At 58.9% G+C, this 108811-nt stretch overlaps 3 protein-coding genes across 3 annotated transcripts; all 3 read left to right on the top strand.

Moving 5' to 3' along the window:
• Window positions 1–4426: 4426 nt before the first annotated feature.
• On the top strand, window positions 4427–24034 carry NCS1 (neuronal calcium sensor 1). The gene is made up of 8 exons (XM_074161107.1): window positions 4427–4920; window positions 18921–18945; window positions 20713–20851; window positions 21359–21437; window positions 21594–21682; window positions 22010–22087; window positions 22499–22615; window positions 23332–24034. Exons 1-7 carry the CDS (start codon window positions 4857–4859, stop codon window positions 22595–22597), a joined length of 573 nt encoding a protein of 190 aa, XP_074017208.1. The 5' UTR covers window positions 4427–4856; the 3' UTR covers window positions 22598–22615; window positions 23332–24034.
• A 6707-nt stretch (window positions 24035–30741) lies between these two features.
• Window positions 30742–67761, top strand: HMCN2 (hemicentin 2). The gene is made up of 79 exons (XM_074161065.1): window positions 30742–30976; window positions 31841–31911; window positions 32819–32977; window positions 33149–33271; window positions 34087–34258; window positions 34607–34713; window positions 34898–35018; window positions 35114–35377; window positions 35547–35691; window positions 36001–36122; window positions 36212–36484; window positions 36592–36733; window positions 37354–37481; window positions 37737–37850; window positions 38004–38153; window positions 38861–39055; window positions 39417–39512; window positions 39877–40001; window positions 40275–40419; window positions 40561–40673; window positions 40921–41077; window positions 41278–41440; window positions 42895–43022; window positions 43171–43279; window positions 43647–43816; window positions 44408–44503; window positions 44617–44793; window positions 47624–47743; window positions 47914–48075; window positions 48406–48687; window positions 49277–49444; window positions 49613–49726; window positions 49921–50007; window positions 50503–50694; window positions 51118–51282; window positions 51683–51796; window positions 52095–52237; window positions 52393–52543; window positions 52774–52992; window positions 53236–53349; window positions 53417–53604; window positions 53796–53892; window positions 54186–54347; window positions 54762–54875; window positions 54966–55097; window positions 55580–55723; window positions 55830–55989; window positions 56345–56469; window positions 56554–56737; window positions 56912–57009; window positions 57306–57578; window positions 57677–57867; window positions 57945–58026; window positions 58315–58451; window positions 58577–58718; window positions 58938–59085; window positions 59331–59458; window positions 59586–59742; window positions 59847–59968; window positions 60203–60367; window positions 60456–60563; window positions 60682–60816; window positions 61120–61254; window positions 61377–61567; window positions 61916–62129; window positions 62319–62453; window positions 62524–62714; window positions 62801–62882; window positions 63023–63292; window positions 64080–64229; window positions 64419–64556; window positions 64748–64869; window positions 64967–65204; window positions 65335–65397; window positions 65500–65628; window positions 65748–66065; window positions 66304–66423; window positions 66663–66789; window positions 66886–67761. Exons 1-79 carry the CDS (start codon window positions 30742–30744, stop codon window positions 67226–67228), a joined length of 12189 nt encoding a protein of 4062 aa, XP_074017166.1. The 3' UTR covers window positions 67229–67761.
• Window positions 67762–68797: 1036 nt separating this feature from the next.
• Window positions 68798–96113, top strand: ASS1 (argininosuccinate synthase 1). Its single transcript, XM_074161173.1, is given in 17 exon segments — window positions 68798–68850; window positions 70889–70937; window positions 70939–71024; window positions 71762–71873; window positions 72320–72388; window positions 72675–72863; window positions 75147–75203; window positions 75643–75717; window positions 78404–78474; window positions 78849–78879; window positions 82619–82709; window positions 84553–84637; window positions 85768–85832; window positions 90024–90155; window positions 93539–93695; window positions 95224–95289; window positions 95818–96113. Coding segments are annotated over 17 exon segments (1443 nt in total). The 3' UTR covers window positions 95873–96113.
• Window positions 96114–108811: the final 12698 nt, after the last annotated feature.

Genomic DNA, 108811 nt, shown 5'->3' on the forward strand with positions numbered 1-108811 from the left:
AGAATTTAAGGGAGAAATTAATAGCATAGCGAATTGTAACACTCAGCGCGTCGGCTGCCTGTCAGTGGTGAGAGCCAGCTGTACGGGCGGCCTTGGCACAGTTGTGCTGGTTTCCAGACCTTCCTCTGCTTTTCGCCGTGTGGTTTCAACATCTGCAATTCTTTTTCCTGGCAAAAGAGCCTGCGGGGCACCATTCCCGACTGCCGTTTACCCCAAAACCTGGTATGTTTGGTTTCTGTTGCCTTTTCTCTAAAGTCACGCTATGGATTGGTAGGTACTAAAGCGCTGTGCTAGCTGAAATCAATTTATAACGCTGGTAGCCAGTAGGGCTGCTAGGGTTTGAGCCTCGGTGTGTTTTGGGTTATAAATCTTGATTTCTGAGGCTTTCTGAGCTGTGTATAGCTGAGTTATCATAACGGTTACACCAGTGTTTGCTGTGGCCCGCAGTGAAACCAGGGGCGAAGCACGAGCAGCACCACTCGCTTCTTGTCAAGCTTAAAAGAGCTTCAGAACCGTGCTGGTTGATGAGCTCGAAGCTGTGGAGCCCCATTTAAGGCAGCTCAGACTCTTGCAATCATACACGTGTGTAAAATTGCTGTAATCTGGGATTAGGGTGATGCCTGAGAAGCCAAGGCGGGGGTGAGGGTGCCCTCAGGACTAGCTGGTGCATTCCCCCTTCCCTCGTTTGTGGCTGTTCCATTGGGATGTTCACGTCACTCTACTGGCATATTTTTTATTTTTTTATTTTTTTTCAAAACCTCACAAAAAGCAACTATTTTGGTGCCTCTCCGTGCCAACGCTGACCACAGCTTGTCTGGTGGAGCAGCCCGCGCCGATGCCAATAATTTCTTTGGCTCTTTTTCTGACTGAGTCAGATCACTTCAGCATTAACCTTAAAATAGCCACTATTTTTGTAGCTGATATAATTAATCTCGTGTGTGTACGTTCCTTCCCCATCCTAGGCTTTGAGGGCATCACCGCCACCCCCCTGCTGATTGACTCCCTGCTTTGGCACAAGAAAAACTCGGCAAAACTCGGCTTTTTCGTGGAAAAAGCACAAAGTTTGGGCTGCGTACGCTCAGCTCGGAGAGTTCACTGCCAGGCGAAGGCTGTTTGCTTTTGCCGCTGCTGCCTCCGGTAACAGATTCCTCTCTCGCACGGTCGGTTGGTTTTGGAGCACCTTCTCTCCATCTGGTTTTTTTTGGGTGGGTGGGTGGGTGGGTGCGGAAAGGGGGATGTTCACAAGCCAACAGGTCGGGGGGGGGGGGGGGGGGGTATAGCACTGGCCGCAAAGACGGCGGTAACGGAGTGAGGGATGTGTGGGTTTAGAGATGCGCGGGGGGAGAGGGAAAGGGGTTTTGGTGAAGCCTGAAGTGTGGGTGGACCTTGTGTGGGGACTCATCCAGGCCCTGGGAAGGGGAGGAGAGAGGCAGGGGATGGGCTGAGCTGAGCCGGGCGGCTGATCCGCCGCCCGGCTCAGCTCAGCCCATCCCCTGCCTCTCTCCTCCCCTTCCCAGGGCAGCTCCTCCATCAATGCACATCCAAAAATGCAAGTGTGGGATGCTGGATACTATCCCCATCCCCAATTTCCAGCCCCACTCCTGGCTCCAGCCATGCCCGAGGTGGGGGCGAGAGCATTCTGTGCTTTGGTTGCATGAAACCACTGATTTATTTTTTTTTTATGATTTTTCTTTTTATTTTTTTTTCAGATCTGAGCTCCAGAGGGAAGGGAGGAAAGAAAAGAGCTTTTGCCGTGAAGCAGAGCTGGGGGGGGGGGGGGACACCGAGCCTCGCTGTTAGCACGTAGCCGCTATTCCCAGGAGGTGACTGTAATCCCCACAATTAAATCAAGAAGGACGCGTTGGGGAAACCCACCCCGTGATGGCGTCTGAGGATGCTTTATTAAACGCACGCAGCGTGGCGAGCCCACGTGGAACAAAGCCTGCGTGGCTCAGCCTCCCTGCGTCCTGGGGAAAAAAAAAAAAAAAAGCTCAGTGGTTTTATTAAACACTTTAAAGTAAATACCTGAGAAAGGAAAAGCTTTCTGCCGAGCGCAGCCCACGCAGCTCCCAGCTTTTGCAGTCGGAGCACTCGGCATCCTCCTCGGATCCCATCCCAACCTCTGGCGCTGGCGTGGCAGGAGAGGCGGCGGCTTCCCTATAAGCAAGACCCTGCTCCCAACCCCAGCGGCGACAGCCACTATCCCCCAGGGAATGATCACTTCCATGGCAGCGTGCTGCAATATGGTGAAGAGACGGCGGATGCGCCGCCAGCGGCACACGCAGCCCCTTAATGAAAAAGCCAGTCCCGGCCAGGGCTGGGCAAGCTCGGGATGCAGTCGCTGGCGGTGGGGAGAGGCGAGCGCTGCCGAGGTCTGCCTCCGAGGAGAAACGCGGGGGGATCTGTGAAGCAAAGCTGCTCTCGAGGGCTGGCCCTGCACTGGATTTTTCTCTCTTGAGCAAACAAGCTGGCTCCTTCCCCGACGCGCTCCCCACGTTCAGCAGGATGGGATTGGTTTGTGCCCCACTCACTGTTCAGATTTCAATCCCACCGGCCCCAGGCGTCTTTCCGGGCTGGGACTGTGTTCCTCTGGCTGTAGAAAAGTCACTGCCTCCCAAAAAATGCCACTAGTGGTGTTATTTAAGCAATAATGGGGTTAAAGCTAATAATTAGGAAGAGAAAGTGACTGGCTTGCACAGTTTCCGATTACTTTTCTCCTCTCGGCTGTGTGATCTGAGCTCTCTCTTCAGCGTTCTCCGTGCTGGAGGCAGGGTAAGGTTTTTAAATAGAATTAAATCCCTTTAACATCAGCAGGGCTTGTGCTAAAATGCCTGTGCTGTGCGGGGCAGGTTTGGGACGTTAGCCTTGCCCATCGCTCCGGCCGGCTGTGTGACAGGTCCTGCTCTGCCCGCAGCGGGGACACCCCTGCTGTAAGGCGGGTACAGGTGAAGGGAAATACTGCAAAAATCGGTGTTTTGCTGGGGGGCAGCAAAGGAAGGGGCTGCACGGGCCGTTTTGCAGCAGATTTGGGGACCACGCTGAAATCTGCTGAGGCTTATGCCTGAGTCGCAGGCGGGCCTTCGTCCCCAAAAGCTGTCTAAATATTGGTGGTGGCAGCGAGGGCTGCTGGAGGGGGGACACGGGCCTCGCTGAGTTCTTGCGGCCCTTCGCTGCGAATCCCCCGTCCCTCAGTGCCCTTCCTCCTCTTCATCCCCGGGGGTGCGCAGCTGCTGGGACCTGGTGATAGTGTTTTTATACTCTTCTGCCCTAGTGAGCTTGTTTGCGGAAGGCTGGGTAACGGAGGACTATGCGTTTTAGAAACATCTACCTGGGGAATGCATCCCTGGAGAAGTGAGTGTCAGGAACCCCTTCCCTGGTTAAAAAAAAAAAAGGTGTAGAGACCAGTGGTACATCCATCTGCGCTCCTTGTCCCCTTTGCAGTTTGTGCTGTGCTCTCTGCAGCTTCGCAGACAGGTTTTACTGTATCCAAGCACAATTTTTTTTTCTTCCTCCCCTCCTTGGCTGCTACCACAGAAGTCCAGGCATGTCCGGGCAGCTCCAGCGGGGCCTTCATTGCGACATAAGCGGGAAGAAAACTGTATTTATCGTGTGCATGGGTACAGCTAATGAATGCGTGCACACATACACGGCGCGCTTTTGTGGAGGTATAAAGCCCTGCGTGGTTTTGAGGTGGAAGGGAGCTGCGTGCCACCGCTTTTAGCGCTTGTATGGTTTCCTGGCTGTGCCGCAAACCCGCCGTGGGTTGAATCCGTGGGGTTTTTGAAGGGATTGAACTCGGTCTCTACGTGTGCACGTTGCAGAGAGCGAACGGAAGCTCTCACACGAGCCCTGAGGATCCTGGGGTGGGGGGGGAGAGGCACAGACCTGCCTTCGGCTGGGGGCTGCCAGGGGTTGGAAGATGCTTCTACAGATGAAGGTGTTGGTGGCCCACCAAGGTCACCCCCATCCTCCAGGCCCTCAGCTGTGTGTTCCCACCGCCGGCTCCCCTCTCCCCCCATCCCCCTGCCGCCCATCAGCCCTCCAGGCAGGACCAGACCTCCAGCGACAGTACGGGGGGGGCTTGGCAGGACCCCAGCTGCGCATCCTCCCCCCCCCTCCCCGTCCACCTCCCGACATTATTCTCCGTGTTTTCCTCACTGATCCCTGCGGAGCCGCTCCGGGGCGGGGGGGAAGCATCCCGGTGGCGGGGGCCGGTCTGGGATCCTCCTCCCACCCGGGTCCCCCGCGATTTGGGGCCGTACCGGACACCCCCCACCCCACCCCCCCCACACCCCCACACTCTCCCAAGCCCCGCCGCCTCCTCCGGCTCCATCCCGCAGCGCGGGGCGGGGCGCGCCGCCCCTCCGCGCCCCCGCAGCGCGGCCGCGGCCGCTCCGCGCCTGGCGGCGGGAGGGGCGGGGAGGGTGCGTGTAACCAGGGACACGCACACACGGACACGCACACGCAGGGCGGCCCTGCAGCGCCCTGCCGCTCGCCCTTGCGGCCGAGCCCCGCCAACAAAGACACCCCCCCCCACCACCACCACACACCCCCCCCCTCCTTAGGCACCCCCACCTCCCTTCCCCCCCCCTCCCCTCCCTTCCCCGGCTTCGCTTCGCTGCCCGTCCCCGTCCCGTCCCCCCCCCCCCCCCCCCGGCTCCATCCTCCCCTCCCGAGGGATGTAGCCCGGCCGGGAGCTGCCACCGCGGGTCCCCGTCGTCGTGTGTCGTGTGTGTGTGTCGTGTGTGTGTGTGTCCCCCCGCCCCGTCCCTCCATGCCCCCGCAGTGAGGCCGGGAGGCGGCGGGCGAGCCGGCGGCTGGGCTCTGTGCCGGGGCTGACGGGGCTGCCGGCCACCATGGGGAAATCCAACAGCAAGTTGAAGCCTGAAGTTGTGGAGGAGCTGACCAGGAAAACGTACTGTGAGTAAAGGGGCCTGCGGGGTTTGGGGCCGGGGGGAGCCGGGGATGCTGCCGGGGGAGGCGATGGGGACGTTTCGGGGCTTTGCCGGGGTCCGCGGGGCCGGCCCCGGCCTCCTCCCCCGGTTCGTCCCCGCGTTCGTGGCGGCGAGCGGTGATTCCTGCGGGCATCGGCGCCGCCGGGGCCCTTCCCCGGGGGAGGGCGCAGGCTCGGCCGGGCTTTGTTGCAAGAATTCCGAGATTAGCCTGGGAGGATAAAAAAAAAAAAAAAACAAAAAAAAAACAACCAAAAAAACCCAAACCCCAAACCACAAGGCAGCAGAGAGAAGGAGAGGGGTAGGGAGCCAGAGAAACGCTCTGTTTTCTTATAAAAACAATTCTCCGTGGCCTATTTCTAAGCCTTCCCTAACCGTGGGACCAGGGCCTCATCCTGCCCACCCAGGGCGATGCACCCTCCTCATCCTAACCCCCCCTCCTGCCCCTGCTCGGAGCATCCTTTCTCACGGGGCTGCCTGCCCCGGGGGTTTGGCTGCCAGGCGGGTACCCAGGGACCGGCCGTGGTGGTTGTTCCCCCCGTCGCTGCCTCCCGGGGACCAGGCAGCTTCTCCCTAAACGTGGACCCAGACCGTCTGGGTGGCTTTCAAAGTTTGGGTGCGTTAGTTTGAGGGGTTTCCTTTGTTACTATGCTCTGAAGCAGAGAGAAGAGCCCGACACCAGAGAGTTCGGTATTTTTTGTGAGTATCTCAGTATCAGTTTAATAACCTGATTTTCTAAGTGAGTGGCTTTCCCGTCTCAGCCTCTGCTGTAATCTTATTAATGTGGCTGTTGCCCGAGCCGTCCAGTTTTAGCAAAATCAGTTTGGCTTATTTTTTTTTTTTTTTCCTGAAGGATGCACAAAGGAAACAAAGGCTTTGGTGGTTCAAGTTTGCTTCTCCGCTTGCAGGTCGGAGATACTCCCCTACCGTGCAGCAGACCTGCGAGCTCTCCCCGCTGTCATTGCTGCAGTCCCACGGCAGCGCTTACCCAAAAAGGCAATAGATTAGGATGCAGCAAGTTCTCCCATATGGAGAAGAGGCGATACTGGTGCATTGCACAACCCTACACGCCGGGTTGCTCTCTCGCCCTGGCACAGGCGGGAGGAGGGCAGGTTGCGGGGGGCACGCCTGCGTGGCCAAACCGTGAGTGGTGGAAGGAGAGGTTGGGGTGCCCCGGCCGGGCTTCCTCGAAGTGTCTCGGGGAGAAGGAATAGCGAGAAGGTGGCAGAGCTGGCTGGGCACAGACCCCGGCTGGAGCTGAGCCCTGGGTTTTGGTGTCCCCGCTGCCGCTGTGACCCACGGTGGGTGCACCCGTGCTGGGCCAGGTATGGGTATCACCGTCCTGCAATCACCCGCTCGGTTTGCAGCCGCCGCGATGATCCCGTCTTGGATGGAGAGGGATCTGGGAAGAGCCGGCCCTGGCACAGCCTTGTCTGCTGACGGTCTCCTGCATTCTGGGCTTTCTGCACCGCTGGGGTGGCTCCTTGCTGCGCAGGGAAGGTGCCGACCCCGGTGGGGCACGTGGGCAGCGATGCCCCATGTCTCACCGGCAGCTGATACCAAACACAGAGCGGGTGAAACCATCGTCTGCGGGCACGGGGATGGCTCTCTTGCTGGATGAGGCCAGCAGAGGGGCATTGCCTTTTGAATCACTTTATTCCCAACTTTCTGCTCCTCTCTTTTGGGTGCCCTCCCCTTTTCTGCCACGCTCCAAAAAAGACTCCGGTCCTCTGATTGCTCCCTTGATGAGTTCCTGGCCTGTCTGGGGTTTTGTCTGCCTGCTCCAGGCCTCTCGCTGCCTCTAGACCCATGTACCTGTGAGGCAGCAACACCTGGGCAGCCGTTCCATGGGGCAGCACGTGGCCCTTCACGTGGCCAGAGCCCGGTGCAGCATCCCAACGTGCCCCGGCCCACCGTGCGATGCCTGTCAGGGAGAGCCATCGTTAATACCAGGCTCTGTTTGTTGAGCTCTGCTCATTCCACCTCTCGTCTCTGGGATTAATTACTCTTGCTGAGTGTTTCTGCCCCTTTTCTGCAGCTGTCAAGGCGAGCGCGCCTTCCCTTGTCTGGCAAAGCGCTTCACAGGGCCCTCCCAGGCACGTCTGAGAGCCTCTGATTTATCTTCAGACCCTGGGAGACTGGAAAGATATTAATTTCCCTTCTGCGTTTCGGGGAACCTGGGCAGAGGAGATGCAGGTGGGAGCGCAGGGTTGCGCTGAGTGCGGGGGGAAGGACTGATCCAGAGCCCTGTGCCCTGGCTAGTGGACCAGCTCGAGCAGGGGGTAGCCGTACCCCCAAATTCATGGCATAGTCAACAATTTCTGGGGGTCTTCTTGGGGGAAGTTTTGCTTCGCAGCACTGTGGTATTTTGGCATCTTTCTGGTGGACGGATGATGACCATCCTTTGACGAGCATCCCCAGTGCGTGGCTGCCCTTCCCGTGTGCTGGCTGCCACGGTACTGAGCGGGCCCTGGCCCTTCCTCCTGCATGGTGCTGTTGTGCTGCTGTTCCAGCACATCTGGGCAGATGTTTCCAGGAGCCTGTAACTGGCAGCTAATGATGGGGGACCCGCTTTTGTCCCAGGGAGGTTCCCGTGGCAGCGTGAGCCGTGGCTGCGATACGTGAAGGGTTTCTCCCACCATGGGATTTCCTTCCATTGCATCATTTTCTGTTTGTGCAATTTCCAAACAAAACGAAGCAAATAACAAAAAGCCCCTTCTTGGTTCTTCTGAGGTCAGAGGGATGGGGAGACTTCACCCCCTCTCCCTGCCCTATGGGCTTTTGTACAGATTTATCACATCTGTGGGACTATGGAGGACCTGCAACCCCTGCCACATCCCCTGGTGGCTTCTTGTGTCCCCTGGCCGCTGTCTCCTGTCCTCTCTGGTCTCTCCATCTCCTATTTTTGGCATTTCTCTGGCCGTGCCTTGGTAGCAGCAACCTTGGAGCAAGCAGGCGGTGGGAGCAACCGGGAGAGGAGCTCACGTGCCAGGCCATCGTGGGCAGGGTGGTCGTGCCGAGGATGCTGCAGGGTTGCCGTCAGCAGCCTCCATGAGATGCGAGAATTATTTTACTGCAGATATTCAGAGCAGGTTGTCCCGGGTCCTGCCGGGAACCGGACACAGAAGGTCAGGAGCCTGGAAACCTCGTCTCTTGGCTCCCCTTCCCACTCTGCTCCTGACTTACGGTACCGGGGGCCAGATTTTAATGGGCACTTGGACACCTAAAGGCGCAGAAGGACATTCGAGGGCTTCTTCGAAGTGCCGGCTGCCCAAGTCCTGTTGATTTGGACCCATCACCGTGTGCCTTTCAGTATCTCTGGGCACCTGAGTGCCCAGGAATATCTGGCAGTGCCGAGCTCGCCCGTCTGCCAGGCGCTGGCGGGGAGAGCCCGGCTGCGGGGCGAGCTTTTAACCTTCCTCAGAGGCCAGGCTGGTGCCGTATCGGAGCGTGCGGGAGAAGCCAATGCTGAGTGATAACAATAATGAATAATAAATTACGTAATTCTTTGTGCTTCCATAGAGCCTTTCACCCAAAATCTCTTGAAGTACTTTATAATCATTAATTTAGTAATCTTCCTGATGCCTTGTTGAGGTAGCTCGGAGACACAGTTTTGGCCCCTGTGTGTTTTGTCCCAGGAGGTGATAACGCCCGAGGCTCGAAGGAACCACTGTCCTCCCTGGATTGTGTCTGCCGGCCCCTCTTCCACGGGGATTTAAGCCTGGGCTTAACGTGGGCCGGGTGCTGGTGGCTCATGGCTCAGGTGGGATTTGGGATTGTGCTTAAGAGCCTTGCGGGGCCGCGGTCAAAGGGTTCTGCTACGCTGGAGATTGATGCGGGTCCTGGGGTACCTACAGCCTCCACAAAGTTGTGTAAAGCGCTTATGTGCGGTTGTGGGTGCAGAATATGCGTCGTGGGTGGAAATGGCTTGACGTTGACCCCTGGTAGAGGAATGGGTAGAGAAGTGCAGTGCTGAGTAGCCCTACTTAACGCAGCGTCCCCAGGCCAGCCTGGCCACAGCGCTGGCAACCCTTAAAATCATGCTTAAAAATTTGAGGTTATTCCAGAAAAGTACATTTTATCTCTGTTTTTTCAGTTGTTTGAGGGGGGGATTGGATTTCAGGATTCACTTTTCATAGCTATTTCCCAAGTCCAGGACTACTAAAACCGTATTTTTTTAATGCCAGCTGCAGTAGCCGTGCAATCCGGTGCGCTCGGAGCAATGCAGGTGCAGCGGCAGCGTTATTGGGACCCGGTGCGGGGTCGGGACGGTGGTCCCGGTGCTCCAGACGCCACGGTGAGGCTCTGATGAAGGCGTAGGAGCCACAGCGAGGGTGCCAAAATGACCCCCGTGGTGCTGGGAGACCCGGGCTGCGGAGTGGGTGCGGGGAGAGGAAGATGCTCTTTTCCCGAGAACCGCGTCCCACACACTGTGATCTATTTTGTGGATTTCCAACTCACTCTGGCACCATCATTTTCTGCTCTTTTACAATAAGCCGCAAAATTGGCTCTGCTGCTCGACAGTAATGCATTGAATTAATGGGCATTAGTTTAAGAGCAAACTACGAACATATTGATTTGTAGTTACGGGGGTACATCGTGGCAGGTCGAATTCTGCGGGAAAGGAAGGAAAATTCTCCAATTGTAGCAACTCTCAGCCAGGAAAAGGGGTCAGTTCCTCGCTGGGTGCATTGGGTTGGGGTTTTGCTCCGTTGTGCCACCCAGGTGCTGGGGAAATGTGCCGGCCGGAGCGGAGGGACAGGCGGAACAGGGGAGGGACCTTGGTGGCTCCCCGCTGCTGGTTTATTTTTAGCCTCCGAAATGTTTGGCCCTGGGCGCTGGGTTTCTCTGCCAGGCTGGTTCGTGTTGAAATCCCTTGCTCATCCGGCAGAAAGCGGGGCAAGCTGGCCAGGTGGTTACCCACCCGTTATCCCTCGGCAGTGAGTGATGGGTGAAACGCCGAAAGCACGGAGCCCCGAAATGCATCTCCCTGCCTGCGTCGGGCAGCTGCCTGTGCTCTCCACCAGCCCCGTGCCCCTTGGCTCCGCTCGGCCCCACCGGCACCGTGGGCTGAGGAGCTGGTGGGCAGGATCCCACTGGGGTGGGAGCCCCGTGGGACCTGTTCCCGGGAGCGGGACACTGGGATGCCGAGGTGGATGCTGCTCCTGGCTGGTTGAGCTGGCGAGCACGCCTGCCTGCTCCGAGCCCTCTCAGCATGTAACAGGATTTGAAGGACCCCAAAAGGGAAGTTTTGGGGGGAATAGGAGGGCACCTGACCCAGCAACTTGGAGATATGCTGGGGAGAGGGGAGTGGAGTGGGGCTGGTGTCCACAGGGGGCATCAAGGGAGGCGATGGGCAGGATGCGCCGGAGGGATGCGCCAGGGCTGGCTTTTGTTTGGGACCTGTGTTTTACTGCAGCCACGTGTAACCCAGAGCCATGAAGGTGGCAGCTGTGGTGCAGCTTGATGGGGACCTGATGTGCTGTCTCCAGAGGGCTGTGGTGGGTCTGGAGGCATTTCCAGCCCCTTCCCCAGGGAGCCCCCAACCTGCAGTCTCATGTCTGGGTATCCCATCTGTACATGGACCTGATGCTCTGTGGGTAAAAGCAACTGAAGGAAGTTTTGGGGTGTCCCTGTGGTCCCTGGGAGGTGTTTGCAGTGCCGGGGTGGGAAGAGGAAGACGTGGCCAAGGGCCTCTCGGGCTCCCTCTGCAGCAGAGCGGAGCAGCCATCCCTGCCGGCCACGCTCGCGCCGCTGCCTCTGCTGCTCCGGCATCAGAAGAATCACATTTCATTTATCCCCTGACATGTTAATGGATCTGCTTAACCACTCTCCTGACCTTTGCTGCTGCCGCTATAATTAAGGTTGTGAAACAAGAAGCTCTGAAGGCATCAAAGGAAGTGGCTGCTCCAGGGAGGAGCCCGTGGACGCGCTCGCTCCGTTATCGGGGTGACATTTGTGGTGTTGCTTTGTTCCTCCCTCCCCTCCTCCGCCTCCAAGGTCTTCTAGGGAGCTGAATGGGAAAGGGACCAGGGTCCGTGCCCCCCACCCCTGCCTGCCCGAGTGCTGGGGTGGCTGGGGGGTGCTCAGCCTGGGGCACGGTGACCCCCGCTGTGGTTCCTCAGTGGCTGCTGCAGGTTCCCCAGCATGGTGGTGCCTGGCGACATGGTTTAGTGATGGTTTTGTCAGTGTTAGGTTGATGGTTGGACTTGATCATCTTAAAGGTCCCTTCCAACCTAGACAACTCTATGATGTTATGATTCTATGACCTGCTCCCCACATCTCCTGCATGAGGTTCTCCCTTCAAGGCATGTTTTTGGTTTCCACGTGGAAGGAGGGCTGTTTGTGCTTTGTCCACCTGTATTTCTCCAGTGTCTCCCGATCGGTGGCTGAACCTCATGGAGATGCCCTGGGTGCTACCCCCCATGGAGGAGTGGGTGTTCGGTGCCTCCAGCACCCTCTGCTTCGGCAACCCTTGGCATGGCCCCATCCTGGTGGGTGACACAGGGAGGGGGCAGAGGCTTTACCCGCTGCCAGTGAGGCTTTGCCCTGCAACGTCCTCCTGACCTTCTCTTGGCTCCAGGGTCTGATGGCTGAGTGACAGGGACTTCCCTTCCCCTGCCTGCGCTGGGTCCGGAGGGGACCTTTCTCCTACGCTTGGGGCAGGAACCCCTCCAAGGGTTGGGGACAGCACCTTTGAGCCAGGCCATGCCAAAATCCCGGTAGCCAAGGGGAGGATAGAGCAGCGGGGCAGGACACAGCTGTTCCCCTGCACGACCAGGGCTGCTCCATCCCTGCTCCCTGCATCCCGGGGATGCTCTGCCCTGCCGTGGGGCATCGCTGTGTTGGCTCGTGGGGAAGCCGGGATTAAATCCAGCCCAGGAGAGACCTGCCGCAGCCACCGGCTCCTGCTGTGAGCGTGTTTCAGTCTGATTCATTCATTTCCAAACGAAGGCTCTGTCCTTTGCCCTTCCTCCGCTGCCTTTGCTGCAAAGAGCGACTGCTGCTTTTCCCCGAACCCAGTTTCCAAAGCCTAATGTCGGGCCCTTAAATATTTAATAAAGTCTAAAAAGGATTTTAACTGCATATTGGCTTTCCTGTTGGTACCAGCCCCGGGGGAGACGAGAACAGAGCTGCTCGTGGACCTGTTTATCCAGTCTGGGAGCAAGACAGACCACTAATGGCAACCGCCGGCGAGGAGAGTGCCAAACGCACATGCAGTTCTCGCCGCGTATTGCTTCGTATCTCAGCAGTAACAAATGACACCAATAACACTGTCGGGCTTGTGCTCCGAACGTCTCGGCGGCTCCCGGACCCGCCGTGATGCTGGCGATGTCTGTGTCTGATGGGGAGAGAGAAGCCAAACTGGGCAAGTGCGGGGGGGAGATGGGCGAACTGGGGTGATCCCCATCCTGCTCCGACAGGTAGGCAGTGTCGGTGCCTGCGGGGTGAGGCTGCTCCGATGTCCCTTTGCGATGGGGTGTTGCAGGGACGGGTCCCTGCACGGGAACACGTGGGGACACCCCTGGTGCCTGGGTGATGCGGCTGGGAGCAGGGGCTGGGTGTTGCTGGGGTGTTCGGGGCTGAGATGGGGCCACAGTGGTTGGGGCAAGCTGCTGCTGGTCATCTCTGGGCTCTTGCCGTGGTTGTTTCCATGGGGGGTGACCCCGATGCTGCAGCCGGGGTTGTGATTTAACGCTGCTTCCCCAAAGCTGGCCCTGGCAGCGGGAAGAAACCCCAGCCCTGGGGCGATCTGATGGCCCCGGGGCTGGGACTGAGCCTTGCTGGAGGGCAGGAGGACGGTGCACTTGGTAATGTTTAACCAGGACACTGGTTATGTCGTTAAATCTGAATTTTAATGAGACCAAGTCATCAGGGCCAAATAACCCAAATTTCCAAAGTGCTGACGTGCGGCGTATCTTAAAAGTTACCGTCATCGAATGGGGACCCGTGTGAGCTCTGAGATGCCCCAAGATGGAGTGACAGATGGTCCCGGGGGGGGGGGAAATGAGCCTGCGGCAGCCTGGGGGGTGTTTTCACCCCTTGCCCCCCCCTCAGTGCTGCTCCTGCAGGCACTGGGCTCCGTGCTGGGGGTTTGGTGCCGGGGCTGAGGGTGCGTTGCTGGGGGAGTCTCGTGGCCACGCTCCAGCCGGCCCTGGGGGCCAGCAGGTACTTCCCCCTCCCCAGCCTGCACAAAGCCACCCAACAGCCCAGGCTGCCAGAGATGGTCCTGACCAGCCCCGTGGGGAGATGTCTGTGCTGCACCGAGGGGATGCTGCCCAGCTCCCGTTTGGGGGCTGGATGAAGCCCTGCAGCTACTGCACTCATCGGTACCTCCAGCAGCTCAAGCTGCTGCAGTGCTCTTGGCTACGTGTTTTGTAGGGACGGGGCCTGAAATTGGTGATGACTGTTCAGGTTATGATGCGGTTACCCCAGGTAACCCGCTCTGCAGGGCCAGGGGCTGGCGCTGGGGATGGGTCCGTCTGTGCCGGCTGATGGGACCTTCTTGGGTCCGTGTTTGCAGGAGCAAGATGTGAGGTCTGCACCGAGTACCCGTTCGGACTGCTCTACTGAGCCCTGTGGTGGCTCGGTGGGGACCAAGGACTAATTCTGCAGCGGGTGTTTATTCGGGTGGTGATGCTGACCCCCAAATCTGGGTCCTGGGGGCAAGAAGTGCAATCCGAGCAAGGATGCTCATGCTGCCGAGCCCCGTCACCCGCTCGGTGGGGAGGGAGGGAGGGGGGAGAGCTCATAATTGGTGAATATTAATGTTGTGATGATGTTGAAAGTGGAGTTTGTAACAGATTTATGTTCAGACAATTCTTAAATACGTGTTTCGCAGGGGCGAGGGGTGGAGTGTGTTGGGCATAAATTGCAGGGTGTGCGGGGTTCACCCCGGAGCACGGCGGGATTTTACGCATGAGGGGCCGATTCGTTCATGCATGAGCACCCCAGTCATTTCCACATCAGCACCCAATAACTTCATGCATGAGCACCCAATTAATACACACATGAGCGCACAATTAATTTACATACGAGCACCCGGTTGATTTATGCATGGGTGCCCGGTTAATTTGCGCTGGATCACACACTGGTCTGTGCATGAGGGCCCTGTTAGGTGATGCATGGGTACCCAGTTAATTGGTGCATGTGCCCCCAATCAGTTCATGCCTCAGTGTCCAATTAATTGATGCATGAGCACCTGATCCATTCACACCTGAGTGCCCAATTAGTACGTGCACGAGTGTGTTATTTTCTAATTACACTAATTCACACATTAGTACATGCACAAGTGTGTTATCTACTAATTGCACTAATTTACACAGGAGTGCCCAATTAGTTCACGCAGGAGTGCCCGGTGAATTTACGCGTGAGTGCTCAATTAGTCCATGCATGAGCGCCTGATAAATTCACAACTGCCCAAAAAATTTATGCATGAGCAGCCGGCTGGCCCATGCATGAACGCCCCTTCCACTCACGCCTGAGCGCCCCGCTGGTTCATGCATGAGCACCCGATGAAATCATGCATGAGCACCCAATTAGTTCACCTAGGAGCACCCAAATAATTTATGCACAAGGGCCCAATTAGTCCACGCATGAGCACCTGGTTTATTTTTGCATGAGTGCCCATCTAGCTCGGGCATGGGTGCCCAGTTAGTGCGTGCGTGAGTGCCCCATTAATTCACATGGGAGCACCCACTCATGGGTGCCCAATTTGCCTTCGTCTGAGCATCCGCAGCAGGTTTAGGCAGCCCCAAACCCGGAGGGGAGCCCCAGCGTGGGGCGTTGTGCTGGGTCCCCCAGACCGGGATGCGCAGGGACCTGCGGGGACCCCGGGAAGGAGCTGCAGCGATACCCTGGGGGAAATAAATGCCCCAGGACCAACCCTGCCGTGCCTCGGTGAGTGATGCCGGACCAGTCGCCCGTGGGTTCTGGCAGAGCTGGAGCGGCCTGCAGTGGTGGGGGAGTCTCTTTGTGCCTGGAAATAATTAACCCTGGTTTCCCTGATAAGGCGGCAGTGCCTGTGGCAGCACAAAAAACCCCTTGTGGACCTGGAGCTTTGTGTCACCTCATACATCCCACTGTGACCAGGGGTCCCCAAACCGTTCCGAGTCCGGCCACGTCTCCTGCTCTCCGTACTGCTGCCTTTTCCCTCCTCGGTCCAGAGAGCAACGAGCTCTGCCGCGGGCAGGGCATTAGTTGGGGATTTGCAGTCCTGGGTCCCTCCTCTCCTCGCTGCCTGGCAAACACAAATTAACGGGCTTGAGCACTGATTAACCAGAGCTGTTTCTTGCTGCAGTGGCAGCTGGGTGGTGGGAAGAGAGGGGGCAGGCGAAGGGCGGGTGGTGACAGAGCTGTCAGTCTTCGCCTGTGCCGATGGGGATTGATGGAAAGGCGGGGGGAAGAGGGTTGGGGAGTTTTTGGGTACCGGTAGCTGCGAGGAGGGGGCTGGGGGCCACATCGGGCAGTCTCTGCCCCTCTGTGCTGCATGGGACGTGTGGCCAAAACCCTCCTCCCAGCTGAGATGGGAGCGGGGATGGACCCACCAGTGCTGCCAAGGGGCAGCGAGGGCCATGGCTTGGCCATGGGGGCAGCTCCTGGGCTGCCTGCTCCTGCCTGCTCCTGCCTGCCCCTGCTGCCTGCTCCTGCCTGCGGTGTGAGCCCTGCTCTCGGCGTTTCCCCGCACTTCACTAAGAGCAGCGGAAACAAAGATGCTGCCGTGCAGCGTTGGACATAGGGGAGGGCGTCTGCGGCGCGTAGCCGGGGCTCCCGGCTCGGCGATGCCTCTTACGGCGTTGCGGTTCATAACGAATGCTAATACCCTGCCTTTATTTAGCGCCTTTCATCCCCAAGGACCCCGGGGCACGCTGCGTCCGCTAACAAGCCGCTACGTGTGCTATTTATAGCTGTCCCCACAGCGGCGGCGGTCCCTGGGGGGGCACAGCACGGTGGCTGAGCCCAGGCACGGCGAGGGAGCCGGCCCCGCTCCGCTGGGATGCTGCAGTGGGGCTGCTGCGGGTCGTCCCCTTGTCCTTGAGCGCTCGGGGTCAAACCTGGCCGAGGTTTATAGCGCTGCAAATTGATTTGCATCGGCTCAGCATCGCGCCACAATCGATGCCGGGGAAGGGAAATGCAGCAGCCGCCGTCGCACAGGTACTTTCTGGGCTCTGCACGCCGGGGAGCTGCAGAGGATGGATCGGGGAGAGCAGAGAGACAGCCCTGTCCCTCTGTGTGTGTCCCCTGTCCCCAGCCCCAGGACAGATGGCTCAGCCAAGCCGGGAGAGTGATGTGTCCCCAAGGCTTCCATGGCCATGGGTCCCTGCTGTGGGGATGGGCATTAGCGTCCCTAATCGGTGCCACCTGGAGTGTTGACACCCAGAGAGGTCGGAGCGGCTGGAAGTGGCAGCCGTGAAGTCATCCTCTGTCTGGGATCTGTAACTGTGGATACGGGGAGGCAGGTACCGGCTCAGCCCCAGCTTGCCCGGCCGCAGGGGCACTGGGCTCGGGGCTGTGGGATTTCCCTGTGCTGGGAACACTCTGACCCGGGGAGAGAGAAGATTTGGTGGCAGTGGAGGGATGCACCCAGGTGTGGATGGTTTTCCAAAGGCTGGGAGATGGGGCCATGTCCCCACCCCAGGACAAAGCCCATGGGGCAAGAGGAAGGCACCGGTGCCAGTGTGGGTGTTGCGTGGCCCCGTTCCAGGGATACACATTAACAAATCCCACCTCAGGAGCCCTGTGCTGGTTTTCAGGCTGGCACCTGGAAAGTCCCCTCCGTTGGAAAAGCCTCTCCCAGGAGCATCACGCGTCCCTCCTGCAGGCACGAGTGGAGCTGGCTCCGTCCCTCCCCTCCCGCCCCAGCCCGAGCGTGTCGTTACCAGCGTTTCTCCTGCACTAAAAAAAGCACAGATTTCTTAATTGTTTCCTGCTGGAGTTGAAAGGCAGCTCCTGGGCCTGAAATAGCACGTTGGGGGAAACACAGCCCAACGAGAGAGAGCAGAAGATGATTTGTCTGGAGGGGCTGAGCCGAGCCCCCGCTGCAGCCCCGGGCTGCTGCTGTTGCCCCTTTCACCCGCCCCCATGGGGTGTCCGAAGTCCTGCCACTCACCCTCCTCCTCCTCCCACCCGCCTTCATCATCTTCATCAGTGCCTCTGGGTGATCGGGGCTGCAAAACTGGTGCCTGGGGCATCTCCTGGCACACTCGGGATGGGGGTCCTGGCTGGTGTCTCGATGCTTGTGAGGAGCATGTGTGGAGAAGCCTGTTCCTATAAGAGACGTCATTCAGCATCTCGCTTTTGGAAAGACGCTTCCTTCCATTTGGGGGTGGGGAATCCTTTGAGACCGGCACGGCTGTTGTTTTTGCCTGCCCCAGCTCAGCTGCTGGATGCGGCGTGTCCTTCCCGGCTGCCTCCTGCCAGGAGACCTCTGTCCTTTCCCCTGTCTGCTTATCTCCTGCCAGACAGCCCTGCCAGAACAACCCTCCAAATCACTCCTGTGGCGCGGTTGGAGCCCTCTGTGTCCTTCAGCCTGGGTGCCGAGCATCCCCTCGCCTGCCGCCCCGCTCTCGGGGTGCTGCTGTCCAGGCACCCCACGGCAGTACGACGGGTGCTGCTGCCCTGCCGGCACGGCTGGTCCCAGCACGGCCACCACAGCCCTTTGCCACCTCCCTGGGGAGGCCGGGGGAGAGGCTGTTGGCCTCTCTGCCCTGTGCCGAACCCTTCCTGGGGGGGTTTGAAGGCTCTGTCCCTCTAGCGGTCCCAGAGATGGGATGGAGAGACCCCCCCTGTATGCACGGGGACATCCTCGGTCACATCGATTCCTGCCCACGGGGACACAGGAGCCAGCACTTGGCCGGCTGCGATGTGGGGGCCGGCGTGTTCCCTCTCAGCTTGCCCCGCTGCTGCCGCTTGCCAGCCCTCGCCTGCTGCGGTCTGCGCCTTCTACCAGGCACGTTATCAATCTTTCTGATGGAAAATTGCTTTCTTTTATTTGCCGTCCAAGGTAATTGGCATCTGTTGATGTGTCTTGGGTCTCTATTTTTATCAGCCGTTTGCACATTGACACATCTCCACTCCGCCTCATTATCCCAGCGCCTTTCAGACCTATTGCTTTTTTATTATTATTTAGATGCACGATGCAAAGGAAATGACTAATGAGGTTTCCCCCTCCCCCCGCCCCATGCCCGCCTGCTGGCACCAGGCTCCCCGCTGGCGTGCTGGGACACACGGGGAAGGGTGCCAGCCCCCCGCCCCGTTGGGCTCCCCGGCATCCCGCATCCCTTCAGAGTCTTTTTTCTGCTGAGGACATTTGCAATCTCAGCAGCTGTCCCCAGGCTGGGGACACTCGGGGATGCCAACGCTCACTGTTTTCGAGCTTGTCACGTTTTGGGGTTTCTCTGGAGCCTGGTAAAGTTTCCCAGGGCCCTGGGATGGGTTTGGTGATGTTTCTCCTTGTTGTTCCGAGGCAGCTGGTACCTGGGGGGATGCTGGCCCGGGGGGCTCTTCTGTGCCCATGTTCAGGGTGTCGATGTTGGGGCTGGGCAGGTGCCTTCCCCGAGCTGCCTCCAGGCAGATGTTTTGGCAGATGTTTCTGGGGATGTTTTGGCTATGGGGGGCGGATCCTTCCCAGGCATGAACCAGCGTGGTCCGTAGCATCTTGCAGCGATGGTGCTGCACTGCCCTGGCAAAACGTCTTGGTGGGGTCCCCAGTTCTGGAGCCGGAGGCACCCCAGTGCCTGCAGCCCTGGCCCCATCAACCTCCGGGCTGGTGGAGGACACCCAGGCTGTGCCTCGAAGGCAGCCGCTTGCATGTGGGTAACACACGGCAGCGCGTGGAGCGGAGCCAGCCTGGGGGCATATTCCCCAGGGAAGTCACTTATGTGAAGCGCAAAACACCAGCCCTTGCTGGGAAGGCGCTAAATTCCTTTTTTCTTGTCTTTTTCTCTTTTCCCCTGTTTTCTCTTGCAGTTACGGAGAAGGAGGTGCAGCAGTGGTGAGTGGCCGGCGTGGCGGTGAGCTGCCAGGGCATGGGGCTGGTGGGCGAGGGGCCGGGAGCCGGTGGCACACAGCAACCCCGCCGGCCGTGCAGAGCAAGGGGTGTAGGAGGTGCTCCTCTTCTGGGGTGCAGGTGTTACCTCGGAGAGGGAACACCAGAAAATAGAGGGGTTTTTTCCTGCACACCTCATGAACGGTGCATGGCGGGGCTCAGCTCTGGCTGCTCTCGGCCACCCATGTGGGGTGGTCCCGCTCCCTCTTGCCTCTTCCCTCCCCATATGGGTGGCTGAGGGGTGTGGGGAAAGGGGGACTGTCCAGCTGGTGGCCGTGGCCATCCCAGAGGGAGGCTGGTACTGTCCCAGCGTGTCCCCGTTCATGGCAGAGCCTGCAGAGGCTGGCAGGGCTGGGGCCACGGAGCCTCACCAGCACCACGCTCTCACCCCGTCCCTCCGCCCCACCGAACGCGACGCCCTAGAAAAGCCACCGCTTCCCTTTCATCTTCCAATCCCACCAGTCAAGGTTTGCTTTCTTTATCTCTTTCTGTCATCCTCCCCCCCCCCGCCCCGATGAGTCATAGCTGCAGCAGCGTGAAAAAGATGTCACCGGCACTTCGGTTTCCCACCTCGCCACCCCCTTCCCCTCCTCCTCCAGCCCTCGGCCCGTCGCAGCGGGCGCCTGACAGATCTGGGTGACGTGTTGCATAATGCTCATGCACCCTACGTGGTCCCCATGTGGTCCCCGTGTGGTCCCTGCACCCATGGAGCTGGTGAGCCCCTTCCCCTGCACCCTCCGGGGCGGCACCTCGCAGCATCCAGGTCCAGCCTGGAGCCGGGACCAAGGTCTTTGGGGGTGTTTAAGTGCCAATGGGTTTTGGGAGATGCCCTTGACTGTGCCACCCTGAGGATTCAGTGACCCTGCCACGTCCCCCAGCTCCTCCGAGCAGCTTTCACTTGGGGTCATGCAAAAAATGCCGTTGTGGAGTCTTGGCTGCCCCAGGTGCTTGGAGCCACCGTGCTGCTGGTTTGTACTGGAGCCCGGCTGCAGCACGTGGGTTGCAAATTGCCTATGGGGTTGCTGTCAATCCTGAGTCCCTCCCCTGCGGAGGTGCAGTGGCTCCGGGGGAGCTTTCCCGGCCGGAGAACTGGTCGGATGTGCCCGATGTAGCGGGGGCACACCGGAGCGGTGGAGGGAAGGGGAGCTCTGGCCCTTTTGATCATGCTTTCCATTTTCTTCTTGCTTGGGAGCCACACACATCCGAAGATCTGAGCAAGGGATGTAAACACTCTTCGGCTTCAGGGCTGAGCGAGGCATCGCCTGTCCTGGCACCTCCGCCTGCAGCGTGGCCGGGTGGCAGGAGGTGACTCTGTGCAGAGGGCTTTTTATTTTAAAGGAGGTTTAAAAGACTCTCCCGTGTGCTTCTGACCGGGCGGCGGGTCCCCATCCCCTCCTGGATCCTGGACAATGTTCAACAGGAGCCTGGCTGTGGCTCATTTGCCACTTGGGCTCACAGTGGGGTTGGAGCAGTGTGGTAGGCACTGCTCGGTGCCACTCGCTGCTTCCCCAGGCTCTCCCTGCTGCCACCCTCGCTGCGGTGCCCACAGGGACCTCATCCCATGGGCGATGGGAGATTGCAGGCAGGCAACGGGAATGACACAGGGAGCACCTGGGGACCTTCCCGGCTCCAGCCCACCAGCTCCCCAGGGCTTGGGGGGCTGCGTTCAGCGGGGACACCCGCCTGGTGCCCATCCCTGCCCTTCCTCCCCAGGTACAAGGGCTTCATCAAGGACTGCCCCAGCGGGCAGCTCGATGCCGCCGGCTTTCAGAAGATTTATAAACAGTTCTTCCCCTTCGGCGACCCAACCAAATTTGCCACCTTTGTTTTCAATGTCTTCGATGAGAACAAAGTAAGTTTTTGGGCACGGTCCGGGGAGGCGGGGTGGGGGGGTCGGGGCTGGGCCCGTGGCGATGGTGGGACGGGTTCAGTAACGCGGCTGCGCGGCGCCGGAGGAGGAAAATACTCCAGCGCTTCCTCCAAGGGCATGCAATTAAAGCGGCGCAGCTGTAGCGAGCGAGCCCCCGCGCTTATTTTAGTCGATGAGAGTCAAGTGGGAAAAGGCGCTGAAGTGGCAAGTGAAAGAGGAGAAAGGCGATGTTTCGGTGCCGCTGACAAAATGCAACCCTCCCCCCCCGCGCCCCCTGTTCTGGAGTCGCTCCCGCCGGGATGCTCGGTGTCGGGCTGGGCACAGCGGCCGGATCGCGCTGCTGGAGATAAACGTGCATCACTTCTCCCTCCTCACTGCCTGTTTGGATGTGACCCTAAGAGCGCCTGAGTCCAGGCACGCATGGGCAGGGGGGACTTTGAGGGCCGGGGGTGGCAGCGGCACCCTCACCCCCTCCTTCCCCCCCGCCAGGACGGGAGGATCGAGTTTTCGGAGTTCATCCAGGCGCTGTCGGTCACCTCCCGGGGGACGCTGGACGAGAAGCTGAGGTGTAAGTGCTCCCTGCATGGTGGGCTCAGCCCCGCAGCCCCCGGCGTGGTGAGGGGACCGGGGGGGAATGGTAGGGGGGTGGCGATGGGGTGTGTGTCCAGCAGGTGGGCGGGAGGTGTCACGGTCCCAAGCACCTCGGCGTTGCTCTGGCTTGCAGGGGCGTTTAAGCTGTACGACTTGGACAACGACGGGTACATCACAAGGAACGAGATGCTGGACATTGTGGACGCGATTTATCAGATGGTGGTAAGCGATGGGGGACTGTGGGGAGGGCAGCCCCTGGGGGTCCCTGCTGGGCTGGAGCCTGGCTCTGCAGGCAGGGGGGTGCTGCGGGGAGGATGCTGAAACACCCCCAGTTCCCTCCCCTGGGCTTTTTTGGGGGGGGGTTGTGGCCATCGTGGCCAGGCTAGGGTCCGGATCTGGTTGCTGGGGATGGTTCTAGCACAAATGCCAGCCCCCTGCACCCTGTCCTGGTGAGTGGAGGGGCAGGGGCAAACGTGTGTCCTCACTTGGGGACACCGTCCAGGCAGGGCACAAATGGGTGCATCACCAAATCCCGTCCTGTTGCTGCAGGGAAACACGGTGGAGCTTCCTGAGGAGGAGAACACACCGGAGAAGAGGGTGGATCGGATTTTTGCCATGATGGACAAGGTGAGGATGCTTGAGTGATTTTTTTTTTTTTTTTTTTTTTTCTTTCCCTGGGGCCAAGGGGTTTAGGAGCCGGTTGTGGGCCCCCTTGCTGCGTCTCTTGCGTGTCCCTCCTTCCCCTGTGAATACATGGTCTCAGCTGCTGCTGGGCTCACTGCAGACCCCTGCATCCATCTGGAGAACGCTGTATCAATTTCAGGGCCCCTGAGGTGGCTTTGCACCCTCTGTGACATCCCTCCCTGGCTGCAGGCATGGGTGGTTTGATGGAGAAACGGAGGCTGTGGCAGTCGGGGGGACACGGGCAGTTGTGTGGGGTGGCGTGGGTGCTGCTGGGGCTCCGGGGTGCTTGGTCTCGGGGTGCTCGGCGTCTCCCTCGCCGGGGCAAAGCGACGCTGCAGCGGGAGTGTTTTGCAGAACGCGGATGGGAAGCTGACGCTGCAGGAGTTCCAGGAGGGCTCCAAGGCCGACCCCTCCATCGTGCAGGCGCTTTCCCTCTACGACGGGCTCGTATAGTCCCGGGGCCGAGCGGCGGTGAGTGAGGCGCTGGGGGGCCTGGGAGTGCCCCATCTCCCACCCACCTGATGCCATTCTCACCTTTCCCGGGGGCGGGCGGCTGGTTCTCCTCTGCTGAAGCATCAAAGCATGGGCATCGCCCCCAAATCTAGCTTGAGGGGGATGTTCCCCCCACACTGATGGGGGGAATCCCGATCTCCCCCATCCCACAGAGCACCCCAGGACCGCAGCCCAGGAGGGTGCTGTACAACCTCCCAGCTGGCAGGCATTTGCCTGTGGCACAACTCACATTGTTGCCTGCAGATGCGGCTGCAGAGGAGACAGGGAGGCAGCTGGCATGCTGGGGGCATGGGGATGCTCCGGAGAGATATTATATTAAATGTTTTATTTATATTATCTCTTATTATATTATGGCCTGGAGCTGGCAGGGTTTGGCGCAGCGGTGTCAGGGATGCTGTGGTTCACGGCATCCCGGGGGTGCTGAGCTTAGCACCCCATGGTCCTCACCGTGCCCCATGGGGCCATGCAGAGATGTCTCTTGGGATGATTTGGGTCATTGCAGTTCAGGCAGTGTCTGACCATGGGTGGTAGGGCTTTTTTTTAATTCCGCTGGAGTTTAGAGCTTTTCACAATCTTTATTATCTTTCAGCTGTGCTCGTGTCGTGCGAGATGGCTGCAGGGCTTTCTGCCCATCCTTCTCACCTGATTTTCCTTCTCCCCACCCTCTCCCGCAGACGCCTGGGGGAAGATGCTCTCCGTGCCATCCGACCACCGCCGCGCGAAGCTTGCCTGTCCCTCTCGGCCTTCCTTTCTGTTCCGCGAGCAAAGGATGCCCTCGAAGCGCGAGCTCACTCCCCCTCTCTGCACTCTGAACCAGCCGCTGCCATTTGCCAACTTCTGCTTTTTCCAAAAAAAACACCCGCCACAGACCCCGGTCTGAGCGGCAGCGAACGCCCGAGACTTCATGGCCGGGGGAACGGGTTGAGCATCGCTGAAGGCAGAGCTCCCCCCTGGCCTCCTCACCCTCTTTGCTCCCCTTTCCTACGTTTTCGGATGGGACTGCGGATGCGCCGGCGCCGGCGTGGTCCTCTCCCGGGAACCGGCCGGCTGGAGACGGAGCCCAAAGGTACCGGGGGGACGCACACCCCGAGGTGCTGCCTGCGTGGGGCGGCCGGGGAGCCGAGGCACCGATGGCAATTGGGGACACACTCCTGGCATCACCTGCGATGCCGCTGGCAGCCCGGCCCGGCTCACTAGGGATATATATTATTATATTATTATTTTATTTTTTTTGGTGAGACAGTATTGTGCTTTTTTCTTTTTTTTTTTTTGTTTTTTTTTTTCCTTCGGTGGAAAAAAAGTGAGGCTTTTTTTTTATATGCCTGTCTCGATGATCGATATCCTTATTTATTTGTTGTAAATGTTGCTGCCGTGTTTAGTCTCTCGTGTGTGTGTCCGACCACCTAGATGATGATATGTAAGGTTTACATGCTCGTACACTATTGCGGGGCACCGGGAGCCTGCAATAATAATGAAGCCAAAAAATCTGCCTTCCCCCCTCTCCTCCCACCCCCTGTATCCCGAGCTCCGTGGGCTGGCTGCTGTTTTAAGGGGATGCTGTAGCTTCTTTTCCTCTTCCTGTTTCCCCGTTTTCCTGCATTTTTCTGGTCACCCTTCCCTTTGCAAGCTCAGCGAGTGGCCCAGGCTCCGAGCAGTCCGAGCCCCCTCCATCCCTCAGCCGGGCAGGGTGAGGAAACCGCCAGGCACCAGAATGTCCTCATTTCCATTTATTTTTTTAATTTTCTCACTGCATGAAAAAGTATTAACGGAGCTGAGAGTTGGGTTTTTGCTTTCAGGCGGATTCTTTTACTCTCTTAATTTTTTGGAAATGGTGGGAAGGTCTGTTTGCACCCCAGGGAGGTGGCTGGGAATTAGCCCGTGTGCTGGGGGAGCAGAGGGGATGCCCGTGGGGACCACTCGCTCTGTCCCCCCATCCCGGCCGGGGTGATGTGGCAGCTCCTGCCACGGGTGTGCCAGGCTGGGAGATGTGCAGCTTGGGGTGTCTCCTTATCCCCTCGCTCCTCGTTTAGGACGTGGAAGGTTTTGCTGTAAACCAAGGCTACGGCCCCAAAACGGAGCTGCTTGTGCCCGCCCTAGGGGAGGCAGGGGGCTGGAGAAACACACCTGGAGAGCCCTGAGGGTGGGGCTTGGAAACAGCTGGAAACAGCCACTAGTGGTGCCCGTGTGGCCTCTCCATCATCCGTCACCACTCTGGGATGTGCCCGAGCAGGGCTCAGCCCCACCGGGACACACGGCCATGGGACACAGTTGGCATCTCCACTGGAGGATGAGCGTACGTGGATGCTGCCGCAGCTCTGTTTCCATCCGCCTTGGCCCCTGCCTTGGGAAAGGAGAGATTGGCACCTCCTTGGGAGCAAAGTGCTGGATGCCCATGGGACCCCTGATGCTAGCTGGGGTGCAGACCCCTCCTGCTCTGACCTGGCTTGTTCCTGCCCCAGCACCCCCGATGCTGCTCTCCCACCACCCTGGGGTTCACTCCTCCATCCCTGCTGTGGCTGACGGTGGCAGCATCTTTCCACCCTGCTGTTTGCAGAGTTATCTGCAGCTTCCACAGTCAAGCCCAGGCAGGGGACCATCCCCATGGTGGTGGGAGGTGACATCTGAATGTGGAAGATGTTCTCACCGGTGTCCCAGGATGGAGGTGACAAGATGGTGCCCCAGCAGGATCTGAATCCTCCCAATGTGGCAGGAACAGATTCTCCAGCCAAGTGATGGTGGTCCTTTGCCGGGCAGCCTGGCTCCCCCAGTTTCGGGGCCATGTGCTGGTGGCACTTCCTGATGCCCACAAGAAACTTCCCCTTCCCCATCCCTAAGGAAACCGACCTCACATCCATGTGCAATATTTCTGTCTCTTCTGTGGTTCCTGCCCCCAGGGGTGCCCATGGTTCATTGCTGGGGGCTCCTGGAGGGTGTCACTTTGTTCCTTCTCCTGGAGACTCCTTTTCCTTGATGCTTTGTGGCCAAAATGCAACTCTCTTGGGTAGATCTTTGCAGTGCCTCCAACTTCTCTAATGCTCGTCTGCCAGACCGGTCCCTTCCCGGTGCCAGTCAATGTTCCCAATGAATGTGACGCTGCTGTAATCGCCTCCGCTGATAAATGATGGACCCCACGATGTTTGACATAATTCCCAGCTAAAGGCAAACCTCATTTGCTCTAACGCTTTCCCCCGAAAGGCCTTCAATTTTCGGAGGACCTGCCACGCTTTGAGCTCCATCATTGCTCGCTGGCGTCTCACCGAGGAGGGAGCCCTGCAAGGGCAGCAGGATGTGTGGCCCCCGTCGTGGGTGAGGGACCAGCGTTGGCTTGGGAGAGCGTCAGACCCCCTAAATCCCAAAATTCAGTGTCATCGCCAGCAACCTCCTGCTGTCGCTGCTGCTGGCGGGCTCAGGGATGGAGCCCAACGCCTCGTCCTCCCTCGCCCCTTGTTAAATATTTGCACATTTAAAAAAAAAAAAAAAAGAAAAAGGAGCAAAAAGGAAAAAAAAGTTTTTTTGCCCGTATTCAAAAGTTCTATTCTGGCTGATGAGGACCCTGTTGGTTTTGTGGTGGTGATGAGTTTCCCGGGCAGAGGCCCCTCCTCCAGGGTCGGGGCTGGCTCTTGTCCCACGTCCCAGCATGGGGACTGTCCTACCCCGCTCTTGGCATGCCAAACGTCCCCAGGCAAATCATTTTGGCCCCGGTATTTCCCCCTGTCTGCAGACTTGGGACCCTGGCTTGGATGCTTCTGGCCTCCCTTTGGGGAGCATCGAGGGCCGCCGACTCCTGAACATCACCAGGATCTGCGGCTTCTGGGTACCGCTGAAAAAAAAGGCTTGAAGCATCTCACGCTTGGAAATGTTGGCCTTAACCTCCTCGTGCCTCAGTTTCCCCACCAGTGAAATGGCCTGGGTGAGCCATATCCTCTCTGGAGCGGGTCGATGCCTGTGCCCGGAGTGCCGGATACGGCTCACGGCTGCGACCAGACGGGTTTGGCAGGAGCTGCCAAACATCAGGCACGTGTGGAGCAGCGGGAGCGGGGCGTGCACCGCTGGGTCGGAGTTTACATCGCTGACGAATTAATTTCAGTCTTTTTTTTTTTTTTTACACCTGGTAATTATTAAAAGTGAACAGCCGACAAGACCTGATTTCTTTCCGTTTATACGCGGGTTCCTGATGCCTGTCTGAAATCCAGCCAGCTGCAGCCCTGGCGATGGGCCGGGGACCCGAAGAGTGGCCAGGCAGAGGCGAGGGTCGGGCCCTGGCGACTGTGGCGTGTCCCCCCTCCGCCTCTCATTTGTCCCCGTCGGTGTTGCCCCATTAAAATGCCGTGTCTGTGCTTTCTTTTCTTTCCATTTTTCTGTCTGTGCGCTGACTGTTGCTGCTTTGTAACTGTCTTTCCTTGAGCTCTGGGCTGGGCTGGGCTGAGCTGTTTCCCCCCCACTGAGAGCAAGGATGTGGGAGAAGGCTCTGGGGGCAGATTCCCCCCACTCTCTTATCACGGCGCAAACCAGGACCCAAGAGAGAGAAGCGAAGCTGGTTTTTTTTTCTTCTGGGGCAGCCCCTTAATTGCTGCGATTCGTAATGAGGCTGGGTGGCCCCCAGGAGCGCTCCCCACCAGCTTCATGGAGGGGGGGGATTTGCTTATGGGGGACCCCAAGCCCAGTTTGTGCTGGGTACCAACTGCATCTTACCTGACCGTGCAGAAGCAGATGCCTGTCGGTGCCTGCCTCCTGTGCCATCAGGACACTGCATCCCAGTTGGATGGGGGATGCTGAGGCTGTGGTACCCCCCATCCCGGAGCCACCGCTAACCCGAGGGGTAGAGGGGTCTCAGGGTCTCGGGCCAAGCCCCACTTGGAGCAGGGCTGGCTTCAAAGCAGGGCCAGGCGTGGCACGGGGGCAACCGAAATCACTGGCAGAGCTGCCCTCTTCCCATATATTTAGGGTCAGGGAGGGTTGGATGGGATGGATGGGTGACCCGCAGCTAGCTTGCTGTCCCACTGTCCCCAACCCCAGGGTAAAGGGGGGGATCTGGGGCACTTTGAGAGGGAATCAGCCACCCTTCTTTCACGGGGACATTGGAGGGGAGGGGGTATTGGTGGTCGGCAGGGCAGGCGCGAGGGCTGGGGGTGAAGGAGGGAGATGCTGAGCCCGGTCTTGGTGCAGCAGCTTGGGGGTCTCCTTGCAGAGCAGTTTTGGGGTCTCAGTCGCATGTGCCAGCCTCGAACTGTTCCAGCGGCACTGCAGGAAAGCCATCCTTCCCTTCTCTCTCTCCATCCTGCTGCCGCCAGCCCCGGGTCCGGGTGCCGTGTCCTGCGGGATCCTTGCCCGGGGGGGCAGCCGAGCCCCGGGCTGAGAAACAGCAGCTCCAGCAAAGAGCCTCGTTTGTAAAGATGAAGCCTGTTTGTGCGTCCGTGCCGGTGTCTCGGCTTGCATGCCCTGCTGCCTTGTCTTGAGATGAATTCAAGAGCAAACCAAGCAAACAAAACAGTTTAAAAAACAAAAGAAAACAAAACAAAACCCAGGAATTTTGTGACAGTGGAAATAAAAGCTTAATGACAGTAACGAAGCACCCGTGGTCTGTGATGTGCTGCGAGGGGAAGGCAGGCAGGCTTGGGGGGACACACGGGTCAGGCTCCCTGCCTCCTGCGGCCCCTAAAGCTGTCCCTGTGCTCATGGGGGCCAGGAGCTGGGCTGGGGGGGGTCCGACCCACCGGTGCCACGTGCCCTGAATGGGGGCTGCAGTGGCACCGGCAGCGAGCGGTGGTTGGGCCCTGTGGCTGCAAACAGGGATGCTGTGAGCTGCTGTGCTGGCAGGCAGACGGGGGAGCACTGTGATGAGCTGTCAGGTCTCAGCTCCAGGCCAGGGGCACGTCGGAGACCATTCACCCCTGTAACACAACTCCTTCCACCTCCCTTTGCCCAAACACAGCTTTTCTGCTGCCAGGTCTTATCCCCCCCCCCAGTGCCTGTGTCCTCTCTTTTATTTCTCTTTTGCAGCAAAGCCACTTGCAGCTGTGTCCGCCTGCGCCGTCCCCGTCTCCTCCTTGTCGATGCAGCGAGCTGAGAGCCGTCGGGTCCCTTTTGGCTTGCAATGGCCATGGAGGAAGCTTGATATTAATATCTCATAATTGTGCCTCACAGCCCGGGACGGAGGTGCCCCTCGGCAGCCCCCCCATGGCTGGCTGGGCGAGCAGGGGGGCTCGCAGCCTGGATTAGGCTTTTCACGTGCAGCGGGATCGTGTTTGCTGTTCTGCCCTGCCAAGTCTTCCGGAAACGAGCGCCGTGAGGCCTCCCTGCCAGCCCATCTTCATTTGTTTGCTCCCCTAACGAGGCTGACTAATTATATTCGGGAGGCCAGAGGAGATGCCCTAAACAAGGAGGCTGTGTTTGCACAGGGGGTTTTGTTCGGAGGTGCCTTGTGCCAGCACATGGTGGGGGGCACCCGGGGATTTATCCCCCGTGCTGGGGAGCGGGCGAGGACGGGCGCAGGCTCTGAACCACAGTAGTTACCCAGAGGCTGTGCCTGGCTTTGTTGGGCTTTAACCCCCAGCAAGGAAGGGGTTAAATCCCAGCTAGTGCAGGTGCTCCTGGGACTGGTGGGTCTGGGAAGGGCTGGCCGCGGTTAATTTGGTGATGGGGAGAAGCTGTTGGGGTTTCTGGGTGCCAGCATCGTTGGAGAGAAGTGCTCCCTGCCGGGGGGGGGGGGGGTAGGATGGAGTCGGGGCGCAGGGTTAACGGCTGGGGGTGCTCTGTGGTAGGTTTGGTGACACTGTGGGGTGGGGGACCCCCCCTGAGCTTGCAGTGTGTGTGGGGCTGGGGGTGCAAAGCCTGGTGGGGGGACAAGGGGCTGCAGGTAGGTAGCTGGATGCAAGTATACAGCCCTGGCTGTGGGACAGGAGGGGGACAGGCCACTAGCACAGCTCATGGCTCAGCCCTGTGGGGCAGAAGAGCCATGTGGCTGCCCCCTCTGCCCTGCTGCAAGGGAGGGGGGGCCGGTCTCACCTACCCTGGGACTGTGCTGGCCTGAGCCCAGGCTTGCAGGGACCCATGGGTCAGAGGGATGCACAAGAGGGTCTCGCTGTCCCGTGTGTGGGGACATGGGATGGGTGGTCCCCAATGTCCCCCAGCCCCTGTGCCTGGGAGGAGCGGGTCTGATACCAGTGAGGTGCTGGGGGCAGGAGAGGGTGCTCAGCCCGGGGCAGGATTCGCCCCTTGGTGCGCAGCTTCACCTGGAGCCGGCCCTTGGCCACGGCTGCTCCCCGGGTCCCGCGGGGGGAGAGTTGAGCAAGAGCAGAGCATCCCTCTGGAGCGGCCATGAGCTCAGCGCTCCGCTTCAGGGGGAGCCAGGAAAAGCTCCACAGCTCCCAGCCAAGGGCTGCTTTTCCCGGCCAAGGGCTGCCTTTCCCAGCCCTTCTCCTGGCTCCGGCTTTGTCTGCACTTTACGTGGCTGTTTGCTCCCTGTTCCTGGTGTGCTGGGGAGCCCCCCCGGGCCCTCCCCCCAGCCCCATTGCTGGTCCCTATTCCAGGGAGAGCCCTTTGCCTGGCAGAGGGGGGGGTGTCACTTCCTCGGGGTCCCTCTCACAGCTGGCTCTGCTCCCCCCTGCTGTGGTTTGGCAGGGTTTCCCCGCAGGAGCTCAGCTGTGAGCCCCCGTGTCCTCCCCTAACCCCCAGCTCCCCTGGCAGAGCAGGGGGCTCTCTGAGCCGGGGAGAGGGGGGTCAAAGCCGGGGAGGGGGCCTGGGCAGTGTTTCTGACAGTCCTATGGGCTGCAGGACCTGCTTCCCAATCCCTGCATCCCCATCCCAGCTTCCTCCAGCTCCCACCCACCTCCCTGCCACGCCGCTGGCTCCAAAAGTCCTGTTCTCCCTCCCTCCCTCCCAGAAGTCGAGTGCTGGAGGAGCAGGTCCGCAGCTGCGGGCGGCTGGGCGTCCCCCAGCCAGGGTCCCTGCTCTGTCCCCACCACATCTGGCCCCTTGCACCCTGTGTCCCTCCCTGGTGCGGGGACAGTGCCCTGGGAGTCTGGGTGAAGGAGCGGGGTGAGGACAGAAGGGGTATCCCCAGCATCTGAGGGTCTCCCCCCATGATGCCACCCCATGGAGGGGTGTTTTTGGGTCTATGGCTGCTGCTGGCACCCAGTATTGCTGAGCTCCCCCCCGGCACAGTGGGGGCCACCCTAGCCTTCGTCTTCGATGTCACTGGCTCCATGTACGATGACCTGGTCCAGGTGATGGACGGGGCCTCGCGCATCCTGGAGAGGACACTCAGCCGGAGCACGAAGCCCATCAGCAACTACGCGCTGGTGCCCTTCCACGACCCAGGTAGGGCTGGGACAGGGTGAGGGCATGTATTCCGCCGGGGGACGGGGCTGCGGGGAGCTGGGGTGTGATGCTGGCTGGGTTTGGGGCTGAAACATGCACTTTCCAAGTGCCTACAGTGTCCCTTCTCCCTGTTTTTAATGACTGCTGCGATGGGGAGGGCAGCACAGAGTGAGCTGCAGCTCAAGGGCATCCTGCTAGGCAGGGGCCCCTGTCCCCAAGCTGCCCCGGGGGCACAGGACAAGCTGTTTCTCACTGGATTAATCCCAGTGATGCTGGCACCCGCTGTTGGGGGGCTTTTCGACTTCCAGCCTGTTCCAATCTCCCAGGTCTAATCATGGAGGGGGGGCATTTCTGTACAAGTCCACAGTTTATTTTCAGGTTTCCTCAATAAAAGTGCCACTCCCTGAGAGGTTTTGGTAGCGTACTGCAGCACCAGAATCATTTCTTTCTGTCCCAGTCCTTGCCTTGGGATTTTTGTGCACACCCAGAAATAGCAGCTCCTCTCCAAAAGAGCCCCAACCCCCTACAAGGAGAGCGGGGCCGAGCCTTTATTTTCAGCAGAAACACCGAGTTTCAATGAAAATCGCTGCAGGGAAGGAGGCAGAGGCAGTAAAATGGGTTTCTGCATCAGTTTGCAGCTCACCCTGGCCGAGAGCAGGCTGTGGCATGCGGCACGGGGCCAGTGTGCCCAAATCCACATCTCCTTCAGTGACAAGCCGGGGTAGATGCTTAACCCCATCTCTTACGGGCCATATGAGGGTATTTCAGCTGGGGTGGGTGCTTGGGACTGCTGGCAGTGTGGCACCGGAGGAGGCTGGTGCCGGTGGTCAGGAGGCTGAGGCAGTGGTGCCGGTGTCCTTGCAGAGGTGGGACCCGTCACCCTCACTGCGGACCCCCGGCTCTTCCAGCGGCACCTGCGGGAGCTTCACGTCCAGGTAGGCATCCTCAGCCCTGCGGCTTTGATGGGAAGCCTGGCCCTGCGTTCCTGCATGGTGGTGGGTCCCAGGAGCAATCCCTGCTCCCTGGTGTCCCCCAGGAATGTGGCAGGGGCTTGGGGTTGACCACACCAGGGTGGGAGTGGAGGGGGGGGTAACGCTGGCACTGAGCCCCAGGCTCCTGTGATACGGCAGAGAGCTCTCAGTTCACAGCTCTTGTCCCAAAGTGGGAATGCTCTCCCTGGGAGAGTTTGCGCACTCTCCATGGAACCAAAAAAATCTCTTCTTCTTTAAGTGCTGTTTGAAAGTAGCTTGTGCTTTAAAATTTATTTATTTTTTAAACTATTTCAGCTGCATTCTGCCAGCTGAAACACCCTCCGGGAGTTTGATCATGCTTTATCCATCCCTGTCTCCCGTGCATTGCTAAAATCCCTGTGGCGCTTCCCTCTGGATGCAGCTGTGTTTTGGTGGGAGGTGTAAAGCTGCGGCTGCAAATTATTTCACAGCCCTTGGGGGTGCAAAGCCCCATGGAAGCAGGAGCTGGTCCTCCCTGTGCCTCTGCGCTTGCCCATGGTGGCTGGTTCTGCTGCCATGTGGAGGGTGACGAGCTGGGGTGGGCATGAATGTGCCCGCTAAAGGTGTTGGTGGGAAGCCAGGGGCTTCTGTGAGTCTGGGTCCCCAAATGGGTGGTTTAGTCATCATTAGTGGTGAGACGGGGACGGGTCCTTATGATCCTGCCTGTTCCTGAGGAGATACCATCATCTGCTCTTGGGCTGACTCCAGCAAACTGGTGCCATTCCTCCCCACGAGCAGACCCTGGGTGGGATCCTGCCGGGAGCCCAGCAGGGAAAGGGCTGAGCACTGGGTGGCTTGGTGCCTGTGCCACATCCCTCCCTGTGTGCCGCAGGGCGGCGGGGACTGCCCGGAGATGAGCGTGGGAGCCATCAGGCTGGCCGTGGAGGTCTCCCACCCCGGCTCCTTTGTCTACGTCTTCTCGGATGCTCGGGCCAAGGACTACGAGCAGCAGGAGGAGCTGCTGCGGCTGCTACAGCACAAGCAGACCCAGGTGAGCTGCAGCAAATAAACCCCCCTGCGCTGCCCGTTAGTGGGGTGAATTTCGCATCCCCTGGGCTGGTTTGATGTCCTGGGGGCTGTTTGATGTGGCTGCGCCCCCTCCCTGGGATGGACAGACCCCCCGCGGCTGTGTGTGATGCTACGGGGAGCGTTGCTGTGGCAGGTGGTGTTCGTGCTGACAGGGGACTGCGGGGACAGAAGCCACCCTGGGTACCGTGTGTACGAGCGTATCGCTGCCACCAGCTCCGGGCAGATCTTCCACCTGGACAAGCAGCAGGTGACAGAGGTGAGTAGGGAGACCTGCAGGAGCAGGGACAGGGTGACCAAGGTGTGTGTGGTCCAGCCTGGCTGCTCTTTTATTTTCCTGGGGTTAATCCTTGTGCCCAAGGCACCTCCAGATTGCTCTGGGAGCTCTGCTTCAGCCTGAAACCGAAGTGAGGGATGGAGAAGGCTGGTTGCTCTCCGGCTTGCTGCTGGGCTACTTGTGTGATCCTTGGGATGAACCAACTTGTCTGCCCCTGTGGAGGGGAGGTGTTTTCCTGGGGCTGAGGATGAAGCTGGGGTGCTCCTGCTGCTCTCAGCACCCTGGCAATAGGGTGGGTGGCCTGGCCTCAGGGAGAGTAGCCCCTCCGCCTGTCCCTCTCCATGAAGATCTTGACAGGCATGAAATCTTGGAGATCTGAGGAAGATCAAAGTGCTTTCCTGCTCGTTACTGGGCAGCAGACCCACAGCAACAGCCCATAGTCAGCCTCCAGCAGTTATGTGTTTAAATGTTTTCTATTCCCATGAGCGAGCTGGGGGGTAATAATGTGACTACCCCGAGCAGCTGAGCAGGAGCCACCTGGCAATAACAATTACACCAAAATACTCAATTCCTTTTGCACCTGCTTGTAGCAAGGGGGGCTCAGCCAGGGCCATCAGCTCCTGCCCACCATCCCCGTGCCACCCTCGTGCTGGCACTCACCAGACCCAGCTGGGGCTGGTCACTCACCTGGGCACCATTTGGCAGCCATGCCTGAGATTTTGACAACCTGCTCCTGAAATGGCCGTGCCTGATGGCAAGGGGGAATCTGGATTAATCCTCCCCCCATGTGTCCCCAGGTGCTGAAGTGGGTGGAAGAGGCCATCCAGGCTGCCAAAGTCCACTTACTGTCCACGGATCATGAGGATGGTGGGGAGCACATGTGGCCTGTCCCCTTTGACCCTAGTCTGAAGGAGGTCACCATCTCCTTGAGTGGTCCTGCTCCAGGGATCGAGGTCCGGGATCCAGCAGGTAGGAGCCCAGAGGAGGGGAGTGGGCTGGGGGGTGATGCTTTGCCTCCTAGAGAGCCCTCAGGTCAGGGCTGCAGGCCTGGGGATCCCCAAACCCTGAGCTGAAAACTTAAATGGAAAAGCAATGAGCTGCAAAGCCCTCATTAAGCACCAAGTGCATCTGCCCTGCTCTCCTCCTGGGCTGGCTTTGCCTCTGGTTTTAGGAGGGTTTTCTCTGCTGCCCTGGCTGCGAGAGCTGTGTGATGGGCTCTGCGCTGTGATGAGCCCTGGGTGGAGGGCTCCTGGATGGCTGCTGGGACCAGGAGATGGACCCAGGTTGCCCATCCCAGAGGTTCACTTGCTGTTGCAGGGAAGGTCCTCAAGAAAGGCCAAGGTCTGAAAGAACTGCTCAGCATCCCCAATTCTGCCATGGTGGTGGCCATGGAGCCCCACGAGCCAGGGATGTGGTCGGTCACGGTAGGCTGGTGGCAGACCCTGAACATCTCCTACCCAACCCCTGATGGATATTTAGCTTTGCCAGGCGCGGGCTTCCCCCCATCCACCTCCAACCAGGCAGAGGATGCCTGAGCGGGCTGGAAGGGGCTGGCTGCCGCCTCTCCCATCCCTGGCCCTTGGCACATACCCCTTGCTCTGCTTCCAGACCCAGAGCAGCGGCCGCCACTCGCTGAGGATCACGGGCATCAGCAACATTAATTTTCAAGCCAGCTTCTCCACCCAGCCGGACTTTGATGCCGGCCAGCCCGGGGAGCGGCCGGTGCAGGGTGAGGCTAGTGCTGCCCAGGGGAGTGGATGCTGTGTCTGGGCTTCTTGCAGCCGGGAACCTGGATGGCTTGTTTTTCCCCTTCCCTCTCTCCAGGTCTGCCAATCTCCGTGGTGGTGAATTGCACCGGTCTAAAGCCGCCTGGGCACTTGCAGGAGATTGAGCTCTTCAACACCTCTGGCCATGCTCTCCTTTCGCTGCCCATGCGACCCCTCTCCAACACCTCCTCAGGGCAGCTCTGGGTGGGCTCACAGCTCCACGTCCCCCCGGGTGACTTTCTGCTGAAGGTGAAGGGTGAAGATGCCCAGGGTCACCCTCTGCACCGCCTCTCCGGGGTCACCTACACCAGCGTGGTCCCCAGTGAGTGGTCCCCATGCACCCCAAAGGTGCTGAGAAGGGACCAGAGGCTCCAGCCGTGCCTCTGCTTTGGTTTCTGCTTGGATATTTTTTTTTTATTCTACTTCCCAGTGCAGCTCTTGGTGAGCTCCTGAGGAGTGTTATACATGTGCGTGTCCCCAACCACTTCCAGGTCTACCCAGAGTGAACATCTCCAGCAAGATCCAGGCTTACAATCACGAGCCACAGCTGATCTCCTGCTCTGCACAGAGTGAGGTCCCTTTCCACCTGCAGCTCAGCCGTGGTAGGAGGAAGCTCGGGGGCGAGCAGGTCTTCAGGTGAGCGTCTGGTTTGGCCCAGTGGGCTCCACGATGGACCCATATGGACAGTAACAGCCCCCTGAGCTGTGCCCCCCCAGGCAGGGGGATGCTGTGTGCTGGCTGGGTGCTTGCAAGTCCTGAGCATCCCAAGGCAGCAGAGGGAAATCCCAAGGGATGTGTGCGTGTGATGCTCTGGGGAGTGAGGGTACATCATTTGCCTGGCTTGGATGGAAAAGAGTCCCAGGGGTTTGGAGCAGAGTGGTGGCATGGTGGCCCCAGCTCTGGTGCCATGGGTTGGGGGTGACCATGTAGTCTCCCTTTTTGTAGGAGCTGGGGGAACATCAGCTGGTTGATCCCTGTGGTGTCCAAGAGCGATGAAGGGTTTTATGAGTGCACAGCCACAAGCAAGGTCGGGGTGACACGGGCTCGTGCCTACGTCTCTGTCTCAGGTGGGGATTGCTTGTGCCATGCCTCGATGCTTGAGGGTCTCCGGGAGCTGGGCATGGGCTTGTTTCACCCCAATGTGCCGTGTTTGCAGAGCCACCGCCACGTCTCATGGCCCCAGGCAACATCACAGCTTCACCGGGCCAAGACGTGGTCATGTCCTGCCCGGTTCTGAGCAACGTGCCCTACAACCTGACGTGGAGCTGGGATGGGAAGGCGGCACAGCCAGGGGATGGCCGGACCAGGCTGCTGCAGAACCACTCACTGGAGATCAGCCGCGTGCAGCTGGGGGACGGGGGCTTGTACGAGTGCGTGGCACGCAGCGCCCACGGCACTGCCACCGCCTCCCTCTGGCTCTTCATCCAGGGTAGGCTCTGCCCCATGTGGGACCCTGGCCTGGGTGTTGCCCTGCCCCGTGGGTGGGCGGCCGATGGCACCAGGAGACGAACCCTTCTCCAACCCTGTGCCACGCAGAGGCACCGTGGGTGAAGGTCGATTCCAGCCCCCAGCGTTTCAGCAGGGACCAGGAGCTGCGGCTGAACTGCACGGCTGGGGGCCATCCCCCGCCCCACACCACCTGGAAGCGCTGGGGCTGGGATGTGGAGCAGGATGAGAGGTAACCCGTGAGGACTGGGGTGCCTTCGTCCCCCCTGCCCCGCTGAGGATGGTGCTCCCCTCGCAGTAATGCATGGGCTGAAGGAGGGGGGCTTGGGGTTGCCCATGGCTCTGAAAAGAGGAAGGCATTGCGATATCCCCAGCCCGTGCACTGAGATGGTTGGAGTGCTGCTGCACTTAATTTCATATATTTATTTTTAAGCCATCCTGCCTTATCCAGGTCACCGTCCCCACTGAGGGGGACTTGAGATGCTTTGCACGCCTGGTGTGCGCTCAAGCCTCAAAATACTCCTTGTGCTTCCCCTTAATTTCTTCTGCTTTTTGGCTTCCACCTCCCTGCCTGTGTCAGGCTGTGAGTGCTGGAGTGGACTCTCGGGAAGGTTTTTTTCTACTTTGGAGATGAAAAAGCCCAATTCTCAATGCCTTCCCCTGGTTCAAAGCAGTGTCCTTCCCCACAGCAGCTGATGGAGCTGGCTTTAAGTGCTAACCCGCATCTCTCAAATGCCCGGCGCTTACCACATGTGCAGGATGGCTTTAAGCCCACTCACTTATTTCAACTCATTTTTCATCGGCTTATTTTCACAGGACTCGTTTCTCCCTCTCTTTCCCCCTTTGCCGCAGGGTTTTCACGGATGCTCAGGGTACCCTGCACATCGGGGCTGCCCTCCCGGAGGATGCGGGGAATTACAGCTGCTACGCCAGCAGTGCCCTGGGCTGGGATGAACAAGTCATCACTCTGGAGTTCTCCGGTACCCGCTCTCCGCCAGCCAGCAGCATCTGGGAAGGGCCTGGGCTCAGAGCCGCCGCAGGAGGGATTTAATATCCCTCCTTGCTGTCCCTTGGCTGCCGGCTGGGACCTTGTGGCACGCGAGCTATGGGACGGGGCTGTCTGTGATGGAGGGTGTTGGGGTGCAGCTCCCAGGGCTCTGGGGAGCCCTCGGGGTGAATGGCATTGCACCCAGCACTGCAAGGAGTCACCAAAGCTGTTTCTCTCCACGGCACAGAGCCTCCTGCCATCCTGGCTGTGACCCCCAGCCTGAAGGCACTGGTGGGAGAAGACGTGACCCTGGAGTGCTGGGTTTCGGGGATGCCCCCACCCCACATCGCATGGTACAAAGGTGAGACTGGGACAGACCTGGGGAACACACCCCTTCTGTGCACCAGGGACCCTCTGCCACCCTGCAGGGATGTCACACGTGGGGTCCCTGGACCGACGTCAGAAGGGACCCCCGGGGGCACTCGGGGTGCTGATGTGGGGGGTCTCGGGGCAGGCGAGCAGGTGGTGGCGGCGTTCCCACCCGGCACCCAGCGTGCCATCCTGAGGCTGCAGGCGGTGCAGGAGGAGGATGCAGGGCAGTACATCTGTGAAGCTCTCGGCGAGGCTGGCGTCACCTTTGATGTCACCATGTTGGACGTGGGGTGTAAGTTGCTGCCTCTCCTTTTGGGTGCCACCGAGCGCTCCAGCCCATCTCCACCACACTCCCTCCTGGCTCAGCTCCCACTTGCTGCTTCCCAAGGCTCCTCGTGCCCCCAGCTCCCGGGTTTTCCCAGTGTCAGTGCTCAGTACAAGCAGGCTGAAGCCTGGTGGGATTTCCAAGGGTCAGGAGGAGGGAAGAGGCTCAAGCAGTGGCAGAAGGCTGGTGCAGATGCTATTGCAAGGGACATGATGGCTTGGGGCAAGACCAGGGGTCCAAATGCAATTAGTGGGATAAGGTGGAGGCGGGGGCTGTCTTCTGTGTGTCTGGAAATCCATGTACTCCAACCAGACATTGCTCAGGGCTTCCCACGAGAGGCAGGAGGGATGGGAGAGCCTGGGGAGGAGAAGGAGAGGAGGTTCTGAGTTGGGGACAGTGGGGCTTGAAGCAGTTAACGGTGGAAAAGTGTAAGAGGTTTTCCTGAGCCAGAGAAATGCTGAGTGTAACTGAAAGGGATGGAAACTGCAGTGGCTATGACAGCTTTGGAAAAACACCAAACATTTTAAGTCAATCATCTCATAACTTTTCAGGATTACCTGTCTTGTGGGTTTTGCAGCCCTGTCTCTTCTCCAGGCTGGGCTGTGCACGCTGGCTATGGGGACACAGGGGTGTCAGACCTGCCTGAGCCCCTTCTCCACTGCTCTCTCCTCCAGCTGCCCCACACTTTCCCGAGCCCCTGGGGGACGTGGCAGTGGAGGTTGGGGACAGCGTGAGCCTGCTGTGCCGTGTTGAGGGCTCTCCCCTGCCGCGGGTTTCCTGGTCCCGGCAGGACGGGAAGCCCGTGACGGGCTGGCACGGGATGCCTGGTGTTTCCAGCCAGCTGGAGGCTGCCGAGCTCCTCATCAACAGTAAGAACGCTGAGCGTGCAAGCGTGTGTTGGAGTGATGGAGAGCACACATGGGCATCCCACCCGGATGTCACCCTGGGTGCTCTCCCCCTGCCTGCTGCAGGCTGGTGTCCCAGCAGTGGGGTTACCCCCCGTGCCCACTCTTTTTGCAGTAATAAACCATTGACATGGTGGGTTTATTTGCACTTTTTACTTGTGCAAGCTGAGCCGTGCTGTAACAGCCCACAAGCCTCCAGCGCTGTGGGGTTTCTCCCCCCTCAGAGGTGGTGGTGGGGCTGGGGAAGGTGGTGTCACCCTGTCCTGGAGCTTGCTTGGGGCTCTCCAGCCCCACCAAGCTCAGGTTTCTCCCTGCCGTGTTCCAGGCGCCTCGCTGGATGACCAAGCCGTCTACATCTGCAAAGCCCAGAACGAGTTTGGGAAAATCCAAGCGGAGGTCAAGCTCGTGGTCACTGGACACGGTTTGCTTTTACGTGCTTTTGTTGGTGTGTTGATCCTGGCTGTTGCCAGCACCGGCTGTGCCAGCGGTGAGGGAGCAGCAGCCACGTCAGTTCCTGGGCTGGCTGTGGTGAATGCCCAGCAAATCCCACGCCAGCGCAGGGTTTGGATAATGCCCTTCCACTTCTTTGGCTTAATGCACTGACACGCACTTGAACCCAAACTGTAGATGAATATCCCCAAATTAGTGGGGGGGGGCTGAATGTCGGAGCCGGCTGGTGCCGAGCCAATGTCTGGACCTTGGAAGAAAAGCGATCCAGATCTGTTCTCCTGAGCATTCCCAGCCAGTTTGTCTCCAATTAATATTGTTTCCCTTCTTTCAAGCAGCCCCAGAAATAGCTCTGGCATCCCCTGTGGTCCGTGCGCTCCCTGGCCAGCCCGTGTCACTGCCCTGTGTGATCCTGGCCGGGAGGCCGTTCCCAGCCCGCCGATGGCTGAAGGATGGGCAGCCGGTGAGGCTTCTGCACCCACCACGATGGTGGGTGGGCAGCTGCAAGCACAGCCCTGTGGCGGGGACTTTGCTGCAGGATGGGTGCCCCAACTGCCTGGGGCTGAAGCTGCTGGTGGAAGATGCCAGGGGAGCATTTGGGTTGGGAGGGTAGAGTGGATTCGTCACTGCATCAGGGCATTCTTACTTCTGAAGGATTGATTTCCCAAAGACACAGTGATATAGTGATGTTTGACCCCCTGGTCTGTCCTGCTTTCTGCTCTCTGCCCATGCCCAGTTAGCCCCAAGTGGCCACTACTCCATCCAGGCTGACGGGAGCCTGCACATGGACCAGGCGTTGCAGGGGGATGCGGGGAGGTACACGTGTGAGGTGACCAATGCCCTTGGCTCACACAGGCAGGACGTGTCCCTGGTCGTCCACGGTGAGTGGCAGGGTGCCTGGTGTCCCTGCTCTGGGGGTGTACGGAGAACGGATGCCCTCTGGTCTTAAGCAGCAAAGCACTGCTCTCTTTGGTGGACATGGCCCTGGCCATGCAGGATGAGGTGCTTCTCTTCCTTCCCAGTTCCTCCCAGCATTGAGCTTGGCTCTGTCCTTGTCACTGCCACCGAGGGAGCGGATGTCACCCTGCGGTGCAATGCCACTGGCGTGCCCCCCCCTGCTGTCACCTGGGCAAAGGTAGGTGACAAGGACTGGCAGGATGCTGTCCTCCTACCAGCCAGGCTGTAGGGTAACGTGTTTGGAGGGAACATAGCTTGCTAGTGTAGCTGTGGCTGCCCAGGGAGGTGGCATCAAGTGCCCTGGGAAGCTGGGACCGGGAGGTAGCCCACTCTGATGGGTCCAGAGCCCTCTTCTTTCCCTTGGGATGCTCAGCTCATGGAAGAGTCACTGCTATCTTCCTTCCTCCTTTCCCTTTCTTCTGCAGGGCACAGAGCCCATCTCACCGAGCCCACGCTACCACCTTGACCCTGATGGGACCCTCCGGATTCCATCGTCCTCCCTAAGGGATGCTGGAACCTACTTCTGCACAGCTACCAATGCAGCAGGCTTCTCCAGCCGGGAGGTGCAGCTCTCTGTCAGCAGTGAGTGCCCGGGACTGGCTCTTGTACCAGCTCCCAGTAAAGCAGCTCCAGAGGGTGACTGGCAGGGGGAGCATGGCCTTGGGACTCTCCTGGCTTCCCTGGGTCACCTAGCCAGGTTCCAGATGGGTTTGCGGGATGGGAAGAGCAGCAATGAGGGCTGTGGGGCACCTGAAACATACCCACACTACCTCTCTACCCAGCAAAGCCCAGGATCAGTGTGAACGGATCGCAAACATCAGACCCCATAACCATCCTGGCTGTGCTTGGGCAGGAGACCACCCTGCCCTGCGAGGTTCATGGCTATCCCCCTCCCTTGGTGGTGTGGACCCAGGAGTCCCAGCCGCTGCCTCTCGGCACTGCGAGGTAAGGAGAGTTGTGGGTGCTGGGGCCACGACCTCTTGGGATTGTGTGTCTCCTCAGGGGGGATGCTCGGTCCATGAAGGGACTCAGCTGCTTGGTAGGGAGATGTGAAGGCCACCCCTGGCACCAAGTGGCCAATGCTCAATGCTTTGGCAGGAGCTGAGGCAGCCAAGAGGCATGGCATTAGCTCTGCTCTCCTTGAAGAGCAGAGCAAGAACCACCAGGCTTTTTTTCCATTATACAAACATCTGCTGGGATGGAGCAGCTGCTCCTGACCCTTTGCGTGCCTGCCCTGGACACGGGGCTGGGGTTGAGAAGAGAAGGCGGCTCCAATGTAGCTCCTTGGCCCCACTCGCCCATCCGCCTTCATGCACATTCCTGCCTTGTGCCGTCACGGTGCTGGTGAGGCCAAGGACAGGCCTGGGGATGGTGGATCCCTGCGGGAGATGTTGGACCAGGTGGCTGCAGGGCACCGAGGAGGAGTTTTGAGGTCTGGAGGAGGAGAGGAGGAGGACAGGCATCTGGGGAGGTTGGGGATGCTGCAGCCTCCGCTGCCTCGCAGCCCACATATCAGGGGACTTCATGGGCTTTAGGCATTGAAATGCTCCTGGTGGCTTTATCTGCACTAGGACAGTTCAGTTTCAGTGGGGGACTTCTGGAGGCCCAAATTCATTTTTTGATGGTGTTGAGGTTGATGTCAGGCATGAGACAGTAATTTAATCTGATTTGATGGGAGGAGATAACCTGGAGAGTGGTTGGATACGTGTTTGAGCGTCTTGGTCTTCCCTCTTGGAAGGAAGACATGCTTTCTTTTTTTTGTGGTACATTAGCATCATGCTGGAAGTGGCTCTGTAGAATTGTGGGCCTTGATCTTGAAGTTAATAATTTCTTTCTGCACTCCTGAGGATTGCTATGGCCTGGGGAAACAGGAAGGTGTCTTGGTTTTGCCCTTGAAGGGACTGTGTTGCCTTGTCACTCTTGTCTTGTCTTGTTTCCTGTGGCTGCTCCCAGTTGACTTGTGCTGCTCCCCACATCTCACGTGCTTGTCCTCACGTGCCCGGGTGATTTATGGGAGCACGTGAGAAGGAATCTGCAGCCGTGGGCTGAGATGATGTTATGTCTGTGGAGCACAAACAGTGCTGGGAGCGAGTGCACAGCCAGCTCCAGCTGCAGGGGCTGTGCTCCATGGGGAGCCCCGTCACCCTTCATCCCCAAGTGGGTGGCTCTCGCTGCTGTCTTGTGCTGAGCTCATACAGGAGCTGAGCAAAGGGGGTTTGCACCCACGGACGACTTTGCCATCCTCCTTGTGCAGGAGGTGGCCCTCGGGACCTTCTCTTGGCTGTCTCAAGACGATGGTGGGCTCTCAGCCTTTAGCTGAGATGGATGATAGGTGATAGGTGGTGATGGATGACATGGCTGTTCCTCCCATCCAGCTTTTCTGCTCCCTTTTCCCCAAGCTACAGTGTCCTCCCTTCGGGGTCCCTCTGGTTGGCCAAGCCCCAGGTGACAGATACCGGCCTCTACACCTGCACGGCCACAAATGCTGCGGGGAACGCCTCACTCAGCTACAGCCTGCATGTCCAAGGTTCACATGTGCTGTTTAAAATGCTCCTCCTGTGGGCTTGGGTCTTAATGTACCACCAGGCTCCTGCACCCTCCAAGCCTTGGCTGTTCCCACATCCATGTGCCAGGGTCCGAGGGTGGTCCCAACCTGATGTCCCCTTTCTCCCCAGTCCCCCCGCAGCTGCTGATCGGTGATGGAGAAAGTCCCCTGACAGCTGTTGCCAACGAATCCCTGAGGATTCGCTGTCGTGCCATGGGCAACCCCACACCCCGGATCCGGTGAGTGCTGCAGGGTGGTGGGTCCTGCCCAAGTTCCCCTGACCTCCCTTAGAGGCTGCGTAACTCCCCGGGGGTGCTCTTCAGCCCAGCACACAAAGCTATGGCAGAGATTGGGATGGGAGCTCAGGGTGGGTCATGGGGACCTCCGACTTGGGGTGTCCCTTAGCATGGGAGGCATCCATTCCTGCTCCATGCCCCTGGGATCCTGCTCTGCCCAACGATCTGGGTACTGCCAGCTCCTTTCCAGGTGACAAGGGGACAGTCCTTGCTGCCAGCACCCCACTGTTCACTCCTTTGCTGGGTCGAAATGGGGGGTGGGTGGTGGCAGGACAGACCAAGGACTTGCCTTCTGTCCCCTTCCTCACAGGTGGCTGAAGGATGGGCGTCCACTGGGAGAGCAGGACGGTGTGGTGGTGTCCGAGGATGGTGGGACTCTGCTGATCGCCCGCGTGGGGCTTGGTCACGAAGGGGTCTACATCTGCCAGGGCAGCAACTGGGCAGGAGTGGCCCAGGCGGAGGTGCAGGTTTTGGTTCAAGGTGAGTACAACATCTGGGATGAGGCTCACTATTCCTTCCATGTGTCAGGGAGAACATGGCTGGCTAAAGGTGTGGATGTTCTTGGCGCCGCTTTTTGGGAGGTGTAGAGTCAGTAGCTTGATCCATTGGGATCTTGCCCTTTGCCAATGAGGCTGAGAGCTGATGGCCAGTGACACCATGGTAAAACATAGCATCCATCTTTGATGGGCACTTCCCAGTGGAGGGTTTACCCCTGGCCCCGTTTCCCCTCTGGCCAGACCACCCCTTGGTCAACATCAGTGGTTGTGATGCCGAAAGTGTTGGGTGTGAAATCAGGCAGGGAGCGGAGATCTCTGCCCAGGAAGGATGAATATCTCACTGGGGTGGGTAACAAATCTGCTAGCCGACTTGGGGAGCAGCAGTGTCACCATGTGGTGATATGGTCCCCTCCCAGAGTGGGGAGCGAGCCCTGGTCCCCAGCTGCTGCTCTCCCAGGACTCGGTGGGTGCTGAGAGCCCCTGGTGAGCCCGGCCATGCCCCACGGCACCACACTGTGTGGCTGCAGCTGGCTTGGGCCACTCAGATCCGATGACTGGGTGTGCTGGATTGCAGTACCTCCCAACATTGAACCCAGCGTGGTGGACCTGGCTGTCCTGGAGAATGGTACAGTGTCCTTGCAGTGCCTGGCCTCGGGGCTGCCCGCTCCTGGTGAGTCCATCCTCTCCCTTGGCTCCTGCTCATGTGTTCATGGGGCTTTCCCTGTGTCCCTTTGGTGACAGGGGCAGCAGCTCCTCACCGCTTGACTTCTTGCTTCCCTCCAGACATCACGTGGTACAAGGGGCATGAGCAGCTCTTGGCTGGACCAGGCCAGACCCTCTCCAGGGATGGGAAGCACCTGGAGATCCAGCATGCCCAGCTCTCTGATGCTGGTAGCTACCGCTGTGTGGCCTCCAACGTGGCCGGTGTCACTGAGCTCTGGTACAGTCTGCAGGTGACTGGTGAGTCCATGCCAAGCAGGGGAAGGGCTGTGGCTGCCTGAGAGCTGGGGGCTTCCATCCTCCAGCATCTCGTGTGTACATGGGACCCAGCCTTGGGACACATCCCTGGAAGATGGCTTTAGCAGAGCCCCTCTCCTTAACCCTGCTTGCAATTCCAGCCATGTTCATTCCAAATAATGTCCTAGAAAACGATGGCCCCATGGATGAGTATTGCCTGGTCCACACCATGGTTGTCCTACCCACCCCATCCCTTTTGCACTCTGCTGCTCCTGGTGACATTTCTTTGCCCCCCCACCAGTGCCCCCTCGGATCACAGCTGGCCCCAGCCCCCTCACAGTGATGGTGAATGAGCTGGTGACACTGGAGTGTGATGCTACGGGGACCCCAGCTCCGGTGCTGCTGTGGCTGAAGGATGGCAATCCAGTGCCCAACATGGTGGCAGGTGGCCCAGAGGTGAGACAGCTCCTGATGGAGGGGGGCTCACTGGAGACACCAGGATTACGCTTCTTTTCCATATTCTGACTTCTAAAAACCCAATTGCTGGAGCTGAGCAGGTGCAATGTTGCCCGGACCTGCCCCATGTTTGGTCCATGGGAGCATGGACCTGCTCAGCTCCGTGCTGGGCTTTCCTGCCATGAGGGGCATGGATGGGCAGAGGGTACCCGGGATGTGACAAGGACAGGCTCAAGGCAGGCTTATGCCCTCATCCCTGTTCCTGCGTGCTGACTTGCAGCCCAGCTGCCAGAGTTTTTCTGGTTTTGTGCTCATCTGGGCTCTTTCTGCTCCGTGGGGAGCACAGATCCTCTCCGGTGGGCGCGTGCTGTCCTTGCCCACCGCTCGCCTCCAGGACTCGGGGACATACACGTGTGTAGCCAGCAGTGCCGTGGGGGAGGACAGATGTGAGGTCACCCTCGAAGTGAGGTGTAAGTACCCCTGTGCATCCCCAGCCCCTTCCCACCAGCACGGCTGTGGGGTTGGATGTGGTGCTCGGGACTATGGGGCCGCTCTGCTGTCCCCTTGCAAGTGTGTGGGGCTGTGGGGGACCAGCCCTGGGGAGGGAGGGGTACCAAAGGGGGTGGCTCAGGGAAGGTGTTGCCCTGTCAATCTGTTTTCCAGTGCCCCTCACTGCCCTGGGCGAGGAGGAGAACGTCTCTGTCATTGTCAACCATCCAGTGACACTGGAATGCACAGTTCCCGGGGTCCCCCCTCAGGGGTCCCGCTGGCTGAAGGACGGGAACTTGCTCACACCAAAGCCGGGCTTGGAGCTGTCGGTGGAGGGGACTGTGCTCCAGGTGACACTTAGGAGTATTGCAGAGGATGGGAGGGGAATCAGGCCGTTTAAGAACCCCTGTCTCCCCCTGTCCACCCCTGGGAGGTGTCCCAGCTCCCAGGTCTCATCCTGACCCTGTCCCCATGGCTTCTGCCAGTACAAAATCCCCCCATGAAGGGGCCGGGTGGGTCCAGCATCTTAGTGCCTCTGCTTGCTCTGGCAGATCAGGCAAGCTGCCCTGCAGGATGTGGGCAGGTACACGTGCCAGGGACCAGGCCACCTGGAGAGACACTACAACCTTGACGTGTGGGGTAAGGGCTGCTGTGGCTGACATAGACCATCAGGGGTATACACACACACACATATATAGATACATAATAAATATATTTAGAGAGAGAGAGTGTGTGTGTGTATGTGTTTATATATATATATACAAACATACATACTATATTATATACCATTTATTTATATGTATAATGCTTACCTGGGATAGTTGACTGGCTTGGAAAACATTAAGTCCAAAATATTAGAGTTCTGCAAGACGATGGAGCTGGAGGTGGTAGGGAATCCCCACCAGAATGGATGTCAGAGGAGAAAAAAGCCAATGTTTGCATGAGTCTTGGGGTGAGATTTCTGTGACAATGCAGAAGAGGTGTCTCTCCAAAATGTGGGCAGGAGAGCAAGGGGATTTCCTTGCCATTGCCAGGGCTTCTCTGTCCTTTCTTTGCACTTGGTCAGCACGGGAGTTGCTGCAGGCATTGTCCCCCTGGCTCTGCCCCTGTCCAAGTCGGGAGGATGCCAGTGGTGATTCCCAGGCTGCTGCGAGGATGGGCACCGGCTGCTTTTGCTCACTTGATTCAAGCATCCTTGCAGCCTCCTGGTCCATTCAGCGTGTCCGCAGCGGCAGGGGCCAAGCCAGGGTCTGGCTTTTCTCAGGAATGCTCGAGGCCAGTTGGTGGAAGTCCTGCAGGCAGATAGCCAGAGAGTGGAGAAATTCCAGTTCTCCTGCTCCGGGCTTGTTCCTGCGATCCCTTCCCAGTGAAACGTTTGCACGTCTGGTGTCCTGGCTCGGGTGGATTGTTTGGGTTCTGCTGTTTTTGTTTTTCTGGGGTTTCTGGGTGTTGGGTTTTTTCTTCTACAAACTGATATCCCTCATGGGAAGGAGTTACCGTTTTCCAGCCAGCTGTATTTATGAGCAACTGAGAACAGCATCCGATAATGGAAAGAGTTAGGTAACCTTCCCAGTAAGCAGTGCTACCTAATAAGGCTGTGTCTGGCCAACCTGGGCTTGGCCTGCCTGTGTGGCTGGCGCGGGATGCTTGGTCATCCTCTGCTGTGGGCCACGTGCAATTAAAAGCATCACTTGCTTAATAGCTGGAGAGTCAAGATTATTGTTTCCACATGGAGCCAGTGCAGGGGAGGCTTGCTGGTTCTTTGTGTGAAGCCCAGCGGAGCCGTGGGTGGTGTGTAGCCAGCGGGACAGAGCTCCAGCAGGGAGCTGCCCCTCTCCTCTTGTCTGGTGCCATTAGCGAGCTTCTCCTCTCCTCTTGCCCCCTGCAGTGCCCCCATCCTTCTCCTCAGAAGAGCCTCACACCGTGTCCGTGCTGGAGGGGCAGTCCATCAGGCTGGCCTGCGAGTGCCATGGGATCCCCTTCCCCACCCTGAGCTGGCTGAAGGACGGTAGGGTCCTGCTCCTCGGCCTCATCCCTCCTGACACACATGTTGACCCACCAGACAGATGTTGGTCTCCTCAGAACAAGGAGTGCTTCATGCTGGGCAGCATCCAGCTTCTGGGTGGGAATTGGTCCTGATGGTAATCTGAGAGTGGCTGTTGTGTCCTTCCCTGACAGGTGAGCCCCTCTCTGCCCAACCTGGGAGCCCAAAGCCGGTATCTGCGGGAGGGAGGATGCTCTACATTGAGAAGGTACGGCTGGTGGACAAGGGGATGTACACCTGCGAGTGCAGGAATGCCGCTGGCAGCAGCAGCAAGGCGCATCACCTGGAGGTGCACGGTGAGCCAGTGGGGTCCAGAGACACAGAGGTTGAAGGTGCCGTGGTATCAATGCATGGTCTATCTGGACCCAAAATTTCACAGCCCTTGGCCGCTGCCTTGGGTGTTTGGGAAAGGCTGCTGCTAGCTGGGTTAGCTCTGCCCCTCCAGGTTTCCAGCTGATTACAGCTGGTTTTCATTCCAGCAGCCCAATTGCACTAATTCCCCCCCCCTCACATTTGCTTCACCCTCCTGCTGCCGCCGTCCAGACCCATGGCGTTCATACATCCACTTGCATACAACCAAGGGAGTTGTGAATGTCACCTCCACCCTGTGTCCTTCTGCCCCACAGCGCTGCCAACGATCCAGAGCAGCAGCAAAGCCCCAAAGAAGGTTTCTGTCATCAAGGCTGGTGAGACAGTTTTGGAGTGCGATGCCACGGGGACACCACTGCCCACGGTGATGTGGGTGAAGGATGGGCAGCCTGTGGCCAGTGGGGACGGGATCCTGTTTACGGAGCAGGGGAGGCGGCTGCGCATCCCCAAGGCGGAGGTGGCCCATGCGGGACGCTACGCTTGCCTGGTGACAAATGCGGCAGGGCAGGAGTGGAGACAGTTTGACGTTGCGGTGCATGGTAGGGGTACGGGACAGGGCTGGTGGCTGGGGTGTATGGGTGCAGGCAGGCTTGAGAGGGTGGTGATGTCGCACAGCACGAGTGTGGAGAACAAGATGACATGGAGGTCTCGGTCAACCCAGCACACAGAAGATCTTGAGTCAGAAGGGGGATGCTCTAAGCATAGCTGTAGAACTGGCTTCATCAGGCTGGAGTTTCTTTCCAGGGTCATTAGAGCAGACCATCTCACACTGCATAAAGTCATCTACTTTCCAAGGACTTAGGGAAACGTCATGGGTCAAGGTACCAAGCACTTGAGCTGGAAAAGGCCTGAGGTGGCTTGGGGTGTGTGGCCAGCTTGGTGTCACATCTGTAAGCGTGGGCTTCAGAGTGTAGGTAGGTGGCACGTACTTGCTGTAAGTCACCCATCCCATAACGCCTTTAAAGTTGACAACTTCAGATGATTCTCATGGTCTTCTGGGCTTGTGTCCTCAAACTGTAAAGCAGGAGGGTGGGAACAAGCCAGGTTTACTCACTCGGTTTTCTTCGTTCTTCTGCTGTCTTGGGGACTGCTTTGCAAATGGATTTCCATCCTTTTCTGCATCTCCAGTTCCTCCTGAGTTCATTCAAGGATCGGGAATGACAACCAATGTCACCGTGTCTCTGCATGGACCCCTGACACTGACCTGTGAGGCCACTGGTGTTCCTCTGCCCACAGTCACCTGGTCCTGGGATGGTGCTCCCATCACGCCCAGCGAGTACACGCATGTGCTTTCAGGTCAGGGATCAGGCATGAATGCTGTGAGAGATGGGAGCTTTGGGAACACATTTTGCCCCAATGCTGATGGGTGTAAATGCAGCAGAGCTCTAGCCCTGCAGGAGCACTGCTGGGATGGACTGGTGCCTGGATCAGGGCCCTGAGACCTCTCTGCTCCTTGACTTCCAGGGGGCTGGGTGCTGAGACTCAGCCGTGCACAAGCCCAGGATGGTGGCCACTACTCCTGCCTGGCCAGCAACATAGCTGGGGAGGCCAGGAGACATTTCTACGTGGAGGTCCTAGGTAAGGAGGGGTTCTCTGTCTGCTGCAGGATTCCTGGTGGGATTTCAGAACTTCACCCTTGCTGGGACAGTCACGAGTTAGGACTGGGCATGGTGGGAGCTGCAGTGCTGGAGTCCTTTGCGCCTTAGCACCTGAGTTTGGAGGCTCAGTGAAGCTGGTCAGCTGCTGAGTTCCCTGGTGGCTTGTGTTCCTAGTTCCTCCCCACATCGAGAATGCGGATGAAGAAGAGACCACCAAGGTTCCTGAGGGTCACCCTGTTACCTGGTCCTGCCTGGCTGCAGGTGAGCACCTCGCAGGGAGTGGAGCTGGTGCGAGCACGTGGGAGGTGGGGCTCAGGGACCTGAGTCTCCCTTTGGGGTGTGGAGCACATGGACGGCGCCAGTCAATGACATGAAAACAGCTGAAATCGGCTTAAGAGGTTTTTTGGGACAGTTCCTGGCTTTGCAGTTGGGCTGTCCGGAAAGTGCTGGACCCACGCGGGGAGCTTGTTCCACGACGTAACCTCCAATCTTTTCCAAATGGAGCTAAAATTCCTCTAATCTGGTTTCTTCTTTAGTGATGGGAATAATCAATCACCTCCTACTCAGGACAGTTTTCTTTCTTCTTGCTGGCTCATCTAGCAGCCTCTAAAAATCTGATCCAGATCATGATAAGTTTGGATTTGGGTTGATGTCCCTGCTTCCCAGAAAAGTTCTGGCGCAGTGACCCCAGTCAGGCTGTGTTCACACATGGAAAAACTTGCATGAAGGCCAAAACTTGCTTTCCACCCCGCACAGGCAACCCCCAACCAAAGATCACCTGGCTGAAAGATGGCCACCCTCTGCCTAATGGAAACACCTTCTCCATCTCCCCTGATGGCTCCATGCTCCACATCCCCCAAGCCTCCCTGTCCGATGCCGGCCGCTACTCCTGCGTGGCCTCTAGTGCTGTGGCAAATCAGACCAAGCACTACCTGCTGGATGTTTCAGGTATGAGATGCCTTTGGACGGAGGGAGCGTCTCGGGTGTGAGCAGGGAACAGGGGCTTAGAGGGCTTTTTAGTTGCCTGCCCCAGGTAGGTGGTGAGGATCCCTTAACCCTATAGCCAGCAGCATGGTATGATGTCCTGGACCTGCTACAAAGCCATCATGAGACCTCTTGAGGGGCCCATCTAGTGAGGGACCTATTTGTGATGATGGCTCGTGGGAAGGCAGCGAATGTCTTCTCTGTCTCCTGTGCTTTTGGAGGGCAGAGACTGAAACTGGGCTTGTGCTGTGCGTTTCACGTGCTGTGCATTTCACATGCTGTGGTCAAGTTCAACTCCCTGAACTTGGGTCATGCTCTCTGGTGGGTGGAAGCACTAATCCTAAGTGGGTGCTAATGCTCATCTGCCATGCAAACACATCTCTGCAGCGAGTCCTACATTTGCTGGAGATGCCGCTGCAGAAGAAGTCACAGTGATCATCAACAACCCCATCTCCCTGGTCTGCGAGGCTCTGCCATACTCATCTCCCAACATCACCTGGCTCAAGGATGAGGTTCCCCTCAAAGTGTCTAGAAACATCCAACTGCTTCCTGGTACTGTGCCGGTGTCCTCAGGCTCCGCATGACTGTGGTGTGGCCCCTTGCTCTATGCCCTGGGGAGTGGGAGTGATGCCTTTTCTGGGTCTAGATGTAGTGTAGAGCAGTGGGATGGTGAGAAGTCATCATCCTGCAGGACCCTAAGGGCTCAGGCCATCAGCTGGATGCTGGTCTTCCATGTGCTACATCATCTGATAATAGCTAGAGCCTCCTTGGCAGCATCAGTGAGACAGCACTGGTTTTTCCAGCCTGGAAACTGGGCTCTTGGAGAGCACTAAACCCTCTCAAGTCAGGTTTGCAGGTGATGAGCAGGTCCCTTAAGATGTCTTCTTGTGCTGCATGGGGATAGAGAGCTGTGGCTGAGAGGCAACCTTCTGAGGAGATCCCCTTTGCCCAGGTGGCCATGAGCTGCAGATCCTGAACGCCCAAGAAGAGGACACAGGCACATATAGCTGCATCGTGGCCAATGAAGCCGGGGAGGCCATGAAGAACTACTCCGTGAAGGTCCTGGGTGCGGGAGCTCTCCATGTCCTTCCTAATTCCTGCAGCAACCCCTCCACTGTAACCGGGCCAGTGGCCCTTCCCTCCCTGTACCTTCACCCTGGGCAGCTGCACCTTTCACAACTGGTGCTCAGTCATAAAAGTATCAGCACATGGCCCCAAAAAGCCTCTGGTCTACGCTGGGGAGGGTGAAGGGGTCTGTCTGAGGGTGTCAGCAGCACCCCAAGGTGCTGCCTGTCACTGATTAGGGCAGACTAAGAGTTTGGGGGCTCTTCTCTCATCCCAACTGTGTCGTCTCTCCCCACTAGTTCCTCCTTGGATTGCCAGAGATGACCCTTTGGGGGAATTTGCCATGAAAGAGGTCAAAGCCAGGGTCAACAGCACAGTGATGCTGGAGTGTGAGACCTGGGCTGTGCCAGAGCCGACCATCCGGTGGTACAAGGACAAGCAGGTGAGGTCCTAACTGCAACTGCTGCTGGTTTTGGGGACCCTCCCAGGTGGATGGAGTTGAAAGATACCCTTTATATGGCTGCCTGGGCTCTGTCCCACTCCTGGCTGTGTAATCCTCCAATTTCTTCCCTGCCTTGGGCTGGGATCCTTGTGCAGCTCCTGGAAAGCACTGGCCACCTCCAGATCCTCAGCGAGGGGCAGGTCCTTCAGATCAAACCAGCCAGCGTCTCTGATTCAGGGCACTATACCTGCGTGGCCACCAATGCCGTGGGTGAAGATGACAGGGACTTCATCGTGCATATCCAAGGTGAGCCCTGGGCAACTGGCCAGTTCCTGGAGCAGCAGGTGTCTCAGCAAGAGGAGGGGTCCTTAGTGGGGGTCCCTCATGGGAGCAGAGCAGGGTGATCAGGAAGAGGGTTTGTATCTGCTGGAAAACAGACATCTCCTTGGCCCCAGTCAGGCCTGGGCAGATGCTCTGGTTGCACCTGGGGGTGCAAGTCCCCATTCCTCACAGCTGACCACAGCCTGTCCCTGCAGTGCCACCCCTCTTCCAGCAGCAGATGAGCCCCAACGAAGCCCTTGAGATCTTCTACCGGGAGGAAGACCAGGATGGTGAGGTGATGGAACACCGGCAGGCCATCCTCGACCAGCCCACTGCACTCTACTGTGACACCAACGCCATCCCACCCCCCCAGCTCACCTGGTACAAGGATGGGGAGCCCCTCTCCCCTGGCCCAGGGGTGCTGATGCTGCTAGGTAATGGGGATGGACCCTCTGTGTGGGGTTTGGGGGGTTTCCTTCAGCAGCTTTGTGGGTTGAGAGCATCCATAGCATGGGAGATGTTGGACCCTGTCCCCATGCTCCTGCCAGCATGCACAGCACCCGTGGGACCCGCAGTGTCACTGGGGCCGCATTAGGGATCTGCGGACAGAGAGGTTGGAGGGGACACTCTGACCCCTGTGGAACCATTCCCTGTCCCAACCCTGCCCTGTGCCACAGGGGGACGGGTGCTGCAGCTGCGGGCAGTGCGGGAGGAGGATGCGGGCAGGTACACCTGTGAGGCGGCCAATGCGGCGGGATGGGACCGCCTGCACTACCTGCTGGAGGTGCTGAGTGAGTACAGGGCCGGGGTGGGGAGTGGATGGAGGTATGTGGCAGACCCATAACCGCCTGCTTCCAGGTGCTCCAGCCATCCATGGTGGCATGGAGGACCTGGCTGAGGAGGTGACAGCCACCATCAATGGCACCGTCCGCTTCAACTGTGAAGCCACCGGGCACCCAGTGCCTGTGGTGTCCTGGCTCTGGAATGATGTCCCCATTGTTGTCAGTCCACGGCACCAGCTCCTGGAGGGTGGCAAGGTCCTGCAGGTCAGTGTCCCCCGGACAGGGTGGCTGTGCCGAGGGTGACATGGGAGACACCAGGTGGAGGGGATGGGGCACTGTTCCCTCCCCAGGGAGGAGGTTGCCCTGGTCTTGCCAGGTACTTAGGTTCCCGTGGGAGCTCCAGCAGCTCCCTGGCTCAGGGCAGCCCTCAGCAGGGCTCTGGTCTCCTTTTGCAGGTGGCTGCAGTGGAGGCAGGTGACACTGGCAGCTACACGTGCGTGGCCGAGAACCCGGTTGGGTCAGCTGAGAAGCACTTTGCCCTCGCCGTGCAGGGTAAGTCACCCCTAGCAACCCTTCCCTGGGTTGCTGATTTACCCTGTTCCTCCTTCTTCTCCTCCTCCTCTGCTGGATGGAGTCTCATGTGGCTCCTGAGCCACGTGGCTGCCTTTGTCCCCCCCCTCCCCGTGCTTGTCACGCTTGCCCAGCGTGAGGAGGTCGAGGTGCCAGCATGCTCCAAGAAGGCGAGATGCTCGGTGCTTGTTTCCTCCTGGGGAGCCCTGGGGAGAGCTTGGCCTCCACAGTGACAGTTCCCCTCTGGCACTCTCTTTTGGCATGTGTCGGAGCAGAAGCACCCCAGATCATGAGCGCAAACCCCGAGAGCATCGATGGCATCGTCAATGGCAGCGTCTCGCTGGTGTGTGATGTCCAATCTCGCCCTGCTGCGGAGATCACCTGGTACAAGGATGGCCAAGTCCTGCAGCTCGGTGAGGAGGTGACCGTCACCCCAGGTATGTTGGGATGAGCAAGGATGACAGCCTGTCCCCTACTAGGGCTTGGCACAGTCACCAGCTCTTGATGGTGGGCTTCAACTCCCCTAACCTTTTTGTCTGGATGCTGTATGTGGGTCTTGCGCTCAGACTTTCAGCCATAACCACATGCTACCAACTTACTGCTGAGTGATACGTGCTGGAAAGGATGAAGGTTGCATCCTGCAAACCCTGCGCTGCTGCTCCCCAGGAGCTCAGCACCCTTCTCTTCTGTGCATAGGGAGGCCTTAGATCTCAAAGAGGGATTTTGTTGACCAGAAACCTCTGCACGGAGCTTGACTGGCTGCTGAGGGATGGGTCAGCTTGCTGGCATGGTGGCCTAGACTCAGTCCTGTCTCCAGCCAGCCCTGACCCCTTGCTCCCTGCTTCTTCCAGACTCACGGGTGCTGCAGCTCCCTCGCCTGCAGCTTTCCAGCTCGGGCACATACATGTGTGTGGCACTGAATGCGGCCGGCCGGAACGAGAAGCACTTCATCCTCACCGTTCATGGTGAGTGGTGAGGGCTCAGCCAGGAGCTGATGGCAAACCCTGGTCCTTGTGTTCCTGCTCACACACCCCATCCCTGCTCCTCCTCCCCAGGGACCCCGGGCATTGAGGAGCCACAGCAGGAGACAGTGGATGCCGATGTGGGGAGCCCCCTCATCCTGACCTGCCAAGTCACTGGTGTGCCCGCACCCACCATCACCTGGCTGAAGGACGGGAGCCCGCTGGGTATGTGCTCGGGGGGGTGTGCCAGGCTGCCATCCCGAGCCTCACCACGGTCCTGCCTCAGTATCTTCATTTCTAATCCCCCTGTGGGAGCACTGCAGGGCCCCATGGGGGAGGAGGCAGAGCACGAAGGGGCTGGCGTTTTCCCTGCATGGCTTTGAAGAGGCCTCGAATTCATTCCTGAGGCTGCAGCAATGGGATGTGGGCACGGGATGTGGTGGAGACATGAGGGGGTGAGCTCCCTGGGTACCAGCCCTTGGGTTACTCACTGGGACAGGGGATTGTCCCCAGACCAGTGGCTCTTTTCTCCCGCAAAGCTCCAGCAACGCATGGTGCAAACACCCTCCTCTGTAGAGCCCTGACCTCTGCTTTAACCAAGTTGCCAAACCTGGGTTGTGGGGGTGGGAAGGAGGGAGTGTGGCAACATGTCTGGGGAGGGCTCAGAGGGGTTCTGCTGCAGCCCCCTTCACCCCATCTCCTTGCAGAGAGCAGCCCGGAGCGGGGCCTGGTGTCTGGGGGGGCCCAGCTCCAGCTCAGCCCCCTGCAGCCCTTCCACCAGGGCTGGTACACCTGCCTGGCGCGGGGCCCGACCACCACGGCACGTAAGGACTTCATGGTGCTGGTGCGAGGTAGGGCTTCCCCAGGGTGGGTGTGTGGGGGTCCCCAGGGGCTCTTCCTCAGAGGAGAGCCTTCCTCCACCTCCTCTTCCTTAATCTCCTTCTCTTCCTGAGGCAGTGGCGCCCCGAATCACCAGTGCGGGGGTCCCCAGCGAGCACAGCGTGCTGGAGGGCAGAGGGGTGAGGCTGGAGTGCCGGGCAGAGGGGCAGCCCACCCCCCAGATCTCCTGGCTGAAGGATGGGCAGCCCCTGAGGCTACAGCCCCCTTCACGTGCCCGGTGAGTCTGGGGGGGCACCCCATGGGCTAGGGATGGCACAGCCCTGTCTGTGCCTCAGTTTCCCCATGTACAAAAGATCAGTGCAAGGCTGAGCTCTGCTGCTTCTCCTCATCTCCCTGCTTGGGCTGGGATGAGCATATCCCAGCTGTTTGCTGAGGAGCATCATCCCCATGTCCTGGATGGTGCTGACACCTGGCATGGTCACTGTCACCCTGGCATGGTCCCAGCGCCTGTGCTGGCCTTGCAGCACACCCCAAAATCTTCATCTTGGGTTGCCACCAAGCGCAGAGCATCTCTGCCCCATGGGTTCATTAGGGACAGACACTCAGGTCATTGTCCCGTCCTCCCCACGCAGGATGTCCCTGGACGGCAGCTCCCTGCTCCTTGAGGGGCTCCAAGCTGCCGACTCAGGGGCTTACACCTGCCTGGCCCGGAACAGCGTGGGCGAAGACGCACAGCTGCAGACACTAAGCGTGCTGGGTGAGCAGGGCTGGGGGCCACGGGTCACCACCAGGGCCACCCATCCCCCAGCAGTCCCATCAGCCCCTCTATCCCCTTGTCCAGTGCCCCCCAGTATCGAGAGAGGCACCGATGACTCAGAGGTGGTCCGTGGCATCCTGTCTGCGGCGGTGACACTGGAGTGCCGGGCACGGGGGTCCCCTCCCCTGCACGTGAGCTGGCTGAAGGATGGGCTGCCCCTGCGCCTGTCCCCTCGTGTCACCCTGCTCTCTGCCGGACACGTCCTCCGGTAAGAAGTGACCCTAGAGTGATGCTCAGGGGATGGTACCCGGGTTTGCGTGCCAGGATGGTCATGGCTGCACCCCGAGGTGGCCGCATGTCAGCGTGGAGACCTTGAGGTGCAGTGGGGTACCCAGAGCTGATGTGTCTCCTCCCCATCCCCATGCTCCGCTCCATGGGGTAGGATCTCCCAGGCACAGGTCTCTGACGCCGGGCTCTACACCTGCATCGCCTCCAGCCGGGCAGGGGTGGCCGATCGCAGCTTCGTCCTGCAGATACGGGGTACGGGGCAGCAGGGGGGTTGGGCAGAGCAGAGCAGAGGGCACCCAGGCACCAATTTTGCTGGCACGTGTTGTGCTTTGCAGCCTCATTTCCAAACAGGGTCCTGAGCAGGGTCCTTGGCCACCGAGGTGGTCTGGGAGAGGATGGAGCGAGGCAGGACCAGCTTGAAAGCAGTCCCAGAGCACCCTGCAGGGAGGCTGAGCTGCCTCTGGGTGCTTACAGGACACCAGGGCACTGCCAAACCCGTCCCCAGTTTGCTCCCATGTCCCCCCTAAAGGGAACCCCTCCCTCCCCAGTGCCCCCTATCCTGGAGAGGACCGAGAGCAACGAGGAGCAGATGGTGGCTGAGGGCTCTGATGTCACCTTCACCTGTGAAGCCACTGGGTCCCCAGCACCGGCGGTGACCTGGATGAAGGATGGCAAGCCCCTGGCATGGCAGAGCAACCATGTCTCTGGTGGCCCACGGCTGAGCCTGGTGGCTGTGGGGCCAGGTGACGCGGGGGTGTACTCCTGCCTGGCGGCCAATGAGGTGGGGGAGGTCAGCAAAGCCTTCCACCTCCTGGTGTCGGGTGCGTGTCTTTCCCCGGGGATTTGGGAAGGGCAGCTTAGCCAATTTTTTGGGATCAACGAGGGGATGAGTCCACCTGCCTCACCGTGTGCCTTGCAGAGCCACCCCGCATAGAGGCTGCGTCCCAACCCACCGAGATGTCCATTGTCATGGGCAACCCGCTAGAGCTGACGTGTGTGGTGACAGGCGTCCCCGTGCCCACCGTCACCTGGGAGAAGGACGGACGGCTGCTGGCAGGGCCCTGGCTCGTGTTGGGGAATGAGAGCACCTTCCACATTGAGAGCACTAAGGTAGGGGCTCCTCTGTCTTCTCCTCACCCCTATTTTCTTTTCATGCCTCAACTTTTCCCTCTCCTGGCTTTGCATAGATGGCTGATGCTGGCTTGTACACCTGCCTGGCCGCTAGCCCCGCCGGGGAGGATAGCAGGAGTTTCCATGTCAGCATCCAAGGTAGCGTGGCCCCAGCAGTACAGCAAGGAGGGTGCTAGCAGGGGGTGCTGGGGGGTGGTCAGAGAGATCTGGGGGACCAGAGAGTCAGAGCATCTCCTGCACCCATCCTTGGGGTCACCGGGGGGTGGGTGGGAAGAGTGGTAGGGGTTGTCAAGCCTCCATTGGGCAGGATCTGGAGCACAGCGTGAGGTCCTGCAGAGCTGGTAGGCCATGCGTTACTTACGGGAAAAGGTATGAGGGTGCCCAACCCACGTGGCACCCCCTGACCCATTGTCATGCGTCCCACAGCACCTCTCAGCATTGCGAGCATTGGAGAGACCCAGAGCATCACTGCAGTGATAGGGGGGCAGCTCATCCTGGAGTGCCCTGAGGATGCCGTGCCACCCCCCCGCATCGAGTGGCACCGGGAGGGCTCCCCGCTGCAGGTACCTGTGATGGGACTGGGACCGGGCACAGGCAGGGGGTGGGATGAACCTTCGCCATGCCCGTCATGCTGGTGGTGGGGGCAATGTGGGGAGAGCTGCTGACGGGGACTCCCTGGGGCTGTCAGGAGGATGCCCGCAGGCAGGTCCTGGCCGAGGGGCGCTTCCTGCAGATCCAGGCCGTAAGGGCGACCGACGGCGGCGAGTACAGCTGCAGGGCCACCAACGTGCTGGGGGACACCAGCCTACGCGTCCGGGTGGAGGTTCATGGTGAGTGATGATGCCCTGCCATGGGACTTTGCTGGCAGTGAGTGCCAGCTCTGTCCATGTTAGTTCAGGGATGTGCAATATTATGGGATGTCCTAAGGCTGGGGTGATGGGAATGGAGGTTGAGTGATGCCCAGCCTCCGGTGCTGGTCTGGGCTGACGTTCTCCATCCCCTGAGCCCTGTCTCCGATTTTCTCTGGTGTTGGCTGGGCACTGCCGTAGTGGCCCCGGAGATCCAACCAGGCCCCGAGGAGGTGAGGGCACTGCTGAACGGCTCGGTGGTACTGCCATGCCAGGCGGAGGGGTGGCCCGTGCCCCGGGTGACATGGTGGAAGGATGGCCGACCCCTGCCCCTTCACGGTAGCAACAGGTATGAGGCTCTGCGGGTTGGTGGCACCAAGAGCTGGCTTTCAGATTGTGGCACCCTCCACATCAATAGGTGTTTTGGTATGCCCGGAGCAGAGATGGCCCTGTCACCCGCAAAGAGATGTGCTCTGTCTCCATGGCAGCTCAGTGGATACTTGCCACATCTGGCTGTAATGTCACGTATCACCTTCCCAGCTGTGTGTCCCCATGCATTACAGCTCACAGGGCTCCCTCGCTCTCCCTCCCCAGGCTGCAGCTCCTCCCAGGTGGCTCCCTGCAAATCGACCCCATTCAGGTCCAGGATTCGGGCTATTACCTCTGCATGGCATCTAGCCCCGCTGGCTCCGACCGGCGAGGCCTGGACCTCCACGTCCTGGGTAAGGAAAAGAGCCATACGGATCTCTTCTGGGTTCAAGTCCCTCCAACCCACAGCTGCTGGGCTGCTCTCATCAGTGCAACGATGTGCTGCTGTCCTCTACTCATTGCCTCCATGCCTTTCTGCAGTCCCTCCCGCCATCGCCCCTGGGCCCTCCAACCTCACCCTGCTGGCTCAGCAGCCGGCCACGCTGGGCTGTGATACCTGGGGATCCCCTGAGCCCCACATCAAGTGGGAGAAGGATGGCCAGCCCCTGAACCCACACCTCCCACCCGGTGCCTACAGGTACCTAGAGCACTGCCACTGAAGAGTCCCCCCATAGGGTGGGGTTTGCCCCCTCTCGCTCTGTGGGGTGGGGGCTGACCCCGATGTGTGCTTGGCCCGCACAGCTTGCAGACCTCGGGGTCACTGCTTATCACCAGCCCCGGTCCCGGGGATGAGGGGTGGTACGAGTGCATTGCCACCAACGCCGCCGGAGAGGCACGCAAGGTCTTCCTCGTGTCCATCCACGGTGAGGTCCTGGGGGCTGTGGGTCTTACCAAGAACGGCTTTCCTGGGGTCTGTCACCACCACCTCAGGTGTGATGTGGGTGTGCTCCGGCCCCCCACAGGGTTGGGTCCCCTCTAGAGGGCTAGAGATGGAGGCGGGTAAGGGAGGAAATAGAAATACCTATGCCCGCACACACGGGGGTGGGATCCCCTTCAGCATTCCCATGCAGCCCTGCTCACCTCCGTCACTTCTCCAGTGCCCCCCACCATTGCCGATGACCTTACGGACGTGGTTGTCACCCGGCTGTCCCCCGCGGTCCTCACCTGCTATACCTCCGGCATGCCCCCACCCAGGGTGTCATGGAGCAAGGAGGGGGCTCAGCTGGGCAGCCGAGGAGGGGGCTACCGCCTCCTGCCCACAGGTATGGGCACAGGGCAGTCCAGCCCTGGTGGGGCGGTGGGTCCTGGCCACCTGTCCCGCTGCCTCCCCTCTGCCCGCTCTCTTCCCAGGGGCCCTGGAGATCAGGCAGGTGCTGCCTGCACACGCCGGCCGCTACACCTGCACGGCGAGGAATGCTGCTGGCACAGCCCGAAAACACCTCCAGCTTGTGGTGTATGGTATGCATGGCTCCCGGGGCCCCTGCTCCTGGGCATCCTGCTCTCGGGGGTCCCACTCCCTCTGCCTTGGCGCATCTTGGGGGAGCCCTGGTGGACAGCACTTCCCTGGTGCTTGCAGAGCCCCCTGCCTTGAAGCCCCTGCCCGGCATGGTGATGGTGATGGTCAACACCAGCACGGTGCTGTCCTGCGAGGCAACCGGTGTCCCCCGGCCAGAGGTCACCTGGCAGAAGGATGGTGTCCACATTGCTGGAGGTGAGTGGGAGCCCACTGGGGGCTGGCAGAGCCTGCACTGCTTGCCAGCCTTTGCCTGGGGGGGGGATTTGGGTGCCTGGGGGTTGTAGACTTCCCAGCAAGTTGCTGGGTGGCACTGTGCATGGGTCCTCCTGGCTCCCAGCTGCCATCCAAGGTGGGTGCAGCAGCTACTGGAGTTGTTCTCCAGGGACTCTTCAGAAAGGGGCACTTCTACAGGGGAAGTAGTCCCTGCACACTATCCATCCACACCGCAGCATGTCTGCACTGCCCCATTCTGCCCTTCATTCCTGCCCATCCTTGCAGGGCCCAGGCTGAAGGTGCTCCCCAATGGGCAGCTGCATTTCCTTCGAGCCTCCCCGGGGGATGCAGGCACCTATCTGTGCATGGCTCGTAACCCCTCGGGCACCGCTGCAGGGAGGACCAGGCTGATCGTGCAAGGTAAGGCAGGTCCAGGGGCTCCAATTTTTGCCCCCTCCTCTGCTCTGCTCCTTCCCCAGCACCTCACAGTAAAATGTGGTTGTCAAGGTGTGAGCAAGTCCCTGTCCTCTTGCCCCATCCAGTGCCTCCCGTCATCGCAGCCGGCCCAGTGGAGCTGGCTGTCCTGGAGGGGCTGGAGGTGTTGCTGCCCTGCGCTGCCCACGGTGTCCCTGAGCCCCGTGTATCCTGGAGCCGGGAGGGAGCCCCGGTGCGGGGTGGTGGGCGGAAGGCCACCGTCCTGCCCTCTGGGGAGCTGCTGCTCCGGGACGTCCAGGTGAGCACCATCCCCTTTGGCAGCCAAGCTAGCTGTAAGGTTGGGGAGCTGAGAAACAAGTGTCTTTTGCTGCAGGAAAGAAAGCCCAGGTTGTTCTGCACCCTGATGTGCCCCTGGCTGCTTTCAAAAATCTTTGGCAGAGGGAGAGCCCTGTACAGTCCTTGGCAACAGGCTGGTGGGTCAGGGCAGTGGCGGTTTGTTAACATGGGCTGGAAAAAGTGGCTGTGACTGAGACTTGACTTTTTGGGTGCACAACAGCCAGCAGAGCCATAAGCCAGTGAGCCAGAGCTGCATCTGAACCCCAGACCCAAGCTTGACCCCATCTCATCCTCCCCTTTCCCTGTGTAGGAAGGGGATGCTGGGATCTATTCTTGCACTGCGGTCAACTCGGCCGGGAGGGCTGTCCGCCAGCTCTCTCTCTCCATCCACACCCTGCCCACCTTCACCCGCCTGCCCGGAGACGTCACCCTGAGCCGGGGCGAGAGGCTGGAGCTAGTGTGTGCTGCCTCAGGCAGCCCCCAGCCCCGCATCACCTGGATGGCCAATGGGCAGCTCATCACCGGTGCGTGGCCAGGGGACCATGGGCAAGACGGGCAGAGGATGCTGAGCTTATGGGGGGGATGTGATCCTGGCTCTATCCCTGTCCTTTTACCACCTTTCGGGGTCCCTGGGGTGTTGGCATGGTTGACTGTGTGGGGTTATAACCAGCTGGTCCCTGTCTGTGCTTTTTGGCGGGGTTTGCACCCCACAGACGGTGTGTCGGAGCAGAACGGCTGGAGCACCCTGCGGCGGGAGACAGCCACCCGTGATGACAGTGGGACCTACGTCTGCCGTGCCGAGAACAGCGTCGGTGCCATCAGGACCGCTGCATTTGTCTCTGTCAGAGGTAGGTGCTGGTGGGGAAAACGGGGTGCCCGGCCAGCCTTCCTCCTCTGCCACCCCTCTCCCTTCCCCAGAGGCACCCATCATATGGGGGGACCCCAACACCTACCAGGTGGAGCACCCCGGGGGCGATGCCCTCCTCGACTGTGACACCCAGGGCCACCCCGCACCCCTTGTCCGCTGGAGCAAGGATGGGGTGCTGGTGGCAGCCAGCGGGCGCCTACGCCAGCTGCAGAACGGCTCCCTGGCCATCCGCGCCGTGGAGGTGAGTGGGGCCTGGGGGTGCCAGCGCATTTTGAGGAGCTTTCATGGCAAAGCCAAGTGCTGTGCTAATGCTATTGATCCTGCTAGAGCACCGATGTGGGGCACTACCGCTGCGTGGCAGAGAATGATGCGGGCACAGCAGCGAAAGTTGTCACCCTGGCCCTGCAGAGTGAGTGTTTCCCCCTTTTGCACCCTTCTTTTGAGGGACTGCAAATCATGTCACCCCTCAGCCCCCTGGATTACCCCTCAGGAACAGCCCCAGCACTGTTGGGATGCGGCGGCACTGCCCACATCCCTCTCCCTGCCCAGGTGCCCCGGCGGTGACAGTGACACCGCGAGCGGTGGCGGTGCACGTCGGGCAGCGGGTGCTGCTGCACTGCACCGTGTCGGGGGAGCCCACCCCCTCCGTGGAGTGGCAGCGGGATGGGCAACCCCTGCCTGAGGGTCCCCGTGCCCGTGTCCTGCCCAATGCCACGTTGCTCCTGCCCGCCGTCAGCCACCGTGATGCCAGCACCTACTCCTGCTTCGCTCGCAACGCCCTGGGGTCCGCCATCGCCCACGCCTCCCTGGCCGTCCAAGGTGGGTGCTGCCTGGGGGCTTCTGCCTGGCTCAGGGGGCTGGGGCTGCCCCCCAGCGCTGTTACACCCTGAAGTAAAATCTCCTACACGGTGGTTTGGAGGGACATCGCCTTTTTTTTGCTTACTCTAAACCCCTTGGTTCATACCCTGGTTTACCCTCCTGTCTCTTCCGCTGCTCATCTGAAGGTCTGAGCCCAGATGAACCCTTGCCCCAGCAGCTGCTGCATGCCAGCCCGTGCCCCCGCTCCCCCCCTGCCCCTCCTTCCTGCATTTGCTGCCCGTGATTGAATTCCCGTTTCCCAGGGGCTCTGCCAAACGCACAGGCATATCCTCCGCCGCTGCCCCCCGGGGAGCAGAGGGCTGAGCTGGCTGGCAGCACGGAGGAAGCGCCGGGTGCCCTGCGTGCCCTCTGCACGGCTGCTGGTGTTCTGCTGCCAGGAACGCCGGAGGAGAAGCAAATAAAAGCTTGGGGTTGGAGCCAGGGCCATGGGGATTGATACAGAGCGGTGTTTGGGGGGGTGTTGGTGCACATCGGTGTACACAAGGCATGGGGTCACACTCACAGCGTCCCCCATCAATGTGCCACCGAGCTGCCTGGACCCACGGGGTCTTTGGGGGCTGCACTTGCAGCCAGTCAGGGACACTGTCCACCTTGCTCTGGCCGCCTTCACCTCCAGAAAATTGGATTTTCTTGACGCACAAATTATTGAGAGGGGAGATGGGAAACTGCCCTGCTTTCTCACGGGAGAGCAGCCCCAACACTGCCGCGCCTGTCCCTTTTGCCCCAGGAGAGCCACACCGGGTACGGGGCAGCCTGGTTGGTGTCATTAATGCCCATGAGCTCAGCGTTGCCACCCTTGATGCCAGCGTGCTGGACGACCCACACTCTGGCACCACCGTGGTCCAGAGCAGCATCAGCAACATCCCACCCGCTGTAGGTAGGTGGTCACCCCTGTCCTCCCCTTGGGGAGCATGGAAGGTCAGGTGATAATCTTGGGGGATTTTTTTTTCCCCGAAAAGCAGCACCCCCTGTTTGTGCTGTGCCCCATGGGGGGGTTGGGGAGGGCTGGGTGCCCCCTTAGGAGGATGCTGGCTCTGGGTGACACCCTCTCTCTCCCACCCCCCAGGGCCGCTGATGCGGGTGCTGGTCACCGTCATTGCCCCCGTTTACTGGTCCTTGGCACACACCGGTGGGGGGGCCCGTAGCGGGTTCCTGCTCAGCCGGGGCACCTTCCGGCAGGACTCGCAGCTGGAGTTTGCCACAGGTGAGGGATGTTGTGGCCCCAGGAGTGTCAGGGGCTGCAGAGGCTGGTCCTGACGGCCTCAGCCTCCATCTCCCCCATGCACCGTCCCCGGGGACTCAACCATTGCTGTGCTGAGCTTCACAGCCGGAGATGGAGCTGCGTTTGGGGGTGCCATGGGCTGCTGCTCACTGCTCCCCCCCCGCCCCCGGCAGGGGAGCTCCTGCAGGTCACCCACCTGGCACGGGGCACGGATGCTGCTGGCTCCCTGCTCCTGGACAGCGTGATCAGCGGCTCCGTGCCGGAGAGCATCAGTGAGGCCACGGTGCTGCTGCAGGTGCCAGCGCTGCCCGTCCTCCCTGCGGGGACAATACTCCCATGCTGGGAGCCTGGGGGTGTCTACGGCCTGACCCCCCCTCTCTGCCTTTCCCCAGGACTTCAGCGAGCGCTACGTGCAGACGGGTGTGGGGCAGTTCTCGGGGGGCTCGGTGCAGAGCTTCCTGCGGGATGGGCACATCATCCATGCCCGCTGCAATCACACAATTGTGTACGACCCCCCCGAGGGCCCGCAGCCCCCCCAGGTGCAGCATGTCCGAGCCAGTGCTGTCAAAGCCTCGTATGACCCTGATTCACAGGAGCTCCACTTCCAGCTCCGTGCCTCACTTGATGAGGGTAACGAGGGGACTCCCAGGGATGGGGATGGAGACGCTGGGATCCCTTTTCAGTCCTGGGTAGCTGAGGGTGCAAAGGCCATGGCCCTGCAGTGACACGTACCTTCTCATCTTCTCTGCTTGTTTCCCAGGGGCTGAGGGAGACCAGTGCCCACCAGGATTCATCCTGAGCCCCGGGCAGCTGCACTGCATTGGTACGGACCCTTCTTGAGGGGGGCATGACGATGGCAAGGGGTACCTGCTGCACGGTGCCACCTCCATGTCCCTCCCAATCCCATCCACTTTCTTTTCCCTAGATATCGACGAATGTGCTGACGGGTCCCATGCCTGCCGCTACAACCAGCTCTGCCAGAACACCCCAGGGACCTACCGCTGCGCCTGCCCTCCTGGCTACCGCTCGCTGGCTGCTGGCTGGCCATGCCTGGGTACCAGCTGGGGTCTCGGGGGATACGTCCTTGGGTGCAGGGCCATGGTGGCTCCCCTGCCCTGCTCTAGCCTCAGTTTCCCCATCCAGCTGCAACCCCTCATCTCTTTCCTCCACCAGACATAAACGAGTGCCTGCAGTTTCCTCCACCCTGTGCCTTTGAGTGCCGCAACCTGCGGGGCTCCTACGAGTGCCTGTGCCCCCCCGGCAGGACCCTGCTGCCAGGCGGAGAGTGTGGCACAGCAGGGGCGGATGGAGGTGCCACAACAGGCAGCACCCCCCAGGACACCATTCTGCGCTGGCTGGGGCTGAGCAGCCCACGTGGACCATCCTTTTACACTCGGCTTGCCCTCCGCCGGGTGGCAAAGGCTACAGGACTGGGTGACCGGGGCCCCCCCTGCCCCACGGGCTTCATCAAGAGGAATGGCACCTGCAGCGGTGAGTGGGCATCAGAGAAGGGCTTTGCAGGGAGTTTTTGAGGCCACTTTGTGCCCAAAAGGCAGCTCCTGCTCCCGGTGCTGCCCTGTCATCTATCTTATTTGCAGCCCCATTTGCTGGGTCAGGTTCTCCCTGGGCTTGGCTGTGCCGGGGAGGCGAGAGCTAGGCTTCCCCACGGCAGTGGGCACTGGAGGGGACCAACGCTTCCCTGCTTGCCTTCACCCCTCTCACTCCACAGACCTTGACGAGTGCCAGATGCTGAACCTGTGCCAGCACGAGTGCAGAAACAGCCCGGGCACCTACCGCTGTGTCTGCCCCCCCGGCTACCGGCTCCTGCCCAACGGGAAGACCTGCCACGGTCAGTGCGGGCATGCCTGTGTCCCTCGGGGTCTGGATCCAGTTCCCACGGTGCCCTGGGGGTCATCTCTGTGGGGCTGCAAGTCTCTTTCCTTCCAGGGGAGGATTGTTCCCAGGATCAGCACCCTGCCAAGCCTGGGTGCTTTCATTTTGCTGCCCGTGTCTGAGACCCCTGGGCAGGGGTGTGGGAAGTGGTGATTTGAATCCACCCCCTCAGACCTGTGCCCTCTCTGCCTGCAGACATAGATGAGTGCATGGAGGGCACGATCCAGTGTGGCTCGAGCCAGATGTGCTTCAACACCCGTGGAAGTGCCCAGTGTGTGCATGTGCCGTGCCCGGCTGGGTACCGGAGAGGCTCCAGCCCTGGGTGAGTTGTGCTGTGGGGCTGGGGGTGCCTGTCCCACCGTGGACCCAGGTGACCTGCCACTCTAGACATCCCATGTCCCCCCTGGCTCTTGTGCAGGCTGTGTGTTGGTCGCTGCACCCCAGACTGTGGCTCAGCTGGCCCCCCCACGCTGCAGTACCAGCTGCTCACCCTGCCCCTTGGCATCGCCGCCGGCCGGGATGTGGTGCACCTCGCCCCGGGCGCTGCCCTCCGCCATCGCCCCGTCTTCACGCTGATGGAGCGGGAGCCCGGCAGCCCCTTCACCCTCCGCACTGAGCAGGGCCGGGGCATCGTTTCCACCCTGCACCCGCTGCGGGACCCCGGTACCCACCGCCTTAAGGTGCAGGCGCTGGCCCCAGGTGGGCAGCGGGCACCCAGCATCTTCCTCCTCCTCATCTCTGTCTCTCCCTACCCCTACTGACACCGCCGAGGGACAGGAGAAGACACAAGGTCACTTCTCCTGTCCCTCGCCACCTATGCAGGCACGAGGCTCAGGGAGAGCTGAGCTTGCACCTTTCTTCTCCCCCTCTGGACGCCCCCTTTGCTTGCCTCTGCCCCCCAGCAGCCCCTGCCCCCACTGCTGTCACCCAGGGCCAGTCCCTGACTCAGCAGGGCCCTTGAGGGGGTGACAAGATGTCCCACCAGCCTCTTGCAATCAGGTTTTGTTGCAACCCTGCACCTCAGACCGGTGGCCCCAGAGCAAACACAGCTCTGAATGGCCTTGGCCGTGATCAGCCCCCAGACAGTGGGGGATGAGCCAGGTGACAGCGGCCAGTGAGGGCCCTGGTGGGGTGCCCTGGGCTGGAGAGGGTGCAGGGCACCCCAGCATTAACCATGTATTAAATTGAAATAGCCTTGTGTTCATTTTTTTTTTTTTTTAACCCACTTGGTTTCTGTGCACACTTATTTATTTATGGTTTTCTTCCAAATAAAGGAGTTTCATGGATAAATGTCAGCCCTGCCTGCAGAAAGCAGCTTCTTTCGGTGTGCAGGAGCGGGCTGCCCCAGCAGCAGCCCTGACTTCCCGGGGCGTTGGGCACCTCCCTGCGTGGCCTTGGACCATAGAAGGGAGATTGCCTGGATGTGGCAATGCCGGAGGGTCAACGTCCAGCATCTGAAGGTGCAATCCTGCCCCAGCATCAGGTCCCTTGGTCAGCAAGAGCAGGATGTGGCCTCTCTGCATATAGTGCAGGTGGAGGCTGTTCCCAAAAAGCCATTTCAGTCCTACTCCATGATGCTAGCTGGAGGGGCAGGGGATGCCGGCCCCAAGGACCTGAACCCACAGGCCCACAGGTTTGGGCCATCAGGTCTGATGATGGCCATGCACCCAGGTGAGGGTGTCGCGGTCAGATCCTGTCACTGGAGCTTGCTCTTGCTGCGCCCATGTGGGGGCACTGAGATGTCCCCAAAAGGCCCTGTCCTTGGGGTTAGGGGTTTCCTGTCCCCCAAGGCTGGCTCTGCTGCTGGTCTGAGGTCCCCTGGGCACATGCAAGGGGGAAAGGTTGTTTTTCCCCATGCACGGCACCCTGCCCCATCCCCTCCTGTCCACTTGAGCTCCCACTTCTCCTCCTGCTGGAGTTTCAGATAAATTCAATCCTCCCCCTGCCATGCTGTGCCAGGGAGGAAAGTTGGCAGCCGCAGAGCAGCTGGGCATCAACTCCCCTTTGCCCCCGGTTTTCCCACTCCTCGGAGCAGGCAGATCCATGGGGTAACTCCCGGGGATGGGGGGGGGGTAGCACCCTCTCAGTGCTCTGTGGAGACTGATGAGGAGGTCAGGAGTGGGGGGACAGGGGTGACAGCACCTAGAGCAGCAATGCTAGGACTGGGCACAATCTCCATCCCGGCTCGGGGTGCAAGCTGTCCCCGCTTTCTGCCCCCGTGGGCAGGCGGAGGGCAGGGCCCCGCCTGGGGACGGTGCCCACGGAGGGGACAGTCCTGCGGCGGCCCCGCCTGCCCACGCCCGGCTATAAGGGAAGAGGAAGAGGAGGAGATGCTCCAGGCACCGGACCGGAGCGCCGAGGGCAGCCAGGCCCCCGGGAGCGGGTGAGTGAGGAGATGGCATAGCTGGGGGCGAAAGGGAGCTCTTTGCCGTGGGAAACTTGGTCTCTTGTCCCTGGCAGTCCCCTCTCCACCCACTCAGGGGTCTCACCCACCTCTAGGTGCTGGAGAAGGGCTCACTGATCCCTGCAGGAGCTGGGCAGGGGGGGTCCTAGTCCCTTCCCAGCACTGGGAGGTGCAGGCTGCAGTCCCGCCCCTTCTAGCTCAGTTTCGGAAGGGGCAGGGGGTTGTAAGTGAGTCCCCTCTCCCCGACAGGGGCCCTGGGCTTGGCCGCCTCCGGGGAGGGGAGCCGGGACCTTGGCTGGCACCACTCCGTGCCCTCCCCACTCTGCTCTGAGGATGTTGAGGGGCAAGATGGGACCCCCACGAGGTGGAGAAACGATGCTGAGACGAATCTCAGCACCAGCGAGCGCATCCCCCCACGCCTCTGCTGCAGGAGCCCCTGGGGAGCCCCTGCCCGTGCTGCCCCATCCCAACCCACGGGCAGCACTCGCCGGAGCAGAGGCTGCTCTTCCAGCCCAGCTGGCAAAGGCAGTTCCTTTCCTTATCAAAGTTTCAAGCCTTTTTTTCCCCTCCATTTTTTTTTTTTTTTTTTACCTTTTTTTTTAAAAACAAAAGCGCCGTGTTCCTGCAGAGCGGAGCAGCCAGAGTCGCTCTGGTAAAAAACCTGCCCCAACTCACATGGAAATTGCTACAGAATAATAATCAAGGTTGAGAAAGTCCCGCCGTGTTCCCCTTCGCTGAGCTTTGTTTGCTCTGATTTATTACCACCTAACGCCAAAACTTCGGGGCTCTCCCTTCCTGGGCAGGCGGGCTTGGCACAAACCCTGTTTCCGGAGCTGGGAACACTGGTGGCCCCGCACCGTTCCCTGGATGCAGGACGCGCCGCCAGGGCAAGGTGCCCCAGGTCCCTTGGGCATCACCCGGGCAGCGTGACATGTCTGAGCAGGCAAAAATTGGAGACGTTTCCTCTAACCCCCTGCTGGGCTAATTGTGAAACGAGCGTGCCCAGTCTCAGAGGTCCTGAGACAGGCTGGCAGCCGTGATGGTGATGCTGGCAGCCGCAGCAGGGATGGGTTTTGGGGTTAAAGGAGGAGATTTGCCCAGCGAGGAGCCGCAGGTGCAACGTCATGCTTTGGTTGGGCCCTTTCGGGAACTGCAAGTGCCTTCCTGTAAATGCCCTGGTGAGGAAGAGGATGGCCAAGCCTCCCCGGGCAGGGCAGGGCACAGCCCTGGCGCCTGGGGGATGGGGAAATGCCAGTTGCACAAGCTGCTCGACAGGCACGGGCAGGCTCAGGGAGCCGAATTTTGGTTATGGGGCTGCCAGACCCTTTTTGCTCTTCAGCAAGAAACGGGTAGCAGCAGGACAGATCCGGCATCTGGGTGGGCTCCAAGCCATGGAGTAACTGCATCCCGCTGGGAAAGGTGCTGGGTGGGCCAGCCTGGAGGAGCTGGGCACGGCACCCTCCCCGCCTGCGAAAGCGGGAACAGGATTGTGCTGACTTGGCAGCAGCAGCGGCATGAAAATTGCTCAGGATGGGATTTGGCCGGCTCTGCTGTCCGCCTTCCCCGTCCAAGGGTCAGCTGGCATCTCCTCTTCGTGGGGCCCTGGGATTCACAGTCCAGCCCAGGGACCGCGGGGACAGCCCCGAGCCCTTTCCAGCAGTGGGACCCCCTTGTCCCTCCCCCTGAGCTCCGGGCTGCCGCCTCCATCACCATCTCCTGTCACTGGCTGGAGTCCCTCGATCTCCTCAGCCGAAGGGTGAGGGGCACCAAATCTCCACGTAGGTGTTTCATGCTGGCAAGAAACATGGGGCAGCGTAATTAGGACAAACCCATTAAACATTAATTAGTCACGGGCTGTGTGGGATGCTGCCGAGCACCCCAGCCCTGCAGCTATGGCACACCCGCGGTGCTGGTGGGTGCTTGGGGCCAAGCTGGTGGGTGGCTGTGCCCGTCTGCCACCGCGGCTCCTCCGCACCGGCCCTGGCAAGGGGCCGTGACGTGCCGGGTCGTGCCCGAGCAAGGCATCGGGCTGCATCTCCGCGGCGGCCGGGTGCCTGCATCTGAGTCCCGGCCCCCCCGGCATTGCAGGGCACTCGCAGAGCGTGGGGCAGGCTGTGCTGGGGTTGCCAGAGCAAGAACCGTGTGGAGCGAAGGTAAGAGCAAAGCGACCCCCATGGCTGCCCTGGCCTCCTCCATCACCCGGCTGCCGCTGGGTGCTCCGGCTGGCAGCGTGCCCTCCCTGGCTGGGAGCCACAGCCTGGACGTGGCCGCAATGCCATGGCTTTTCCTCCTATCCCAGCTCTCCCCCCCACCTCCTTGAAGGCTAGGAGGGCTCTTGATCCAGCTGATCCCTCCCGATGCCATGACGAGTCCCCTCCTGCACTGCTGCCCCCAGCCTGGTGCTCCCGGCAGAGGAGGGGGCTCAGCCAGACCTGGGAGCAGTGTCCTGCCCCTGGCCCTGGTCCCACAGGATTACCTGGCACCCGATGGCACTACCTTTCACTGCCTGTGAGTGAGAGCAATCCTGGGAGCCTGTGTTTTAATCAGAGAGCTTGTCCCAGCACCGGCAGCTCCACCTTGTGCTCCTCCACCTACCTAAGCCACCGGCAGCCCCATGTTTCTAGTTTGCTGTGGGCTTTCCTTCTTGCTGCCTGGTTGTTTGTCCCCTGGATAATATTTGTTTTGGCCAGAATATTCCATCCCGGGAGAGCCTTCAGCCCTGGCTGCCCTCAACACCCTGTAGGACCACAACAACCCTGTGGCCACTTCAGGGACGCCAGGGAGGGTGTCATGGCTGGTGGCTGCTGTGTCCCTGTGCCGAGCAGGAGCAGGCTGATGTTTGGGGAACAGGTTGGGACTGTCATGAACCCCTTTTCCTTTGTTTTGCCAGAGCCATGGCTCAGTCCAAGGGCACGGTGGTCCTCGCCTACAGCGGGGGGCTCGACACCTCCTGCATCTTGGTGTGGCTGAAGGAGCAGGGCTACGATGTCATAGCCTATCTGGTGAGCCCCAGTGTACCCCATCCCTGGGGGGCGGGGGTGGAGAGGGTGCTGGGCCATGGGTCTGGCGACATGGGGTGGGTGACAGGGGGCCTGGTGTGTGTGTGGCCATGGTGATGACCCCGTTCTCAGTGGTTAACCATCGCCCAGCCCGGGTACTGCTCTGCTGAGCTACCAGCCTCGTGTGGCACAGCCTGTCCCTGCCAGCAAATGACCCTCCACTAATGAGGGCAGCACATTGGGGCAGAGCCACGGGGCTTGCAGAGGGAGGTATGGCCCCAAGGTATGCCATGTTGGGGGGGGGATCCCCTCTCCTGTCTATTCTGGGTGGCCTCAAGCCTGGCCAGCACAGGCTCTGCCGTGCTTTGCACGATGCCCCATTCCAGAATGGTCTTGTGCTGGGGTTTGTGGACACCTTTCAAATCAGTCTTGTTTTTTCCCCTTTCCAGGCCAACATCGGGCAGAAGGAAGATTTTGAGGCAGCACGAAAGAAAGCAGTGGCGCTGGGGGCTAAAAAGGTGACTGCGTCCCTTCCTCACAGTGCCCGGGAGGCTCTGAGGTCCCCCTGCTCCCCACCGTGAGGCTGAGCCCTGGGGCCTCACACACCCTGGGGCTGGGGCCAATATAGGCATGATACAGGGCCGGTGAGGAATCCATTTTCCAGAGATTTTCTACCAAAGCCTTTTAGCAGCATCTGGGAAAGGGGAGGCAACGGGACCGTTCGCTGCAACATCCTGAAAGCCCCAGAGGAGTGGGATCCCCTCCAGCCACCCTCCTACCACGGGGCTCCCTCTGTCCTGGCAGGTTTACATTGAGGACATCAGCAGGGAGTTCGTGGAGGAGTTCATCTGGCCGGCGGTGCAGGCCAATGCTCTCTACGAGGACCGGTACCTGCTGGGGACGGCGCTGGCACGGCCCTGCATCGCTCGCAAACTGGTGGAGATTGCCCAGAAGGAGGGAGCCCAGTACGTTGCCCACGGGGCCACCGGCAAGGTGAGGGAGGATGGGGGCACCAGGGCGGTATTGTCACAGGATGCTTGGGGAGGGAATCCGTTCAGCCCATTGGCCAAGCTGTGGGTGCTGGAGGGGGTGCACAGGGTGTTTTGTGGGTGCTCTGGGGGGCTGCGCGAAGCCCAACTGTGTTTCAACACTTCCTTCTCAGTTCTGGGATTTCTGTGCCCAATTTCGGTTCCCTCTCGCTGCCGGGAAGGCTCGGGTCACAGCTTTCAGCAGTCACTTTCTACAAGCTGCTGCAGACAGGGGCTGCCCCGGCCAGGACCCGGCTGGGGCTGAGCCAGCGCCCCCCGGGGCGTTTCGGGGCAGCCCGGGGAGGGTGCGACTGTCCCGGTCCCTGTCCCCATCCCCGGCTGTCGCTGCCGGCCGCAGGGAGGATGCTTTGCCGCTAGAGGCAGCCAGAGACCGCGGAAAGGATGCTCGGGGCCAGCCCCTGCCTGGAGAGGGGGAATCCTCCGCTGGGAACGTGGGACCTGCCTGATGTGACCGTGGGTCACCCCCTGGCACTTTCAGCCCCTGCCCACACGCTGCCCAGCCCAGTGCGGGGACATCCAGGGCAGGGTGACGCTGTCACCAGAGACCTCTGTGGTGTTCCTGGGTGCTGTGCATGCACCCAGGACCTGCTGGATGCCTCCTCCTTCCCATCCCACAGGGACCCAAAGTGTAGATCATGCCTGTCTTGGCCCCAGGGGAAAGGCGAGGTGCCCACCTGGAGGGGTGTCAGTGCAAGGGGCTGGGTCTAGGGGTCCCTAACTATGGCAGTGGACCCTGCTGGAAGGGAGACGTTGGACGTGGCCAGGGGATAGCCAAGGGGCATGCTGGCACCGGGGAAAAGGGGCAGAGGGGCGGCTGGGGGCCTTTGTGGCTGAAATAACTCTTGCTCCTGCTGCAATGTGTTGCCCTTCCCTGTCCCTCTCACCCATTTCCAGCAGACCCCTCTTGAAAGCCCCCACCCAAGGGTGCCCTGGACTGATGCACCCCCAATGCGATGATGTCCCCTCTCCTCTTGGGTACCACCAGCACCCCGCTGGCAGGGACACCCTCGGCTGCCCCCCAAGCCATTAAAGCCGGGGGGCTGGCAGGGACTGACTGCGGGTAACTCGACCCGGCTGCGCCCCGTCCCTGGCTGCGGCGTCTTAAATGCGGGCCATCTGCGGTGTCCCCGCTGCCGGAGCAGATGGACTTGTTTTGGGCCTGTAAGGGAAATGAGTGCTTTGGTGGATGTTCTCGCCTGCGTGTAATAGTCCTTGGGGATCTCCCAGCCCCTCTGTAAATGTATCCTCCAGGCCGGGGCCAAGAGGAGGGGAGGGGGTCCTTACGCCCCTTGGTGTTGGTGGAAAATAGGCTTTGGTGAGTGCTATTCCCTGGGAAGTGCTAATAACTCCCAGGCTCGCTCCTCACCCCTTCCTGACTACCTGGCCTCATTAGCAGGATCTCATCAGCACCGGCCAATTAAGATAAAGGGAGGTTCAGCTATTTAATTATAAGCTGCTGTATCCTCCTGGACGCTGTGGTCTTCCTCCCCCCTCCCCCTCCCCATGTCCTCTGATGCCTGTGGGGGAAAAAATATCCAAATCTGGTTTTCTGCTGGTTCTGTTTTTAAGGGTGCCAGCCCAGGGAAGAACATGCCTCTTGGGTGACTCCAGGGTGAGCCAGGCTCCCTCGGAGCTGGGTGAATGAGCTGCATCAGGGTTTTGATCACTTGATGCCCAATTCTATCAGGAACATTGGGAAAGGTGGTTTGGGGTTCAAAACAGCCATGGAGAGGGACTGGGAGTGACCCCATGGAACAGACCTGGCTCAGGTCCTGGCCCCTCCCACTGCACTGTGGGAAACAGAGGAGACAAATGGGTCCTGAGCCTCAGTATATTTTTCCAGTGAAAATAGTCAGCAATCCAATCCCAGTGTCATTACTGGGAAAATAGGTATGATTTCTCCCTCTTGCACAGAGAGCCTGGCTCTACAAAGTCCCTGGTAGCATCAGCTGGATGTCCCTCCTGGCTGGTGGCTCTCGCAGGGATTTGCAAATGCCCTGCTCAGTCAAAGGTCTCCTGAGCCATGGGCTGGGAGCCTTTCCCCACAAAGCAGCTTGTCCCATGTGTTGGCCAAAGCTGAGACCCCAAGACTTGTCCCCTGTAGCTCTCTGCTGGGGGACTTTGGTCCTGTCCCTGCACAGGGACAGCAGCCGCAAGCAGGGAAACCGCACATCCTCACCCACACTGGTGCAGGGTGAGCCCTCAGCATCTCCTGTTTGTGTTTCAGGGCAATGACCAGGTTCGGTTCGAGCTCACTTGCTACGCCCTGTGTCCTAATATCAAGGTAAGGCACCCAAAATTGTCCCCTGGGGTCCCACCACCGGGCTCCTGCCTCCCTCTCCAGCTGGTGGGGAATTTTGTTTTAACACCGAAGGGAGCGGCTGTGCCTCGCTTTAACAAGCTGCCAGCTGCACGAAGCGACGTTTTGGCATTTGAGGGGGCTGTAATGATCCTTAATTGACCTATTTTTACCCCAAACACCACGAGGCCACAGAGGAAACTACCAAAGCAGCTGCTGGATAATCGATGCTGCAGCCAGTGGCTTGTTAGGGTCAGGGGTTTGGGTTACTCCACCCTTGCTCAGGGAGGTTAAATTTCAGCTGAGGGACCAACACCCCACGGGTCCTGGCTCCCTAGGGTGCCAGGGCCCCTCTCCTGTGGGGAACCCAGGGGCTGCAAGGGGGCCGGGGGCTTCTCATCTCATGCTCCTGGTCTCCTGGCAGGTTGTCGCGCCGTGGAGGCTGCCCGAGTTTTACCAGCGCTTCCCCGGGCGCCGCGAGCTGATGGACTACGCCAAGGTAGGGATGCTCGGGGTGGTCGTGGGATGCTGAGAATGGTTGTGGGATGCTGAGAGCGGTCACAAGATGCCCACCATGGCTTGGTGGGTGACAGCAGCAAGCCCTGCACAGCCTCCCTGCAGCACCACACTGGAGCCTTCTGGTCAGGTTGTTTTTTTTTTTTTCCCCCTCCTTTTTCTTTTTTTTTCTCCTTCCTTTCTAAAAGCCCCATAATTACCTGGCTATTAATGGTAACCCGCTTTCCAAGGAAATGGGTCCCAGCTCCCTGACTTGCGTAACAGACAAAGCAAATACGTTTGCCTTTGTTGTCCCTTCCTTTTTGAAGTACAAGTTGCAATAAAACATATTAGAAGTTTTGCATCAGGTTTTTATGTGCCCACCAGGGTACCTTTCTTTTTTAGCGACTTCATGGAAATGCTTGACAACTCGGCTCAATCAATCAAAAGGGAAAAAGGCAGCTCTGTGCATAAACCAGAAAATTGCTTCAGTTTTTAAATAGCTGCCGTCGAGGCTGCTCCGGGTAATCTCTGGGAAGGCGAGGTGCGGAGCCGGAGGGATGCGGCGCGGGGCGAGGAGCCCTCCGAGCCCATTAGGGCCGCCGAGAGCGGCGTGTTGAGGATTGTGTTTGCCATCTGCCGCTGTATTATGAAGGGGCGAGTTTACGAGAGCTTTCCATATGTTGCCAAACAAATTGTCAAATAGGGGGAGTTATTAAGAGCTCCGCGGTTTTATTATATGGAAAATGGAACATGTGTTTTGGGTTTGGGGGTTTTGTTTGGGGTTGTGGGTTTGGTGTGTTGGTTTTTTTTGTTTGGAAGGGGGGGAAAGGGAAATGAAATGGGTTGGGGCCCCGTTCAAAGAGAAAAGGTTGGGGTTGAGGGTTTGTAGTGCCTTTTGGTCTCTGGTTATGTTTGCCATTTAACAAAAAAAAAAGAAAAAGGGGGGGGCTGTGCCTTCTTTTTCACACTCGGGAGAGGGAGATGTGTGGCCGGGTCCTTTCAGCACCTGGATGCACTCGCCTCTGTGCTCGGGGGGTTATAACACAATGATGTTTGGGGCTCAGTTGCTGCCGGGAAAGCGGGGATTTGTGCCACTGTGGCACAGCTCTTGCCGTGGATTTGCTGCCCAGGGGCTGGAGCCAGCCTTGCTCCTGCAGCCACTCAGTCCCCACAACCAGCTGAGGCTGAAACACCTCAATGAACATGGTGAAGCTCTCCTGGATGATGTGTTTGAGCATCCCAGGTGAGAGGGGTGTGACCGATGGCATGGGGAGACTCAGCCCTGCATGGTCCCTCAGGGTGAAGAGTCCTCAGCTTTAATTAACTAAGGTGAAATGCCCTCTGCCAACGTCCACGAGGGTCCTGGGATGAGGATGAGGGGCAGGTGCCAATGGGAGTGTGGTCTGTCCCCCAGCAGGACTGAGGTCTGTCCCCAGGCCTAGGTCTCCCCCCAGCATTATCTGGGGGGGGTGGGGTGCGGTTGGGGGATTGGGAGGCACCAGCCTCCTGATCCCATCTGAGGGATGGGACAGGGAGAGTCATCTTCTCACTCTTTTCTGGAGAAGCAATGTCCTCCCCCAGAGCGGGGCTGAGTTAGTCCCTCTGCAGCCTTAGGAGGCATCTCAGGACCTTGCTACCATCTCAGGTGATGGGTTGAGGACCATGATTTAACAGCCACAAGCATTTCCTTCCCCTCTTCCTGGCAAACAAAGAGCCTCTGCTCAGCCCCTTCTCCTCTGTGCCCAGCTGAGCCCTCGGCTGGTGTCCCTGCTGTGGTGACACTGAAACGCCAGAGCTGCTCGGTGATGTATGGGCTGTATGGACACACCGAGGCATGGTGGGAACCCAGAGCTGCCACCTCCATCCCCAGCTTGCTATGGCCACCCCACAGCTGGGACATCGCAGTTTGGCATGCCGGCAGGGTGGGTGACGTCCCCGCTGGCTCCGGTTGTTAGCTCGCCACCGTTGCCTCTCCCGCTAATTCCCCCACGTATTCACCTCGTCTTCACAGGCAATTTCCCCCATTGAAGTGTCAGCGGATAATTGAGCGTGCTGGTGACCTTGTTAGGGAGCCGGGCTTGGTGCTGTGTGCTGCGCCGGGGAGGCAGCCTGTGTGGGGCTGTGCGTCCCTGGGCACGGGGTGCTCGGGGTGCCCGGGCTCAGGGGGACGCCTGCCACCCATGTGCCATGTGTCTGCATTGCCACGTGTCTGCACGAGGCTGTGGGGACGCGTGTGCTGTCTCCTCATGGCAGAGCATCCATTCTGTTTAGGTTGGAGTGCATCCTGTGATTCTGGGGACTTCTATTCCCTGTGTCACCTCCCCTTGATGAGGAACTCAGCCAGGGGAATGCACCATCCTGGACCTGGACCTAGAAAAAGTACCAGTGTCCATGCCAATGTCTCCATTGCTTGGGTTCGTGGGGGGCTCTGAGGCTTCATCTCTGCTCGTGGTGGAGTTGGGGCAGCCATTCTCCTCCTAGTCGCACCATGTCCTTGATGTCCCCATTGAGGTGGCCCTCATGGTGCAAGCTGATGTTGCCCAGGGTGAGGGACACAGATGTCTGCCTTGCTGTGGTTGCTCCATGCTGCCTTGCTGTGGGTTGTGCCTTTGTGCAGTTGGGGCTGATCCCAGCAGGAGCTGGTGTCGGTGTGGGCTGGCTCAGCCCTGCTCCCCTTCTCTCGGCAGAAACACGGGATCCCAGTGCCTGTGACGCCCCAAACGCCCTGGAGCATGGATGAAAACCTCATGCACATCAGGTGAGAGGCTGGGTGGGTGGGGAGCTCCCTTGGGGTGCTGGGACCCTGATCCACGTGTCCTGCATGGCCAGGACAGCCTTTTTTACCTCCAGAGACCCAGGTTGCCCCACCATGTGCTGGCCCCAAAACTTCCAGCATCCCTTTCTTCCCAGTTGTCCATGTCCCATGTGGCAGCATCCATCTCCTGGGCTCTCCCAAGCCCAGTTCTCCTTGCAGGGTTGCTGCTAAAAGCCCCTGGAGATCCATAACACATATTTACCCCCATCTCCATGGGATGGTGGGAGTGGGGGGGGGGTGTGTGTCATCCCGGTGGGTTTTGGGCTTTCAGGTTGCAGGTTCTGCAGTGACTTCTCTCTCTTCCCTTCCTGCTGCAGCTACGAAGCCGGGATCCTGGAGAACCCCAAGGTAATCGATCACGGCCGCCCGGCCAGCATGGCAGCCACCGGGCCAAGGGCGGCTCGTGTATTTGCAGCCTAATTGGAAATTTCACGGCGAGCTGTGTGCGGTGGGGAGGGAGGCCCTGCCACCCGCCTCTCCCGGCACGTTAATTGCCGCCGGCATAAATAGGGGAAGGGACCGTTTCAGGGTGACACCGGAGGGGACAATGTCACGGGGCAGCAATAAAGGAGCAATTAGACAGATGAGGCGCTGGTGGGAGAGCAGGGCTGGTGGCAGGTGATGGAGTTCCAGGCTGGCCCCTGCAGCTTGGGTCCCCTGCCCGTGCCTGCAGCTCACCCAAGCCCTCCTCCCTTTCCCATCCCCAGGGAAAAATGGGGTAAAACCTGCCCTTGCGTGGGGTGGTGCTTGGAGACCCCAAGGGCACCCGTGGTACCATGGACCAAGAAGCCGGTGGCAGTGGGTGCTGCGGCCAGGCATCGCTGGTGACCGCAGCACATCTCTCCAGAGGCGTGGGTCCAGCCCCGGCTACCTCTGACTAGTGCTCGTGGTCCGGCTGCCTGCTGGCCCCTGCCTGCACTGTTCATGCTCCAGCGGGTCGCGACGCTCGGCGGCTACTTAAACTATCCATCAGCGCTAATTAGACAATCCAGGGAGAGGAGGGGGAGGCAGGCGAGAGGGAGAAGAGCCGGCTGGAGCTCGGCGCCCGCGGCCGGCTGGCTGCGTCGGGCTGGCGCGTGCCTGCGTTGGGGCGTGAGGAAGAGGAAGGTGGAGAAGGGATCCCACTCTCCCTTCGCTGCTGGCTGCAGGGGTGTCTGTGGGTCCGGTTTTGCAAAGCCGGGCCCTCAGAGGGTCTTCTCCTCTAGGAGAGGGGCACAAGGGTGGGTTTTCATGCCTCCAGCTGGAGGTAGCGAGGGGAGACCTGCACCCATCCTGACCCACCCCTCCGCATCCACCTCTCCCTCGGGAAAGATCCCCGGTCCAAGGCTCTGCCAAGCCTGCTTCCTTCCCAAAGCCAGCTTGGAAAATGGGGCCAGTTTAGCAGGAAACAGGAGCACTGCTCTGACCCCATCCCTTAGCATCTTCTGCTCAGGCACCTCTCCCTCCACCAGTGCTGGGAGGTGGCTTCCTGGAGCACGGTGTCACTGCTGTCCCTTTCCCCGGCCCGGGAAGCAGCACCGGACACTGGGGCGGCCGTGGCAGGATCCGGGGTGCCGGGCACGGCGAGCTCCCCTCCCCAAACCCCCGGGACCTGCCAAACGCAGGGATTTGAAAGCAGATGGTTGAGCTATTTTCTGCCTCTGTGAGGCCCGATTGAAGGGCAATGAGGCAGCTAATGCGGAGAAAGATAGAAATTTACTTGCTTTAACTTCATATGGCACTCTGAAAGAGTTCATTCAGTCCCGGGCACAACAATATCAGCCGGATGAATAAACCATTTGCGGCATCGATAGCTCTGCATCATGGTTTACTTCATGGACCATTTGCTTCCAATTTCTTCTCTTCTTGCCCCGTTTTTCTTGCTTCTTTCTTCCCCCCTCCCGCTCTCCCTTTCCACACACTCTTCCTTTTTTTTTTTTTTTCCCCCCCTTTTTTTTTTTTTTTCCTCCCTCTCTCCCCTTTAAAGATGACATTGCAGGACTAGCCCCCCTGCGGGGAGGGATAAATAGGAGGCATTGATACACTGCAACAAACTATTTGTCATTTGAACTGTGCTTTTAGGAGAGAGAATAAAAAGAGGACGGACTCGCACCATAATGATGGAATGCAAGCCAAATGTCACTTTTATTTCTATTTAGTTATTTTATTTAATAGGGGTTTTCATAGTTGGCTTGGAAAATTGGAAACTACCTGACTTTGACTTCCAATGTTTAGTAAAGAGTTTTTAATACTTTCCGGTATTTTTTCCCCTCCCGCCTCCACATCTTTCCTTTTGAACTCAAAGTTTTTCATCATCTCTCGCAGGTTTGTCTAGTTAATAAGTGTGATCAGGGCTAGGAAAGGCCAGACGATGTAAAATTGAAATCCGCAGCCCGTGTAATTTGTGCGTGCGCGGGGGGCACAGGGGAGGCACGCCTGCGAGCGCCTCTTGTTTAAAACAAGGGAAAGGGCCAAAAATGAGATAAAATAGGAACCTGAGAGTGGTTTTGCTGGAGTGTGTGCTGGGGTAGCTGTGTCTGTATTCCTGGGACTTGGCTGTGGTTGCCACCGGGACGTGCACCCCGGGGTTTGGGGTGAGGCAAAGGGGGGTCCCCCCGGTGCAGAGGGGGTGGCAGGGATGCTCACAGCCGGGCAGGCTGCCCTCGGGTGTTGGCAGTGATTGGGCTTTGCTATTTATTGAACAAAAAAAAAAAAAAAAGGAAATTCTCACTGAAAGGCTTATTGCCCATCTTTTAAAAATTTAGATGAAAACTTCTTCTGCAGAGAAATTAATTTTCCCTTTAAAAAGCTTAAATTTTTTGTAAAGCAATCACTTTTTTTTTTTTTTTCCCTAACTTGCTTTCTGCCTTGTCCCTTTTTATCTTCCTGGAAAGGAGGAGGGAGGACAAGTGAGCAGGAGAAGGGTTGTGCTTTAAAAAGGAGAGGAGAAGCAGGGAGAGCAGGGGCCAGGCTGCCGGGTATGCGCTGCCAGCAGATGCTCAGAGCTCCAGCTCTCACCAGCCGGGTTTTGTGGGGAAATACCAGTTTACCACCGCTTAAAACATTTGCGGGAGGGGCTCAGTTTGGAGACACTCCACCTGAGCTGGTTGCACAGGGGTTTTAGGTGGCTGCGACTCCTCGGCTGGAGGCTCCTTTGTGATGTTCCCTCTAATGTTGGCCGAGGACAGCTTTGGTCTAGCTCCGCTCTGCAGCTCGCTCGCTCGGCGCTGCCTGCCTTTCCAGCCTCAGTTTCCCTCCCTTCTACCTCCCATCCCAGAGCTGTGGCTGGGTAGTGGCGGGAGCGGGGGAGAGTTGTCCCTTTAGAGACAGGAGTTTGCAAACACTGCTCGGAAAGTGTTTCGGGGTCAGCGTGTGCAGTCACATCGTGCATGAGTGCCGAGGGGGCACGCGAAATTGCAAAGCATTTGCTCTCCGGGACGGAAAGCCTTTTTTTTTTTTTTTTTTTTTTTTATTATATTTCCACCCTCCCTCTCCTGGCACACACTTCAATTGCGGCAATTCATCGTCGGCACCCGAGCCTCCGGTGGCCCGGCTCTGATGGAGATAAGATGCCTCTTCCCTATAAATCTAGAAAAAAAAATATATATATATATACATAAAGGTTGATGTGCTCTGAAATGGGTTTTTGCTTTGTTCCTCTATTTTCCCCCGTGTGTATTAACCCCGGGGACACCATGAAAGAGCCGGTGTGCCTGGAGCACCTGCTGGGGTCAGGCCTCCTCATTAGTTTTTTCGGTCAGCACCGAATAAGCCCGGCCGCGACGCGGGGACGTGCGGCCGCTCGCTGCCATCGTCCTGCTTTTCCCTGCCTGACTTGCTTCTCCGCAGCCATCCCGCCTCCAGCTGTGGGGGCGTCGGAGGAAAAGATGAGCTCAAGTTGAGGGGAAAAATTGGCTGATTCCTCCAACCCCTTTGTTCGCCGGGGCCCCGGTAAGCGCCGGTGCCGTGCCGTGCCGGCCCCGCGCTTTGGGATGGGGGATGCACAGTGGGGATGCGGGATGGGGGATGCACACAGGGGTCAGGGCTGCTGGTGGGGTTGGCAATGCCAATGCCACTGACTTTCCCTCTTCTCTCCCTCTCCCCGCAGAATCAGGCCCCCCCCGGGCTCTACACGAAGACCCGCGATCCGGCCACCTCTCCCAACACCCCGGATGTGCTGGAGATCGAGTTTGAGCGGGGTAAGCGACTCCTCGCAGCCGGCCCCTAGTGTCTCTGCCCCTCAAATCCAAACCCCGCTCTCCAGCCAGAACCGGGGGCCACCACCAGCCTGGAGCATCCCTGGGGTGGGGGCAGGTGAGGTGAGCCCCAACTTGTGGCGTCAGGGCTCAGGAGGGTGCTTGCAGCATGTTGGGGCTCTTGGAGGTGTGCAGAGGGTCTAGGTACATCTCGGGGGGCTCGCTGGGACCCCCCTGAGAGCAGAGAGGGGTCCAAGCCCACAGCCATTGAGGTGCAGCAGGCAGGGGGTCCTTCTCCTGCAGGGTCGCACACAGGTGGCCCTGGGGACATGCAGATGGCCTTGGCCAGTGTCACAGCTGGGGAGATGTTCCAGCAGGATTTGGCCAGCGGTGCCATCGGTGTGGCACAAAGGAGACAGGGACGCCCCGTTCCATCCCAGGGGACACACCCCAGCCCCAGTGCTATCACCGGGAGAGGGGACACGGGGCAGCGTCTCCCAGCTCTGCCAGTCATGGGCATCCCCATGCCACCATCCATCCTGGCGGCAGCAGCAGCGAGCCCAGCCCAGGCTGGGGGGAGACCCCGCTCAGAGGGGGCACCCCCCTCCCCGCCGCCAGCATCCCTGCTCCATTATAATGATCCCCCTGCAAGGAGCAGCCCCCCTCCCAGCAGCCCATTCAGCCCCTAGTTAATTTATTTGAAGTTTTAATCTAATTATTAACTATTTTAAAGGCTAAGCAGCTTTCGCCAACAACGGCCCCGACAACGCCGGCTCTCCGCCGAGCGGACCCCGGCCAATGCCCCGGCGGAGGATGCGAATAGAAAGAGCCGGGGCAAGGGGAGGGTGCCGGGGGGGGGGGGGGGGGGCCGAGCCGAGAAGCAGCTTAAGGTTCATTATTGCCGCGAGTTACATTTAATAGCAATTTACAACTGAGTTTATAAACCCCTGGAAAATAGGGGGTTTAGGGGGTGGGGGGGGGGAGCTGACAGCCCCCATCACTAGACAGGGCTCTTGCGGGCGCCTCCGTAATAAAGACTAGAAAGGGAGGCATTGAGGCTGATTGGCAACTGATAGTGCGTTAAATGGTAATGAGGAAGGCAGATGGAGGGGGGATTAGCCTCCAACTCCGCACCGCTTTTCTTTGTGGGCCCCGCAGCCCCCTTGTCAGCTTCCTAATACATTTATTGCTCATTTCACACCGCTAAAGAAAAATGCCTCTTTCTATTCAGCATCCTCCCCCCCTCTCTCCCCCTGCCCCCCCCAACTCCCTGCTCCTGCCCGGCGCCCTTAAAAAAAATTTAAGGGGAAAAAAGAAAAAAAAAAAAAAAGAAAAAGGTGCAATAATTAATTCATGGCGGGGAGCACCCCGCCGCGGGGTGCGTGTGCGTGCGTGTGCGAGCAGCCGTGCCATGGTGTGGGGGTCCCCCCTAGACCCCCTCCCAGGCTGGCGGGGGGGGGGACACACACACATTTGTCAGCACCCCCTGGCAGGGGCTGGTGGGACAGAAGGTGCTGTGCCATAAGACAATTGCGGAGCGTGAAATTCAATTAGTTAAGGGCCTGGTTGCAATTTCACAGGCCCTAAAAAAGAGAGAGGGAGAGGAGAAGGGAAAAGAAGGGGGGGACGGGACGTTTTTATGGCCTTTTTTATTTATTTATTTCACTTGTCTCCCGAGGTGGGTCCCCCTCCCCTCACCTCCCCCCTCGCACCAGCTTGGATATGCCTTTTTAAGAAGTTATTTAGAGTTCATATCTGTCACATCTATTTAACGCCCGCGGGGTGATATTCCGGGGGGATCCTGACACCGGCTGATCCTGCCCGTCCTCCCTCCCTGTCTCCGCAGGTGTCCCCGTGAAGGTCACCAACGCCGGGGATGGAGCCACTCGTTGCTCGGCCCTGGAGCTCTTCGTGTACCTGAACGACATCGCGTGAGTGCCACGTTGTCCCCTGCCACCGCTGCCACCTCCCTGCCAGCTGGCAGCGGGGACGATGTCAGGGTCCCTAGGGTGGGAGGGAAGTGGAATCTCACAGCAGACATGTCCCAGTGAGCCTGGGGATGGTGGTCAGCAGCGTAAGGATGGGGTAGTCCCAGCTGGGTCCCAGTTGGGTCCCTGTTGTGCCATACATGCCAGCTGGGCACGGAGTCCATGAGCACAGGATTTAGGGTTTACGGTCCCTGTGCACAGGGAGGGCTAAAAAGTCATATTAACACTCTCCTCGTTTACCGTATGTCCCAGCAACACGGTTGGGTGAGGACTGCCCTGCCTGCAGAGGGGGGATCAGCCCCCGGGGCACCCCCTGTCTGCAGAGCACCCTTTGCCCTGCTCCCAGCTCAGCTCCGGACCCCCAGCTCCCACATCCTGGGGAGTATCACCGTGCCCTGCCTGCCCAAGGGGGTGCAGTGTCACTTTTGGGTGGAGAGTTGGCCTTTTTGGCACTCAGAGATGTGCTGGCTGGGTCCATCACTCTGTCCCCCCTCTGCCTTCATGGCAGCAGTTCTGTCAGAGTTTTCTGCCACCCCGTGCCCAGTTTCTGCTGCTGGTGGTGCAGAGCCATCCCTGGGGGCTTGCCGAAAAATACAGCAGCACCCCCCAGGGCATCCACTTCTGTGCCAAGTGCCACCCAGTCCCCAGCCATCCTCCTTTGTGTCTCCGCCTTTATCCCCCCGGCGCTGAATGGGAATGAACTTTTCCATGTAGTTCACTTTTTAAATGTTAATTAAGTGGTTTTAAAATGACTTGGGCCATCGGGAGTACAGCTGCAGCGTGTCCTGTCTCCTTCCACGGTTTATTTTCTGGTGGCCCAAGTGCCATGGCTGCCTGCAGTGCTACCACCCCCAATGACGAGTGGGGATGGAGAGGCTGGTGGCACAGCAAAGAGAGGAAAAGGAGAGAAAATCCATCTCCTTGTCACCTGCCCTGTCTGGGGGTCACTACCAACGGTCACCAGTGCTGCTTAGGGGCTGGCCACACTGCCATTTGGGGTTTGTCCCCAGTTGTCCACCCCTCTGACCCACCTCTCGTGGCGGCCTGTGTCCTACCTCCCTTCTCCTCCGCAGGGGGAAGCACGGCGTCGGGCGCATCGACATCGTGGAGAACCGCTTCGTCGGAATGAAGTCCAGAGGTGAGTGGCCACCTGCCAGCAGTGCTATCCCTGTCCTAAAGCCAGCAAAAGTAAGGGAAAATCCTGGGGAGATGTGGTGGATGCTCAGCATCACCAGTGTGCTCTGGCTGAGGTCACAGCAGCAGCCCTCAACTGCTCCCTTCCCACCAGCTTTTGACCAGGGTTTTTCCTGTGACAGGGACTTCTCACTTCTATCGAAGGCAGCTGCTCGCTCGCTGCCAGTGCCACTGTTCGGTCCAGCCCTGGGCTCCCAGTGCCACCAGTGACCCCAGGTCTCGAGTGAGACCTGTCCCCAGTGGGAAAAATGCCAAGTTGTGGGCTCACGAGGGAGGATGCTCGTGGGAGGTCCTGGAGGGTGCAAGGTTCTATAACACAGGTACAAAGGGCAGGAGGCCAATGAAAGTCACCGAGGGTTTTGTTAAAGCCAATTCTTTGATTTATCTATGTGTTTTTGAGGCTGTGACTCCCAGTATTGATCATCCATTAGGGTCAGCTTCATAAGAAATCTCTGGGGGCAGCAAGCTGCTCTGTGCAGAACTAAGTAATGAGAGGGCTCATTATCATTTCCCATCTCCTTGTGCCCGCTCTTTTGTTTTAAATCTCGTTAATACCTAATTAGATGCTCCTTTTCTTTAAACTTGCCCTTCGTGCAGAGCATCAGCAAATATTTTGATAAGGCTCAGCCCGCGGTCTCCCTCCCCACCGCAGGGCACCGGCCCCTTTGCAAGAGCATCAGCCACAAAAGGCGAAAAAACCAAAACCCCAAATCATTTGATCCGAGTTTGAATAATCAAATTAAAACCAAAAGAAGGAAGGAAAAAAACCCCAACCCCAAACCGCACGCACCAGCTTACGCATTTGCATGCAGGATGCTGAGTAATTTGTCAAAATCTATTTTATTTTTTTAAGAGCCACTGACATGCTCTAGTGACCCTTCCAGCATTTAATAATTTCTCTAAACCCCATTTAACTGTCATGTCTGTCTCCTGCGTGACATTCCCAGGCGATCGCTGCCGTGTTTGTGCGCCGGCAGACGCGGGAGGACCGGGCTTTCTGGGGACAAGGGGGGGGGTGCATGTGCCTCGGGGGAAGGAAACCTTGGTGGTGGGTTTTCCCCTTGCTTTGAGCAGGATCCTATCCCCAGTTTTGCTCCTTGGGATTAACCAAAACCTCCCAGAAATATGCTCCGAGAGATGTTCTGCGGGAAAGATGGAGAGCTGGGATGGGAGGGGGCTGGAGCAGGAGGGTGCTGCCGGCACCTGCCTCCTCCCGGGGGTTTTGGGGTGCAGGCAGCTTGGGATGGCCCCACCACTGCATTTCCAGGAGCATTTTGGACCCCAAATGGGATTAGGGTGAACAGGGCAGGAGAGGGGACCCAGGTGCACAGGTGGGAGATGATCCCTTGAATCCCAGCAGTGTACGGTAGCCCCAATGGCTTGGGGCTCTGCAGGTTCCTAGGGGCAGCACAGGGACCCCCTCTCCCCTGGGACCCCCACTCTGCAGGGGAAACTGAGGCACGAGCAGTCAGCAGCAGAGCAAGAGCCCTTCATGGCCACGGAGGTGGCATCTCCCGCGGTGGCAGCGAAGGCTCCTGCCAGGTGCCTCCTCTCCCTCACCTCCCAGACCCGGGGAGTCGGGGAAGAGAAAAACTCATTTGCATTGATTTTTACTAAGCTCCTAATTGAACTTCGTTAAGGCCTAATGGGCGAGGGGCGAGCTGAGCATGCCCATGCCAGCCTTTTAAGCCCTATTAACTCGATTTTGCCGTATTTGTTTTAGTGGGAGGAGGGTGGGTAATTATGGGGTGCCGGGGAGCGGCGTTGCAGCCGGCTGGGGGGGCCATGGCTCGGCTGGGGGCTCTTGGCTGTGAGCAGGAGCCCAGCCCTGCCTCTCCTGCCTTTTCACATCCTCATTATCAAATTATCTTTTTAACTCTGAAGGGGGGCTAATTAAGTGAAGTAAATGAAATCAGTGGGGAGGAAGCGGGAAGGAGGGGACGGCTGCTGCCAAAAGAGCCGAGCGCTGCCTTCGGCTGGGGCTTTTCCTCCTTCCTTTTCCCGTTTCCTCCCCTTGATTTGCTGACCAGATGGAAGTGGAAAACCCCTTCCCTGTGACGAGCCCATACCAGGCCACGCTCGGTCTCAGCCCTGGACCAGGGGTAGAAATTTGGGCAGCACCTTCTCATGGGCAGCATCACCCTTCCCCTCCCCTCGGGAAGCTCCCATCCCGCATCCTGTCCCATCCTGCGGATGCCGTCAGGAGTGACAGCCCGCACTCAGCGCAGCAAAATTGCTCGGATGGAGGTGAACTGACAGCCGAGGTTACAAATTAGAAAATTTTAAGCAGCGGCAGCTGTCTCCTTGGCTGCCCCCCTCCATGTCCCCCCCCCCCGGCTCCAGACCCCCCCTTCCCCAGCAGTAATTACGGGGTGATTGAAGCTTCGCCAGGCTGCAGTGCTGACACCTCTGTCTTTTTCTTGTAAACACGGGGAGATGAAAATAGACACTTGGAGATGCTGCGAGTGTCACTTTGAAGGTGTCTCTTGTCTCCTCGGTGGCGAGGCTGGGAGCGTGGCTGTCAGCTCCCCTCCGCCCCGGCTGTCACACTCCGGTCCCCGGTCCTCTACCACCAGGTCAAATGGGATGGGCAGGGGTGCGGACAGAGAGGCGGGAGGTGGGGGTCAGGACACGAACCCAAACCTTCGGTCAGCCCAAATTGGCTTTAACACCTCCTAAGGGGAAGGAGAGGGACTATTTATTGTGCTGACTTCACGGTTGGGGCTGGAGGGGGCATACAGCAGCCCCTTGAGCTCCTGTGCCACCGCTGTGCCCGTGGGGATGGCTGGGTTTTGGTGTGAATTCAGGTGTCTCCTCCTGCAGCCCCATGGGGATGGGTGCTCGGTGACCATCCCATCACCTGCCCCTGGGTACTGGGCTGCAACATCGCTGGGGTGGCCTGAGAGGAGGGGGTGGCTCTCCTTTGGGACGGAGACCCATCCCTTGCCTGTGGGATGCTGAGATCATGGACCCTGGTAGGGATGAGGTTTGATGGAAGTGGCTTGGGCTGCCGTGGTAGACAGGGCTCCTACCACATCTGTGGCACTGTGGCCACCCTGACACAGGACATGCTTGAGCCTTTGCCATACTCCAGGGCATTGAGTGGGCAGAACCTGGTATGGGTTTCAGCCCCCGTGACAGCCCCGTAGGCTCCCCTCACCCCTCTCAGGGCTGGGGCTGGCTGGGGACACATCCCCTTCAGCAGTGACAGTTTCCTATGGCCTTTCTTTGTATGCCAGTGAACACAACCTGCAGGTGGCCTTTGTCATTCCCATAGCTGTGCCATAACACAGATGCCTGGCATTGGGAGGGGACCATCCCCACGTGTGGGCAGGGGACAGGGGCGTGCTGGTGGAGCCACCTTGACCATGGGCAGGTTACAGCCATGGCCGTCGCGTGTTTGCTGCCGGACTGGCTCAGCATTTTCCCCTCCAGCTTTCCACCCACATCCCACCCGGAGCGAAGCACCACATGGCCACCCTCATATTTAAACACCAAATAAACACGTTATGCGGCGAACAAGCCTCGAGCGGCTGGAACAAAGAGAGCAGCTCGCCCACTGCGTTAGCCCCCATCGCTGAAATAATTAAGCATCCCTCCATCCCCAGGCCTCGTGTAATGGTGGGGGGCAGGCAGGAAGGGATGGGGAGGTGGGGGGGGGGGCCCTGCCAGCCCCAAATGAGGTTGCCCTCCCAGCCCCCAGGTAGCCCCATTGCTTTGCAGCGGATGCGCGGGGCTCTTTCTCGCCAGCCGAGGGGAGAGGAGGGTATTTCAGGCCCTCCGCTCCCCGTGCCTGTGCCCCGCGTCGTTCCTTTAATTACAGGTTTTCAGCCGCAGACCGTTGGGCACGGATCAGTGGGGGGATCGGTTCCCAAACCCTGTCATTTAGCCTCGTCAGAGTGCCTCTTCAAAGAGGGGAATCTAGAAATTTTCTCCGCAAGGTGCGGAGTGGACTGTCTCGGCCCCAGCATGAATATAATGACAGATGCATTTTACAGCAAGCTGGGACTGAATGCGCTCGACCACAGCTCCTTCTGTCAGCCAAGTCATTATTTTTTGTCATTTGCTGACAGTTTTGGTCTCATTCGTTTCTCTCTCTTTTTCTGCTTTTCCCCCTGCCTGGAAAAATGGCTAGGTATCTATGAGACCCCAGCGGGAACGATCCTATACCATGCGCATTTAGATATCGAGGCCTTCACTATGGATCGGGAAGTACGGAAAATCAAGCAGGGGCTTGCCTTGAAATTCTCCGAGCTGGTGTACAACGGTACGTATGGTCCTTCTGCCCGGCTCTGCGGCACCAGCATCCTTCCAGCCTTCCTCCTCCTTCTCCTTCCTGCTTGCTACTGGAGGCTGCAGGTTCTGCTGGTACCTGCGCTTAGGGCTGTAAAATTCAGGTGTGGGTTTTGAGGCTGCTCACAGGGGCAAAGACGGTTTCACTCGTGTCAAGGGCTGAGCTCTAACCCGCACCCTGCCTGGTTTCGTGCTGAGGGGTGTCTACATCTGTCTTCAGGAGGGGATGCCGCCTTTCACAAGGGCTTGCTGGTGGGGGATGCTCCCAGCATGTCTCCCACCCGGTGCCGCCACCATCCCATCCAACGCACTGGGATGTCTCACAGGCTGTAACGCACCATCCCCTTGTCCCCCCAATACCGCCTTTCCCCATCTCTCCCCTCTGACCCCTCCATCTCTCCACCTGCCCTCGCCCCGTGGGGCCCGGAGCACCCAAGCTCCCGGCACGGCCATCCCCATGGTGGGGTTTGAAGCCAGAGACCTCTCCCCGTGCCCTTGCAGGGAGAAGCGCAGGGGTGCGTGGCACTGGGGGGGCTCTCCAGGTGCCGTGTCCCTGGCCTCTGTGGTCCGGGGGACTGTGGGAGGAGACGGGAGGGTCCTGGCTGTGCTATGCAGTGTGCAGCCCACACAGGGGCACTGCGGGTCGGGGCTTGGCCGGGGGCTGCCGGAGGGGCTTCCAGCACGGCTGGGGTGGGCTGGGAGCCATGAGGGACAAGGGGACATCGCACCCACAGTTAGGGACAGACATAAAGCCCTTTGACCTTCCTCCTGTGGCTCACGGGGCAGCTCAGGTCTACTCAGATGCCCTCGTGGGCTGAGTTTGAGGGGTCTCAGCTCAGTCCCCGGGTGCTGCAGGGAACAGCCTGCCATGGGCCATGATGCTGCTGCGCCAGGGGGGCCGGGAATGGCACCACTGGGAGGGGACATCAGCACTGCCCTGGGGTCTCCTCTATGGATCAACCCCAACTCGGTTGCTGGTGTTAAGTTGAAGGAAGCAGTATTAGCCCAAAATGCTGTAGGCGGGCTCAAAACCCCACTACCCACACCTGGGTGCCTGCTGCTTGGCTCCAAGCATAGGAGTGTGTCCCCGTGCCCTAGCTCTTCCTCTGTCCCCTGCCCCGTTCGGAGCTGATGTCCCTGGGGACCCCACACCGGGGAGATTTCCTGCCCTTCAGACAAACAACACTTTTCTTTTTCACATCCTGACTTCTCAGCCTCACAGTTCCTCCTGCCATCACTTTTCAGCCGATTCTCTCTGACTGCGAGGGCTGGGATGATTCCCATGGGATCTTCCATGGGAAGATCCCCTGGAAATAACCTGACTCTAGGAGTCTGGGCTGTGGGCTGCAGCAGATCCGGTGGGACTGGGTCAGGCTGTCTTCTCCCTTGCAGTTTCTGATGCCTGTGCTCATCCTTGGCACCTTCCCCTCCAAGGTCATTCCCTCCTGCATCTTCCTCGGCAACTGGCTTTTAATGCCCGCACCCCTTTGCTGCTTAAATCATATTTTAGGGCCCTGGCAGGGCAAGGGCTTCTGGGGCTGCAGAATTCTCGGTTACCTTCCCCTTGAATCACAGCCCCTGCCTTAAGTTACTCTCTGATGCCATTCCTGCCTCTGGCTATTTCATGCTGGGTTGCCTTTATTTTGACTTTTTTAAACTTTTTTTTTAAATTTTAGTTTAAGTATAAACCTGTTTCTTTATTTCTAACCACTCGCTTGTTGTGAAGCCACCAGATTAAAGAGGCACTCGGGGAATTGTGATTTCACTTCTCCCTACCCGCCTCTGCCAGGTGAAGGCTGCCGCTTCCCTGGCTCCGGGTGCTGAATCCCTGGGGATTTTCAGCATGGTCCTAGACCTTCCTAGACAAGGAACAAGCCCAACGGGGTGCAAACAGCACCCGTGGGTCCCTGTGCCAGAGGCCAGGCTTTCAAGCTCACCTTCCTTTAACACCTCATTATTGCAACTAGTCCCTGATTTTAGAAGAATTAGTGTTTATCTTCCCCCAGTCCCCATTGATCCCATTGTGGAGGGTGGCTTTGAAGCCAATTCCGTCCCGGCAGGTACGGCCAGGTGCGGAAATGCCATTGTCCCCCTGCTCGTGATTAGGGCAGGATCGTGGTTACAAGGCGGGAAGGTCATTAAGGGGGATGCTTCCAGTGGGGAATGTGTCTGCGGTGGGGGGTGAGAGGGGGAGGGGATGCTTCCTCACACCTGGAGCTGTCAGAGTCGGGATTTAAGTGGCTGGTTATTATTTTAATGTGTCTCGGGTTTATTTCTATGGGGATGCAACAGCCCGACATCAATCCTCATGTTTGAAGAGTTATGCCCGGAGGGTGGTTACCAAAAAGAGGGGTGTATTTGCCTGGAGCCGGGGTCGCTGCCTTCATGGCAGTGCTGATTGCGGGAAAGGGGTCCCCAAACCCCCTGGCTGTGTCGTGATGGGGCAACTGAGGGGAGAGGGGGGGTCTGGCTCAGGGAGGTGGTTTTGGTGGTGAGGGGTTGCAGGGCTTTGACACCGTGCCTTGGAGAAGGGCTGTGCAGACCCAGGGGACAAGGCTGCAGGATACAGCCCCGCTCGGGGGGCCTGCGAGGCCAAACAACAAAAGAAATTGTTTGTTTCTTTAATGGCTTCGGCCCCGGAGCCCAGCTGGGAAGGGAAAGGTGAGAGGGCACCGGTGTGCGAGCGGAGCGGGAGGGCGATGGGAGAGATAAAACCTGGGGATGACCGGAGGGCGGTGAATGGGCTCTTTCTCTCTCTGCCTCTATCTCCTTCTCCATCTCCCAGGCTTTATTCCAGGTCTCCCAGGGCTCCCTGGCTAATTACCCCGCTTAGGGACAGGAGGGGGCACGGGGGTGGCAGGCAGGGCCATGGCCCCTCTGTGCATCCGCAGTGGCCTTGTTGAACGGCAACTCCTTCCTCCCCTCCCCTCCTCCCCCAATTCTGTGTCCATCTGTCTGTCTCCACCTGACCCTCCTGAGATGGTGGTTTTTGAGTGGCAGTTTCATACTAACTTAATGAAGCTTTTAATTTCTGTGATCGCCCCCCACCCTGTGGAGCTGGAAGGAGAATGGCCCCGCTGCCTCTTCTCCACCAGCCGATTCTAGCCTCCTCTCCCAGGTGGGAACCCGAGGGCCACCAAGGGGAAGGGACACACATGGGGTCTCCATCACTCAGAGCTGAACCTGAGTATCCTCACACCTCTCCCAGTCCTGTGACCACATCCCTTCCCTTGGAAATGAATAGACTGTGCTTTGTGGGACTTAGCCTGGGGGGACCAACATGTATGGGCACTCTGGGGTGCCCCAGAGGACCCCAGCCTCCCTGGTGTCCCCCCTGACCCTGCTTCCTGCCCGCAGGATTCTGGCACAGCCCTGAGTGCGAGTTCCTCCGGCACTGCATCGGGCGCTCGCAGGAGGGGGTGGTGGGCACCGTGCGCCTCTCCGTCTTCAAGGGCCAGGTCTACATCCTGGGCAGGGAGTCCCCGCGGTCGCTGTACAACGAGGAGCTGGTGAGGTGAGTGGGGCTTGGGGGGCCAGGGTGGGCAGGGGTGGCGGCAGTGAGCGTCCCATCCCATCCGGCCCCATCCCACCTTTTCCCATCCCATCCTGTCTTTTCCCACCCTATCCCACTCCATCCCATCCCATCCCTGGTGACATCAGGAACAGTGTCCTCCCAGCCAAGCGCCCGGCCAAAGCTCTGTTTTCAAGTCAATATTATTTTTTTTTCCTCTGGTTTTTCCTTTTTCTTCACGTTGTTTTCTCGCTCGCTCGCTCCCCCCCCAGCCCTCCCTCAACCCCTTTCAATCTCTCTAAACACTTTATAAGCCATAAATACACCCGAATGAGTTTAGATCAGTCGGAGTAAATGTCAAATTATCTTCTCTCTTTCTCTTCTCTGGCTTTTTTTCCCCCCTTCCCTCCCCCTCAAAATCAACAGCTCCTAATAATCTGTCCCAACCCTTCATTATGCTTCGCACTCTCACTTGGAGAGATTAAATGAATAAAGTATTAAAAAAAAAAAAAAAAGAGGGAAGAAAAAAAAGGAGGATGGAGGGGGGTGGGACAGAGGAAAAAGAGAGAGGGAGAGAAAAGCAGGGGCACTTATTCTCCCTGCGTCTCCAACCATTTTCCTTTTCTTTTTGATTTCTACATCACTGGTTTGAAAGCCTTTGAGTGACGGCGTCACAGGAACCTGAGAGAAAGCTGTGAGAGGCAGAGCTGTGTGGAAATGCCTCTGCACAGTAGGTAGAAAGTAACGTAATTATAGAGCAGGTCAGAACCACTCGAATGAGCAAAAATAAAAGCACAGAGGTTTTTCTGTAGCCCGTCAGGGGAGGTAAAATCATTGTAAACTCTTTCTTTTTTTTTTTTTTTTTCTTCTTTACCCCCCCTCGCCTTCCTCCTTTAAGGTTTGCGGTTTCTGGGAAATGAGCCGTGTGTTTTGGGGATGTAGGAAACCATCGGAGTTGGGATTCGGTGGGCAGCTGCTGCCTTTGGGGAGCTGGATGCGCTTGGCATTGGGCTGAGGCACCGGCCACCACGGCCATAAACCCCATCGGTGTCGGGGGTGTCCTCCAGCACTGCTGCCCTTCCCTGGGGTAATGTCCGGGACCCCATCCCCTGCCTGGGGCAACGTCCCCTGCCCAGGACCCGGGGCAATGTCCCTGCCTGGCATGGGACAGCCGTACCTGGGGGACGGCTCCAGGACCCAGCGAGCATCCCTGTGTGATGCAAGAGCGCAGAAAGGAAGGTTGATGATGCACACGAGGGACCGTGGAGTCTCTAGCAGAGCTGGGGAGTGCAGGGATGGCCACCAGGGTGGCTCTGTGGCTCTACTGCTCCAGACGCCCCTTCCCAGGGGCTGGCAGGGACCCTGCCTCAAGCCCCCCACGTCCACCTGAAGTTGATGATGGGGTGGCAGCACGCACTGTCCTGGTGGAGCAGCCAGCTCCAGGGTCACCCGCGTCCTGTCCCATCCTAAAAGGCAGCCCCAAGCCCCCCTGGAAGCCCCCATCCCAGTGACAGTGCCTTTCTCTCCGCAGCATGAACGTGCAAGGGGACTACGAACCTGCGGATGCCACCGGCTTCATCAACATCAACTCGCTGAGGTCTGTGGGGTCGAGGCAGGACCCTCCCCAAGGCCGGGGGGAAAGCTCCCAGCACCCCCATGGCTCTTCCTCTTCCCAGCTCCAGCTCTCAGGGTGCACCAAGCCCCCACCGACCACCGGGGTGCCACCAGCCCCCCCAGCACCAGCCCTGCCTAATTACAGCCTTCCCCAGAACAGCCAGCCTCGTTATTTTACTTATTTCTCAGACCCCACCGTACTAACGTCCCATCCCCACCCCCCCCACCAACTCCAGGGCCGTAAAACACACCACATTTACATAATGGGCTCTTAATTTTTCCATTGCCTGTTAACTGCTTTGTTCTCCCTGAATCCGCCATGTCCCCCCACCCCTCTAAGATAAATTAATTACATTATCTCGTGGAAAAAAAAAAAAAATAATTAAACTGTACAGGCCTTAACAAACGCCTGCTCTTCACGCCCCCTCATTCTGCTTAAATTAATTGAAAGGAAATGTGTGTTATTACTGTTAATTTACAATTAATTTTTTTTTTTTAATCCGGTTTCCAGGCTGAAGGAATATCATCGTCTCCAGAGCAAGGTCACCGTAAAGCAGGATGAATAGCAATCAATCGCACGCCGGCCTCCCGCTCCCCTTTCTAATTTCTCTAAGAACTAGCACTAATTGTGGTGGTAATTTGTAATTGTAACTCGTCTCCCCGGAGTCACCGTGGAGGTGATGGCTTTGTTACGGGCGGCAAGTGAAATGCAATCATTGAAAAAAAAGGTGGTCGGCCGGAGGAGAAGTGGGGAAAGAAATAAAAACCCAGCCACGCGCTGGGTCCGCTCATTGAGAGCCGGGCTTTATTCCTGCCTTGTTTGTTTGCTCTTCTGGCCCAGCGCTTCCCCGAGCCGGGCTTTGTGAAATTTGTAATGGATTAAGTGCCTCTGAAGGACGAGGGGGGGGTTTGTCGGTACCTTCTTGTGAAGGTGGGGAGCGGGGGACATCGCCCCGCACGGTGCCAGTCCGGAGGGGTGAGCTGGGCAATGGGGATGGGTTAAGAGGATTTGAGCCACTCTCTTTTGTCTTCATTTTAGTGCCTTTTAAGAGCAGACTTGGGGTTTGTTGAAAAGGAAAAAACAGGGAAAATATCTTCCAACGGTGTTGTGGGAGGAGAGGAGCTGGACTGGGCAGTGGGTTTCTCTCCCATCGCGCCAGGGTGGGTTGCGGGTCCCTCCATCCCCCGGGCTTGGGATGCAGGGTTGGCTTGGCGGGGGAGGTCTGCTCGGAAACGTATGGTGGGAGCAGGAGGAAAGAAACAAAACACTTTCTAACCCAGGCAAACACCCAGGATTCACTGCTGCTCCACAATGCCGAGGATGGGGAAGGACCTGGTTTGGGATGTCCTCATGGTGCGTCTCCCCAGCCTGGGAGCAGAGATGCTCTCCGGGGCTGGGAGCGATGCTGCATCCTGCAGTGCCCGGCACGGCCACGGGGCACCGAGCAGCCCCATCCCAGCAGCAGGGATGTGCCACTTTCCAACACATTTGGGGAGCAAAAGCAGAGCTGCCACCAAAAAGGAGAACACATTTTGCAGCCCCTGGAGGGGGGACGGATAGCCAGGCCTGGTGGCCATTTGGGGACATCCAGGCGTGCCCTGCCTGCCCTGCTGCCGAGCCAGCAAGCGTGACAAGCTCTGACATCACAGCTGGGAAAATAACATGTTATTTTCCCAGCTTGGATGTGACTTTCCCTGCTATTACTGGCAGCGACCATCTTGGGAGGAGAAAGCAGCAGAGGGTTGTCAGGCAAGGGGAGAGAAATGGTTTTCTGGGCTGGTGGAGCCTGTCTGACCCCCGTGGGGTGCGGGGAGGGGGGATGCTGCGCGGGGCCGCCCCGTTCCCTACATCCCATTGCTTTCAGCAGCAAGTCCCTGCTGAAAGTGCAGCTTCGCATGGGGGGTCCCACGTGAGCAGCGTCCCTTGAAACCTCATCAGGACTCATCTCCTGGGGGGATCATCCAAAAAGCAAGATGGGAACAGAGCTGCTGCCCTCCTGCATGCCGGGGAGGGATGCTGGCCTGGCACATGGGACAACGGGGCAGCCCTGTAAGCTGAGTGAGCGTTACCTTCCCTACCCTCCTTCGGCAGTGACAGGGCTTGGCCAGGGCAGAGGTGTCCACTGTTTGAAACAGCTTGGTGCAATGAGGAGCTGATGTCTTTTTGGGTGTGGGGGGGTGGAACCCTCCAGAATATGTCAGAGCAGAAGCTTCTAGTTCCCCAATGCTTGAGAAATACTGAATGTTCTTGGGGAGGACCCATTTGACAGACTGGGCCCCTTCTCCCCAGGGTGCTTAAATCATCAGCTGGAAAAAGCCATTTAACTCTGAGGCCTCGAATCTCCTCCAGCATTCGCCCTGCAGCACCTTGGAGCCTGGACCCAAGGGTGCCCCAGTTGCCCATGGCTCACTGCACCCTCTGGGATGTGCAGTGAGGCTTTTGGCTAAGGGCAGAGGATGCCGCATACCGCAGCAGCTCCAGCTCCTCGGGCAGCACAGGGCTGTGCTCGGAGGTGGTGGTGGACATGGCTGTGGTCAGACTTGGAAGAGCAGCATGTGTCAGCTTCCAGCTGCTGCTTCCAACAGGGCTGAAAGCGCATCGTGCTGGTAAAGCAGAGCTCAGTGTATTTGAAAGGCCAAGTCAAACGTACTGTAAGTCCTGCAGCAGAAAAAAAACCTCTTGAAAATCGTAGGGTCGCAGGACAGAGAAAATCCACCAAGTGCCTGCCCTTTCCTCTGGGTGCAGCTACTGGGGGCTGCAGTGATAGGATGCTCTGAGTCAAACACCACATGTTTAATTACTTTACTACTTTAATTACCATCAGCCCTTCTAGTTCCCATGATTTGGTGGTTTCTCATTGCCCCCTTTGCAGTTTCCCACCATCCTTCCACCCCTGGTGTGCCTCAGGAGGGTGTTTCAGGGGCTGGGGCTGCTAGCCTCGCATTGCAGCAGGAGAGAGAAGCAGTGGGCGAGCAGAGCAGTGTGAGCAGTTCCTGGACCTCCCTCGCAGAGGTATTTTGAGGATAACTTTTGGACTTTCAAGGTGGTGGGCTTGTTTCTGCAACTCCTACCTGGCTGTAAGGGCAGCAAGTGTGGGCTGGGGGCTCCCTGTCCTTGGGAAGAGCCAGGAGGGACCCCAGGAAGGGACCTGGGTCACTGCTGGGCTTCAAGGCTTTTCTGCACGTCCCCCTGCATCGTTGCCCATCACTCAAGCTCCAGCCTGCTCCAAGGCAGCCCCTCGTTGGCCTGGGGTTGGGTGTCCCTGGGGATGCTGCACCCCCTCTTTGTGCCGTGGGGCTGCTCGGCCACCCTCCCAGGCTCTGGGGAAGGGCTTGTCCGGGGTCACTGCAATCGATATCTCATCTGCAGGCTCTCCTAGCGGAAGTGATGGTATATTGGAACATGGTAATGGGTCTTGTCTAGTGGAAAAGGCTAATCTTCCCCAGCTGTACAGGATCTCCGCAGGTGTCCTCCGGCTCTCCCCGCTGCCACCAGCCCTGCAGCCAGCCAAGGAGCAGACACACTTCTTTAAAGCTGCAGCACTCTAATTTATTGCTGGTCCCGGTGAGGGAGAGCTGCGTCCAGCCCAGCCCCACAGGGTGCAGAGCCGTGACCGGAGCTTCCCGGTGAAGGACTGGCACCCTTGGTGGCACCATGCAGCACAGGCAGCCGCGGCAGCTCATGTTTGCTGGCTCAAAGCAGAGAAAGTGACATGTCCTCCAGCCTCGCTCGCCGGGGGATGGCATTCCCCAGGGAATGGAGGAGGAGGAGGATGTGGGGACGATGTCAGGAGGGATGTGGACCCCTCAGAGTGCCACCTGCAAGCGTAGGTGGGAGGCAAGCGTGTGCCTCAGAGAAAAGCAGGAGAGGAAAGCTCCTTGCTGTTAATTTGGCTTTTTTGGCAATGCACTCGCTGCCTGGTGGGGTTCACCGCACGGGGCTTGGCCCATTTTGCCCGTCCCCAGAGATTTCTAGCAGGAGCGGGTCTCTCCTTCCCCTGCCCGGCCAGCCGTCATGCCCAGGTGGGCTTTGTACATGCCCAGGGGTTCCCGGTTTTTAAAAGCTGACCAGCCAACGCCGGCTACCGCAGCCTGCTGCATCACTATGGCAAAATCAATTTTCCCGTTTCTCTGGAGGTAGAGGTAATTACCAGGTTTAAGGTTTAATATGCATGTGGATTTTAGCGCAAGCGTTGCCAAGAACAACTCAGAACAATGCACAGGTTTGGGCAACGTGTCCTGGGGGCTTGGATGTGGCCATGGAGTGAGGAGCTCCCAGATGTGGTTTGCAAAGTAGGGGGCCCAGGAGCTTGGGGGGGGGTCCATCAGAGGCTGAGCTACCACTAGGTTCTACAGAAATTGTGTCAAAATCATGCTGTTTGGGTAGGGATTTTTTCCTGCAGAAGGCAGTAAGAATAGATGGGTGTTAAGAGAAAATTCCCAGGGGGACAGAGCAGCTGTGGGGCTGCTGGGTTTTTGCTTAAACTTTATTTTATTGGGTGGAGAAAGGGATCACTGGGTCCATGCAAGGAAAAGGGGTGGTGGAAAACCGGGGAGGTCTTTGTGGCTGTGCCCTGTGGGACTCTGTCCCCATCACGTCCCCTCCTAGGCCTCCATCTCCCCATCTGCGGGGTGGGTAGGAGGGGTCCCCAGCCCACCTTTCCCAAAGGAGGGGGAGAAAATCCTCTTGTGCTATCCAGTATCATGTAATTTTTGGTAAGCAGTGGTCCCTGGGTGCTGGTAATGGTCCAGCAGTGCCAAGGACGGGGTTCCCCCAAGCAGGGACACTGCTACAGGTGGCATACTCTTGGGAAAAACATGGGCACTCTCCCCAATGAGCATTTGGTCCCCCTTTTCCTTCGGAGACGTGGCTCTGAGCAGGTTCATGGGAGCACATGGGTCACAGGGCTGCAGCACAGCATGGCTATTAAGCGTTTCCATCTTTCCAAGGGAAAGCCATCCCCCCGGTGATGTTGGGAGTCACCGGCCGCCAGCTTCCCAGGCAGGGGGGAGATGGTCGCCTTTGTAAACCCCTTAACAAGGTGGCTTTGTCTCCCCGTTTAACAAGAAGCTCCCTTGCTTCTTCCCTGGGAGTTTCCCAACGCTGGGTCCCTGAAAGCCAGCTTTATGCTCCGGCCGGGGACACGCTGCCGTGGGGCCGGCGGGGATCAGAGGGACACAGGGGCCCTTCTGCACGCCCCTGACAAAAGGCTGCCCCGGGGGGACAGAGCGTGAAAGCTCAGCCGGCTCGGGGCGGGGGGGGACACAAGGGACCCACAGAGGAGGCTGTGGCGTGAGCCCGCTGTCCATCTGGTCACTTGATCGCGGTGGGCAACGACCCAGCGATGCTCAGGGAGGGCCAGGGGGGGTCCTTCTGGTCCATCCCCCCTGTGGGGGGGGAGGTGGGGAGCAGGGGGAGCGGCTGGAAAGGGACAGGTAGGTTTTGTTGGCCGCAGGTAATCAGATCCGTGGCCGTTGGTGCCTTCCTGCCCTCTCCTCTGGCTTCTGCGGGGGGTGAGACAGGAGGTGGGAGCGAGGAGCCCAGGGCTGCAAAGCGAGACCTCAGTTCAGAGGGGATGCTTTCCCTTGGCTGGATGGAAATGGGCTTAGAGGAAGCCTTGGGGTGTCTCTGCAGCCCTTCTGGTTGGACCAGGGCATGTGCTGAGGCAGGAGTGACCACTTGGGAGTGATGCTCGGCTACGGGGGCATCCTTGTCGTGGCAGAAGCATCACCCATCCCCATGTCAGTGTCTGAGCCGCCCTCTCCCACATCCTCGCCCTTCCCCGGGGGCTCTGCCGGCCTCTGCTCAGTTTGGGAGCTCTTGCCCTTCCCTCGTCCCATCAGAAAGTGCCCCATCTCACCTCCCCCCTCCAGCCATCTGCCTCCAAGCCCCCCGCCCAGATTTACTGTCACGCGTTAAAACCTCAGCTCAGCGCCAGGGTCAGCGTGTCACAGTGGCCCCTCATCGATTTGTTTTACCTCCCCATGGCAAAAGCACTTTGGCCCTGGCTCCCTCAGTGGCGTAAGGGGCTTCCTGAGGCCCCCAGTGCTCCCCTTGCCCATCCTAGACCCTGTGGGCACGGGCCAGAGGGTGACCAGCTGAGCCACTGATCTCCTGACCCCCCCAGGGCACCTAATGTGTCTCCCTGGTTTATCTGGATCAATATTTCCATGAGAGCAAGGAAGACCCCTCTGGAGGTGAGGACAGGACAAGGGGTCTTGCTTGTTTGCACAGCCCCATGGCCAGTTTAGTGCTGGGAGGGGGACTGGGAGGGGAGGGAGACCCCAAACTGGGGGTGCCAGCTCAGACCAGGGATGTTTGGCATCTCCTATTTCCAGCAAATATTTGTGGGTCTCGAGCTCTGCGCTGGAGCATGATGGCCGGGATGCCTTTGGGCCCAAAACTTGAGGAGCTAGGGTGGCTTCGGACCTCAAGCCCCCCACTCAGCAGTCAGGGGGGTGCTGTGGGCAGGGGGGTGGCTGTGCATGGTGGTGCAAGGTGCTCACTGGGCTCCAGATGAACGGCAGAGGAATTGAGGGGTGCTGATGGCCGCAGGGAAAGCACTCGGTGGGGGCTGCTTCTGGCTGCCCAATGTTCAGGGCTGGGCAAGGCAGTTTTGAACTGGTTTATTTGTTGCTGGGGGTGTTTTAACAGGAGCCTGGAAGTGAAGGTAAAAGATGCATGTTGGCTTAATAAGCCCAAACAGTGGGATGTTGGAGGCATGGCCAGGATGGCAGCCTCCAGCCCTTCCCCGTGTGTTCTGGGGGATGCCCAAGCACAGGGACTCTTGGCTTTTATGGCTTGGCTGAGGGAATCGAGGCAGAGAAGATGGGGGTGACCCTCAAACACCACACAGGCTGCAACTGCCCGTGCTGAAGGCACCATGTCTCCAAAAACCCCTCCTGTCCCCAGTCCTGCCACCGCCATGCCCACTGGTCCCCACACTGGTGACCAGTAGCTGAGGGCAGATGCACAGCAGCGCGGGCAGCCTGAGGAGAAAGCGGGGGCTCTTGGCAGCTCTGGCTTTTGCTTTCAGCCTCACCCTCTCGCTATTTATCGGTGACTTTTGTCCTTGGCCAGCTTAGCGGCTGAAAGGGGCTGTATTATATCACACGTAGGCAGCTCCTGGGGGGAGAGGGCCGCGCTTTCTGCTGGAACAAAGCGCGGGTTGGCTAATTCCCCTCTCCTCCCGCAGCACCCGGGTCCCATCTGGTTGACAGAGTTTGCTCCACTGTCTCCTGCTATTAAGCCCTCACTTGCCTACTTGAATCGCTCGCGCTCCCCCCGCCCCTGTACCCTCGGCCCCTTTTTCTTGCTTTATTTTTCATTTTCCCCAAAGCCAGGCAGAACTTGCTCTGTGGAGTGATGTCAGATGTGTGCGAAGCAGACCAATAAAACCTAATGCATCCCCCTCTTTGTCTGCCGGCCTCTCCAGCGCCTCACATTTTCCACTCAGAAAGCCACTTAAAACACATCAGCAACAATCCCTCACAAAACAGCCACTTGTTGGCTAATTGTGCCGAGGACCTGCGTGCGCCGCATTGCGCTTTCCTGTCGGAGAGGGTCCAACGCTGCCAGGAGCTGGGGGTCCCCACCGAGCAGAAGGTGACGGGGACCCTCAGCATCCACCACGATCGGTCCCAGGGTCTTGGCTGCTTCCCAGTAGTTGGTGGGGCAGGGATGGAGGATGGGGATGTTTCTGTTCTCAGTGGCCTTGGGTAGGTCCAGATTGGCTGGAGAGGTTGGTGGTAGAGCTGGGAGCAGGGTTCAGCTCAGGACCCCGTTTTGCAGCAGGATGGACGAGCAGACGGAGCCAGAAGAGCTGCCTGGAGCTCTCTGTCCTACCTGCTAACTCCAGGAAAAGCAGGGAAAGCAGGCAGGCATGCTGCCGGTGAGATGAGAGCTCAGGGGAGGAGACAAGGAGGGTGCTGGGACCCCACCAGGCTGGTGATTTTTTGCTCAGTACCTGTGATCCCGGGGTGATGGCTCTGGGTGCTGAAGGCTGAGAAGACTTGGCTGCCCCACGCCGACAGGAGAGAGCTGAGAAGGATGCCGGTGGGTTTCACAGGAGGGGATGGAGACCCAGACACACGTTGGAGGGCAGATAGGTTCAAAGTGAGAGATGCTCCATGTGGGGAAGGAGGCAGAGGGGCTTGAATCTTTGCCTAACAGAGAAGCATCCAAAAATCCCTTCCCAAGGAGGGCCCATCCTGGTTGTGGGATGGGGGGAGAAGAGATCAGTGGGTGGTTTATCTCTTCCTTTGCATCCCAGGGACGAGAGCATCCCGCTGTGCATTCTTCTGCCACAGAGGGTCCCCCAGCACACACGGCCTTTCCCCCTCAGCAGACAGACAAGTGCATGGAGTAGCTGCATTTATTTTCCTGCAGGAAAACTCCGGCAGCTTTTCCTACTGCCGCCCGTGGTGTCCCGGGGAGCAGGAGCGGAGCTGCGTGTACTCAGAGCCTGGTCTTGTGGGGGAGAACTGTCACACCGTTTAGCTTAAAACTGTCTAATTCCACCCTGGTTTGGGGCTAATTTGAGGCAGACAAGGAGGTTCAGTGCCAGAGCCGGCAGCCAGCGGTAGCAGGAGGCTCCCGGTGGGCGCTGTGCCGGGCAGGCAGCCCAGAGCCCTCCCGGTGGGTGCCGTGCTGCAGAGCACACCTGCCTGTGCTCACCTGCCACTTAAATGTCACACTGGCTCAGTGGCACCGGGAACTGGCCAGAGAGGGGTCCGGCTTTTGGCTTTCCCTGGAGGGATCCGTGTTTTTGCCCGCTCTGGCTGGATTTGGTGACGGGGCTGAGCCTCTGCTGCGCTGCCCCGGCCAGCAGCAGCCAAGCGATGTGGAGGGAGCCGCAGGCAGCTGCCTCTTCTTCCTCCTCCAAAGCCTTGCTTTGCTGCCAGACCCGGGACACCATAGCGGGACAGTGGGGGACCCCGGGGACAGATCGGACCCCACACCGGCCACACACCTGGGCAGCAAGGGGATGGCGGGGGAAGAAGGGGTTAAGCTGAGCCAGCACCGGCAGAAATCAGAGGATTGCAGGTTTGTTGCCGGACTGTCCCATCTGTCACCAGCACAAAGACGAGCCCTGTCTCGGGCTGGGCTGTCAGCGAAGAGCCCACCACTACATTAGGACTCCATTAGGGGAGACTGGCGGTGGGAAATGGCAGCTGTCAGGGCGCTATCATTTCTCCTGTAATTCCTCCCGCTCGCTTCTCAACTGCACTTAAATAGCAGGTCTACCCACTGGGCCATTTTTGTGTTTTCTTCCTCCCGCTGCTCCTCTTCTTTCTTTAAAGCCGCAGCTCCCTGGGCCCCTTTCCCGGCAGCCTGCCGTCACCGGTGCTGGTGCTGCCCACACCTGCTCGTGGCACCTCCACGGGGACAAGGGCCCAGGGGCATTGCCAGCATCCCCACTGCCAGAGGTGGCTACGGAGCTGTGGCGATGCCAGCCTGGTCTGCGCCAGCACCTGTGGGCTCAGCGATGGGACTCGGTGACTCCTGACCTGGGCACAGGGAGAAGGGGAGGTGGGTTACTACCTCCAAGGATGGGTTTTCCCTGGACAGGCAGCGTCCTTGCCACCTCCTGCCAACTGTGACTCTCTGCAAGCTAGTGAGCGTTTGCTGGTCCACGCTGCCCTTGCCCCAAAGCTCTGCTGCTCAGGCAGGGCTGGCATCGCTCTGCAAAGAGGGTCAGGGTGGGCAGGATGGCGGGGCTGGGTACCATGTTTGGTGACCATGGGCTGTGCCAGAGCAGGGTTTCTTCCTCCAGCCACTAAATCTGCCCAGTCTTTCAGTGCTTGGCAGAGCTTCCTGGGTTGCACTCCCTGGTGCAGTCACAGCCACCTTGGGGTGGGATGTTCCCCCAGCGCCATGCAGTCTTGGGATCCATCTTAGCATGGCATGACCTAGGGATAAACCCACTGACAACCAGGTTTCCTGATGGGACAACGTCACCTGGACACTCTCAGGATCTGCAGAGAGCATCCGCTCCAGGAGAAGCCTTGGAGAAACATCTCAGCATGGTGGGGACCCCTCTCAATGAGCCATGTCTTCACTGGGGGTCTCCACACCCACACCTCTCCCGGGAACCCCCGGGGCTGCCCGACCCCTGCCCTTCCCTCACCGGTTCTCCTGCTGGACCCGGCACTGCCGGTGCTCCCCGTGGAGCCTCCTTCTCCAGCAGGGGACCAAAACAAACACTTCTGTGGGGAAGTGCATTGCAGTGGTGGTGCTCGAAATAAATAACTAATTTCTCCCTACATGATCTCAAGGAGCAGGAGAGGCGTGAATAGCAGGGCCCGGTGTCGGGCTGACTGGACTCCCCGGTGCGGTAATTCAGAGGATGACAAACATAAGCCAAAGAAAAATGTTGAAAAATGGGCACTTCCCGCAGCCCTGAGCAAAGGAGCTATTGCAGGGTTTGGAAATAACGAAGGCAAAAAGAGGGAGAGGGGGGAATTTTCTCATTGAGACCAAGTGAAGTGCCAAACAAGCTGCTATTATGGTGGCTTTGAGAGACACAGGGAGGGGGTGATGGGGAGGAGAGCAAGGGGGAAGGAGAGGAGGGAGGTGGGGGAAAAGAGAGGGCTGGAGGAAGGGAGAAGGGTGGGGGATGCGGGGACGAGGGGGACGCGAGGAGCCAAAGGTGCGAGGTGACACAGGGGAGACAGAGAGAGGACCAAGTTGTGTGATGGTGGCAGGACCACCACACACCAGCGCCCTGCCCCTTGCTCCGGACCCCTTGCATTTCCACATCCATCCCCCATCCTGGTCCCTGGCCACCTTCCACCCCCCGCACCCACCAACACCAAAAGGGAAAAAAAAAAAAAAAAAGATAAAAAAAAAAAGATGTAAAGAAGGAAAACAAAATATCTACAGTTGTCGAGACAAGGGGAGAAAAATAGAGGCAAACATCCATAATTTTCTCTGTGGGGCTTTGCAGTAATTGAGCCATTTGGATAAAAATAAAGGCAGCAGGCCCTTTAGGTAAGAGGAGCTTTTGCAATCCAAGAAGCCTGAATTATGCGCCTTGTATCACTTGAAACCCCCCACCCCATCACCCCCCTCCGCCTCCCCCATGCGACACCAAACCACTTTCCCTTTTCTTCTTCTTCTCTCTCTCTTTTTTTTTTTTCTCCTCCTTTTTTAAGTACCCTGTCAAACAGCGTCGGACGAGAGGAGAATTTCAGCTGTCACAACTAATTTCAGCGCGCGTGTGTGTGAAGGTGTGTGTCTCTCGGGCGGGGGGAGGCGGGTGATGGAGGCGTAGAATCACTCCTATTTTTTTTCCTCTTCTTTTTTTTTTTTCCCCTCAAAAGAAAGATTTACATCAGAAATTTGTTTCTGGAAGTGTTTAAGGCCTGTAATTTCCTTCTTTACAATTGCTGCCTGATGTCTTCTTCTCACCAAGCTCCCTCCCGGCCATCCCTGCCCATCCAACACCGGGGCTCGCTGTCACCCTCCTGGTAGCCTGGTCCCTTGGCCATGGTCTTGTCCGGCACCGAGGAGGTTCCTCCATCTCTTGCCAGGGGTTGAGACCATCAAAACTCGTCTCTCACAGCCCCAAGCTGGGTCTGGCAGTGGAGGCCATGGCTTCACTCTGCCAGTGTCCCAGGGCCAGGGACTTTTGGCTTCAGGTTTGGTCACCTTTTTTTTTTTGGAGCCACTTTGAAGTTGGTGTTAGCTGGAAGGTCACAGGGTGAATCCCCCCCACCCAGGACCTCCCCAGGGAAAGGGGCATCTGGTGCTGAGTCTGTTGAGTCTTCCTGGCCAGGAAAAATCACTGAATCCAGCAAATTCTCCAGGCTGTTCGCAAGAGAGGAAGAAGCGAAGCCCTGGACATGGCTGGAGAAGTGGCCTCCACCATGGTGGCCAGAGGATGATGGGGTGGGTGCGGTGATACAGATCATCTTAAAACCCTTCCCCCATGGGCTGTGTTCTGTTTTCCTAAAATAAATGGGCGTTTTGCTTAAGAAAATTATCCTGACTTCTGAAAGGAGGAAAGGCTGGTGTGACGTAGGCAACTGGCAGCAGACTGAGTGTCCCACTGAAGAAGCATGTTCCCTGCTCTTGGAAAGCCACCAGATAATTTCATCGGCCTCAGCAATTCCTGCCTACTCATGTAGGCGCAAATGAGATGCAGAAAACTGGAAAGAGCAAGAAACAGCCGAGAAGAAGAGGAACACAACTTGGGCTGTAGTTTGAATCTTGAATTGAATACTGGGTGGCTTTGGGAAAATGGGGTCTGAGATCAATGGGACTGGGACTGTCCCAGGTTTGGCATGCAAACCCAGCCATGCCAGGAGCTGGCGGTGGGCTGCAGTTTGGGAGAGAACGTCTCTCATTCCTGCAGGTGCATCTGTGGGGGGTTAGGTCAAGGCCCCCCACGCTGCCGGGCTGGGGAAAACGATCACCAGACCTGGGATCCCACCACTCACCCCCACCTTTTTGCTGGACACGACCCAACTGGTAGCTGGGATGCCCGCTGTCCCTTGTGGCCCCTCAGTGCCGTAAGCCGTGCCACCATCCCACAGCAAGGCACTGCTCTTGTATCCTGGAGGACACATGAACACCCAACCCCATAGCAGGCGTGCACCCCTGCATGAGGGGGTCTGTACCCGGGCAGCAGATTGGGTGGCAGCTCTCCTGGGACATCCCCAAAAAGCACCGCCATCACCCAGGTCCCAGGCCACAAGGGCAGAGCAGGGGCCCTGCAGTAGCGCCCTGCTCGAGGAATAAGCTTTGCATGTTCTTTGCATGGTTCCTTGATGAACTGGTCCTTGCATCATCCCAGAGCCTCCTGATGCACTGCTGTGGTGGGAGGGCCGGGACTGAGGGCTGGATCAGAGCTGGGGGCTCCAGCCCAGAGGACAAGGGGGTGCCCAGGCACTTTCCAGAGTTCCAGTTCCTGGTGGAGCCGGGCAGAGCTCTCCAGAATGCACCAGAACGCCACATCCAGGAATCATAGAACCAAAGAATGGTTTGGGTTGGAAGGGAAAGATCCTCCAGTTCCAACCCCCCTGCCCTGGGCAGGAACCCCTCCCACCAGACCAGGTTGCTCAAAGCCCCGTCCAGCCTGGCCTTGAACCCCTCCAAGGATGGGGCAGCCACAGCTTCCCTGGGCAACCTGGGCCAGGGTCTCACCACCCCCACAGCCTCGTGCAATGTGTCACCGCCACCATGGCAGCGTCTGTCCCACAGCAGCATGGTCAGAAACATGGTCCTCACACACATGCATGAAAATAGGTGGGCAACGGGTGCTGTGGGATGATGTGTTTCCACAGAGGGTGGTTCCATATCCATGGTGGTTGCTGGTGGGACACCTCTGCAGCCACCACGGCAGCAGGGATGGCATGGGCTGGCAGGGGGTGGCACAGGCAGGACAGGGTGGCAGTGGGTGGCAGAGGCAGGAGATGGCAGAGGCAGGGACGGGATGGCAGGGGATGGCACAGACACGGGATGGCACAGGCAGGACAGGGTGGCAGGGGATGGCACAGGC

The sequence above is a fragment of the Numenius arquata genome, chromosome 19 (assembly GCF_964106895.1).
Source record: "Numenius arquata chromosome 19, bNumArq3.hap1.1, whole genome shotgun sequence".
Lineage (NCBI taxonomy): Eukaryota > Metazoa > Chordata > Aves > Charadriiformes > Scolopacidae > Numenius > Numenius arquata.

Excerpts from the sequence above, each read along its gene's own strand:
- NCS1 (XM_074161107.1), top strand. The coding sequence starts at position 4,857 with ATGGGGAAATCCAACAGCAAGTTGAAGCCTGAAGTTGTGGAGGAGCTG. Across the intron at positions 4,921-18,920 it reads GCTGACCAGGAAAACGTACT|TTACGGAGAAGGAGGTGCAG; the intron begins GTGAGTAAAGGG and ends TTTCTCTTGCAG. Across the intron at positions 18,946-20,712 it reads GAGAAGGAGGTGCAGCAGTG|GTACAAGGGCTTCATCAAGG; the intron begins GTGAGTGGCCGG and ends CTTCCTCCCCAG.
- HMCN2 (XM_074161065.1), top strand. The coding sequence starts at position 30,742 with ATGCCACCCCATGGAGGGGTGTTTTTGGGTCTATGGCTGCTGCTGGCA. Across the intron at positions 52,544-52,773 it reads CTTCATCGTGCATATCCAAG|TGCCACCCCTCTTCCAGCAG; the intron begins GTGAGCCCTGGG and ends CTGTCCCTGCAG. Across the intron at positions 54,348-54,761 it reads GGAGGTGACCGTCACCCCAG|ACTCACGGGTGCTGCAGCTC; the intron begins GTATGTTGGGAT and ends TGCTTCTTCCAG.